The sequence below is a fragment of the Tasmannia lanceolata genome, unplaced genomic scaffold (genome assembly GCF_043159265.1).
Source record: "Tasmannia lanceolata isolate RefF3 unplaced genomic scaffold, GAP_Taslan_0.1 ptg000023l, whole genome shotgun sequence".
Classification (NCBI taxonomy): domain Eukaryota; kingdom Viridiplantae; phylum Streptophyta; class Magnoliopsida; order Canellales; family Winteraceae; genus Tasmannia; species Tasmannia lanceolata.
Genome location: NW_027518700.1, coordinates 4,162,094 through 4,279,030, shown reverse-complemented (window position 1 = coordinate 4,279,030; position 116,937 = coordinate 4,162,094). Strand labels below are relative to the sequence as shown.

Sequence of the window (116,937 nt, the reverse complement as noted above, 5' to 3'; positions counted from 1 at the left end):
AAATCGTGGAGAATGAAACCGAAATCGTGGTAACTCGAAAGTCGAAACGTTACAAAATTTCATTGGAAATTTCGTTTTTCCCAAAATTTCGGTTTCAAGAAAATCCAAAAAAAATAAATTAGAATTTTGATGTCATTTAATATTCTCCCGAAATTTTAGTAGAAGATAAAATACGACTTTTGTGGTTTCGTCAGATTTCGTCCGAAATTTTTGTTTCAGTGAGGACCGAAACGCATTCCGAGACTGAAATTTTAAAACCTTGCTTGGGGCACACTAACATCAATTTCCTAAGCCAAGTATAGGATTTAAATTGAAAAGTATCCTGGATTTGTTATGCATGGAAGGGCCACCTTAATCATAATTCAAAAGGAACCTTAAGCAGTTCTGATAACATGTGAAAAAACCAACCAATTACTCCGAAAGCTTAATTTGTTAGAGTTGGTGTTATTTAATCATTTATACTTCAATAGAGCCAGCACGTAATTAAAGTTGATGTTCAGTGGAACTTGAGCAGGACTATATAATTAAGGAGTAAAACAACCCCTATATTAATTTGGGAAATGATAAAAGCACAACCCTGTTTTTATAATTGCACAAACTGATTTTGTCTTTAGTTATTTAAAGAGCTGTCAAAGGATAATACAGGTCCCAAAAAGCCAATAAAACATGGTCATGCTGATATCATTTCCCATTATTTTTCGTACTTAATTCACATGATATCTGATACGATTTCATTTGTTTGGGGTGGAGAAAAGAAACCAGTGGGTAATGGCTAAGACTCCAAAAGAAACAATAGCAGGTTGGAAGATTCGAAGCACATCACAATTCACAAACCAAAACAAACTTTGTCATTCTGATTACTCTTCCTTTCTAAATATTTCTATACATGGGAAGATTCAATCACACCTTCCCAAACTTATCAAGTACTGTTACTTGTTCACAACTGTCCTAATCTAATGACATAAGCTCTCTCCCTCTCCCTCTCTCTCTCTCTCTCTCTCTCTCTCTCTCTCTCAGAGTAATAATATCAAAAGGACGATGACATTTACAGGCCATTTTCAGTATTTCCACCCTTATTGTTTGTCTTTTTTTGTAAAAATGACTTTATTTTGCCCTTTTCTTTCGACGTAGAATAGGGGTAAAACAAATTTTACGCACAAATTTAAGTGGAAAAATTTGTTTTACACCCATTTGAAGTGGGAATAAATGGAGAAAAGACAAACAGAAGGGTCGAAAGTCGAAACAGTGGGAGAGAGGGGAGTGGAAATACCATTTTCAAAGTTTCAAAAAACCCATAAGCAATTAATAAAGGCCAAAACCAAGTTGCATGTAAATAGATTGGTGTCAATTCGATGTTTATTTTTTCATCGATCTTTTCAGGATCTTAAGGCCATAATAATTTCTACACACGACGATAGTCATGACGTAAAGAGAATAAAGGCGAGGTGACGGGCTTTTTGCACGGAGAATCCTCTATGAAAATCCCCATATATTTTTAGATAATTAAAGAGCTAAGCAAAAAACAAAGGAATTGATATTCGCACTCCTTTGTTTCAATTATAGGACTTCACATTATTCTTTGCACGGTCCTAATTACCATTTAATCCGAAGATGCTCTGGACATCTAATCCGGAAAGCTACAAAAATAAGTAGTGCCGTTATAAAAATGAAAGAATGCCTGTCATTTCCAAATGAAAAATTAAGGGAATGATATAGCAACCTATCAAATTTTTTTTGATATTTACACTAACTTGGGCGTGGGGATACCCTATGTCATAAAAAAAAAGTTTAGTACATGCAGTTCACAAAAAGCTCTCAAAAGCCATTTAAGAAAGAAAGGACAAACTGGGTTTTTGCACTTATTAAAACATGGTTGTGCTGATATCATTTCCAAAAATAGAGAAAACCCTGAACCTGACAATTTTCACACCATTTTCCTTCTCTCTCTAACGCAAGTAAACCCTGTGGCTAGAGCAGTAGAGCTCGTCAGTCACGTGCAGGTCACACGAGTTTTAGTAGCTCGATAAATGTAAACAGATCACCATGTTTGATAATTGCTCTAGCTCACCTTGTACTTTTTTTAAAAATTGGCTTCTGAGAGCTTCATGGGAATTGTAATAACCTCAGACAGCTAGCTAAATAATTAAAAGCCAAGGAGAGGCAGTGCGAGTCTCAAAAAAATGATAGTTCCAATTAGGGGTGCAAGTTTGGCCCTGTCAGCCTTGACCCGCCCTTAGCTCGAACAGGGTTAGGGCTGGATTTTCCAACCCTGAGGGCGGGTCAGGGTTCATTTTTTTAGACCCTGACTCGGGTACCCTAATCCGGCCAGACCCTAAGTTTTCTATTATAGAATTGAACCATATGTGCATGTTTCTTTTGCTAATGTTTTCTATTATCTTGGATTGATGTTTATTTAGATTATTATTATTAATTGTCTATGTTGCCCGTCATGTTGTTGAATTCATATTGTTTTATTTTGTTCCATTTCTTTGTTTATTGATCATTTTGTTCTATATGATAAGTGGTTGCTTTATTTTTGGCACTCTTAACAAGTATTTGCACTAGGGTCAATTAGGGCCGGCCCGGCCCGACCCTGCCCAATCAGGGTGGGCCAGGGCCAGCACTGAGCCCTGTAGGGCGAGCAATGGGTTGAGGTTTTTCGGCCCTAACTCAGGGTCAGGGCCGAGATAATATGATCCAGGATTGGGCTAGGGTTTTGAAAAACCCGACCCTGTTTCAACCCTAGTTCCAATATCAATAGCCACTATTTATCTTCATTTTTTTTTTTGTTCATTTTAATCTTTCACGGAGAGTTTATGTAGTTGTTTTTTTTTATAATAACGAGTATTTGTATTAAAAAAAGGGAAAATTACATTTACACCCCCTCTAGTTTCTGACACATCCACCCCTATAGTTTAAAACGTGACAAATACACCCCTGTAGTTTCAATTTGTTGAAGGTAGGCCCCCTCAGCTGAAGGTTCGTCCATAGATTGAAGGGTTAGGATGATCCGATGGAGATGATTTTTTGGGCACACCCTATCTATGTCAGGACCCATTAAATGAACGCTTTGGATCATCCAAATAATGTGGGCCCATACCCGAATCCAAACACTACCAAAAAATCATCCAAATAATGTGGGCCCACATTGTTTGGATGATTTCAAAGCGTTCATTTCATGGGCCCTGACATAGATAGGGTGTGCCCAAAAAATCAGCTCCATCGGATCATCCTAACCCTTCAATCTATGGACGAACCTTCAGCTGAGGGGGCCTACCTTAAACAAATTGAAACTACAGGGGTGTATTTGTCACGTTTTAAACTATAGGGGTGGAAGTGGATGTGTCAGAAACTAGAGGGGATGTAAATGTAATTTTCCCTAAAAAAAAAGTTGCTTGAGTGACGCCTATCAAGAAGTGCAGAATCCAGAGGCATAGATTACCAAGTGGATAGGAAACTTACAGCGTCACGTGATTAAAATGTTCAAGATTTTGATGAGATGTGTGCTACATGAACTTCGCGCCTGACATGGGGCTCTAATTATTTGTATTTTTGCAGCTTTTTAAGCTGAGGATTGCTGAGGATTTGCTAAATTGAAGGGCGCCTGTGCAAAACCAGTTAGCAAGGTCGCCTCACCAAAGTGTATTATATTAAATTTTTTGAAACTGCACCAAAAGTGGATTTTGAATGGGAATTATGATATGTGCACGTCCAAGTTACCGTTAGAGTCAGTGATGCTAAGCTGAACCAGTCTTAAGTAGCTATGGAGTTGAGTTCAGCTAGAATAGAAGTAGTGTAAAGAGTCTTTTAACTTCTAAGGTTATTATCATGGGGTACCGTGGGAATTATGATATAATATATGTAGCTAGTTGAGTTTAACATGGGAATTACGATATGTGCATGTGGGCACATTACCGTTAGACTCCACCAAATAAAGCTGGCATGGGTATCATGTTATGGTAAGTTATCATGGAATTCATGATATCACTAAATAGTACTGTAAAAATACTATCGTAACTCCTAACATGCAAATAATTGGGATCTGCCTAGACAATTCCATGGAAAGCCATTTCGCGGGCCACTTTTTTAGGAGAAAGCAACCACACAGACTCACTTTTTAGTAGATTTTGTCTTATTCATTTAACCCATCAATCTGAGGTGGCTGTTCTCTTTTGCCAAGGCAAGCCGTGAAATAGCTTTCCGCAAAATTTCCTAACATATCTCAACTCGCTTTTTTTTTCTGGGTATCTTTGAAAGCTTACAGTTGTGTTTAAATTAGAGAATATCAGACGTTAGATCTAGATGAGAGTGAGAATGATAGTAAAGATAGATTAGGCAAATGGTTAGGATTAGGATTCTCTTAATCTTATCTTTATCTTCTTGTGTTTATCTGTAAGTGCTTATTTAAGCACATGTCACAGATTAATAAAATCATCCAAGATTAGTGGATTTCTCTAAATCTAATATGGTATCAGAGCCACCTATCCTTTTGCCTTGATCACAAAACCAGGTTGTTTTTCTTTCCGGCGGGCAACCACATCGGTCGCCTGATTAATAAAATCATCCAAGATTAGTGGATTTCTCTAAATCTAATATGGTATCAGAGCCACCGATCCTTTTGCCTTGATCACAAAACCAGATTGTTTTTCTTTCCGGCGGGCAACCGCATCGGTCGCCTGCCCTGCATCCCAACATCCGGCCTCTTCTTTTCTCCAAGTTTTTAGTTTCATCAGTTGCTTGTTTCCTGAAATCACCTATATCATCATTTAATAAAACATAGTGCAAGAACCCCCTCCTTCTCTATGAAAATATCTTCTAATGTCGTAACCATGGACAATGAAGAAAGAAGAAAATCAAACAATGGAAATCTCAAGAACAATCGTGAGGCTTGGTAGCCAACTCACGTTTTAGGGAGAAACTCCAATGGGTAGAAGTGAGAGCAAATTCTCTTCACGGAGCACAGTTCATTCAATCATCAAAATTCAGCCGTTCATCCTCTTACAATATATAATAATAATGGCACCCTATTTTAGCCAACATCCAAAAAAAAAAAAAAATTTCTATGAGAAAAAAAGACAAGAAAAATCAATAAATAAACTAGCTAGCCTATAAAAGTAAAATTGCCTTTACTATCTTTCACATAATAGCAACATTGCCTCTGCCATCTTTCACATAACAACATGCAAACATGCCTCCTCACGCGTAGGGGTGTAAACGAGCCAAGCCGAGCTTGGCCAGGCTCGGCTCGGCTCGTTAAGCTCAAAAGCTCGGCTCGGGCTCGAACCAGGCTCGGCTCGGCTCGGTCAGGCTCGGCCAGGCTCGCGAGCCGGTCGCGAGCCTTATCGAGCTCGAATTATATTAATTTTACACCCCTCATCTTCCCTGGACAGCCCTATCTAGTGTTTTTTTACTACTCTTTTTACACTAGGGGGGTGGTCCAAGTAACAAATGGGGTTCCAAAATAGAAGTGACATATTTTGCCTCCCCCTTTCACTCCCTAGACAACCCTTTTAGTGTATATATTAATATATAATATATATATATATATATATATATATATATATTTATATATATATTTAAATATATTAAATCCTTAACGAGCGTTAACGAGCCGAGCCTGGCCTAACTCGGGCTCGGCTCGGCTCGTTTAGGATTCGAGCTGAGCTCGAGCCGAGCTTTTTTCGAGCCGAGCTCGAGCGAGCTTCCGAGCCCGAGCCAAAATTGACACCCTTACTCACGCGCACTTCACGACGGCAAATTCCCAATATAAAAGATTTAAGCTACTTGTTTCCAAAACTTGGTTCTAGCATTTGAAAGCACCGCCAATTGGAAATGGAATGTCAGCTATTGTTTCCAAATGGTGATGCTAGTATTAGCAAGCTCACTGATCTCCATGCTAAATTCTAATAATGAAAAGACTAGTGAAGATGACGACCATGTAAGCATATGGGACTGTTAAATTGAAATTACTTGTGGGCCCTCTTGGGGTGATTTGCCAATTCCAAATAATGGTCGATCAAGTGACCATATGCTCCTGCATCACCTTCTGTTTTTTTTCTTCTACAACTCCAGTGGCACCAAAAATTGTGAGCATCAAATCCGTCCGGCCAGCACCAATCCATCCCTATCAATGTTGTTGTGTTGCTCTATTTATAAACCCAATCTTCCAAGGTCACCACTTTTCACAAACCCTTACACCAAGCCGAGGAGGCCACCAGTGTTGCAACTGATCCAGAAGAAGGAGATGAGCACTAAAAGACCAAGAGAAGAAGGTTTCGTCCATTCCTCTTTTTTATACTACTAAAAAAACAAATGCCTTTCTCCTTTTCTGTTTTCGATATCAGCACCAAATCTTTCTCTTGTGCTAGTGAAAATTTACTGTGCTTTTGGTCATCCACTCCTTTTTTAAGCAAGTGATTGCCTCCAAAATTAATACTCGCACCGCCTTATATTTCCATTGCTTAACTTTACCTCCCTTGCATTTTCTTAAAACACCATCTCACCTTGTCTTACGAGAAGTACCAACCCCCAAATTTGATATCCATACCCTCCAAATAATAAAATATTTGCACCACCAAAATCTAGAGTTGTTGCACTTTTTCAAGATAGGGGTGTCAATGGATCCAGACAGTCCGATGCATCGTCCGAATCCGAACGTTAATGAACAGTATCTAAACATATGAACAGGATCCATGGGCATATTTTGGATCATCAAATCTGGGATTCGAAAATTTTTGGATTGTGTATGGGCACGCCACAGATGCCTATTGGATACTCACGATCCGAAATGGTTTACAAAAATACCATCCAAATTTTGTTAATGCTAACCGTGCTATGAAGGGTATGTTGGTCAAAACCTCTCTTATCACTTAATGAATCGGATGGGAATATGATTTCACTCATTTCAGTCGTTTCATTTCATACTTTCACGAAGGAAAAGAGAGAGGGGTTTTGTTCTTTATGCATCATATTCTTTGATAATAGTTATACATTATATTTGTGTATGTAATTTTGATTAGTTTTATTGTTTACAAGCATTATTATACGCATAGATTAAACACAGATAAATTTTCAATTTAATTGAAGAAAATGCATAGAGACACACTAATTAGGGCTGCAACTTGGGTCGGGCGGGTCGGGTTTTGAAGAACCCAACCCTACTCGAGAAATATCTCGGGTCGGGTTTTTTTCCGGCAAACCCACGATTCCCAAACCCGGCCCTACCCATGATAAATCTCAGGTTGGGACGGTCGGGTAGGGTTTTTTTACGTTGACGCAATTTTTTAAGGAAAACTCTTGTTTGACAAGGCAACTCAACTCATTGAAGTAGAAAAAGTCAAGCATGGCAGACTCTTTAGTGCATTAACTAATAACTAGTCCAAAGAGAATAAATTGATGCATTAATTACCAAATGAAAATGATTATACTCGTATGAGATAAACAACAAACTATTTAGTGCATTAACTATTTAGTTGAAACTTGAAACCTTAGAGCTAAAGGGGGGAAACAGACATAAGATGGAAAGAGTCCCTATGATTGCGTGCGTGCGTGAGTTGTACTTTTAAGTTTTCACTTTTAAAGTAAAAAAGTTTTTGAAAAAAAAACATACTATACCCAAAGTGGATCCGTTGACACCCCTATTTCAAGATTGCCAATATTTGTCATGATTATCATAGTCATTGTCGCACATCTTATCTTTCATTTCTCTCAATTTTTCTCTTTAGTCTATTTCAGTTGAGGTATATCTTTGAAGTGCATGCCTGAAACAGGACATCCCTACTTAGTTGAGGAGCCTCAGTTTCTCGAGGTTCGTGCCTGAGAGAGCAATTCAAATTCCATGAGGATCGACATTAATAGCTGTCCCATGATGATCCATTGTGATCCATTTCCTTGAAGATCGGTATCTAAAACCGGTCCACGTAAACTCGCCCATGGAGGCTAGAGTCCCATGAAGCCTATTAAGGCTCATCTTCCGAGCGACATTATCTTCGGCAATCAGCATTCGTCATCTGCCAATAGATAAAAATGATCGTCTTCAACAACATCGGCAACATAGATCAAGCGACATCTTCAATAGACAGATCATCAGTGTGCTAATTATTTTTGGAATATTCTATTGTAATTATTTGGTGATATCTTTATTGTAATCAAACATATGTTGATTTCCGATCCACATACGTTTGAGGGGGCATGTTAGAGATGTTGGAGATATTGGAGATACTACTGGGGATGCACATGGACCGTCATTCTGGGATGAGAATAACAATGGGGATATCTATCGAAAGAAAACTATGGAACAATATGAGGGCATTTTTAGCCATGACAGTGGGGGTTGTATATTTTATTCTGCGGACTTGCAGGTTCTTCTCACAGATGGCAGTACAATTCAGGATGGATTTTATGAGGTGTACCCCATGGCCTTGTACCATAGACCTTTTACCACAGTCTCCTTTCCCCATGGCATGGGTTTGCAATTGAGATCTTTCATGGATCACACTATCCATAAAGCGGTTATCGAAGTCATAGCCAGATGATGATAGGTGTCTACCAAGGGAATAGTAGCAAAAAACGGAACAGGGTTATCTTTGTGTTTGATCCCGGTGGAGTCTCATTCCTGTCCGATGGGAACTCGAGACGAGTTCTTTCAAGAAGGGGAGTTTGATGTAGGAGCATCCCCTTGGCATTTGACATCGGTCCACATGGCTCTAAAATATAAGCTGTTAGATCTAGATGAGATTGGGAGAGATGTAGCTAAGATAGATTAGGCAAATGGTTAGGATTAGGATTATCTTGAAGTTATCTTTATCTTCTTGTGTTTATCTGTAAGTGCTTTTCCTGGCTATCTTTGATTAGTTTAAAGTTGCGAGTACATTTCACTTGAAGTTTCAAGTTTTTCTTCCTTAGTTTGAAGGGAGAATATGGTGTTGCTAATATACTTAGTGAAGGTCTCCTTATATAGGTTGAAGGTTCTTGGAGAAAGATTAATTTTTTCCGAAGTGAGACTAGTTATTGGAGTTTGAATTTGTATTACAACTTAGCTGAAGGTGAAAATTATGGTCATAATTGTTTTTTTTTTTTTTCTTTTTACTAAAAGTCATCTGTGTTCTTGTTCTTAAACTAAGATGTGGGATTAAAAGTTTACACTATTTTTGGATCATTCCTATCTCGTTCCTGCATGAGAGAGTCGTCCAATGGAAACATGAGTTTGAAGGGAGAGAATAAATTCAGTCTGGCAACAAAATCTAGATCCAAATTTTGAGTCTAATAATCATTTATTAACTCACAATCGGTTCTCAAAATCCAAAACAAACATGGCCTAAGTGTAGCGCGGGCTACCAACTCTGGTAGTATGAAAATAGGAAGATTGCTCGACCATACCTCCCAAGCGACTACTCGGAAGGGATGATTACTCTAGTAGAAAACAATCTCAAAATACAAAATTAATTCGAAGCATCCATTTGACAAACCTTGCTTTGGATCCTAATAGCAAATAATGTAGGCTACTGATATTGGCACTACCGTAATTTGATAATGTCGTTTCATTTTAAATTGGCTGCCGCTGTTTAAATAATAAAAGACAATGGTACTGCAGATATCAATATATTTTTTGTCGGTGAACGTGAATCATTTGATAAGTTCATCGTATTATCAAAACATGGTCATGCTAATATCAATATATTTTTTTGTCCGTGAATGTGAATCATGTGAATAATTGCTTGTATTTAGTTTTCAACCTGTTTAATGTTTATGTTCACAACCATGGTTTAAAATACCGGTTTCGGTCCCTGAGAAATTTGGTAAGAAATTAAAAAGAGTATTTAATTAATTTTGAAATTTCGGACCGAAATTTTGTAACAAATTTTTATTTTTTTTTAAAAATGTCCCAATAACGAAATTTCGGTATTTAGCGAAAAATGGGATTTCGGGAAATTTCGGTTTCGGTCTCCACCGAAATCGGTCGAAATTTAAAACCATGTTCACAACAAGAAAAATTACAAATTAGAAGTAGGGATTAGTAATTGTCATGGATTTTTTAGCCATAGCAGATCCAAAGCAAGGCCCATTAAAGTGGACGGTTTAGATCAATCAAGTGTGAGACCCATTACCCTTGGTGAGAACGACCTCATTGTATTGGTTCAACTATTTGGTTGCCACATTCTTGACATCCTCAAAGTACCAAGTAAAAAAATGCACTTCTTTGGTAACTATTGTGTTTGGTTGCCAATTTTGCATCCAAATCACTGGAGACTACCAGACAAGTTTCAGAGGTAATACTTGCATGTCTAATAACATGGCATCAATGCCCCCTCCTTAGACTTTCCAAGCCATATTTCTTTTAAAAAAAAGGAGGAATTTGGCATGGGAAATTTTGCTTTTTCTTTTTCTTTTTGTTTCTTATCTCTCTTCCCTTTCTATATGGAAAATGACACACCCTCCCGCTGTTGCTCAAGGTTTGCAACCAACAACTACTTATAATTATTCTACAAAGTAAATTCTAGGTAAATCAAATGTCTGTCTCCTCCCTCCTCCCTATTGACTGCTTATACAACTAATCTACAAGACAGGCTACCGTAGCCTGTATGAATCCCAAATAGAGCCCAGAAAATGAGTTGGATTCCCTCAGTTTCATGTCAGATGATGTGGTAGCCCATTTTCTTTGACCGATATTGCAATAATGGAAAATCCTCAAAATTATCTTTCCTCCTTTCTTGGACTGTTTTTCCCTCCTTGTATCTCTCTCTCCCGCTCGCAATAGAACTAGGGGTGCAACTCGGGTCGGGTTGGGTCAGGTTGAAGCCAACCCGAACCCGACCCGAGCAACCATTTGATCAACCCGAACTTGACCCGACTCAAGTTCCAACCCGACGAGGTTCAACCAGACCCGACCTGAGCAACCCTTTTTGCCAACCCGAGTTCAACCCGACCTAACCTGAGATTTTAAGCTTAAAAAATAAAAATAAAATTATTAAAAATGTCGGGTTCACTCGGTCGGGTTGAGCCCGCCCAAGTTGCACCCGTTATAGAACGTTGTTTTTCTTCAATTTATTCTTTTTCCTTTTCTTTTGCCACGTAATTTACGAAGCCTTTCCAACCCGTGCAACACAAAACGAAACCCAAAAGCTCCAGGCAGCCAATCGTAAAAACAAGGAGAGTTCGCTCCATCATCAAAACATGGTTGTGCAGATATCCGTATCCTTACACGAATTTCATGGTTTTTAGGTCACCGAACCTCCATAGCAAAGGATCTCAAATTAACGGTTAGGATAACCCAATGCTCGACCCTATGTCAACAGCTAGCCCCACACATTTTATTACAAGCAACAAAGCTAACCACTAAAGATTTTAATAGTTACGATGATAAATTCGCACCCCTTGTAGAATATTTCACACCCCTCTAACGTGAATCGACATTAAAAAAGTGTTAAAGTCTACCCATACCCTCCTTTACAGGGGTGCTTATTATCCTACAGGGGGTGCGAATTTATCATCGCTCTTTTAATATTATCTTTTCTACTACAAGACAGCATCCTATAACTGATATTTCAAAGAAGGTTAGTTTGACTTTATCCACACTACTAACACCTTCTCTATTTCTCTCTGTTCTTTTCTGGTGTGTATGAGAGCTAAAGAAAGAGGCTAAAGAAGAAGGCATGGGTTCGGGCAATAGTCGATTGGGCTTGCGTCCTTCTCGGACCCGGGTTAACCGCCCCAAACTCCGCCTCTCTTCCTTCATATGTGGTGGCTCTCGATCTCACGCTCCCCATGAGGTAAAAAAAACCCACAAATTAAAAAAAAAAAAAAAAATTCACCCAAGGAAAAACCCTAATCCCCCTTTCCTTTTACTTTATTGAATTTCTTCAGCTATTTCAAAATCTCCTCGACCCCCAATTCTTGGGTTCTGATCCAAAAGGGTTGCGTGGTACAAATAGTATAATTTTTTTTCTTTCTTCCATTTAATTCTTAATAGTCATGTTCTTAAGGATTAGCAAAGAATCACTCTTTATGATTTCCTTGCATTTTCTTATCTGATTTTGATGAAATTGAAATGATGGGAATTGTTATTTGGAATTGAAATTTAATGGGATGGTTACTTTGCAGCAAAACATTGTTTTGCATGATTTTTTTATTATTATATAGAATTGCATGTATACGACTTTATGTTAGAGTGTGAGAATTTTTTGATGTAACTGTGAAGAATCAAGATTGTGGAAGTATTGGAAGAATGGTAGTTGGTGCGTTTTGATTACCTTTTCGTTTATAAGATTGTTTCTAATTCATTGGGATAAACCCAGTTGGGTTTTTTTTACAAGTCAGCACCATACGTTTGGTCAGTTGATACAAACAATCCTATGGTGATCTTTACTAAGGAGTAAGGGCAATTAGACTAACACCAATTACAATCTTACCCATCCGATCATTCGATAGATTTCCGATAGACGGTCTAAAAAAATTGACAATGGCCTACCTTTGAAAAGCAAGATTCCATTTTTCAGACTGTGAGTATTCTTCAATTGTTGCTTTGTTGTATCATGGTTCCATGGCCCATCCAAGTTAAGGGCAATTAAACTAACACCAATTACAATCTTATCCATCTGATAATTTTTAAACACTAGTCCACACCATCAATCCTCGCTCTCTTTGTCTCTCTTCTGGAATGGTATCAATCCCCTGTCTCTACATAGGATAAACAGCCATATTGTTATTTTAGATGAAAAATATTTTCCAGGAGAGACGGAAGCTCATCAAGCATCATAACAATGTGGATAGAAGTAATGGGGGAGGGGGGTTTACTGCTAAGTAATAAAAAAAAAACATTTGCTTGTATTGATCTCTCGTCAGTTTGAGCATTTTTTAAGTCCTGGGAGTTTACTGCTAAGAGGGATGTTATTACACCATAGATCTCTATGAAATCTGATTGAAGTAGAACGTTGATGTACCATTGGCCTAAATATGAAATACCCTTTTGGATTCAGAGTTTGGATACATGAAGAAGAGATTAAACCAGTGGAAAAGAAAAAAAAATTGCCTGGTACGATGTAGGCCACTGGAAAAATATGGTATTCATCTACCTGGAAGTGCGATGGAGGAAGCAATGACCGGGATTGGGTAAAACTTAATGTGGATGGAGATATTTGAAGGATTCCTGAAATGGCAGGATGTGAAAGGCTAATTAAGGATGGATACAAGGAGACATTTAGCAAACTTTGCTAACAGCTTAAGGAAAAGTCCAGCATGGAAGTGAAGACCTTAGCGCTATTAAAAGGTGTGAGCTTATGCTTTTGAAAACTTTTGAGGAAAGTAGAAAGCTGGAGACTCCGTTTGGTTGCCAGTTAAATTTTTGTCCTAGGAAGTTTTAGTAAAATTTTGGTCCCATCCCATGTTTGGTTGCCTTTTAGTACTAGGATTTTTTTAATCCCACTCTTGTAATGATTGCTTGTGTGGTGAATTTTTTAATCCCACTTTTGTAATGATTGCTTGTGTGGGGAATTTTTATAATCCCACGAACAAAAATAAACCTAGGAACCAAAAATAAGCTTGAGAAGAATTTTTTTCTTCCCAACAGTTCAAGCAACCAAACAAAGTTTTTTTTTTTTCTCACCATAGTCCGGTCAACCAAACATGGGATTTATATTTTACCGGTATACTTCTAGGGCTTTTTTTTCCCACCAATCTCTTGGGATTTTTTTTCTCCCACATAAATCCCAGGAACCAAAAAAAACCCGGCAACCAAACAGAGCGGATCATCAAGAATTTACTGGGCAGCACAAAGAGGGGAAGGGAGTGGTCAATCAATGTTGCTCACTTTCTATTGCACAACTATGGTGGAAGGGAGGGGTTAGGCCTTCAGCAAAATTGGTTGAGGATTTGCACCTCAACCTTGAGGTCATAAGTTCAATCCCAGCTTACCTACCAAAAAAAAACTATGGTGGAAGGGAATGGAAGCACATATATTTTGTCCAATGATTCTTAACTTTTGGAGGCTTATTTATATGTATATATGTATGTATATGTATGGATCTATGCATGTGGGCCCGCGCATATACGTGCACGTTTGTATGGGTCTATTTGACTTTCAACATTGATTGATCACCACTGATGAGGCTCATAAATTTTTATATTAAAACAGATTTGGCTTGCAGTACTCTTGATACTGATCTTGCATCTCATGGAATCAGGATTTACTTGGCAACTCTATTAGCTGATATTTTATTTGGTTTGGAGTCAACTAATTTTCGTCAAATCATTATGTTAGCTTAATTTCGTTTTTTATGTCAGTGTTATATTTGCATCCGCCACTTCTAAAAACTCCTTGATGCAATCACTCTCTCACTAGAGTGGACTCGTGTTTGCCCCTACCTCCTCAATTAGAAACTCCCTTGACTTGTCTGAGTTAACAAAAAACTTGCCTTGTAAATCATCGACTCACCTGAGCCAAATCAACTCAATTTCCCGCAGGCGAGTACCTGTCTGAGTACAAATATTTGTGCACTGGCACCAACTTCTTAAGAATGTTATAGTGTTTGTAGGGTAGATTATGATGTTTAACCTTTTTAACTGTATACTGGAATCACATTGGGTTCTAATGCATACTTGGTGTGTAACAGGACTACCTTTTTGTGTTACTAAATAACAGTCTTGTATTACTGTCACCATTCTTACATTTGGCAATTCCATGTCAGATTATCCTATTTGATATACACCCACTTTTTTCATATAGGACAAACTGATGGGTAGATGTACCAAATTTTATGGGAAGAAATATCAGCCCCTGGTCTATGCCTTTGTGATATTAAATAACGGGGGCTGGAATTGTGAGCCATTCATTTAGACACTCACACTTCCACCTATGCCAGATTGTCCTATTTGATTTATACTTTTTCCACAGGCAGGACAAAACTGACCGGGTGGAAATACCTAATTTTGAGGGTGACAATACCAAGCCCCTTAAATATAACATAACTTATGTGCAAGCTAAACTTTTGAAACTCTGACTGATACATAATGGCATTCTTTATCTGCAGATGGAAGATGATCTGGCTGAAGTATTGACTAGTTCTGTGGCACAACTGGATTCTATTGCTGATGATAGCGTCAAGAGCTCAACGATAGAGTCCTCTTTAATATTTACCTCAGAAAATGATCACATTTCCATGGATGAAAATGGAACATCACACGAAAGCAGAAATGGCACCAAAGAAGATATATGTATGGAATATGGTTCAAAAAGTCTTCACACCAGTGATGTTGGGAAATGCTTGTGTGAAAGCAAGGAATTGGTTCCTTGTAAGATAGATGTTGGTTATAGTATGGCCGATTCTTATTGTCAGAGACCTAGCGATATAGCTAGTACTTCTAGAGATTCGACACCTATAAACGTGGATACTTCTCTGCGACGGTTAAAGTCGAATGATACCACAAATGAGGAAAGTTCCCTGGTTTGCACAGAGTCATTATTTTCAACCAGTACGTCACAATCGGAACCTGGAGATTCACATGTAGATGGGGCTTCATCTGTTGAAAATCACGCAGACGAAGTTTTTGGCATCCCTAGTTCTGACCCAAATTCTATTTCGGCTGTTTCCAATTTGTCAGCGGATTTGCAGTCACTCAGAGATGAATCCATAAGAGAAAGTGTACTTAATGTTGATGTGGTGAGTATCTCTTCCAATATTTTAGGTAGTAGCACCAGGGAAATAAGTAGTCGTGAGGCAAGAAGGAATAGTAGAAGGTTGTTTTGGGATGCTTTTTCAAGACGCAGTTCTTTTAGGCATAGTGACTCCCCGGTAATAGTTTTCTCAACTGAGGATACTGATGATCTGGGATCTCACGACAGTTGGCTCCTTGATTTTACTGGAGATCTTTCCGACAATGGGTTTGGAGATGATTTAGGATACCTTAGTACTAGAAGTCATGGCCGATATGGACGACGATGGCATTCAAGATCCGAGGTGATCTTTATCTCCCTCTTTCTTTCCTTAAGACGTGTTATTAGTGGTTATTTAGTTTTATCTTGGCATGTCTGCATGAATATTGATACATTTTAGACTGCACTTAGGGCTACACTACATGCTTCCATAAATTAGAAACATTTTTCCAATCCGGTCTTGCCAGTTCAGCACCCAGCTGCATTTATTACGGTACTGGGAAATACACGTATCCAGGTGCATTTATTATGGCACTGAAAAATACAAAATTAAAGTCATAATAAATGCGGCCGACTAGTGTGGGATCGAATGGGGCGCCCTTGCGGTTCGGTTTTTGCAAGGGTGCCCTATGTATGTTATACACATTCTGACTACGCAGAAAGCCACTTTGTCTCAAAGAAAAAATACAAATGAAATGTTGCCATGCCACATAATTGTGTTGACTTCTGTATTCTTGCAACCGGATGACTAGTTGTACTTTTTTTTTACCTTTTTTAAATATTAAAATATATTTAAAAAGACGAGTTACAGTTCATCCATTCCTTCCATTGTGGCATCGCCGAATCGGGGTTCTCGCTGGCGCCAACGCCAACACCAACACTTGGGAAGAGAGGCAAGTTGGGTGGCGGATCCGAGCGTGATGACGAGTACAGAGGAAGTTGTGCGGTGCAATTGGTCACCAAGTCCAAGTACTTGGACATGACTTCAGAAGTCAGGAATCCAGGTGCGTGGGTGTGTGTTGGGTGGGTGGGGAGGTGAGGGATGCTGATAAAGTAGAGGCCGGATCGCGTTCAAGGCGTGACGATGATCTAGCAGCCATGTGAGCAGGGGCTCCACTTGGCTTTGTCTTCTGACTGCGGATTTGAATCCATCGGCTATAGGAGTAGGTCAGTCATGGTGCGACCGGAAGCTGTGCTTCAAGTGACCTAGCAAGTGGCAATGTGTGAAGGTGGACAACATTATAAGGCGTAAAAATCAATTACTGAAGTATTAAATCGGCTTCAATCCAGCTTTCAACAGTTTTATCATTTGAGAAAACATTCCTTGTTAATAGCTACAAGAAAAGAAGATACACAACAGGATAAAAATAGGCTCCAAATCTATGAAAAATATCCAATTCAGCACCCAATGCTGATTTAATCATTTCAATCTTTCGAAAACCCAGATGGAAAATTAGAAGAAGGATTTCGCAATTGGTTAATTCACCTAGTCCGTGTATGGAACTCTGACCCAAAAACTTCTAGGAAGCATTTTGATGCATGTCCAAAATTGCAATCTGATCCTTTTGAGATTGGGGTTTGCACACATAAAATGCACTATAAACAATAGAAATATCCCAATCAAATTGCAAACTGGGGTGCTGCATTCAAACTCCACCCTTCCAGCTTATAAGAAGATGAAGCTCGAAGCAGAAGGGATAAGGGCGAGAGTGGGTGTACCAACGAGGAAATGATACTGGTTTCAATGAAGATCTTTTATCCAAAATTGCAATCTGGTTTCAATGAAGATCTTTTATCCTAAATGACAGTTGGCTTGATGAATTTATCATCACCCTTATCATCACTGTTTATGCTGATGGTCAACCTAAATGCTGGTACACTTGCACGATTTTTATTTGTCTTTCTTCCTCTTTGCAGAAAGTGTCTTCCGGCATATATATATATATATATATATATATATATATATATATATATATATATATATATATATATATTGTTATAACAGATATATAATTTTGATAGTTTAACGTGTAAATATAAATTAAACTATTTTATTGTATTTGTGGAACTTATAAAAATCACTTGTTGATAGCACTTTTTGTAACCGTTGTAGCTCTGTTAAATTAAGTGTTATATGGCCATGACTTTGTACGTATATTCTCAACCTTTTACCTTATTAATATCATATACTAAAGGCAATATTATCTATTTGTAGCGCGCACACACACACGCATATAATATAACATATGCTATTTTAAGAAAATTTTGGTTCAAAACTCATCCCACCCCAGGAAATCGGGTTCCATGTTACTTGATCCCGTAGGATTTCTTGCAACTTACACTAGTGCAGGCCACAAAATCTATTTCTTTTTCATTAATTTTAAAGCAGAAGCCCATGTTAGTCACCATATAGTCTTATTCTTCTAATCTGATCTGGAACCATACAATCAATTTTCTGTGCATCATGGGTTATTTAATTTTTTATAGTGGCATTTCTATATGTACATTTATACATTTTGGACTGCATTTAGGGTATTCAAGGCCACATAATCCATTTCTTGTTTTATAATGGACTCAACCTGTTTCTCACAATATGATCATTGTCTTTTTTTGGTAGGAATCAACTTTCAGCTAGGAATTATGACATTGTTGGATACTTCCTTTAAACAAGTTGGTCTTTATTTTTGGTAGGAATCAACTTTCTGCTAGGAATTATGACATTGTTGGATACTTCCTTTAAACGCGTTTGTACTGTTGGGCGATATTTGATTCTTTGTATAATACATTGGTATGTCAATTGACATGTAGAAATGTGATATTCCTGTTTTTCCCTCCTAAGTGCATACTTAATGTTTTCTTAGTTATTATACGTTGGAAAATACGCATGTAAACGTGTATCTACGGGCCATTTCTGCGTAAGTGGAGACCATGAAGCTTAATTTCCTTTTTCTTTTCTCTTTTTTGGAGTGGCCATGATTTCTCAGCCTGGAATAGATCCTTTCACCCATTTGATTGCCTTATCCTTCGATTCAACTAAATGGGTCAACATTACTGAGTAATATTCGATTTTCTTTCATGGTCTTTTTAATTATTTGCCTAAAAAGAAATACATGGATCTCTGCAGTTTTGGGAAAGGATTCGTGGTGGCCTTGGTGAGAGTAATGGACGAACTACTTTTTGTGCATCTGGGCTCCATGCAGATGGTACATGCTCATGCGAGACATTCTTAATGGCTGAAGCGTCGGGTGCTCGTGCAAGCATTTCACGAATTGTCATGTTAGCCGAGGCCTTGTTTGAGGTATATTTTCTAACATCGTAGATTGTGAACATCAAGATCATGCATGCCCTATGTAAATTCCGGTGGCATATTTATCTAAATTTTCAATTGGAAACTGTCATCTTGTCCTCGTTCAATCTTATGAAACTGGTGGTGGATTTATCATGACAAAGTTGGATGCCTCGGTGGCAGTTGCGCTTGACACATGGTTGCAGGCAGGAATTGGTTGAAGAACTGTATGGACTAGAGTTTGATTATTTATCTCTCTTTACGTTGATTTAGGATATAGTTTTCTGGGTGTGCATGTTGGATGGACTTTTGCCGTCCACTTATGTCCACTTATGTCGTATAATAGGTCTTGTGTTATTTATGCAGTGAAATGAACATCTTCATGCAAATGTAAGTTCTCTCAAGTCAAATGCAGAAATCGGACCCAAAATATCACTTTTCATGTTCGTGGCGGTCGTTCCTTGTATCCAGATGAGTCCGAGAGAACAATGAGAGAGAGAGGGGGGCATGGGGTAGCAGGCTTAATAATAACTTAAACTATGAAAGGTGTAGATTCTTATATGCGTTATGTTTTATCTTCAGATGTTGGATCTAGATCCGAGGGATAAGATGTCCAGTCATAATATCCCATAGAACATTATACTCGTGCATCATATAACTTCTCAGTTCTCATGTAGTTTATACAAACTGGGTGACTGTATTAATGATGATATTTAATGCCCATTTGTAGTAGATATGCATATGATTCAGGATTATGTTTGCTCCTCTTTAAAGACTGTTGAAGAGGAGAAGGGAAGAGATGAGAGTGAGAGGATGAGTGAGTTGAGAGAGAGCTCTCCCTCACTTAGTATTTATATAAAGAGAGAAAGTAGTACAAAGACAATAGTGCCCTTAGGCACATATACACCTTTTAACACTCCCCCTCAAGCTGGAATGTATATATCATACATTCCTAGCTTGTTACAAATGTCACTCAACTTTACTTTACTTAATGGCTTGGTGAACATATCAGCCAGCTGATCTGATCTAGTAAAAACGGTGTATATCTCGCCCTTCTTGATTCTGTAATGGATGAAATGGCAATCCACCTCAATGTGTTTAGTCCGCTCATGAACGTCCGAATTTGTAGCAATGTGAATTGCAGCCTTATTATCACGATACAACTGAGAAGGAGATGAAGGGGTGAGACCAATTTTTGACAAAAGGGAGCGTAACCAGATGAGTTTTCCGCTTGTGTGTGTCATGGCCATGTATTCGGCGTCTGCACCGGATTTAGCTGTGACATCTTGTTTCTTACTTCGCCATGACACCAAGTTACCTCATACGAAGGTACAATATCCAGTGGTTGATCTCTTATCTGCTGGAGATCCTGCCCAATCTACATCAGTGAACCCTTCTATCTTCTCACGACCCCATTGAACATAGGAAGGATCCGTAGAAGAGGGAGGATCGTGCTTAATGAAGGTAACCTTACCTCAAGCGAGGAGGTAGGTCTCAACTACCATTTTCCAATTCAAATAATTGGACCCGTCTAATTTAACTATAGTCATCTTTGGGAATGAAGCCTCCACAGAAGGTGAGTAAGTAGAAGATTAAGGATCAGAGGGTAGATGAGTAGCATGGACCGCAGGAGGCGTATCACATACTGTGAGGAGGATCCATGGTGATTGGGGGATCCATGGAGACAGATAGATAAAGGAGACTCTTTACCATGACGATCGGCAGAGGGAGAATAAAATAAAAGGAGAACCACTAGACGGGGCCAAATATCATATCGCGGCTCCGAGGGATACCGAGATGAAAACGAGACATAGGGCTACTAGCCAACGAGGTTGGAATAACGGACAAGAAGAAGGAATGTGAGAGAGACGATTTAGGTCATTAAGGAAAAGGAAAAAAAAGAAGAGTGAGGCCAAGGGTTGTAAGAGCTTAGAAGAGTATGGGAGCAAAGAAAAATGAAAAAGGACTAGAGAAAAGGGGTTACGGGTGGTCGGGTGAGGGTTGTGGTGGGGATTTGGGGGTTAGGGGTATCGTGTTAGGGTTTGGGTAGGGATTAGGGGGGCGTATGAGGGTATGGAGGTAGGGTTGATCGGCTTAGGGTTTAGGTTAGGGTTAGGACTGTTGGGAGTTGTGTGTGGAGGAGGAAGAAGAGAATGGAGGTGGTGGAGGTGTGGGATGATGGAGCTGTGGAGGAGGCATGGGATGAAGGAGGCGTGGAGGAGACGCGGATGAATGAGAGTTAGTGTTTCTTCCAATGGTCCTTTGGGCACCACAACCCTAGGGCTCTGATACCATGTTGAAGAGGAGAAGGGAAGAGATGAGAGTGAGAGAATGAGTGAGTTGGAAGATAGCTCTCCCTCACTTGGTATTTATATAAAGAGAGCAAGTAGTACAAAGACAATAGTAACCTTAGGCACATATACACCTTCTAACAAAGACTATGCCATCAATTTTCATTACCATTTATCAAGTAGTCGTTCATTATATGATGGAAGGTGTTGCTTGAGGTGTCCAAATTCAATTTATTAGATTACATAAAGTTCTGACTTTTCTGGTTTCTCTTTAAATCTGGTAATATTTTATTCTGTCATAAATATCGACTATGCAGGTCTTGGATGAACTTCATCGCCAACCTGTATCGCTTTCACTTTCAATGATGTCAGTACCAGCCCCGGAGTCTGTGGTTAATTCTTTTCCTCTCAAGAGTCACAAGAAGACTACCTTAGCTGAAAGTGGAGACAACGTGGAACAGTAAGTTCGCTTTTATCTCTAAAGAAATATAGTATACATATATCACATGATGCTGGGATTTGTATTTGGTTTGACTTGTTTTTTTGTATGCATATTGCTGGAGCATGTAATGCATATGTAACTTACTTTGACTCTTAAGTATGTGATTTGTGGTTGAAGTGACATATAACAATTATTGTAGGCGAAGGTGAGGGCTTTCGCAGCGTCTTTCTTGTTCTTTAGTGTTGGAAAATTCGTGGACTTCACTTCGGGCTTTGCACTTTATCGGTTGCGAAGATATGTGATTTTCTTCCGGTGAAGGGCCTTGTGTGTTGGCTTGATCTTCCTCGAAGAAGCCTTCAAGTACTAGATTCCGTTGTAGAAGTGAGAGCATGTTCGTCTCTTGAAGTGTCTTCTCTCTGGATCTCTACGTTTTTGTTTTGAATTCTCTATGAAAGAGGGGAAACACTTTTTTATTCTCCTTTCTCATGCGATAACTACTTTAATCCAAGGGGTTGTGGGACCCACCATCCTATTAGGATTTGCTGGTAGTGGGTTGTACGTGAAGCGGTGGCCTTTGAGTTGCCCCTTAATGGGCCTCCCTTTTGGCCCAAGTGAGACTGTTGACATTCTATCCCCCTTTCTATGGGTGTAGGGCCCACTTAATGAGTTAAGGGGTAATTTGGTGATATAATGAGGACAATTTTTTTTTATGTCCATTGTTATACGATTTGATGAGAGATTTTATATTTGAGTTTGACTCTTTGCTGTTCAAGCATATTGGTGAAACATGAAACACATATCTTCAATAGTTTGATTGAGAAATACATACACTCATTTCACATGCATTTTATATAAATATAATTATGTAACACATACCGATATACCATGAAAAAAAAAAACAAAAAAACATACATACCGATATTGTATAACACTAATACATTTACAGTTTTGGTATCGCTATGGATTTTGATTTCGGTATGTGTTTCGGTGGGGATGGAAATAGAAACATTTTGGTCGTTTCGTGTTGGTTTCAGTGGAAACTTAAACTATTCCCAAAATTACAAAGTCAGAAAGTAAGCCAGAAGACTAACGTTAGTGGTCTGTATCAGATATTACATTTTATATGGCTGCATCCCTTGCTTTATTCACAAAATATATATATGTAGATCTATGCCTAATGAAACAAGTCTTTTGTTGATTGTTGAAACACCAAAATGAGATGTGTGCACACTGTAGATAGGGGTCCAACTCGGGCCGGGTTGGATCAGTTTGAAGCTAACCTGAAGCCAACCCAACCCAATAAAACATTGCTTCAACCCTAACCCGACCCGTGGGTCAACCTAAACCCAACCTGCCTCTAAATCATTCAGACCAAATCCAACCCAACTAACCTAATTTTTCAAATCGGGTCGGGTTGGGTTTTGGTTGCTCGGGTTTAGGAATGCTTTGGTAGGATGCGACAGATATACACAAATTTTTGAAGAAAAGGCAACAAATAAAAAAAAAAAAGAAGAAAACCCCTCTGCCCATCATGCTTAGAGAAGAAGAAAATTGTTTTTGGAGGGTAATAGAAAATTCATTTCTTCTCTTAATTCAATGAGTGAACAGAACTTCAACTCTTCAAGAAGTTTTTGGAGAGAAAAGTACAGAGATGGGAACCAAAAAGGAGGTACAGAGAAAGAAAGATGACCTGAAGGAATGGCTGGAGGCATTGTTGTCCGGAATGATGAAGTCTCTGTCGAGATTCAGTGATCCATTACTTTCATTTCCCCACGCCCATTCTCTTCATCAGTGGTGTGGCTTCACTTTCTGAAAGAACTGGTTCTATGCAAAAACCAAAAAAAAAACATAGAATAAAACCACAAAAATCAAACTCGAACTGAAATTATAAATTGCAGAAAAATAGTTACATGGATAGTCTTCTATTTCTTCATTCGTTGTCAGCAGGTTGTCGACTTGTTGTGGGTGGGTTTCTCATTGTGGGAGTTCAAGAGGGTTCTAGATGGTAAATGCCTTAAAGGAGGGAGAAAGAGTTCGAGAAGGTATAAAGTGTGGAAATGAAATGCGTTAAGGACTTGAGGTTTTTTTACTTTTAGCGTCAACTCAACTCAACTCAACTCAACAAAGCCTTTGTCCCAAACTAGTCGGTGTCAGCTAAATGAATCCTTTAGAAAAAATTCAAAAAGAAGGTAAAAGGAATCTACCCGGCTCTAATCCTGTTTCGAGTTGGGTTCTTGTACGTGGATCATTCTCTTCCATTCTATCCTATCCAAGGTCATGTTCTCTATTATGTTCCTAGCTATCAAGTCTTTCCTCACTGTTTCTACCCAAGTTGTTTTCGGTCTGCCCCTACCTCTTTTTACTCCATCAATTTGGCACGAGTCGCCTCTTCTCACCGGAGCATCCAAAGGTCTACATTGGATATGTCCAAAAGTCGTCTCTTCTACCCAAAGGTCTACTTTTAGCTTCATATAGGATTTTTTTAGTTAAAGAATAATATATATATATATATATATATATATATATATATATATATATATATAAACTGAATGTTCCAGTTTCTGTTCGGGGCAGGTTGCCGAATGCCTCAACCCTGACCTTACCCGAAGTAATTTTGGGCTACCTTTTTCCAACCCAACCCAAATTTCACAAGCGCCAACACAACCTGAACCAAAAGCTGGTTGAACCTGACAGGTTCTGGTTGAGTCCGGGCCAAGTTTTTTTATTTTGTCGAATGGCTGAGGCCGACCCAAGTTGCACCCATAACAGTAAAAGCAGCATAGGACCACAAACAATGGATTTTCCCCGTTTCAAACAGAAAAAGAGAAGTTTTGTTTGATTCCCATCATTTAGTTTAATCATTCTTTTTATCAAAAAATAAAAAATAAATAAATATATATATAGTTTAATCATTCTTGGCTCAACTTTCTGGTTTGTTCCTTTACGTTATTTATACACACTGCACATGTGCTTGAACTCACTAATAAACTTTGACTCTTTCCCTTTTGACAAAAAGTGCAAAACTTTCTATTTGGTTCTCATCAATTTAGTTTAACCATTCTCGGTTCAACCTTTCAGTTTATTTTTTACTGTTATTCACAGGTGTTACATTTGCCTTGTTGAGTATGAGGAAGGGGATAAAATAAGAGTTCTACCATGCCACCATGAATACCATATGTCATGTGTTGACAAATGGCTGAAAGAAATACATGGGTATCATCATCATTTTCTGCCATTTCCTTTTTTTCTTCTTGTCTGTAGTTATATATATGACACTAGACACTTTATCTTATCTGCTGTTTTTTTTACAGGGTATGCCCACTTTGCCGTGGAGATGTTTGTGCTGGCGGTGTTGAGAGCTCCAGGTCATAAAACTTTCCCTTGATACTATTGTATATAAATGTAAGTAGTCTAGACTTGCTCTTCAGATGTTAACAATCACTTTTTCTTTTTCTGAAATATATATGTACTATTGGGCATTGTACATCTATTCTCCCAATTCTCTTATATGTCATGTTTACATAAAATAATTACATCTTCATGTTGTAATGTGTAAATTCCATTCTCTGAGTATTGGCAAAATTTTATCTACTTATAAAGCAAACTCACTTTCGGGTTTCTGATTGTTGTGAAGCAAACTCACTTTCGGGTTTCTGATTGTTGTGAAAAAATTGGCATGGTAGTTGGAGATGGCCACTGATGCGCCTTATCAATTACTGAGTATATTTAATTGTAAGATTAGCTCGTTGCAATCTCTACAGCTCGGTCATGTGAATTCAATCTACATGGACAACATTGTATGCAGGTGAAGCAAATGTGTGTATATGTGCTTGTTAGCAGGATCATTCTCAAGGCTCTAGTTTTAAATGTGCTACATGAGCACATTATCTTGGTTAGACTTTCGCCTGTTGTATACAAGTGTGAAATATAGTTTCATTGTTATGGTGTGTATATGCTACATAGTCAGTCCAGGTGGGAGTGTGGTTCGGCCAACGACAGGAAGACATGGAGCCAGGGGCTTTTGGCTTATTGGTTAGGTACCTAATATTTGGTATCTCAGCCAACACCATGTCTTGTGTTTGAACCACAAAAGGGGCAACATACGAAAAAGGCTACTTGAGGAACAACCAGAGTGAAAGCCATCACACACTGGGCTTCTGTGAATACGGAGTGTGGTGGAATGTTACAATCCTAAGTATAAAGTGTATATTTGTTCTTGCAGAAATACGAGGAAAAGGACTTGTGAGCACTACCTTTTATCTAAGCTATTTGTAAGCTGTAATGTACAAAAATATCTTCCATTAGACGATCATTATCTCTGGTTTTCTGGTCATTTTCCCTCTGAATTTGGATCATTTGCATTTTTATTGTTTACCATCATTTAGAGGCCACTAATCAAGGATGTTCTTGCTCGCTTCGGATTGGTTTTTTACAATTTTATTACCAAATTTGAGCACTACAATTAGTTTAGAACTGCGGTCGAACAATCTATCCTCCTCTGCGTTACTAGCAATGTTATTTGTTAGGATTTTGCTACTAGTCTGATGGTATGCCACGTAGACAGACAAAGAGGAGACGAAGCCTAGTAATCATCTTCTACTTTGAAATTCTACATTCAACCAAACAGAGTTTTTTCCTGAGGTGACAGTTAAAAACCACATAAAACCCATACAAAACCTCAGGTAATATGCAACTAAACAGACCTTAAAACAATTTCATGCATCAAATTTTTTACAGAGTGTTGTAGCTACCTTCTCCACCCAAACCATGCATAAGCTAAGGCTCACCATTTTACACGTCATTCTTTATGGGATATGGCCTACCATTGGACACCTCATCTTTGATGGGTGGGTCCTACAATCTCCACCCAGACGACACATTCACACCTCATGTTTTGATGCTTAGGTCCCACCATCTCTAGCCAAACCCATGTTAAGATGGGGCCCACCCTTAAAAAAAAAAAAAAAAAAAGGCTGCAAATATTAATGTAGAATCCCACTAGTTTTTTTTTTTTTTTTTTGTCATTACTCTCCTTAAAAAACTTAGTTAAAAGATCAAGCTGGGTCCCACTATCTTAGATATATAAAGGGAAATGTTATCAGCACTACTGTATTTTGATAAAGGCACTCCTCACTTTATTAAAAGTACAGTATGGCCCACACCATAGTATGATCCAAACCGTACATTAGATGAGACATAGCCTAAATAGGTTGTGCCCCAAAAATTATTTCTATAGGTTGATTCTAACCCTCCGATCTATAGAGGGTTAGGATCAACCCTCAAACATTCAGATCAGAGGGTTAGGATCAGCCTATGGAAATGATTTTTGGGGCACAACCTATTTAGGCTGTGGCCCATCTAATGGACGGTTTCGATCATCCTATGGTGCGGGGCCATACCGTACTTTTAATAAAGTGAGGAGTGCCCTCATCAAAATACAGTAGTGCTGATAACATTTCCCTGTATAAATTGTAGTTTCGCGACTTTGCTAGAAAACAAATAGCAAGAAATTTGGGGTCGGTTGGCCATGGGATCTTCAACCCTTCCACCTCTACGCCACAACCTCGTCTTCCCAAAATGCCCTTCTCCTTCTAGGAATTTCCGATTTCAGTCCCGTCTCTCCTTCTTCAGAGTCCGTTCGACTTATGTTGTGGGTGAAGAGACGGTATCATTACATTCTCTCTCACTTATTTTGTTTCTTATTGTTGAATTATTCTTCTTGTTCATATTATGTTGGGCAAATGAAAGATGATTAAGGGGTCTTCTCAAGGCTTAGATTAGGTGGGTAATTTGATTTTGTTACTTTGTGCAATTTATATGTAGGCTTTTATCTGAATAACTTGTTATTAAGGAAAAGATTATGGGTTGGCTGTAAATGGAGTGGCTATCAATGGTGTGAGAGTGAATTTGGTCAAAACCCATAGAATGATTCTTAATGCTAATAATCATGCTCAATAGTTGCAGTTTGTTAGGTTGCAAGTTTTCACACAAATTGCATCAAAAATCCAATTAAACTAGGCCAAAATGTTTTTTCTGGTCTGTATTTTTAAATGTACTTTAATTTCAATTTTTTTTTAGGGCACTTAGATGTAGACCCAGATTGCAATTTGGGCATTTGAGAGTTGTTGCAATTTATGTGAAAAATGCAATCTTGAAAGGCTCAAATTACACATAGATTGTAATTTGAATGAATATATGTTTAATTATAATCCAAAAGAAGATGCAAGTTGCATAGGGATTTGAGGTTACGCTGAAAACATCACGAATGAATGGATTTATGTTTTCAGTATTATGATTTTTGAGTTGTTTTTTTTATGTATACCGAAATTGTACTTCTTTTGGGATTTGGGATTTGGGATTTGGGATTTGGGATTTTCCCAAGGTTGCCAGAGCGGGAATCGAAAGCGGGAATCGAAGGCTCTCAGGGAAGAATCCTGCTCAAGGTTGCCAGAGCGGGAATTGAAGGCTCCCAGGGAAGAATCCTGCTTCCTTGGATTTTCCCAAATTGCGTATCTAATATATTTGTGTGTACATCCAAACTCACCTGTAACCAGCATTTGAAACTCACTAGGCCAATAATTGGCTCCTTCAAGTGGACCCATATCTAGCCTTACTGAGTCAATGAATAACCCTATTCACTTGCTTGATTCAGTCAAAAACTTGCCGGTAAATCATTAACTCACCCGAGTTGATGCAGTTTTGCCTTAAATGAGTTCTTGACCAAATTCAAACAGTCATATATGATATATTGACATTGTTTTTTAAATTGTGTATGCACTTGTATGTGTTATTCCCATTACTATAAGAATGTTTTAACAATATTACATTGTTTGCAATGATATTTCACCATATCAAACAACTACATAATCCATCATTCCCTTCAACGATTTTGATTATGAATTTTAATAGACAGAATATCGACTATATGCGTGTATGTGTATATATAATATACGTATTTTAGATTTTCTCATTCTAGTTCTATAGCCTCTTGGAATGAATAAATATTTGCTTTCCCAGGTCGTAGGTGTTCAGCAAACTAATGCTTTGGAACCGGACTTGCTAGCATGCCCGATTTGTTATAAACCATTAATAAGGAAGGGTCCTTCCGGTTTAAACTTGTAAGTTGGAATTCGTGGTATATAATATATCTAGATCTTCAATTTTCATTTTTTTTTCTTCAATTTTCATTTTGCAGGCATGTTTTACCTTTTGTTTGGGCTTCTTCAGTAATCTTGGATTAGTTGAGTTGCAGGGCAGCAATCTATAGGTCTGGTTTCAAATGTAATAAATGTGAGAAGTCATTCTCCAGCAAAGATGTCTATTTGGATCTTACTGTTACTGCTGGAACAAAGGAGTACAGAGAGTTCAAACCTAGCAGGACTGAGCTATTCAGGTCAGACAAAAATGTCTTTTTTTTTTAAAGGTCAGAGAAAAATGTTAATTGTACATTATATTTGAACATTGAAAAACTTAGATGCTACAACATTAATTCTTATCCTCATTTTTAGACATCTTCATCAGTTATGCCTATTCTAATGATAAAATTTATATAACGCGACATTTAAGTTGTGTCTGACATGGGCACTTAGTCTTTGTAAATATTGCTTGAATTTTTGGCTGCATATCCAAGTTGAATGTTTGCTGGTTTGCATTCATAATTGTACTTGCTTCATCGTTGTAATGATAGAATTTATGCTGATGGTGCACAATTTGAAACAACACAACTTTTTTTATGGAGATTGTCGAGGTCCTGATATTTTCACCCTCCAAGGTTGTCCCTTTCTGTCTAGCATTATATGGAGTGATAACGGTCAGTAAAATAACTTGAAAACTCGACTGAGTCAATATAAATCATCCCAGTTGCTAAAAGCCTCGTTCAACTCAGCCACTTGACACCCAGGACACTGGGTGAATCATTGTTCGGATCCAAGTTTTTAAAGACTCATTAAATTTTTTTAAGGGAAATAAAATATATTGCAGAGAGAGAGAGAGAGAGAGGAAAAAGCAAAAGAAATACTTGGATGTTTCTGTCACCTGTCATTAATCAGAGATTTAGGGGAACAATCCATTTGGTCTTGTGACATCTAGAGATCAGAAAATCAGTGTTCCAACCCCATTTTGGTCTGACAATTAAGGCTTCATTGGTTAGAGTTGTGCTTTATTTGTGGAGATAGAATTGGAAATAGTTTGACAGAGGCAGTCGAGGTGGGTATTAATGTTCAATTTCTGTAGAAGAGGTGGAAGGGCTGGCAAGAGCCAAGAAGAGTATAATGAATGTTTTCGTTTGGTTTCATCTATTTGAAAACATCGTCTGTCTCACTAAAAATTTTGGCTGAGTTGTTCATCAAGCCAGCTGATTGTTTAAGGAAGAATCAAAATTGTGAAAATTTCTACTTTGCAATTTCTTCGCCATCAAACTGAATGACTTCTCAAAGTATCCAATCTGAGCAGTTGAAAAAGTTTGATTTTCTTTGTCAATTTGTTGGAGCCATATTTGACTGTGAGGCTGAGAATACTCCAGGAAAAAGCTCAAAAATCTCTCTTCCGCCTCTCCTCCTTATCTCCATTCTGATTGATGGCTGCTTCCTTCGTGCTATTCCTCTCTCCAGTAAGGCTCATTTTAGGAGGCAGGCTGAGGTTGCCCTAGAGCCAGGCTTGAAATTTCGGTTTCGGCCTCAGCCGAAAATGGAATTTTGTTGGCAATTTCGGTTTCGGTGTAAATCTTATAATTTCAGCCAAAATTTTTAAATTTCAGTTTCGGTTTTAAATTTCGGTCCAGGCCGAAATCCAAAATTTTGGTATTTCAGCCGAAATTTAAAACCATGCCCTAGAGAGGGTGACGAGTTTGGGTAATTATGTGGGCTGATAGGCTATAGCAGTTCTGGGGCATAAGGAATTCACTAGGAGTTTATGTTGAGATGAGAGCACAAACATTCAAACTGCATAAAGTCTGCCAATCATCAAACATCATGAAGAAATTTGATTTATTGTTTTCCATCATTTGAATTTTTGAAGAATTGAAATCATGAACTTAAGCCACACTAAAGTATTTTCCGATGCCAAGAACGATCATATTAGCAAATTAGATGGATGAAAAGTTTGTAACTGATCCACAAAATGGCTTATAGAATTAAAAAAACAGTTTTCATAGCATACATTAACACTGGAGTACTGCTTGTTTCATGTCAGGATACTAACATCCTTCTGCTCAGTAGTATGTAGGATATGTTGAAAAAAGTGACTCATTCATGTATTTATAAAATAAAAATGACTACACGAATGAGTCACTTTTTTCAGTGGGTAACAAATGATGGCCTGTTCTTTCGGAGTGAAATTTGTATCGCATTTCGATTATATGAATAATTCTCATTTCTTGGTTGTTATTCTCTTCACAAATGGTAGGAGTCCAGTTGTTTCATTCCTGTATGAAAGAGGGTGGCGCCAAAATTTTAACCGGAGTGGGTTTCCCGGTCCCGACGAAGAGGTAGCCTTTTCTGTTTTGTATTTTCGTTCAGCCTTACATAGAGTGTAGCAGTTTGGAATTTCATATTGTTGTAACATGTCTCCATTTCATACACCTGATTTCTTCTTCGCTTTATACCTATATGGTTTAAACAATTGATGGAAATGAGTTAACTTAGACTGATTTAAAGATAATCTCCCTCTGTTTCCACTTGGGTGGATTTGGTATGTGAAATGGCATCACACCTGGTAAAATGAAAATAGTCCATATTGTATCATCGTTTTCATTGATTACAGACATTTCATTTTACTGCCTTTGGTACATTTTTTTTCCAGGTTTTAGTCTCACTATACCAACTAATCATAAACCTTGCTGTGGTATGTGCAGTTTAAAATGGCTCAGGAATATTTTAAGCCTGCCGCAGGTGGTCTTCTTGTAGATGTCAGCTGTGGGAGTGGGCTTTTTTCAAGAAAATTTGCCAGTTCTGGAACCTATTCTGGGGTTATTGCATTGGATTTTTCTGAGAATATGCTTCGCCAGACTTACGATTTCATTAAAAAAGAGGATTCTCTTTTAAATGCGTAAGTTTTCTCGCAAAGGTGCATTGCAATGGTCATTTTTTTTGGTTGGTAAGCTGGGATTGAACCTGTGACCTCAAGGTTGAGAAATAAAGCCTAAACCATTGAGCTACAAGCCCAACCCCAAGATGATGGGGTTGGACCTGGTGAAGTGAACGCATAATAATCTACTTTTTAACTTTTCGATTAGTTTAGACTGGGCAGATATATAGAGGGAGCTTCTACTGACTTATGTTTCCTCTTGGATTTACAGAAATCTCGCTCTTGTGAGGGCAGATGTTTCGAGGCTCCCCTTTTCATCAGGTTCAGTTGATGCTGTTCATGCTGGCGCTGCCTTGCATTGTTGGCCATCTCCTTCCAATGCAGTGAGTAAATTTCACCTCTTCTTATCATGAATGATAAAACTCCTAAATTGAAGGTTTCTTAACAACATTTTATACTCATCTCTTACATAATGACTACCTGAAAGTTAGGAAAACTGTAGTGGTATCATCCCCATTATAGTTATTTTGCTAATGTTGCACATTGGCCAGATTGCCGAAATCAGTCGCATCTTGCGAAGTGGAGGCGTCTTCGTAGGAACCACCTTTCTGGCGCCAGAATTTGGCGACTCTTTCCCTTCTGAGATATTTCGACCCATCAGACGTGTGGGTATTCTTTCAAAATCTTTGTGATTTTTCACATTCTACTGCCTTTTACATGACCTCTTATGTGATTCTCCACTTTGCAGGCTGTGGTGCAACTAGCAAACACATATAGCAATCTGACTGAAAAGGAGATTGAAGACTTGTGCACATCCTGTGGTCTTATTAATTATACAAGCAAAGTTCAAAGATCCTTCATCATGTTCTCTGCACAGAAACCATGAGAATATGGGGTTGGTTTGTTCATTCTTTTCTGTCACTGTATTCTATTGATATAAAGTTGTATGAAAATATTTCTTCCTCAGTTAATATAATGTATTAAATGATCAAAGAATTCAGGGGCAATGACAATTCTTTCCTTTTAAAATTCTCATTAGATTGGACAAGGAATCTGTTGGAGCTAATCAGAGTTTTCTCCTTTCACCACCAAAAAGTGCAGACCAAAAGGCCCTTCCTTGTTAGTATGCATACATTTTCTTATAACCTAAACATGTGGGGCACACATTGGATGCTTCGAGCCAATCGTCTACAAGGGTCCACAGTGGATGAACAATGCTCCAAAAATGCCTTCTTTTGATCTAATTCTAGCCCTCTGATTTGTTGAGACTTTCCCAATGAGCGTTGATTTCATTCTTGACGCTGGAAGGGAGTGGCCTGGGGAAGAAAAGGGGTTGAATATATCATTTCCTGAAAAAAAAAAATCCATAAAGTCCTCAGATATTCTTTTGGAGACCCATGGGCTTGCCTCTGCGTGCTCCATCTCTGAACAAGCCAAGCCTAGGGGAAGGTGGAGAGCTCTTGAAACCCACCAAGATTAGTTGTACACTTGGTACTTAATTTTGTTTAGTTGAACTCGCAAAAATTGTGAAACAAGCAATTACTCCAAAAGCTGAAGTTGTTGTTGGAGATGGCTCACTCCCCCTTGCGTGTGGCCCCTCTTTTTAGGGTTGGCGTACACGTGGCCTCTCTTTTTTGGGTTGGGCATTACATGTGGGTTTTTAATATCAAGGAGTTTTGAACCTGGTACCACCTTTGCTCTGATACCATGTGAAACTAGGGGTGCAACTCGGGTCGGGTTGGGTCGGGTTGAGGCCAACCCGACCCAACCCGAGGAACCCATTTTTCCAACCCAACCTGACCCAACCTAGTTTCAGAGGGGAGAAGAAACTCAAGTGGTTTTTGAAAATTACAAAAATACCCTCGCTCAAACCTCTATCAAGTGGTTTTTGAAAATTACAAAACGGGTGTCCCTAAGATCTAAATGAGTAAATGTCTTCTGCAAAAGAGGTTATAAATATAAAATTCATTAAAAAAAGTAAATTTTCTTACATTTGAAAATTACAAAACGGGTGTCCCTAGGATCTAAATGAGTAAATGTCTTCTGCAAAAGAGGTTATAAATATAAAATTCATTAAAAAAAGTAAATTTTCTTACATTGTTCTACACGTGTAGCAAGAGAGGAAATCCTACTTTCGGGAGAAGTTAAAATTTGGAAGAGAAGTAATGGCTGTCTAGAAAAGTGTATAACAGTTGTCTAGTTTTGGGGAAAAGAGATTGCGACATTATTTTCAATGCATATTCAAAATATTTTGGTATTCAACAAAGACAATTCGGGTTTCGGGTCGGGTTGCCCGATACCCTAACCCGATTTCCAATTCGGGTTGATTTTTCCCTTCCCAACCCTATTTGCGAAAAAGCTTAACCCAACCCGAGTTGCACCCCTATGTAAAACAACAAATTACTCCAAAAGCTTAAGCTGTTGGACATGATGTTATATAATCTTTAAAAAAAATGGCCCACTGTTACTCACTCTCAGTCTGAATCAAGAACTTTCAATTGGAACTGGTTCTCTCAATTGGTATTTTTTCTGGTCATGGCGGAGATTACATTATTACTACACGCACTGATTTGGCATGCATTTCTTACCACTGCGGATGAAATTGCTTATACACTTACCATACCTTTTCCTAATCTGTTTCTTCTTCTACAAAGATGAAATGTTATGTTTTTCTGTTCTTAATCACCTCCAAAGCTTCATTAAGGTGTTAAGTATCTTTGTACTTATATTCTCAATACAATACTGAAATAAAGTATCTTTGTACTTATATTCACAATACAATACTGAAATACAACTCTCTCTCTCTCTCTCTCTCTCTCTCTCTCTGCGTGCACCACAAGTGCTTCAGCAAAGTATCTTTGTACTTATATTCTCAATACAATACTGAAATACAACTCTCTCTCTCTCTCTCTGCGTGCATCACAAGTGCCAACCACTACTATACATGTATGTCATAATGTAATCTTTATGTATTGGGATAAATACATTTACCTCCCCTCTAGTTTCTGACACATCCACTTCAACCCCTATGGTTTAAAAATTGACAAAGACATCTCCTCTAGTTTCGTTTTGTTATAAGTATATCCCTTCCGTCAACTGGTCGTTACGTTAACCCGACGGAACCGTAGAAAGTAACCAGGGTTAATATTTTATGGACCAAAATACCCTTGTATCTGTGTTCTCTGAAACACCACCCCCTCCAAATCCTCCACCACCACCAACACCACCCCCGGCACCACCTCCTACACCACCGCCAGGATTCACCACCACCTCCTCCACCCCCTCCAAATTCTCCACCACCCCCGGCGCCACCTCCTACACCACCACCCGCACCGAATCCACCACCAACTCCACCACCACCTCCCAAACCATCGCCAGCACCACCACCGACTCCACTACCCGCACCAAATCCAGTTCCGTCGAGTAAAACCCCAAAGATAAAAAAACCCAACTGTTGATTTCTTCATTTCCGGTCAACTTCAAAAACAGAGGGCAAATGGGTCATTTCATGCGCGCTGTTTGCACCGTCCAGTGAAAAAAATCCAACGAAACTAGAGGGGATGTCTTTGTCAATTTTTAACCTCAGGGGTTGAAGTGGATGTGTCAGAAACTAGAAGGGGGGGGGGGGGTAAATGTATTTATCCCTTATGTATTTTGTCACTGCTATAATGTAAGCTCATTCACCGAATCCAGACCCTTATAAAAATAGGGAGATGATATCCACACTGCCTTGGTTTTGATAATGGCACTCTATACTCTCTTTTTTTGCATAGGTAAGCTACTTTAATAACGTCTTTTTTTAATTGGCTGTTGAGATCATCTTGGGAATTTTAAGTCTTTAAATGCTAATTAGAAAAGTTGTAAAGAGTGGGGTCACATATTGTCGTCATTAAAATAAGGGAGTGCCGATATTAATTCCCTAATGATTTCATCCTAATCTATAAGCGGCTGTTAAAGAGAAAATTGGGTGACCTCTTAGGTTATTTAAAACCAGGATTTGCTAGCGTCCATTGCAGAAGGCATTTCGCGGAGCATCTATTGCATCAGAGAGCAACCACATAGGCTCAGATTTTGTCTTATTCATTTAATTCATCTGAGGTGGCTGCTCTCTTATGCAACAGACGCACCGCAAAATGCCTTCTGCGATGGAAGCTAGCAAATCCCTTTAAAACCTTATAAATGTAAGCCTCCTTTCTAGCTATCAAATATCTTATAAATATAAATTGGGATTTGCTAGGGTCCATTGCAAAATGCATTTCACAGCTGGTCTGTTGCATTTCAGACCAGCCACCCTCCTAAATGAAGACAACAACTTTTGTCTCCATTCACGAGGTGGGTGGTCTGACATACGACAGACCAGCCGCGAAATGCCTTTTGCGATGGATGCTAGCAATTCCCATATAAATTTCTCTCATTAAATATCTTAAATAACAAATGATTATATTGAAAGAATTTATATATTAGATACTATATTTTAAAGTTACTAATATTTGCATGATTATTACTAAATCAAAAGGTGGTCAATACAAAGAGTAAGAGCAACAAACAGGCAAAAACAACAAAGCATAAAGGACAACAAGTCAGGAAGGAAGGAACTCAAAGAACCAAATATTGGCTCGGCCCACTCCTAGAAGGGCTAAATGATCCTCATCGTTGTTGCCCAATCTCCTTTCATGGTGGAAGGAAACATGGAATCCTTTCAAATGATCCTAGATCTCCTCAAAATAATTGGTAAACCTCCAAGGAAAAAGACTTCTCTCATTCAACTACCTAATGACATTGATGGTGTCCCCTTTCACTACTAACAGCCTCTGATTCCCTCTCTCTATTAACCATATGCCTTGTAAAACTTCCCAGACCTCTGGCCTTTGGCAGCTGGTTAGAACATGTAAAACAAAGTGACTTTGTCCCATTATCAAAATGTGCATCCATATCTGTCCCCTATTTTAATATGGTTATATAGATTCAAATTTCTACTCATGGGAAGAAAAACTCCTAGGAGAACCTAGGAGGCTAGCAACATAAAAAGAAAATTAAGACCATGCATATCATGTGTACAAAATTGGATCATCAGCTAATAATGATCCTTTGAGTAGTGAACTCATAAATTGAAGCTCTCATATTCTGTTCTTTTACCAATCATGTCTTTCATGCAAGGAGACATGGAACCAAGGCTCGACGAAGATCGGTGGGTCATACGAATTCAACAAACCCTTTCACAAGATCAAGAAGGCGATGACACCAAGGAGAAAGGAATACCCATTTCCATTTTTGGTGTCTCTAAATCCTTGATGTCTGAAAAACCAGAAGCTTATATCCCCCAACAAGTAGCAATAGGTCCTTATCATCAATGGAGATCTGAACTCTACGAAATGGAAAGATATAAGTTCTTAGCTGCAAGAAGAATGCAACAACAGCTTTCAAACCACAAATTTGAAGACATTGTTTTGGAATTCACAAAGTTTGATTACGAAATTCGTGCTCGCTACCATCGATACTTGGATTTAAGTACTAAAACCTTGGCTTGGATGATGGCGGTGGACGCTTCATTTCTATTAGAATATCTCCAAATTTATGCTCTTGAAGGTAACAATAATCTCACTACAGACCCTTCGAGGGTGTCAGGGGATATCAATTACGCGGGGAAAAATCTGACCCGTGATGCAATTCTCAGAGACATTATCATGTTAGAAAATCAAATCCCTCTTTTTCTACTCAGAGAGATATTGAGTTTTTGCCATTATGAAAATCTTAACAAAAGTTTGGCCACCATGTTAATGGGTCTTTGTAGATCTCTTTCTCCTTTCAAAAGTGCAGTTGAATTTCCTCTTACTGAAGATGAAGTACTAAAAAGTAATCATTTGCTCGAGCTTCTTTACCAGGTAATTGTGCCCAAAGCAGAAGAAATAACCACTCAAGGAGAAAAAAGTGCCGATGAAAAAGGTGGTTTTGGCAATCAAGTCTTGAATTTTCTCAAATTTCCTCCTTTTCGCCAGCTCCGAATGGTTTTAATGTCAAGAAGGTTCAAGTCCATAGTAAAATTTCCAGTACTAATCCTTATTAGAATACTCCTTGTTTTTTCTTCTGCGCGAAATGTTGGAGCTAATAAAGAGAGTGAGGACTCTCAGAATCCAAACGAACATTTGTTGGTAGAGGAGCTTGTCATTCCTAATGTGTCTCAACTCTCTGATGCTGGTGTGAGATTTTGTGCTACTAAGGGTGATCTAAGAACTATAAAATTTGATGAAAAATCAGGTACCTTTTACCTCCCAAGAATTAAAATTGATGAAAATTTAGAGGTGATCTTGAGGAACTTGGTGGCTTTCGAGGCAGCAGCGGCATCTGGGCCACTGGTTTTTACGCGTTATACTGAATTCATGAATGGGATTATCGATACTGAAGATGATGTGAAATTGCTAAAGGAAAATGGGATTATTTTGAACCATTTGAAGAGCGATCGAGATGTGGCTAATCTATGGAATGGAATCAGTAAATCTGTTACGTTAACAAAGGTGGCCCATTTGGATAAGGTGATTGAAGATGTGAACAGGTATTATTCTTTAAGGTGGAGGGTTAGAGCTGGGAAGTTTATAAAGTATGCGCTTTCATGGCGGTCTCTTCTTGCTATCATTGCGGTTAACATTCTTATGGTGCTGAGTGCTTTGCAGGCTTTTTGTTCCCTCCACAATTGTAATGGGATAGGGCATATGAATTTTGTAATTCCTAATTCTAACTCAACACTCACTTGAGATATGTTCGTGTTCAGTTCTTTATTTGTTCAGTGTCTTCATGTTTGAATTTAGTAAATCAAAATCAATAGGCCTTGATAAGTGAAGTATGTTCATGTATTTGTTCAGTTTGTTCATGTTTGACTTTAGTAAATCAAAATCAATAGGCCTTGATAAGTGAAGAGCCATTCTGGGGATCAAGGGTATTTATGATGTATTGAAAATTAAAGAGTCGTTGTATGTTTTCTAAAGTTCTTTATATTAGGTTAGATTATCCAAGAGTCTCTTGGGGATTTCAATGAAGTTGTTTGGGTTACCTAAAAGACTCATGGAAACTACAACTAGTTTCCTAATGTGATTAACTATTTTAGGAGAGGTTAATTTGTGTCTATAAATATGTAGTCATTTGTGTTGTTAATATAAGGTGGAAAAAAAAGCAGTGGGAGAAGTGCATAAATTTAGAGAAGGGAAAAGAACATAGAGTTTCTTTTACTAGTTTTAATATGCAGAAGTTTATATTTTGGTGTTTATTTGTGTTTTTAGTAGAGCTCTACACGGGTCCTTTGGCTGCTTATCTCTCTTTCATATGTTTTTATTGCACTTCTTTCATAATCAATGCATTCAATCTGGGCATCATGTGGCTTAGGTTGTGAGAATTTTCATTGATATATGTAAATGGAAGGCCTAAATGTATGTGAATTTAATGGTTTTATGTAGTGGATCCAACAGTTTAAAAAGATTGAAAGGGCTTTCATTTGGCACTTCTTGGTACTTAGATTGTGTTTATTGAGTTCATTAGCAAAAACTAGCAAGAAATCATGTTAAATTAAGAACTATAAACACTGGAACAAAAAAAAAGAGTTCCATTCTGATATGGATACCTAGCACAGTTTATTAGTGGATATGGTTTCTTACAAGGAACCTTGCCTAAAAGAAAGAAACTGATATTGGCAACCCCTTGTGTTTTATATTGGTAACTTGTTTTTGGGTAGATAAGCTGGGATTAAACCTCCGACCTCAATATATTAGCAACTTTCTCTTTGTTTATTAAACTTTATTTTACTGTCTATTACATAATTATAATTCTAAACAAGTTACCAACAGCCATGAGAGAATTTTTTTTTAAAAAGAAAGAAGAGAGAAGTCTGTCAATATCAAAACAAAGGATGTGTATATTTATTAATAAAATCACCTACTATTAACCATGGTTTTAAATTTCGACCTTTCGGTGGAGACCGACACCGAAACCACTAAAAACCAAAACGGTCATTTATTTCGGCCGAAATTTTGGAATTTCGGTGTTTTAAGAACTATTTTCAAAACATCCTGAAAAGATTGTTGACTCAAACTGCCAAGCAAAGTACGGCTTCAAAGCAGAGGGTCCTTACTCCTTGTGGGGCTGTTCAGATATCTTTGGATAAGCTGTTCTTAGGATTGACTATTCTACTTGGATAAGCTTGTCTAAGGATTGACTGTTCAGATATCTTAGGATTGACTACTCTACTTGGATAAGTTTGTCTTCAAAATGATCTTGTCCACATGTAACCAATTTTGTTTTGGTAATATTTTATCCTAGAACAAAGGTGAAACCTAAAAAGGGGGATGGTCTTTCCAAGGATAAAAGAAAAATCTCAGTTTGCCCTCCTCATAGTGAACAGCCACGTTGGGTGTATATGATCAGTCCCATTTCAAGCATGTTTGGAGGTTCCTTGTTTTCCAATTTACTAAAAAAACCCGGCTCTATCATGTGCTGTTTCTTCGTGCATTTTTTTTTACTTGAAAAGAATTTTACTAAAGTGGGTACTAAACCTTGGAAATTTTATTTTTCACGCACAAAAAAAAATCGTTGTAGCCCAGCATGCCCTTCATAGGATGTGCTTGTGTAACAAGCATGACATGCGGTTTAGGGCACGTTTGGTGTTACGAACATGAATGGTTTACAATGGATTTGATCTTCTTAGAGGGAAGATCAATCTCTTGATCCACTTCGAGGGAAGGATAATCCTCCTTTTGTGCACAAAAACACACTTTCTTGAATAAGTTTCTTCATTAATTTCCATGTGCTTATATAATAAAGCACTCAAAGATTGAAAAAAAAAAAGAAGATATAGAAACATCTTATGATAAGAATGAAAATAACTAAATAAGGATTAACCTAACAATTACGAGTATCCCGATCAATCATAATTGCTTAATCTACCATCCAATGATTAGATTTTAGAAGAGGGAAATGTGAGCGTACTCGATCGAGTAGATAAGCTTATCTACTCGGTCGGCTAAAAACAGTGGGGGCCCACATTTTTTAGGTGATCCAAACCATTCATTTGAAAGGTCCTTACCTAGATAGGATGTCCACAAAAAAATCAGCTCCATAGGATCATCCTAACCCATCCAATAGTGGAGGGAAAAATGGGCATATTTGTGGACAAACAGTGTCTGTCCATTTTTCACCATTTTCCCTCCACATTTGGATGGGTTAGGATGATCCTATGGATCTAATTATTTGTGGACACCCTATGTGGGTAAGGGCCTTTCAAATGAATGGTTTGGATCACCCAAACAATGTGGGCCCCCACTGTTTTTAACCCGACCGAGTAGATAAGCTTATCTAGATCAGATATATTCTAAATGTACTAATTTATTCAACTCTAGTGGGACCCTTCCAGGCACGTAACATTCCACCTACCTTGAAATCAACCTTATTCTCAAGGTTGGAGATTAGGTGTGGGCCCATTGGTGAAAAATAAGATCTTGTGCATGACTTTCCAAAATTCTTCTCTTTTTTTTCTCGCTTCCTTTCGTCTCCTCTTCGTCACCATTTTGTATATCGTCATCTAGGGCCACGACAGCTCTATTTTCATACAGATCTCATCTTATTGTTTATAAAAACTCTTTTGCCGTGCTTTCTTGAAATGAATGAGATTTTGATGCATGGATGATCATAGATGGGGATCTTCTTGATGGTATTGGATAATTTGAGATCAACGATGGATTTTGCGGCGACGAGATCGTCGAACTCGACAATACTGAAAATCATCGATGCCTTTCTTTTTTGTATTTTTCTTTTCCTTTATTTGCTTTCTCATCTTCACGCATTTCCTTGATCACTATGTTGATTTTATTCAAGCCTTTTACAAATCCCCGGTGCTCCTCTATCAATTTTTAAAGTAGTACTTTGATCTCCAGAAAATCATCACGCATAAAATTCAAAATCTCCCAAGATACAGCCATGGCGTAGGTTCAATCGCTCTGATACCATTTGTTACAAACTCGAATCGATTCGTAATGTGATTGATCTTCTTTGAGGGAATATCAACCTCTTGATCCACTTTGAGGGAATGATCAATCCTCTGTGCACAATGACACACTTTCTTGAACAAGTTTCTTCATGTGCTTATATAAAGCACTCAATGATAAACATAAAAAGATCTAGAAAGATCTTATGATAAGAATGGAAATAACTGAATAAAGATTAACCTAATAATGACTAGCATTCAAATCAATTTTAATTGCTTAATCTACCCTAATGCCTAATCTACCAACTAAGATCTGTTATATTCTAAATGTACTAATTTATTCAACTCTAGTGGGACGACCCGTCTAGGCACGTAACATCTGGCTACCATGAATTTGTTCTTCTTGGACTATTAAATTACCCAATGGTAAGAGAGGTTGGGAGAGGGAGAGATATGACAGGGACTTACAAATGAGAGGGTGAGAAAAACCTGAAAACTGAAAAACAAAAAAGTCTGACCAAAATATGATTGACTTTTTCCTAATATTTAGCCGCTTCTCACTCTCTACTCATTTGTGCCCTCTCTAGTCTCTGCTTCTCCCTCCGGGGGTGGAGGCACATATAGCGTGGCGTGGCCATGGCCCCCTAATGACTTGCAAAATCCCTTTTATTTCTCCCTTATGTAGCGTGCCCCCCCCCCCCCCCCCCCCCCCCCCCCCCCCAGCTTTTCATCGTTGTAAGACATGGCCTTAGTAATTACTCTATGTGGGGCAACATGCCAAATAATCATAAAAAAAGGGATTTCCTAGCGTTCACGGATGGTCTATTGCATCTAACACGAGCCATTTTCGGCCCATTTCCGGCAGATTTTGTCTTAATTCACGAGGTGGCTGCTGTCAGATGCAACAGACCATCCGTGAAATGTCCTTTTGCGATGGACGCTAGGAAATCCCTGTAAAAATAGGATAAATTTACGGATCAATGGTAGTTTCAACTCTATTGACATTGGAAGGGTGTTGAACAGTCCAAAAGACTATTTTGCCCTCATCACGGATAAAATTTCCTTGTTTTCTACTTCCACCTTATTCACGCACCACACGCGCTTCAAACTATCACGGGAACAAGAGAAGAGGAAGAAGAAGAAGAAGAAGGGAAAGGGCCGGATTTGTTAGGGACTTCATGAGAAACCAGAAACATCATTTGAATTAAATGAATAAGACAAAATCTATTGAAAAGTGAGCGTGCATGCAACAACTCTTTTCTGCGAAAGTCCCTAGAAAAACTATGATTCCGTCACAACGTACTCGAGGTTCCCCACTGGCCACTTCCACGAAAAACAAGAGATAACGCGTTTTGCAATTCGATGCGACATTTTGATAACGACACCCTTGAAAGAAATGCATATATATATAGGATGGAGTATCACGGCAATAGGAAGGGGACAAAAGATATTTCAAACTGAAAAGATACATACAGAAAGTTCTTTGTTATTCTTCCAGGCAATTCGCCTCATGTGGTGGGTCCCTTCCTTGTATTAGTCCCAGTGGGCCCCACTTCTATATCTGCATTGCAGATGTGTACGCTTCATCTGTTAGGGCCCACACAGCATATGTAGATAAAGTTGGGATAAAAGAAAAAAAAAAATGAACAACCATTCACATGTAAATAAGCAAATACCATCAGGATGAGAGTTTTGGACTACCAATCTATGGTGGGGCCAGGTGGGCCCATACCAGATATATAGTTACAAAATTCTTCGAATAATTGAAACTGTCTAGCAATAATTCTGAATTCACATCATATTATCTAAAGAGGGCATTTCGCGGCTCATTGTTGCATGTGAGAGTAGCCACCTTAGATGAATTAAATGAATAAGACAAAATCTGCTGACATGAACTTAATCATCACAGAAGTTTTTTTTTAGGGCGCTGCATATCTATGGCAAGGACTATTGAATGAATGGTTTAGATCATCGGAATAGGTGGGTGCCACTAGTATGCTTTTCTCTTCCCAGGGGTGCCATACAAAATTTCATAAAGCTATGGGTGGAAACTCTTGCCATGTTGGGTCGAGTTGAAGTGAACGCTCGCCTAATCCAAGGACCCGAAACATCAATCTTAACCCGGCCCAATTCGAGCCGTGGATCAAGGAGGGTCAACCCTAACCCAACCCATCTAACCTGATTTTCTCCCGGTGCAAAAAATAATAATAATAATAATAAAAGACATAATCCTAAGATTTTGAAATTGCAATAAAATTAGTCAAGATGGGTCGGATTTGGGTCAGGGCAGGTTACCCATGACCGCAACCCTAAACCAACCTGAAATTAAATCGGGTTAGCTTTTCCCAACCCAACCCAACCCAAGCTGAAGTCGGGTTGAATGGGTCCGGTTCGGGTTGAGCCCAACCCAAGTTGCACCCAGGCTAAAGTTAATAATGGAGTTTGTGGAATACACGTCAAATTGAGTCACGGTGTGGTGTGGCTAACGTGTATCCATTGCCACTTTTACTAAGATATCAAAACCAATCTCTGAAATGTTTCATTATATTGTGCCTATCTTTCCATCAGTCCAAACAAACGATTAAAGTGTCTAGATGCACATGTGTCGCTCTGTTTTTGTCACAAAGATAAAAGTGAAATTGATTTTCCACCTAACAAAGAATAAATCAAGATAAAGTGATAAGACTCCAGCTCTCTAGCGGCAGATGGGTTTAGATGAGACGGCAAATGAAGGAAGAAAGTCTTCACATGTTAAATTAGAAGAAAAAAAATGCTGAATTATAAAAACTGACAGAAAATCCAAACCCGATATCAGCCGACATAAAGAAAACCCTCTGGGTCATGGAGGTCATTAGGTTATAGCATCACAGTACTTTGGCATTTTGCAACAATTCCATTAGTTCTTGATATGGGTTTTGTTTATTCATTTCATAAAAACTCTAAAAAGAGATGGGTTGTGCTTTAAGTTTAATTTTCAAAGGTAATTAAACATTTAACCTCTGGTTAGTATGAATGTGAGTACTAACTTGGCCAGATTAAGGCCCTCTCATTAATTAGAGATTTTACATCGTGTAAGCCCTTATAGTCCCGTATTTTTCTAAAAGTACTGTATGGATCACATTGTTGGATGATCCAAACTGTCCATGTGATGGAACACAACATAAATAGGTTGTGCCCCAAAAATCATTTCTATAGGAAGATCCTAGCTGTGTGATATATAGAGGTTTCCATAATATGCAGTACTCTATAGTAGGGTTGCAACTCGGGTCGGATGGGGTTGGGTTTTGAAGAAGAACCCAACCCTACCCGAGAAATATCTCGGGTTGGGTTTTTTTTCCAGAAAACCCATGATACCCAAACCCGGCCCTACCCATGATAAATCTCGGGTCGGATCAGGTCGGGTTTTTTCACGTTGACGCAATATTTTAAGGGAAACTCTTGTTTGGCAAGTCAACTCAACTCATAGAAGTAGAAAACTCAAGAATGGCAAACTCTGTAGTGTATTAACTAATAACTAGTCCAAAGAGAATAAATTGATGCGTTACCAAATGAAAATGATTATACTCATGTGAGATAAACAACAAACTCTTTAGTGCATTAACTAATAACTTGTCCCTAATATATACTAACTTAAGTAACTCGGGTCAGGTTGGGTCCCTTCAAACCGGCTCGACCCGAGATTCATCCGGTTTTTTGGACGGTTTGGATCATCCGATAGTGGGGACCGTACAATACTTTTTGAAAAATACGGGACTATTAGGGCTTACACCATATAAAATCTCTTCTCAAGATTTTTCATTAAATGAGTAATATTTTCTCTCCACGTACTTAAATTATCAATTAAGAAAACACTCTTACTGGCATCCCACTAATTAAGACATCTGTTTGCGCCTTCTCAGCTATGTGAATATTCAATGAACTTTCCCCACATTAGTGTTTTTCATACGAATCATCCCAATAAAGAGGAACTATAAAGAGACCCACGTCCACAAAACTCCAAACAATTGCCTAAAATACCATCTGGGTATCCTCGTAATCTTGGCAAAATACAGAGGACAACAGTGTAATCGACCCACCAAAGTGATATCTATAAATACCCCTTTTCATCTCTTAAACTTATTCCCCTAATTTCAATCCCCCATCAAATTCCAATCAAAAAAGAAAAACCCATGGCCTCTAACCTTTCATCATCATCTTCTACAAAACCCCACAAGAAATCTCGCATCTGTTTGTGTTCACCAACCACTCATCCGGGTTCCTTTCGATGTAGTTTGCATAGAAACACCCATAGGATTTTAAGTCGATTTTCTTCTCATGGAAGCACAAGCTCTTCTGCAAATCATCAGAAGAGTAGTATTACAGATGAGAAGTTTTTGAGGGGTTTCCTTATGCAAATCATCAGACCCTCGAGCCATGATCTTCGGAGGAGGAGGAATTTTCAAGCCAAGCCCACCAGGTTCTGTTTGATGAATAGGAATAATCAGAGGGTGACAGTTCTTTGATCATGTTATTGGGTTTTTTTCTACCTTGAGAGATATGTAAATTTACCTTTGTTGTGTGTATATATGAAATATATTGTACAGGAGTTTTCAGTTTTCACATATACCTATATATAAAAGTGAAGATATAGTAGAAAAAGAATTATACTTCTGTTCATAGGAGAATTTTGAGCATAATCTATCTCTGTTGCTTGCTAATGCTTACTTCATAGCTTCTTTTTTGTTTTTGGTGGTGGTATGGAGATGGTGACGATGTCTAATTAGATGAAGGGAAGTTATATATTCACCCCCTTTTCTTCCCAGGCCACCCCCCTCTAGTATATTTATGACTACTCTTTTTACACTAAAATGGGGTGGCCATGGAAGAAAAGGCAGGGGAATATATCATCTCCCTTGGGTCCTGTTGGGGGATTGCAGGAATTTTCTGGAAAAGTTTAGAAAGGGAAAATATTTCTAATTTTTTTTTTTCTTTTTTCACACGCAACTTCTCTAAAAGTAGGGCGTTATTTATCTTTTATACTTTAACACTCCACCGCACGTGTGACCTACTTGGCAAACACGCGGCACATGAGGTCTCACTTTGGGCTGATTATCACATGTGGATTTTTGCTATCCAGGAGGTTTGAACTCGAGACCTTTGGCTCGATACCATATTAACTTACCAACTTAGAAAGGCGTTATTTATCTTTTATACTCTCACATACTATGAAGTATAGGGGGCCTTCATATTTATTATAATATCCTTACAAATTAACTATAATCATTATCAATTGCCTCTAAATTGTGGAAATAAAAAAATTTCTAGAGAAAAATTGTTCATAAATGTCTTTGTGGGAATCCAAACTGGGCCTTAGATAAAATACTAGGATGACCATAGCAGATAGGGTCTTTCCTAGGATAACTATTTCGGCCCCACATGCCTCCCATGTGGACATGATCAAGTCTGTTGGTCCAAGCCCAGCCCATTTCATTGGCCTAAACAGATGATCCTTGCCCCATGATCTACTTAGGGATGCAACTTGGGTTGGGTCGGGTTGAGCTTTTGCTGAAAAATGAATTGGAATCAACCCGAACCTGACCCGATTCTAATGCAAAAGCTCAACCCAAATTCCGAAAAATCGACCCGAGTTGCACCCCTAGATCTATGAGACCTCATTTAGGGTTTTGCCAAGAGAAGTTAAACCTTTATAAGACGGATGGACCTTTCTACTCAATGAGGTATTCTTCGGTACCGGAATGTAGGACAAGGACATCTATGTTATTATTTAATTGATTCAAATACAATTGAAGTAATAAAAGCCGCTTAATGGGTCCTCAGATTTAGGGAAATATGCTTACTACTTAACCCAACACCCATCAAATCAAGGACTCGTACAGTGCATATGCCATTGCCCAAATATCTCAACCATCGGATCATCCAAATTGTTCAATTCTTGGCAGGCAAAAATCAACTAATGAAAGTAAATGGTCCACATCCAATGTGTAAATGTTGATTAATTAGAGAATTAAGAATTAAAGATCACCCAAGTGGTAAGATTTTATATACTAGCAGAGGAGCCAATCTCTCAAATGCTTTGGCTTATCTACAGGAGAAAAACACCGTTAGGGACAAGTTTAGGATTTATGAAAAATTGGCACATTTTCTATTCAACCTGATGACTTTGCCTACGCGTTACAACTTACAACCTTATTCATGTGTACTTAGTGTAGGATTGCCCCAAGGTACGAGGTGGCAATAGCTTAGAGGCTTTGACCATGCTGCTTCAATGAGAGGTGCCACCTTGAATAAGAGGCCAAGCAGAAAGCCGTGTTTATTTTTCCTCCTTCTCTGTTTGTTTTTTTTTTCTAGCTATCACTACTGAGGCTAAGAAAAGCATTCTTTATATACACCCAATAGAACTCTACCAGGTCAATCTCAAATTCAACATAGGCAGTGGTTTTGGCCAAAAACCCAATTGAAGTGTCGTTTTGGCAAAACCCCAGATTGGCTTGGGCCCATTTCATCTTGTAGGCATGGGCTTAGATCCTGACCCAGTTATGGGCTCAAGCCCAAGGCCAATCCAATGCCAGGGTATGCCCAGTTTTTTGTCTTAATTTTTTTTTGAAGTAAAAAAGAAAGCACATTAGGGCTTCTTTTGAAACAATAAGGATCGTACCAAGTTACTTGAAGGCTGCTGTTTCAGCACTTTTACCAGTATTGTGCTGCTTTGTTTTTTGCTCTTTGGAACTTGATTTTATCCTATTGAATGGACCAAATATACTTGGACAACACCATGGTCATTCACTTATTCATTTAAGTCTATTTAAGTTAATTTTAATCTCCCTGTTTATACTTTTGTTCTTGGAATTCAACTGAAAGATTATACATTCTAAGCACGTCCTTTGATCTTCGTTTGTTGGCACTTCGATGTGGTCTTATCTTGGCTCTAATCATCTTCCTTGAATTGTATAAGCATGGCTTTGGTCTTTTGTAGGAAATTCTACTTTGTTCTTGCCTTTGGATCGTCTTATGGTACACCCTTGTCTTTCCTTGGATTTGAACATGAAACACTTGTGCATTCAAAATCATTATTTCAAAACAATGTTTATTTAACAAATTGAGTCTGTTAATAATCAAAACGTAGGTTTAAGAGAACTCGTCGAACCCTTGGGCTAACAAGCTTTTGATGGCATTCTTCCCCTAATGTGATGGAAATATGAGAAAGCGAAATAATAATAAAGACGACAACAACAACAAAATGCTAAACCTAAGGGCACCCTTGCAAAAATCACTTATAAGGGCTCTCCAATTGACCATCTCACCAAAGTGCATTTATCATTACTCTGACAAAGCCATCTCGATCCATTGACAGCCATAGGCCTACTATATCTTCTAAAATGTTATTAGGTTTCCACAAGTATAGCATGAATAAAAAGGGCGGCCTGTGCACGAGGCTTCTGCTATTGCGGGGTCTAGGGAGGGCTAGATGTAGGCTCCCTTACCCTTGCTTTGCAGAGATGCTATTTCTATGACTCGAACCGGTGACCACAAGGTCACATTGGTATAGCATGAATAAGCCCACAAAATTGGCAACAACACACTTTCAATTCCCAACTACTTTGTTTTCACTTAAATATGATAAAAAAGACAAAAAAGAATGCATAGGTGGTTGATTATATAAGATATAGTAGAAGAATAGTTGGATAGAATCATTTGTTTGGTGCGAGATTTTTTTTGTTGCTGGGTCCAAATCTAGGGTTGAGTCGACGAGATGAACGGTCGAACGGTCGAGATCATGTTAAATATAGTTGAGATGTAGATACGGCCAAGATATTATCCTAAGAAGTGATAACCTTGGAGAGAGTGAAAGTCATTGACAAGTGGTTTCTAAGATTTTGTCAATGTGACTCTTGAGTCTTGACGCCACTTAGCGTGAGATGCTATTCCACTTTCCTTTGTTTGGGGTGATGATAAATTCGCACCCCACTGTAGGATGATACGCACCCCTTTTAACATGAATTGCGGCAGACTTTAATGCTTTTTGAAGTGTAAAAGGGTGCGAATCTATCTTCCCTTTTTTTGGGATTTGATATAGGAGAATAAAGTTCCTAAAAGTGACTTCGAGTTCTTGATAACCCTCGAAGGTCCCTTTTGGTCGCTTTCAAATCTTTCATGACAAATTAATATTTATCCGAGATGATGTCGGTAATCCTGCCGGATTGAGTCGGGTTGAGGCCAACCCGAATTCGACCCGAGTTCCAACCCGATGAAGTTCAACCTAGCCTGACCCTGAGGAACCTTTTTTTACGATCCGAATCTGACCCGACCTGAGTTCCAACCCCATGAGTTTCAACCCGACCCAACCCCAAAGAACCTTGTTTTTTTCCAATAGGAACCCTATCCGAACTCAACACCCAACCCGACCCGACATATTTTTTTTTAACTCGACCCGAGTTGCACCCTAAATAAATCAAATGGAGCTAAATAACAACACAATATGTGTAGATGGCAAAGGACAACAACTTTGGCAAAGTGTGATAACTTTTGAAGCAGCTTCTTGGCTGTTTCCTTCCTCCCAATAGAAATTTTCTAGACAATTTAGCTAAAGGCCATTTCACGGATCACTTTTGCAACAAACATAAAAAGACAAAACCTGCTAAAAAGTGAGCCAGTGTGGCTGTTCTCTCCCACAAAAGTGAGCCGCAAAATAGCTTCCCGCGAAATTGCCTAGCAAATCCCTCCTTCCAATACCGCTCTCTGATAAGAAGATAAGATAAGAAGAACAGAGAGAAAAGATCTAACAAAAATTAGATATTTTCCACTGGTAGAAAAGATGATTTTTTTCGCCCCTTGTAGAATAATGCACCCCACTTGTAAAGTGAATTGTGGGCAGACTTCAACGTTTTTTTACTCCAAATCACGTTAAAAGCGGGGCGCATTATCCTACAAGAGGCGAAAAAATCATTGATCAAAGAAAATAAGTTGCCCACCCACAGATCAAAACAACCCATCACCATCTCAAAAATCTCCATATATTTTTCCGAATCAGAGCTCTCGTTCTCTCTCTACGCAGACATGTCTCCATGGTCATCGGTCAAGAGATCTTCATCTTCAATCCAACGGCTGAAGCTTCATCCTTTTTCCAACATAGCAATAGCCTCTTCTTCGACCTTGTTTGTAGACTCTAACTACGAAGAAAAGAGTAAAGGCTCTGCCCTCAGAGCATTTCTCAAATCAATCTCTGGAATAGTCTTGAGTTCGAGTCTAGGGTTTTGGTTTTTCTCTTCTTCTCCCGAATCTTCCTTCTCTTACTCCGATTGGACCACAAAAACCATATCAAATGACGATCTTCAGCACCATTCCTCCATTCAGAATGCAAATCAAGACAGAAAGCCTAAGTTCCTTTTTGGAGGTTTTTTTTCTCTCTCTCTCTATCTTTATTAAAGTATTTCATTCATGGGTTTGTTTTGATTTATGTGAATTATATGTTTGTTTAGGAAAATTAGTTGGATTGCATATTGATTATTGGAATCATTGATTTAATTCAACTGTTTAAAATTAGTTTAGGGTTTTGATTCAGTTAATGAGAAAGGATCTGAGTAATGTGGTATTTTTGTCTGTTGGATCTAGTATAAGATATGATGAATGATGTATGTTTTGATTAATATTCAAAATTTTGTTCTGTTATCAATGAACATTAGTTAATTTCATTTCAAAAAATAAAAAATAAAAAAATCAATGAACATTAGTAATCTAGCCTGTAAATTGGAAAGTCCTACTAATTCGTGCCTGTGTGGGGAATTATTTTCTAAATCCAAGATTGTTGGTGCACATTTTCACTCTCAATGTGAGGCAATGTTACATGTTCATCCTTAACCTTAAGTCTGCACGAATGAGTGATCACATCAGATTTTTTCAATCGGAGAACTACACTTCTTGTTTATAGTCCTTTTGCCCAAGAGCCTTTGATTGGTTAGCTAACGATATTTATTAGGTTATCCCATCAATTGTTAATGTTGTGTTTTTCATCACCAGCCTTTATTTGCCTTTTTCCCATCTCCCACCTCTTGATATTACCATTACGAATGCCACAGTTGCATGTTCTTGTCTCGAGTTCTCAGGCACCATCCTTCTTTTTCTCTCTACATCTTATCACCTTTTGCTCTGTATTTGTGTTACTTTTTTTTAATGTCATCTCTCCATCAATTTGTTGTTAACATTCTCATGCCCAAAGAAGACTAACGAATTAGACATAGATGAAAGTAACCGAGATCGATTTTGATGTCAACAGAAGCCTTTATTTGCCTCTCTCTGTGGCGGTATCTGTAGGTATCGTGAGATGGTTCACCTTATCTCATCCCTCTCATTTGGTCATATGTCTCATTGCCTTTTAGAGATTTTTGTATGCATATCAATGGACAAGTTTTCTAGCTGATAAGGGTGCCAATTCTGAGAATGAGTTAAGTTCTATGTTGACTTGGCTTCCAACACCAGAGGTGCTTGATTTAAGCAGTCTTTCTATGGACAATTTTATATTCTTTTCTTTAAGATACTTTCTCTGTACTTGATACGAAAATAAAGTGTAATTGTATGCTTTGGTTTAATTATTTATAGTGATATGACTTATTTATGATAAATAATCACTACTGTGAAACAACCAGTAAAGCCAAAACCTTAAGCTGTTGGAGAAGGCGTTATTTGTTCTTTTATACTTCCCCCCCTCACGTGTGGCCCCTCTTTCTAGGGTTGGCCTACACTTAGCACATGTGGCCCCTCTTTTGGGTATGGCCATTGCATGTGGATTTTTGCTATCAAGGAGGTTTGAACTCTGGACCTTTGGCTCTGATACCATGTGAAACAACTAGTAACTCCAAAAGCTGTTGGAGAAGGCGTTATTTATTCTTTTATACTTTAACAACTACATAAGGAGAACCAGATAATCACATCTACCAGTAAACCTGGAAGAAGTGACTGGACCAACTCATCCATATTCCCAACCTGATTGTGAAGGCAGTTTAGAAGATCTTTGAGTGACCATTTAGGGGAGAAAAGATAACTTTAGTGTTTCCCTTTGTTTGAACCTTAATTGTTCGACTAGGTATAACTTTAGTGTTTCGCTTTGTTGAACCTTAATTGTTCGACTAGGTCATCATGGTGTAGTTCAGTAGTTGACACTCGATACCAGGTGTTTTAACCCAAGGAAGCAGGATTCTTCCCTGGGAGCCTTCGATTCCCGCTTTCGATTCCCGCTATGGCAACCTTGTTTTAACCAGCATTCCAAAAACCGCTGATACGTATCAATTGGTCAATATCCATTGCGTTTTCTAGTTGAATGATATGATTGGGCAAACTAAAATATCTGAAAGAATATTTTATTTTTTATTTCCGTAAAACTTGACCATTATGTAAATATGTAATCATCGTGGCACACTCACATAACTATGTTAATCACATGGTGATGATGTTCACAAATATCAAATTCATGCTATTGGTGCCCAACCTGGACCATTCATCATATATAAATACATTATACTTTTAGGGATTTTTTTTCTTGTAAACCCTAACTTGCAAAGCAGTTCTCTAATAATCATTGAGAACTATGATATAGCCAAAAAATTTCATCTTTTTTTTTATAAATATTCTAAAAGCCTCCTAGGTATGAAACCAAACATTTGTTGATAAAATATTCCAAAATTTTACAATCCTTTTTTAAACAATTATAATTTTAATTAGAATAAAAAAATTGACCAAAAATATTGAGCTTTTAGTTACTTAAAGGACATTTTTTTCAAAAAAGTTTAGTGTGTATTTTATATTAAAATAAGTAGGATTTAGGGAGACCATTCAAAAAAAAAAAGCGTAGGATTTAGGGAATATATTGGAAATACTCATTTTTAAAAATGTTAAACTATTTGGGTAAATCATGACTCTCAATGACTAGTTGGAATATATTTTATAAATTATGGGTTTATAGGTAAACATCCTTATTTTTAAGTGGCCTAATCACAGTACCGTAGAACTATTTTTCAATAATTGGTTTTAATTATGAGAAAAGTGTTTCTGCGCTCGAGTGCAGATAAGCTTATCTGCGCTCGAGTGCAGAAGCAAGGGTGGGGCCACATTGGGTGGGGGGAATCCAAAGCATTCATTTGATGGGCCCTTTCATTGATAGGCTGTCCACAAAAAATCAGCTCCATTGGATCAGCTTAGGGTGTCCATTTGTGGGGTGGAAAAATGGGCAGATTAGTGGACAAACAGTATCTGTCCATGTTCACCCGCACAAATGGACACCCTGTGGTTATCCAATGGCGCTGATTTTTGGTACACACCCCATCCATGATGGGGCCTTCCAAATGAATGCTTAGGATCACCCCCCAATGTGGCCCCACCCCTATTTGCAGCACTCGAGCGCAGGAACCCTTTTCTCTTTAATTATATATATTAATTAATGGTATTTTTTTCATTGCAGATGCATATAGGAGGAGGGTTTTCTTTAACTATGAGAAAAGGATAAGGTTGCGAAGTCCTCCTGAAAAGGTATTGAACTTCACAAGAATTTACTTCAATGAAGTGATAATGCAACATATGCATTATACTACATATAAATTAATCCCTCACGGCAGGGATGTGACCTATGTTTGCAAAATGTTGCATTTTATTTTCAAAATATACATTTTAAAGTCTTTTTCCAGAAATGTATATTGGCTTCTTGTTCATTAATCCTTTCTAAAGATTCAAAACTTTGAAAAATAAAAAACTTTTTATTCATTTCTTCAATAAAAAAGTTGAAAAAAAAACTACGAGTTGGACGAGTATCTCTCTACCAGGGATTTTTGTTCTCCTTCCCCTTTTGCTCTTTTTCTTTATGCTTCTCATTTTCCTTTCCATTGAACTCTTCTTGTTGAGGAAATTCATTAAGATCAAGGCAAATACGGGGTTTTCATGCTCACCCTGGGGCCTACGAGATGTCGATATGTGTTGAATTGGGGTTTATTGTTGGCTGTATAAAAAGAACTGGTGGATATTTTGAGTTAGTCTTTTCTTATAAATTATTGAATTCAATTATATGATGTAAGCACCAAGTGCATCATAGGAAATACAACAAAATAGAGATCTTGCGTAGTCTCAGATGGTGAAGAGTCTGAGTTACTTAAGAATTTTTTGGCTATGTGAACACTCCATAGCGCTTTCATAAGTCTTATAACATTTTAATTTTTAATGCGTAACTCAATTAAATATGATGGGGAATTGATAAATCATGGGTTGTTATTCTACTTTTTAGAATTTGATGACATGTATTTTACAATTTTATGTATACAACAGTTTTTTTTTTCACCCATCATTTTTTATCTTCTCTTATTTGGATTTTTCTATTTGTTTTGTTTTTTGAATTGGAGACATTTTAAACCTGTCTTTTTGGCTTGCCGTATTTTGTTTTCATACGTTTTGCTGATTATGGGCGTGAGTCGTGTGACACATCGACATTAGTGAAAGTGAAAAAAGAAGAATTCGTGGAGGTGAAAAATAGAATTACTTCTCTAGCCTCTGTGTGTGTCTCGCATGTGCTTGCCAAACCTTCATCTTCTCCTTTCCTTTATCTCTACAATTCCCAAACATGACCACCAAAATAAGCATCAAAATCCCGTCCCTGGAAAGGCACTTTTTTTCCTGGCTTCAAGCATCTAGTTTCTCAAGCTTGGGGGGGGGGGGGCAAAGGTACTGGGTAAAAGCAAAGACATCTCCATAGACTCTTGAATGGGTGAGGGGAGTCAATTTCCTAGTCCAGAAGGAGTGTTCTATCACTTTCCCCAACATTCACTAATATCTTTATGAGGAAGCAGGTTTTTCCCTTAATAGCTAATGTAGTTTGACCAATGAGATTTTAAAGAGCAAAACAGAATCACCGATCTTTATCACCTTGCAACATCAACTTATAAAACATAAATCCTTTAAAAAAACATCCCTCTTCTCTCCTTTCTTTTAACCACTTTTCTGTGAAATTCCATTTTTTGTTGAAATCGACTAAATCATGGAATGATATCCATTTTAGTACTTCGAAATTTGCACAAATCCATGAAATATCAATGAAGATTGTGTCGACATGATGATCATTTGATTGTAGTATAGTAGTAAAAAATCCAACTTCTGAAAGGGGATAATCCGGTTCACTGGTCATAGATTTTCCTAATAAAAAAGCCCTGTTCTAGCAAACTAACAACTCTATTTTATACTGAAAGGAAATGGGCTGGCCAAACCTGACAATAACAGGCGATATTGATTACGCGATTGTTGTTCAAAGAATCGTGTGGCTTGTCCTTGAATCCGCAGAAATGTCAGTTCTTAATGAACTAGGGCTGGCTACCAGGACACAAAGCCGTCAAGGATTACGGGGGAATTCGCGAAGGTGATCTTGATGCCTGTGATTCTGTGAATGTGAAAGGAATTAGGTTGTTCCTGGGACACCCTATTACCGGCCCTTTTTTAGCTCTCTATGGCCCTTAGACTTGTTATTGAATATAAAGTAGTCCGTTTGTTCTTTGCGGTGCCCTGAAAGAAAAATGAACATCGGCGCCTTTCAACTGACAAATGGAATACTTTATAGAATAGGTTTGGAGCATAGTTGCCGGAAACTCCTGAGGCTGGTGGGAAACCCGTTTCCCCTAAAATGCATTTCTCGCGGGTGGGAAACTCGTTTCCCCTAAAACATCGGAAATGCGTTTCGCAAACGTTTCCGAAACACGATAAAAAAAAATTGGAGAAATGTTTCCGAAACACATGGGAAACATATGAGAAACTTATGTAAATCATGTGTGAAACGCGTGATAAATGTATGCAACACTCGTAGAAAACACATGTGAAACGTGTAGGAAACATGTGTTGAACTTACGAAAATCATTTTGGAAAAAATACATCAAATATTGTGGAATAGAAATTTAAAAAAAGAAAACAATAACATATATTGTAATATAAATGAAAATAAGAAAAAACCAAATAGAATTTAAAATTAACAAAATTTAAATCTACAAAACTACATATTTCGTATTTTCCTTGTATTTCATGTGTTTTTTCTATCATTTCTGAAACGCTTCTAATTTGTTTCTTAAGACGTTTCTCATATGATTTTCTCGTTTTCTCGTTTCCCCTATATTTTTTTCCACGCGTTTCACGTTTCTGTTTCCGTTTCACATTTCGTTTCCCGAATTCGTTTCCCATCCTGGTAACTATGGTTTGAAGTACTCCGTGTGTGTATTTTGATAAGCCTCTGATGTGATGTGAGAGGCACACCAGGAGTTCTCATGAATTTGGTGAATTTTTTGGAAGTGGTAGGCATTGGGGGCTTGGTAAGGAAGGGGATGTTGCTAATGACGATGATGATAGTGCCCATGTGAAGGCAAATGCGACTTCGAGATCGCTTCCATGCCTGGCATCTAGTGGCGGCTACAACGGATAGAGGAGGAGGAGGGGGGGGATGTCTTTTCTTCTCTCATTGGACTATTTTCCTTGGAAAAACCATCTTTTTGGCTTGCATACAAGGATTAAAGCCCCGAAAATACATATTTATGACACAAAAGCAATGTATGCCAGTGATACATATAGATATCGAAGGCCATAATATGAATTTTGTGGGCTAAAGAAAACTTCAAAAATAAGAAAGAAAATAGAAAAATAATTGAATGATGCAACACAATCGAAATAGGGATTTGCTAGCGTCCATCGCAGAAGGCATTTCGCGGATGGGCTGTTGCATGTCAGAGCAGCCACCTCATGAATGAAGACAAAATCTGCTGAAAAGTGAGCCTGTGTGGCTGCTCTGACATGCAACATCCCATCTGCGAAATGCCTTCTGTGATGGACGAAAGCAAATCCCATCATAATATGTGTATGCCTTACTTTTGGGTATATATATTCTGTCTTAGGGACCCTAATGATCACAATTGAATTCAATTAGGTCCTGCATGGCACATTTGTGCGTTTGGGGCCATTGATCTGGTGGCCCACATTAGGGTGCAACTCGGGCGGGCTCAACCCCAACCTGACGGGTTCAACCCGGAAAAAAAATCGGGTTGGGTTGAGTTCGGGTCGAGGGCTTGGGCAACCCGACCCGAGTTAGGAGTGCAACTCAGGTTGGGTGGAGGCCAACCCAAACCCGACCCTCGCAACCATTTGCTCAACCCGAACTCGACCGGACCTGAGTTCCAACCAGACGAGGTTCAGCCCGACCCGACCTGAGGAACCCTTTTTGCCAACCCGAACCCGACCCAACCCGAGTTCAACCCGAGATTTTAAGCTTAAAAAATGAAAAAAATTATTAAAAATGTCGGGTTCACTTGGGTCGGGTTGCCCAAGCCCTCAACCCGAACCCGAACCCGACCCGAACTCAACCCGGGTTGAGAAAACCCAACCCGAACCCGACCTTAACTCAACCCAATTTGACTTTTTTTCCAGTTGAACCCGTCGGGTTCAGGTTGAGCCCGCCCGAGTTGCACCCAGAACCCGAGTGAACCCGACATTTTTAATAATTTTTTAAATATTTTAAGCTTAAAATCTCAGGTTGGGTTGGGTTGAACCTCGTCGGGTTGGAACTCGGGTTGAGTCAGGTTCGGGTTGAGCAAATGGATGCTTGGGTCGGGTTCTGGTTGTCCTCAACCCGACCCAACCCGAGCTGAGTTGCACCCCTAGCCCACATGGTATGACCAAGGTTTCAAATTTCGGTTTCAGTCGTCATAGAAATGGAAACATTTTGGTTTCTGTTGGAAATTTCGGTGAAAATCCTGTAAAATCATGGAAATGTATGACTATGGAAACAGCTGTAAATAATAGGATTTTATGATGAAACTTCAAGAAATGATAGAATAGACGCAAATACACAATTAAAAACCATCGCATAAGCAAGACAACCATCCATAATGGTATGCATTGTCGTGCATGTCTGATAATTCAGTATATACTACATTTCACATGTTATATATATATATATATGAGAAAACGGTTCCTACACACATGTGTAGATAAGTTATCTACACACTAGCTTAAAATACAGTGGGGGCCACATTATTTGGGTGATCCAAACCATTCATTTTTAAGGCCCTCTCATAGATAGGGTGTCCACAAAAAATCAGATCCATAGGATCATCTAACCATTCGAACTTTGGAGGCAAAAAATGAAATAATTTGTGAAGCTTTAAAGACATCCATTTTACCTCCACAAATCGTAGGGTTGGGATGATCCTATGGATCTGATATTTTGTAGACACCCTATCTATGTGAGGGCCTTTAAAATGGATGGCTTGGATCACCCAAACAATGTGGGCCCCCACTGTATTTTAAGCTAGTGTGTAGAGAGCTCTCTACACATATGTGTAGGAACCGTTTTCTCTCTCTCTCTCTCTCTCTCTCTCTATATATATATATATATATATATAGGGGAAAGTGATTGTGAGCGGCCCCTCATATAAGCTTATATGAGGTGACCGCTAAAAACATGGTGGGCCCACATTTTTTGGGTGATCCGAACCGGTCATTTGATAGGCCCTAACATAGATAGGGGGTGCCCAAAAAATCAGCTCCATAGGATCATCCCAACCCTTCGTACTGTGGAGGTGAAAGAGGGGAAAATGGGCGGGTATAAATTTGCCCACTTATCCGTCCATTTTCCCCTCTTTCACCTCCACAGTACGAAGGGTTGGGATGATCCTATGGAGCTGATTTTTTGGGCACCCCCTATCAATGTCAGGGCCTATCAAATGACCGGTTCGGATCACCCAAAAAATGTGGGCCCACCATGTTTTTAGCGGTCACCTCATATAAGCTTATATGAGGGGCCGCTCACAATCACTTTCCCCATATATATATACACACGTTCACTACATTTTACATATTCATATAGATATAATCATGCAACACATACTAATATAGTATACCACTAATGCACTTACGATTTTGATTTTGGTTTCGGCTTCGGTATCGTTTCGGTGGGGATGGAAACGTAAACATTTCGGTATCTATTCCCATTATGAAGGGAAAAAGGGAAAAACACCCTTTTGTTACAGAAACTGATGAGAAAGGGTGTAAATAGGATATCATTATAAAAAGTGTGTAGATAGGATTTCTCTTCGTAATGGGAATCATCTGCCCCTTCTGTAAAATGTTTTTCCTTTTAGTTAATCTTTTTTCGTATTGCTTGACAGAAAAAATGAAGGAATTTAACAGGTTGAATTTGCCAAATATCTTGCTTACCTTATATTGTTATTCAGGATTCTAGCCTGTTTATTCTGACGATTTAATAGATCTAGTCATAAATTTGTGCATTTGGATATCTTCTGCTCTTGAGTACATGTTAACAGACATGGTTTGTGTTATCTTTTGGGCCTTGGTATTACTTTACTATTAAACAACATGGTAGTGGACTAAAAATTTCTATTGTGTTGGTTATATGAACTGCCTATTGACACATTTTGTTACTAAAGATAATAATTTTTCCATCTTTTTTCAGTTCCTTGTTTTGGCTTCCTTCTAGATTTTATGGTTTGATTTGGTTTAGTCATCAAAGATTGTTTTTGGTTACTCTCTTTTTCTCATGAAGCTTATTTCTTACCAATCAATTCTACCCTATGACTTTATGTCAGGCTCCTTGAGCTTCAATCTGTTCATAGCTCTGAGTCAATATGTGTTCTCTTATTTTGCATTCAGTGAACTTTATGGTTTGTATAACTAGCTAATGTCTATTATGCAGTGGTATATTATACTCATTATTTCTTCTCTTTTGCCATGTTCCTTTCCAGATTTTTGAATACTTTGCATCTTTCCGGAACCCAGAAGGAGAGCTATTTATGACGCCAGCAGACTTGATGCGAGCAATTGTTCCCGTCTTTCCTCCTTCTGAATCGAATATCATCAGAGAAGGTTACTTGAGTGGCGAGCCACGCAATGGAGAGTTACACTGTGCTAATTCAACTTTTTTTATGCTTTTTGATACCAACAATGATGGAATTATATCTTTTCCAGAGTAAGTTACCAATCTGTCATCTTTATCTTCACAAATAGATATGAAATGTAGAAGTTTTTTTCTCAGCCCGTAGCACTTTCAAAATATATATATTTATGTATTTATTATCAAGTTTTTGTTCGTGAAGTTACTTTCAATCTCTGGAAGCAATCTGTTTTCATTACTTTGTAACAGGTACATTTTTTTTGTCACCCTACTCAGCATCCCAGAGGCAAGCTTCTCGGTGGCATTTAAAATGTTTGACCTTGATAATAATGGGTATGTACTTCATTAAATCCTAGAAAATCTTATTAGTCGCACAAACTGGATGTTTTTGAATATCTTATTAAGTAGTATGCATATAGCTACTTATTTCCTTTTACTGTTTTTTATTTCCTGTACTTATGAAATTACTACAGCTTATAATACTTGAAAATGGATGTCTCTATTATATTTTAGACATGGCGCATTATAAATTATGAAATGTATTGTTCTGCTTGTATTATCGAAGCCGTATTGGACACAATAGAAATCTTTGACTTGATGAAATATGCATGCTGTTAAAAAGCTCTTTGACTTTGGATTCAGGGAAGTAAAAAAAAAGGTGCCAGTAGATAATTTTTCTTTTGAGCTGCCCCCATTTAAACGTTATGGAACTGTCATCCTGCAAGTCAGATTTAGCATTCATAATGTAGCACTTACCTAAAAAGGTACAAGTTTAAAAAAAGGAATGAATATCTACACTATTTAGTATATTCAGGTATAGTTATCTACTTTTTAAACAACTGGTTACAGAAAAAGTAGAAATTTACAGCTTAAAACAAAAGAAGAGGAAATAACATCCCTCGCCGCCCTCTCCCCCCCTCCCCCCCCGCCGCCATCTTGGATGCCCCTCATACAAAGGACATGGAGTAGGTTCGGGTGTGTTGTTGAATTTCTACATGGTAATAGTGTCTTGGATTTGCCACGCTCTGCTCCCAGCAAATAGATTTTCCAATGGAGAGTGGAATTGTTCTGTAAGCAAAAAACTTTGCTGTGTTGGCATGCCCCATGTTATTTTAATTGCTTAATCAATTATTCTTTCTAAAAACTTCTTGTTCAATATTTCTAAGAATTGACACAGTAGTAAGTACTTGGGTTTGGAATTGTCATGCGAAAAACCAGTTTTTTTTTATCTTAGCAAAAGGAAAAATTATTGTTAGTAATAGTTTTAAAACTCCCCCGTATCATTGCGGACTCCCCCGAGTCAACTTCCTCTTACCTTGGTTGCTTTCGGCGTTTTATCGTTGTGTTCCTCTGTTTGTCTTACAAAGTCAATAAAGTCTCCTTTGACTCTCCCGAGTTATGACCACGTCAACCGAGTACTCAGCCACGTCGACCAAGTACTCGACCGCGTCGTGCCGAGTCGACTAGGATTTTCTTCGGCCGCGTTTTGACCCGCATCCCCGTTTTGAAACACTGATTATTACAATTAAAGCTAGCTTGTTAGCAAGGCAAAACATGTTAAAAATGTTGTTATGACCCAAAAATGCCCCTTCATTTATATGTTATTCACCTTGGATTTTTGTATAAGCTTGCCTGCTATACAGCTCCTGGCCACTAACTGATGTACATGGCTCGATATCTCCATTTGGTGGTTGATATAAAATCAGCAAGACTTTCTATTTTACCCCTTGCGTCTCTCATTGGTCATTTCTAAAGATAGAAATACAGTTGACATAAACAATTTTTCTACAAAAATTTCCCTAAGAAACATCAACATTTGTTTTTGTCAAATTGATGTTTCTCTCTGTGTGGAGTTGATGGGCCTTTTGCTCTCTGGCAAAGGGAAGCTTCGTGAGAATCAGGTTAAGTATGGGGTGGTGTGTAGTCAATCAGGTTATGAGATATCTATTCATGTTCAATCAGTTGGGATTTAACATTGCTTTGATCGGCTTTCAATGTGTTCAAATTTGAAATGACTCTCTTAATGTGACACTAAACCGTCATCAACTGTGAAGGGAGTTCTGTTCGTTGCAAACATGGTTTCCAAAAAGGGTCGTGTTGATTGCTAACAAATGTAATATTCGGTATAAAAAAAAGTTCAGTGTAATCAGCTTCTTACTGTTCTGCCAATTGTATTTTAGAGCTTCATGGCTTGGGAGGAAATCTCATTACTTATCATTAAAAAAAGTGGAATCTCATTCCTTGTTTTAAACATTCCCTTAGAAGTTCTAACAATGTGGTCAACTATTTTTGCTAGGTAAGGCGAAGATAGGGATGTATTGACCTTTGGTTTTGGAGTTGCCTCTTCTCTCTCTGGGCGCCGCCGGGGTGGGGGGGGTGTTTACTTTCTCTTTTTTCTGGCCCATCTTTTCCCTCCTTGCACCTCCTTTTCCTGCTGTAATAAATCTGCGGTTTTTAATGAAGGTGATACTAATAATGACGATGATGATAAGGTTTTTGCTAGCGTCCATCCCAAAAGGCATTTCGTTGATGGTCTGTCGCATGTCAGAGCAGCCAACTCGTTGCAGATGGTCTGTCACACGTCAGAGCAGCCACACAGGCTCGCTTTTCAGCCACACTCTGACATGCGACGGACCATCTACGAAATGCCTTTTGCGATGGATGCCTAATTATAGTAATAATCCCAAGGAAGAGTCTGAGTTACCAATCATGCAGGAATCCAACCCGTAAACCATTAATTGTTTCATAACATGCAATGGGCGCCCCTTAATCAGATTTGTACTATTGAATTTTTTGGAGAGCATTGGACGCCCCTTAATCAGAAACGCAGAACACGGCCAGTTGTTTCTATAAAATGCTCTGATTAATTGCATTTTTGGAGAGCATTTTATAGTTAGACAATTCTTTTATGTAGTTGCATTTGAGTTTTTGTTCTTTGCTTTTTTCCATTCAGATTGGCATCTTTCATAATTCATATAGGCCTCTTCTTTCACGATGTCCGGAAGCATCTTTTATGGTCATTACGTACTACCTTTCCTGGTGACGGGGAGCTTCTCTAATATAGATTTCTGATTTTAATATGCTGTATGTATGTCTACAACAGGAGCATGCTGTTCTGTGAATGTTTTATATTTCTGTTGTCTTATGAGCATTTTTCTTGGAGACTGCAAGTAAAGATTCAAAGCTGGTCACCCAAAAATGTAGGCTTTAAGTTGTGAGAAGTCATTGAATACTACTCTTACAAGTAAACCGTTATCCATTTGGCTATGTCATTCATGTAATCCTGTCACGTTATCCACATTTTTCCTGTGCCTTGCACAAGTTTGTGAACAGTCATGGGAAGTTTTTGGTTTCTCATCATGAAGTGATGGTGTTTATGATTTCTGAACATGCCAATCACTGTTTGCCAAATTTCAGGGCTTCTTGAAGCTCCAAATATTTTTCTCTTTGTGCCACTCTATTTCATATGTTCTTCTTCCTTGGGAGTCATTGTAGACCGATAATTTTATCTACTCAATTTCAGCAGCCCAACTTGTATCTTGCCCTATATCTTCCAAAGTAATTAAAGTTTGGGACATCAAGCCCCGCCCATGGTACGTGCCTTTGGTTGGGCCACTGTCCTTGAAAAAATTCAGACGGTTGACTTCTTGAGAGTTCGGCAGAGGTTGATTATCGGTCATTTGGACTTTGCATAGAGGTCGGGGAATCGGTGAACCATATTTTCATACACTGTAAGGTGGCTAGAGAGGTATGGAGCAATATTTTACCTAGATTTGAAATTTTATGGGTCTTCCCAGCCAAGCTCATTGAATTATTGGAATGCTGGTTCCATGGAGAAAAAAGGGAAGATCCTATGGAATGTTTCCCTTCTAGCAACTATTTGAGTATTATGGAAAGAGCAAAATGCGTGTCTTCAAAGGATACAGAAAGTGATCGCCTTTCCTTTACAATAATGTGACTGTCTGCACTATTTCAAGCATGAGGACATTACCATGTCTTAGGTTTGTGTCTGCTCATGACCTATGGTATGGGTGGATAGAGATTTCCCATGATTCAGAATGGGAATCCAAGATTGTTCAAGATTGGGAGCCTCCTGCACTTGGGTTCCTGAAGCTGAACTTTGATGGATCTGGTATGGGGAACCCTGGACCTTCTCGAATTAGGGGAGTACAAAGAGATGAGCATGGTTTTAAATTTCGGCTGAAACGTTTCGTTTGACCGAAATATTTCGGTTTCAGCACAAACCAAAATGAAATTCACATGAAGTTGTTTCTTTACAAGATTTTGCCGAAATTTTACTGAAATTTTGGTGAAATTTCGCCGAAATGATGCAGGAATATCCTTTGAAATTTCATTTTTGGATTTTTTTTACAAAATTTCCACTGAAATTTTAAAAATTTACACCAAATATTATAATTTCCACCGAAATAGCTGAAATTTCAACCAAAATCGTCGAAATTGATACCGAAATTTAGACATTCCAGTCGAAAATTAAAAATAAAAATAAATCATAGTCATATTTTTACATGATTTCGGCCGAAACTTCTGCCCGAAATCAACACCGAAGCCGAAATTTAAAACCTTGGAGATGAGCATGGAGAAGTGAGATGGCCTTTTGCAGGTCCCATTGGAGTAGCAGACGCCAACGAAGCTGGAGTGCGTGCAATTCATCAAGGAATAAAGTTCCTTGAGAATGTAGACCTTAATGAAGTGGTGATAGAAGGGGACTCTCTTAGTTGGACATAGGGGTGTCAATTTTGGCTCGGGCTCGGAAGCTCGCTCGAGCTCGGCTCGAAAAAAGCTCGGCTCGAATCCTTAACGAGCCGAGCCGGCTGGCCAAGCTCGTTAAGCTTAACGAGCCGAGCCCGAGTTAGGCCAGGCTCGGCTCGGCTCGGCTCGTTAAGAAACCCACATTTTTTATAAAAAAATATTCAACTGTGTTGTCAAGATCATCGCAGAAAAACGCAGCTGTGTTGTCAACATCATCACACGAAAAAGCAAAAACGCACAGATGGCAGTGAAGAAATTAATTTTTTCCCCGTAATTGTCATAACTTTAAACTTTTTGTTAGTATTTTCTTCGTAATTGTCATAACTTATAACTTTTTGTTGGTAATTTTTGATTTAAAACATTATAACTTACCGATTTTACTTTTTTGGTTGTAATGATTACTGATTTTTCTGCTTTTGCTACCGCCATTTGCCTTGTGCGAAACTTTACACCGCAAGCTCGATAAGGCTCGCGAGCGGCTCGCGAGCCTGGCCGAGCCTGACCGAGCCGAGCCGAGCCCGAGCCTGGTTCGAGCCCGAGCCGAGCCCGAGCCGAGTCTTTGACTTAACGAGCCGAGCCGAGCCTGGCCAAGCTCGGCTCGGCTCGGCTCGTTTACACCCCTAGTTGGATAGATTGTAAGGTAGCCAGGGGAATCAATTGTGCGATCAATCATATTTTCATTCATTGTAAAGTAGCCACAACTATGGAGCGGTATTCTATCCAGGTTTGGAATGTCATGGGTCTTTCCATCCAAGCTCTCAGATCTTCTGGAAGGTTGGACATTGGTACCATGGAAGAAAAAAGGAAAAGTGCTTTGGAACGTCCGCCTCTTAGCAACCCTGTGGGTCCTATGGAAAGAAAGAAACTCTGGAGTCTTTGAAGGTGTTGCAAAGTCTCCGCATTTCTTATTTATTAAAGTGATAGAAAGAAACTCAAGTGTAGAAAGACGCCCATCGATTGTTCAAGAATGGGAAGCTCCAGCGAATGGGTTGCTTAAGCTTAACTTTGATGGCTCTGAGTAACCCTGGTCTTGCAAGCATAGGAGGTGTTCTAAGAAACTCTAGAGTGGTAATGTTATTTGAGCCTTTTCAGTCCCTATTGGGATTGCATTTGCTAGCAAGGCGGAGGTCAGAGCTGTCCATCAGGGTATAAAGTGTTTGAATAAAGATTGGATGGATAAGGTGATAGTATTGGGAGACTCCAAAAATGTCATTTTGTGGCTAAGTAGATTGATTGTTCCTCCTTGGAGATTTGCCCAGTTCTTCGTCGAGATTCAAGACCGAGTAGAAGGGGCACCAATCATTTTTAAACACACCAGAAGGTATAGAGTTGCTAGAGATGGCATGGGGAAACATGGGTTGGAGATGTTTGATTTCCTCCCCCTTCGTTTTTTCTTTTTTGCATCTTTATGTCATCCTTGTGGCTTCTATTTGTACTTTCTGGTTGACCTCCTCGGTCTCCCTTTTTCTTGTTGAATGAAATTGCAACCATTCAAAAGAAAAGGTGACTCTCTTAATGTGATAAAATGGCTTAGAGGGGTTCCTATTGATACCCATGGAGATTTGTTCCTTGTTTTTATGAGATTTAGGGTAGGGTGGGCGCAACAAATATATCTTTCCTTCATGTCAGGCGGTCGGTAAATGGGGTGGTCTCCCCCCTGACTATTTTATTCTTCTTGGCTCAGGAGGGGCTCGCTATTGTATGTCTTCTGTATTTTCAGTTGTTTCCTTGTTTCTTGTATAGACCTCTTCGGTCTTAGGCTTCTTTGAATGAAAATTTTTACCAGTAAAAAAAATCGTTTCATTTTACTGCTCAATGTGAACAGTCATGGGAAGTTTTTTGGTTTATTTATCATCATGAAGTGATGGTGTTTATGTTTCCTGAACATGCCAATCACTGTGCCAATTTTCAGGGCTTCATGAAGCTCCAAATATTTATCTCTTGGTACCACTATTTCAGATGTTTGCCATTTAGTTGAGCATTTTCATGCAGCTAATATACCTGTTTATGTTCATACTCAGTTACTGTATATATGAGTGCATATTCTTAGTAATCACTAATTTTTAATCATTGTTATCTTCTGATTCATTGAGATTAGCATAAGTTGCTTACTATACTGCTTATGCTTTTTATGTCAACATACTGATTGAATTTTTGATTCATTACATCTTCTTCTAGAGCGATAGAGCGAGAAGAGTTTAAGAAAGTGATGGCTTTAATGCGATCTTATAATCGACAAGGGGCTTCCCATAAGGACGGACTGCGTTTTGGGCTCAAAGTTGGACGTTCTGTTGAAAATGGTGGCCTAGTGGAGCAGTTCTTTGGAAAGGATGGAAATGAGCGCCTCAAACATGAAAAATTTGTCAAATTTTTGAAAGACTTGCATAATGAAGTATGTCTTTCTTATCTCTGATGAATTTTATTTTGGAATTAATCTGCATATTTATCATTCATTTTTTATTTGGCATTCTTAGATTTATTTCACTAGTTATTTTCCTTATTGGAATGGTATCTTGGGCAGTTTTTGTTCAAGAATAATTACATTTTGGTTTCCGTACCTTGTTGATAATAATATTTACTTCAAAATGGGATTGCAAAGAGTGTATTTCGAGAGGTTAAAACCTAGTTTTGGATAACTAGGAACATCATTGTCAAAACGCCTAGTAAACTCCTATCTAGTTATATAAACATGATGTTGTGTGTGTTTACTAATTTACGAAGGCATTTCAATATGAATTTATAATTCAATGATGGTGTATGTAAGTCTTCTATGTTTCACACTTCTCACTTATGAAGGATCCTTTGTAATAAATTCCTTTCCAGAATGATAAAAAAGAAAACCAGTTGAAATCCCACTACAACGTACACCATTCAATTAAAAAAAAGAAAATAAATCCCAATACCAACTGATGGAAGTCACTCTTAAGAAGAATCTCATGCATTGTACCTGAGAAAAAGCAATCACATTTGCATAATTATCCAATAAATGCCAAAATAGAAATTATCTAAATCCATCCGCCACCTTTCAAAAAAAAAAAAAAATCTATATCCATCCTCAACGTTACCAAAACCCCCTAAAGCTATTTGCGAACCTTGATCAAGCAACTCTAAAAGATCTGACAAGAAAGAGAAGTCTTGGGTTATCCAAAACTTTCCTAATACTAAAACCCAAGTTTCTGTCCTAATGTTTCTCTCTTGTGGTCTAAAATAAATCTACTTATACCTAATCTAAAATTCAAATAAAAATTACTAGAAATGCCTAAAAGATACCATTCAACCTATGATACTCAAATATTGATACAGGTATGCACACAAATATGGGAATGTAGACACGAATCAATATTTTCCAAATTCTAGGACACGAATATGGATACGAGGTCCCCATACCATGTGATAAGACATAAGGCATGCATACATAATAAAATATCATGAGATTAAACTAGATTTAACTCAGAAGTTCATGTAACTAATAATAAATTTAAAATAGCATTTATAAGACTCACTTGTTCAAAATTGTATTTGCAAATATGTATCACTAACAAGCTAAAAGCATTATAATTAATTCGAATAGAGTGACATTTTTTTTGAATGATAAGAGAGTGGCATCTTTCGAACATTATCATCATTTTGACTAGCAAAAATATCCACAAAGTATCCGAGTATTTGAGTACATGTATGCATAATTTCAAAACTCCCCAGTGTCATTGTGGACTCCTCCTCCGAGTCGTCTCTCTTTTACCTTGGCCGCATTCTTGCTCATGTCCGCAGTTTGCCCTACAAAATCAATCAAAACTCCTTTGACCCTCCCGAGTTATGACCGTGTCAGCTGAGTACTCAGCCGTGTCAACTGAGTACTCGACCGTGTTGTTCTGAGTCTACTAGGATTTGCTTTGGCCTCGTTCTGACCCGCATCCATGTTTTGAAACACTGCGTGTATCAGTATTGTAGCACGTCAGAAATAGTATATTGGGCCTACACAAGTATCCAAGTATCATATCACCCACCAAATCTGAGCCCAAACATAGATGTAATGGTTCCTAAAACTCACTTTAAAATAGGAAAATACTATTTACTTTTTCTAAGTAGACCTAACTTATCAACTCAAATGCATACTAAAGATCAGTTAAAATCATCAATATTTCCTAAAATAAAATTAATTAATCCCTAATTTTCAAACCAAATAAAGCCCTCTATAATCCTTTCATGTTAATAGATGCTCCTGCATCACCAATACTTGGATTGTTCATCATAATTTGTAATCGAAATGAAACAAGTTATTCTCAAGGTTTTAAATTTCCGTTTCGATACCGGTTTCGGGCCCCACCAAAAACGAAATTTCGGCCAAAATCCGGCGAAACAAGAAAAAGAGTATTTTATTTGATATAAAATTTGGTTTCAAAATTTCGGTAAAATATTAAAATAATTAAAAAAACAGTTTTTTTTGCGTGAAATTTCGGGGGAAACGAAATTTCGACCGAAATTCATAAATAAATTCCGAAATTTCAGCCGATTCGGTGTCAGTCTCCACCGAAATTTAAAACCTTGGTTATTCTCAGTCAACCAAAATTTGATTGAAATAGAAATTGCCATATCCTCTATTTCTCTTTTCAACACTCATGTATCTCAAATTACAAGAATCTCCATACTTGAGCACTAACCACTCACTTCTCCTCACCAAATATATTTGACTACCCTTTCGCTCCAACTTTTCTAGGGTACTTAGATACTTGTATAAACTTATGGTATGACGTTGAGCAATATGATACCAATATATATATATATATATATATATATATATATATATATATATATATATATAATAGTTTGGACTTATCCATTTTTATTAGACGTTGAAAATCGAGGTCTCTAATATCTCAAAATAGGATCAAACATAATTTGCAGCTCGACCTATGTGTGCATCACGCACATCAGTCTAGTGATGAATAACTGCCAGAATACAAGACATCTGCACAACATTAGATATGTTATTTTCTGAACCACTATCAATTTTCTTCTTGTAATGACCCAATTTCCGTATCAAGTCGCTACGAAAAAGACAACAAAAAACCACAAGGATTTTTTTTTAACAACACATGAGAGGAGTCCAATAAACTATAATAAACAATCTAAGTCCATAGTATTAAAGTTTCAGACATCTCAATTAATCCTGCCAATAATTGTTTCCAAATAAATTAAAATAAACTGTGATAGTCTCAACAAAACACTCAGACTAAAGGCAACTACCCAAACTAACTATGACTCAAAATAAAACTCAAATTCGTGAAATGACGACACAATCATTCCCAAAAACTAATCGCTCATCCCCATCCTACGGCGGTTTCAGGTTTGCTCGTTTACAAAGGCTCCATAATTTTTATCATCAACACATGTGGATGGTAATGAGTCAGTATAAACTAAGCCAGATCACACAGTAGACTCATGAAATAATAAGCAGTTTAATGAGATTGTATTATAATTAGATCCATACATAGACAAACAGGAAAATCAAATATGGACATGGAAATAAAATCGCTAGAGAAACATATGCGATCATAGTTGTCGACTCGTGACTCGTTTTCTTAATTTTCTGACTCGTGACTCGACTCGTGACTCGTTTTCTTAATTTTCTTACTCGTGACTCGTAAGAGTTTTTGACAAATGCAGGAATTTAGGGCTTACAATATGGAATTCTAGATTTTAAGTCCAAACAACAATAGGTTGTGCCTCGAATAAATTATTGGAATCAAACAGATTAACTTTGAGCCCCAATCAGATTTTTGGAGTCAAAATTAAATCTAATTTTGAGCTCAAATCAAATTATTGTACTCAAAAAGATTAATTTTGAGCCCCAAATAGATTATTTGACTCAAAATTAAACGTAATTTTGAGACCGGTATTCAGTTTAGGGCTCTCAATCGATTGCCACAACACAATCTCAAAAAAACAGGGCCTCACTGAGAACAACCACCTTTGATAAATTGGGCCTTCGTGGAAAGCCATTTCTCAGCTGGCTTTTGCATGTGAGAACAACCACCTTTGATGAATTAAATGGATAAGACAAAATCAACCGTGTGGATGTTCTCATCTGCAAAAGCCAAAAAGTCGTCTTCTTCTTCTTCTTCTTGCAGATTTTGGAGGATGAGAGAAGAAGACAAATAAGAAAAAATAAAAGAAAAAAACTGCAAAAAACTAACCTTAATCAAGCAAATTACTCGTCTTCTTCTTCCTCTTGTTTTTTTGTTGTTGGTAGACCCCTCTCTTTGTGCAAAAATCAACTCTCGAGCCGTCGAGGATGGAGGGTTTCTCCGTTTCACTTTCCCGAAGTAAAAAACCCTAACTTTTTAGGTTTTCTATTACGGGAATAGGTAAATACGTATATATTGATATATTCACACCCCCTATAGTTAATTGGTACATCCCTCTTATTTAAACATAAGTGTTACGACTTAAAATAAGACTCATATGAGTTATGTGTTTTCGAGTCGAGTTGGTGTGACTCGTCCGAGTCAAAACATGACTCGTACGAGTCTTGAGCACCTACGAGTCGACCATACGAGTTGACTCGAAAACCACCCGACTCGTACGACTCGACTCGTGACTCGGACGAGTTCGACAACTATGTATGCAATATTCGAACGACAAAACCAATTAGAGAAGAAAGATATCATCCATAACATGGCAAACGATAAGAACAATAAAGCGAAATTCACATAGACGAAAAACAATGTGACAAGAAACTGTGAATCCAAAGACCTCACCATATGTATATATATGGTGTTATATTTATTTTTCTTTTATCTCGTATACTACCGCATGTGGAAAGTTTACTATAGCCGTAGTATTACCAAAGTAATACTGTAAGACACTAATATATACATATGGCCATGAATCAACATACATTGGTTTCAAATTTTACTTGATAGATAAAAACATGCACAACAAAGAATATGCATGTTACAAAACTATAATATCAAACCATTAAAATGCTCTTATAACATGAGTTACCTATCACTTGCCTTGATGTTCTTGGTTAGTGTAAAGACGATCCGAAGTTTTTATGAATAAATCAGAAGGATGCCCTGCATTAATTTCATATTAATGGTGTTAATGTATTACTTCGTATACCCCTTTCTTATTTTTAATAGTTTATTTCTAATCTAACTTTCCCCCTCTATTTTACAGTTTTTAACAAAGAATGTTTGGGCGTGAAAGGGATCTGAAAACAAGAAAGTTGTACAAAATTAATAGGGGATTCGTGTTTCTGTGTGTGAAAGCAAGCTGGGGTCATTTATTTTTTTGCTTGAAGTAAAAAATAGATTGAAGTGCAATGGATTTTTGGTGGAATGAAAAATTGGTTGTAAACATAAATTTTGTATGTCGAATAAAATGACAAGGAAAGTTAGTGTACTTATCAAAATCTGGTAGTACAAATATAAATACCCTAAATTTCCGACTGTCTTTTTTTTATAGGCCTTAGTTGCAAGGTTCCCTTTTAAGTTGCAGTATGATTATTGCCATTGTGTTCTTGCTATGAGCTATCACTAATTAATCCGCGGGCCAGCTGATGCATGCGAGAGTAGCCACTTCAGTTGAGTTAAAAGAATAAGACAAGATCGGTTAAAGAGTGAGTCTATGTGGTTGCAATTACTTGCTACAATCGCCCTGTGAAACAACTTTTGTGATAGTCCTTAGCAAATTTTAAAAATATATATATTTTACATTAAAAAAGAGGTAGTCAGAAATTTAGGGTATTTATATTTGTACTACTAGATTTTGATAAGTACAGTAATTTTCATTGTCTTTTTATTCGACATACAAAATTTATGTTTACAAACCTTTTTTCATTCAACAAAAAATCCATTACACTTCAAGCAAAAAATAAATGACCAAAACTTACTTTCACACACGGAAACGCAAATCCTCTTTCTTTTAATCTCGTACAATTTTCTTATTTTCAGATCCCTTTCACGCCCAAATAGTCTTTGTTAGAAACTGCAAAATAAAGAAGGAAAGATGAGTTAGAAATAAAGTATTAAAAATATGAGAGGGATATGCAAAGTAATACATTGACACAATTAATATAAAATTAATGCAGGGCATCCTTCTGATTTATTCATAGAGACCTCGGATCGTCTTTACAGTTACCAAGAAAATCAAGGCCAGTGATAGTTGACTCTTATTATAAGAGCATTTTAATGGTTTGATATTATTGTTCTGTGACATGCATATTCTTCGTTGTACATGTTTCTATCTCTCAACTAAAATTTGAAACAAATGTATGTTAATTCATGGCCATATGTGTATGTTAGTGTCTTACAGTATTATTTTTGGTAGTACTACATCTTATATATATACATAGTACATATATAGTAAACTCGACAGTTTGCGAGGTAAAAGGAAAAAAATATAACACTATGTATATACATACGGTAAGGTCTTTGGATTCACAGTTTCTTGTCACGTTGTGTTTCGTCTATGTAAATTTCGTTTTATTGTTTTTATCGTTTGCCATGTTATGGATATCTTTCTTCTCTTATTGTTTTTGTCGTTCGAATATCGCATATGTTTCTTTAGCGATATCATTTCCATGTCCATGTTTGATTTTCCTGTTTGTCTATGTATGGACCTAATTATAATACAATCTCATTAAACTGCTTATTATTTCATGACTCTGTTTATACTGACCCATTACCATCCACATGTGTTGATGATGAAAATGATGGAGCCTTCGTAAACGAGCAAACCTGAAATCGACGTAGGATGGGGATGAGCGATTGGTTTTTGGGAATGACTGTATCCTCATTTCACGAATTTGAGTTTTTATTGAGTCATATTTAGTTTTAGTAGTTGCCTTTAGTCTGAGTGTTTTGTTGAAACTTTATCACAATTTATTTTAATTTATTTGCAAACAATTACTAGTATGATTAATTGAGATGTTTGAAACTTTAATACTATGGAATGAGATTGTTTATTATAGTTTATTGGACTCCTCTCATGTGTTAAAAACAAAAATTCCTTGTGGTTTTTGTTGTCTTTTATGTAGTGACTCGATATGGAAATTGGGCCGTTACACTTCTCATATTGTGTATAAGAGATTTGGAGTTATATTCTTGCTCATGCTTGTTTGAGTGTATCCATGTATAAGATATTTGAACTTTTGTAACACCAGAGTATTCACTTTGTATTTTTTTTTTCATTTGAATATTTAGTTTTCACTTTGTATTACTTGAAAAAGGTCTTCAAAATGTAAATCCACCAAGCCTCCAAGCCCATTGACATTCCATGAGAAATCTTCATTTTCATTCAAAAGTTTGTAAGCTTTTCTTTCCTCACTCTTCTTTCTAACCGTATGCTACCTGGATATGGATATAGGTATCCTGTATGTAAGGATCAGGTGTGGCAATTCCTTGAACCCCAAAATCTCAGGATACGAAATGGCAAGGCCCTCATATACTTTTGTCACATACAATTAGGGATCCTTGAGATATCTTGTGAGGATGTTGTTTGCCAGGTTGAATATTAAATCAATATGTGGTTTAAATTACACTAGTTTCTAGTTGAGTTTTAAAAAGATTCACTTAACCACAAGTGAGGCTGCAGCCCAACTAGTAAGATTGATGTTTGTTGTTTTACATCAGTAGTGGAACATAATTTGTTTAGGTAAGAATGGTGTGTAGTAAAAAACTTGAAACCATTATGAGGCTACATAAAAATATAATTTTTTGAAAGGCAGAAGGATCTTATGTATCACTTCCTATGCGAGAATAAAAGGATCTAGTATGGGTACTATGAACTGAGTCTTATTTGGAATGTTGGAAAGAAAAGGAAAGTTAAATAGGATTAGGATCAGGGATATTTGAGGCATATCCCTTACCCTCATCCTATTATCCTAATCATGGTATCATAGTTCTGACCTATTTCTCCTTACCATCAACGTACTTCCATGGTTAATAGGGGAAACAAGGCTTTCCTCGCGATGCACTTACACCTCATCTACATCTATCATATGCATATAGGAGTGATGAGCGAAACTTATTTGGACCTAGTTTCTTATTTATATTGGCTAAATGTCAAAGCAATTAAGGACCTATTTCTGTCTTTAGTATACAGGATGCTTCTTTGATGGTTAGTGACTGTGACACTAGTATCCTACATTTTTGGGCATTATGGCTAAACAAATGGAAATGCCCCTGTTACGTGCTTGTATGATCCCACATAGGCATGGTCACGTCAGCCCCTTCCACTTTTGTCGAGTTTTGTTTAATTATCCTGTTTGCATGGCAACTGCTTGTCTTATGATAACCCTACCAATTATCCTTTTGCCACTTTTTAATTGTATTTCCCCACTTCCTTTTTTGTTTGTTAAATGGTTTTATGGTAATTTGGAATGTGCAGCCTAGTTGATGGGTTCAGGAAAGTGATGATTGTGATAGGATATTGTTTCCCAGTCTAACAAGAAACATGGGCCCCATGACCAGAATTGACAAAGAGACTATTGGAGTTTGTCATCATATAAAAGTATTGTTTTTATTGAAGCATTTTGAGTCTTTTAAGCCACATATGGGTTACCTGTAATCATTTTGTCCTTTTGATTTGTGGAATTTTGTGCTCCCCAGTATATTTCCTAGAAGGTGGTTGATAGAATTTGTAATTAGATGCTTTTAGGCTGCTCTTCATGGACATTGCTGTTGACAGGAGCCACTGCTAGGTCTTTGTCGGGATTGTATGACGATCATGTGTTTATAAGGGATGGAATCCACATGGGGAGATGGTTAAGTACGTTTCTCAGCGAATGGTGTTGTACTGTTTATTTGTCATATTGATTTGCATGAAGTTGTATTTCAACAGCTATTAACCTAATCTTTCCATCCTCTTGAGACTTAAGTAGATTTCTATATTATAGCAATAGTTATACATTTATTACATGTGTACTTTGGCACTTAATGTTTCAACAATTGTTTGACCCAATAGCTATTTATTATAGCAAAGTTTCACTCAGAGGTTGTAAACATATATCTGTCAATATGTGGTCCTCCTTACTTCAGGTGAGATGGTCACCATGATGACTGAAGAAGTGGGGTAAGATCACAGGGTCAAATCTTCCTATTTTGCCTATTTCTTGAAAATGATGGATGAGTGTAATTACATTAGAAACTCAGTGAGATCCACTTCATTTTAGGGGCTGTTTCTAAATATTTGCTTTCTCGTGTATTCCTTTTGTCACATTGTAGTTGTGATTGGTAATTCCATGCTAATTTGATAATCAAATTTAAGATCAGATGATGCATTTTGACTATATGGAGCTTATATTTTATCTATTTGGATACGAAGTAACAAACTTATATTTGAACGTGTATTACTACTGAATTTGTTCTCTGTTATTCAACTTATATGGTTTGTTTACCATATAGATTGTGGTGATCTTGTCAAAATCTCGGTGCTTGGGTGTGGCTTGCTTCTAGGCCTTTGGGTCTGAGAAACTAACTGCCTTCTCTTTTGAGTGTAGAGGATCCAAGCCATGGCAGCCTAGTTCTAAGCGTAGGACGAATTAATGACATAACAGTTCTTACCTAATTGCAAGTCTTTTCCACTTTCAGCTTAGAATATGAACCTCTCAACTGAGACCCCCCCTTTGAAGAATTCTCACTTGTGGATGATAGGAATCCTAAATGAGAAGAACCACAAGAATATAAGGTTGGAGGAATCGATATGTATTGGCTGTAATTGGTATCTGGAACACAGTGTGCCTTTCCATAAGAGAAATAGAAAAAATGTCTTTGCAAAGCCTAATAATCTTAGATCTGGCACCTTCTTTAGGAATGGAAGCTGTATTTTGTTGAAGGGTACTGGTTTCAGAGGAACTGGTTTCTTTAGTTGTGAGACTGCAAGGCTCCTCTCTAGTTGACATTTGATTTTTTTTTTTTTGGGAAAGTGACAATTTTTCAAAAATTTTGAAATTCTTAATCGTGCTAAGAAGGCGTTCGAGGAGGACCAGAGGGTTAGGATTGCCATTCCGTGTACACCTTGTACTTAAAGTGACATTTGATGATACCAAGTTTTTTTTTTTTTTTTGAATATTAAAAACATGATACCAAGTTGTTGTTGTATCTTTTTTTTCTTTTAGAAAATGTCACAAGTTTTTATCAGTGTAGCAAAAAATTTGAAAACAAAATACTCATAGCAAAACTGATATTTTTCTTGAATCGTGACTATCCTCGCGGAGAAAGCAAGTTTGTCTTGACTCGGATCAGGGCAATGAAAATTTTGAGGAAAAAATTACAAAAGTGTCGGAGAGCAACATAGTTCATAGAAGTCTGGAATTGTAATGTGTTCTGAAATTTATTTTTTTGGAACAGTAAGTCACTTTTATTGTAGTAAAATGGGTTACAGCAAAAAGACAAAAACAAAAAGGGACAAGATGTCCCAATTACATCTAAAAGTAAGTCCCACTAAGCGCTGATCCCACAGTATTACACTCCATACATACCGCCTTTACAGTTACCAAATCAATTCCCTATTTGTTAAAACCTCCAGTTCACCCAGAAAACCCCAACAGTCCGCCAAGTGATTGTACGGACCAACTCTACAACAGGAACATATCGCCAATGACAAGATATCCCCAATCAACTCCCTCATTTGCTACCATCACTGAGTTAATATTTATACAAAGGTCAGGAATCTCTGCAATAATTCCAGCTAATTTCTATGGCCCCGTCAATTTTCCGCTCGCCCACGATAACACATTTATTGAAGCACTTCTATAAGTAGTTGTCCATTTAATGACAATTTGTTTTTTTTTAGTCAATAGAGTAACACCTGCTCTCCCCAACCCCGGCTCAACCTGATTTCCCTTTTGGAGCTTCCATCAAAATAGAGATTTACCTACCATCTTTTGCAAGTTACAGTAATAATCTGTGTTACCTCCTCCAGATGAAATATACAAATTAAAAGGTCACCTTCTAATTCCCTCAATCCATATGCTTCTCCTGGGATCTCCTCAAGGAGTTGATGGAGAGAAACAATGCCTCCAATAAGTATATCGGCAAATATGACTTGGAGCATAGATAGTGCTAAACATTTGCTTTAACATCACTGAGCGCTATTCTAAATAACCTATTGTCCCTATGTTGCTTTGCTAATTTAGTTGGACTTGAATGCTCATATTGAATATTACATCTCATACAGTACCGTGCATTCAACGCTTTCTTCCATGCTCAGTAGTTGCACGTATATGGGAAGGCATCCCAAATTTTCTTTATATTGAACTTCTGAGAAAATTTTGTTTAAATTACGCATGCCCATGTCCATTGCCTACTTGAAATAGACAATAAAAACTCTACACAGGCATTATCGGCATCTACATATAGACATGGCCATGCATCTTGAATTGTGGATTTTTTGCAACGGTATATGGAGTAAGCATACGTGTCCCTGGTTAAACAGCAATTTTGAAGTCCCCATACTCAAAACCACATTATGAACTTGAATGTAACGAAGTATGATTTGGTGACGCCTATCTCTGAAAGCACTTGAATGAACAGAATTTCAAGCATCTAACAATCTGTGGTAGAAGTTCCGAGACACCTACAAGAAATAAACCACCCCACTATTTTATTTTACTATCAATGATTTTGACCTAACAAGCAGTTAGTTACTTCTTTGTTTTCTATTGTCACTTAGTTGCACCGATGTTTTCCCATTGTACCACTTGAAAGACATGTTTTGTCAATGCACAAGGATGCTTCAATCAAGGCCTCTACTTTCCATGTCTCACTTCATCAGCTATGTTACAAATTTTGGTTTACTTTTTTTCCCCTTCATATTTTAGAGACAGCAAAAACTTTATGCAAGGCCTAAGTTTAGTTTTGGTTACTTATTTTTTAGTAAATAGAACTAAAACCTTTTCATGGTTATTTATTTTGCAAAAAAGTGCTTGTTACTACTGTTCGTGGTGTCCCCACATAGCCAGACGCTAATCTCTCTGTTTTTGATAGATTTTGCGTTTGGAGTTCGCCCATTATGACTACAAGTTACAAGGAACAATATCAGCCAAGGATTTTGCCTTGTCCATGGTTGCTTCTGCTGACTTGAATCATATTAACAAGTTCCTCGATCGGGTCGACGTAATAAACAATGACCCACATCTCAGAGATATTCGTGTCACCTTCGAGGTTAGAGATTCTTTCTACCGCTTGTTCACTTTTTCCAGTTTCATGTTTGTTTTCTTATTTGTGGCTCTCATTATGCAACTGCAGGAGTTCAAGACCTTTGCAGAGTTGCGTAAAAGACTGCGACCATTGGCTCTGGCAATATTTAGTTACGGGAAAGTAAATGGTTTCTTGACAAAGAAAGATTTTCAACGAGCTGCATCCCATGTACCTTCTATTTAATTCCCAAAGGATTTTTCTTTTTAATTCACTGTAAATTAGAAGTTTTATCCTAATTAAATGCTCACTCTGATGGCAGGTGTGTGGCATCTCTATCACTGACAATGTGGTTGATATCATATTCCACATTTTCGACAGAAACCGTGATGGGACTTTAAGCTCGGCGGAGTTTTTGGGTGTTCTACAGAGACGGGAAAGGGACATCATCCAACCAGTCGAGACCGGTCTACCTGGGCTTATTTCGTGCTGGTGGAATTGTGCAAAAGCTTCCTCTTTTGCACAGTTGGTTCAGTAATCGGAATTCCTTTTGTCTTCTACATGGCCTAGAATTCGAGAATCTGGAGGTTCAGCTTACGAGTCTCTACGGTTGAGATCGAGGTATTGAAATTTGAAACAGGCAAGCTTCATATTTTTTCCCAATAGCTCGTGTTTATGATCACGGCAAGTTGGCAATGAGACTTATGATGATTTTTTGATGTTTTATGTAGAGTTCCAAACGGGTCTCGATACTTGTAGAGGACTGTGATCTCGCCTTGTTGAATAATCTAAGCCGTCGATATCACTCCTTGGCCATTATCTCAATTGTACAGCAGCTGCAATTTTCATATGTACATATGCCAGTTCTTTGGTGTTTGTAAGTTTTCTGTACCATGTGTACTTCTAAACATTTGGATAATTTGTGTCAAAGAAACTGAACTTTTCTTTTGATTCCTTTGTTCTTAAACTTCAGATCCATTCTGTGTCTAGGTTTTCATAGGGTTGTAACTTGGGTTGGGTTCAACCCGATTTTGGCTCTGGTTGGGTTGGCATTTCCCCATGTTGGCTTTAGTTAGGGTTGAAAAAGCCAACCCCTTCGGGTTGGGTTAGGGTTCAGGCCTTCGGCAACACGACCCGATTCGTACCAACCCCCATTTAATTTTTTCGTTATTCTTAAATTCATATGTTTTTTGAGGAATGCTAGACTCACAGAAGCCCTTGCAAATAAAGGTACAAGGGCTCTCCCATTGGTCAATTTTCATTTATGACAGTTATGATTGTAATTTTCTCTGCCATCATAAATGAAAATTGACCAATTGGAGAGCCATTGTACTCTTATTTTGCTAGGGCTGCTGTGAGTCTAGCATTCCTCATGTTTTTTTTTTTTTTAAATATATTTTTTCTATTTTTGCCCCAGGCTAAACCGAACCCAACCCGACCTGACCCAATTTGGAAACAACGGGATAGATGGGTTGGGTTAGGGTTTACCATCCTGAACAGAGGGCTCGGGTTGGGTCAGGTTTGGGTTGATGGAATGTTATCTCGGGTTGGCCTCTACGGTACCCAACCTAGTCCGAGTTGCACCACTAGGTTTTCATAATGCACTATACACTCCCAAAAATATAAAAATAATGGGCACAACCAAGATCAAAATGGTTTTGATGACCAAGGGGTCGTTTGGATATGTAGATTTTAGAATATTGGATGGGAGACGAGAAGGAGATCGTCCATCGTTTTCTGATTTCTCGCCCTTCTTTCCATCGAGCAAGGGAAAGGAGATCGTCCCGTGCTTCAAGGTTTTAGAAATTTTAGGATGGGTGAGAGATTTCTAAAACCTGGATTTCTAACTTAAAATTCAGAATTCTAAAGAGAAGCGAAACTAGAGTGCGGATGAATGCCATGGCTTTGAAACTAAGACCTGGATTCTAATGTGGCACCCAAAAGTTGGTCTATATATCTGATCCCTCAAGTGTAAGTACTCCTGGAAAAATAGTTCATGAATTGTGCCGTCACTAGATGTAACCCTTGTGCATCAAGTATAAGGTACATTTAGTGCAAACCATGGAACGAAGGTACAAAAAGCAAACTAACTTTTCTCAATCCAATCGAAAATTGAAAGCACATTGCTATCAAATGTTACGAAATCAGTCTCTCCAACATTTGGAATTTGGAGATCTAAAGCATAGTTTCAAAGCTCCTCCGCGTCATTGTGGACTACCCGAGTTGAACCCCCCTTCACCCGAGTTTTGGTCGGTAAGCTGGGGTTAGGCAAAGACCCCCACCAGATATTTTGATATAAAAAACAGATTATATGCACATATAGCAGACTCTAGCCGAGTCGTGTTTTGTCCAAGATTCTCTCTAATTATGACCGCGTCAAATGAGTACTCAACCACATCAACCGAATACTCGACCGGTAAAAACACGAACGTGTACACACTGCCTACTAAACTAATAGTTCTCAAATTTGAAATCTTTTCAGCTCCATCAACTATGGAGATTAATGCAATGAAAGAGCCTCCCAAACTTTTGTAAAGGACAATGGTCCATGAGAAAAAAGCCTCAAATAACTCAACTATGTCATTCTTCACAATCTCTTATAGATCTTGAATGAAAGCCATGAAAAACCATCAGGGTCAAGAAACAGGCGGTCCCTTTTTTTCATGAAATGGAGCAACCTTGATTTCCTCCTTGGAGATAGAAGCATCCAACCCTTCTATATCCCTTGAGTCGCGCTGTTCAGAAGCTATACCTTGCGGTGTGGGAAGAACCTATCCCTCCAATCAGTACAAGGAAGAGGAAAAACTCGCAATCTTATTAATAATGGAAGCATTGTGATCACAGCTGACTCTATCAATAGTGAAGTGATTCTGTTGCTTCTTGATAAGTTTAAGAATTTCACTAATCTTGGTAAATTACATTGAACCTAAGAAGTGTTTATATAGAACACTCAAGGATTAAAGTTAGAAAGAGATTAACGAAAGAGATAAAGATAGAAATCCTACCTAATAAATTGAGTTTAGATGCTAATCTAACCAAACTACCCAATCTGTCACGCCCTAATTTAAGGATCAAGACTTCCTTACAATCAGAAGTCAAATTCATAGACTCTAACATGTCCCCTCAAACATGGAAATCGACATACATTTGAATAAAATTCCACAATATGAAAATAGAATTTTCTATTAGAATTCCCCATAAGGAAATAAAATCTTATGATTTGAAATGCGTTGTCCAAGTTTGATGATGAATATCTCCAGATATTGTTACTGAATGTCAGCTGATGATGGTTGACATTGATTGCCAAAGAAGACACCGCTTGTTGATGTGTGGCGAAGAGCTTCACTAGGTTTAATGGGACTATAGCATCGATAGGAACACATACAAGATTTGTGACTACAAAAAGGATAAGGGTAACCCCACCATTAACTACATTTATGAATTTCATAGTAATAGAAATACATGTCCTACCGAGACAGAATTTGTAACTTGCTATCCTCTTCCTCCCCATGTAGAAAATGAATAAATCAATCAATCAAATTACGGGAAGCTTCGTGAAGTGCTTCTTTAGGAGTTAAACTTCCATTCGTCCATATTTCTAATTGGAAGAGTCTTCACAGGTCAATTTTGGATACTATCCTTCTCTTCCTCATCATTTTAATTTCCCATATTTTTTCATGCAAGATTCATATATTCCCCATTAGACGTGGAAATTCCTTCCCCAAACAACTTTTTCGGATAAGTGCTCATGACTCTCAACCGTCTTGTCTTTCCAAGTCTTTTCTCAGCACACGACACCAACAGGTGCTTCTCAAAACTATTGTCCTTGCATGCCTGTTTATCTCCACTCACATACATGACATTCACTCATGACATATGTATGAAGATCTATGACATTTCTGTGAACAGCTTAAAGCATGTTTGGCTACCACTCCATGTAATATCCATTGGCCCAAATATGAGATAGAAGTCGAGGAGGAGGGGAGAGACTTGAGAGGGAAGGAGTGGCAAGAGTATGGAGAGAGCATGTAGTTAGAATATGTGAGATCTCATCATTAGATTGAGGAATACTTGGGTGATAGATTGAGGAAGTATGCTTATTAGTCAACCAAGCTGGACGTCGTAATTAGGTTAAATTAGAATGTTTCTACTGGTACAATAAGGGAAAAAACTATAAAATGAAAACTGCAAAATATGGAACTACTTAAAATCCAAACTCAATTGATCTGAGAGTTTGAAAAATAACCGGCCGAATGTATAATCCTCAAAGTCTGTAGAGCTGTTATTAGCCCTTGAACGCTTCATAGAGATGATTATTGATGATGATTCCATTTCACAAATCGATGCTAATCTTTCTATGTTTATCCTTTGAGTGTTCTGTATAAACACTCATTAGGCTCTTTGTAATCAAACAGAGTTTAAGTGGAAATTTATAATTTATCGAGAAATCCCTCGTTATTTCAAATTGAGTTTTTTCCCTTCTTATATGAGGGCCTTTTTATGCTCCCCTCACTCCCCACGCTAGGCTTTGTTCACTTGCGTTCCCGGGAAAGCAAATCCCTGGAAAACAGCCTCTTTTTTCCTTGACAACACAGAATTCTGGTGTTCACTTGCTTTCCAGAGAAAGTAACAAGCCTAGGTGGAAAATGTCAAATAATGACATGGAAAACTAGTGAAAAAAGGTGGGAAAACTAGTGAAAAAAGGTGGGAAAACTAGTGAAAAAAGGTGAGCAAGCAGTTTCTCGAGAAACCTATTCCTGCACAGTTCCTGCGCACGTGAACAGGTGCGGGAAACCTTTTCCTACACAATTTCCCTGGATTTCTTTTCCTAATACCACGTCAGATTCCCAAAAAACCTTTTCTTTTCCTTTCCCGGGAAAACAAGTGAACAGAGCCTAAGTCTCTTGCTCTCGCCCATCTCTCACAAGTGGCCCCACTAATATTCCATGGAATATTTTTTCGTGGTTGCCTAGATAGTGGGAAGCATCACATGATTACTTAGAACATGCCCATGGTATGCGGTTCATGGTGTTGCCAATGGGCCCGTGACACTTGTCTACATGAATAGATGATTTACAAATATAAAGAGGGTGGGGCCCAACAAATGTTTGAAATTAACATGACGTGAGACCTTGAGCTCATCATGGTGGTTGAGTTTGCGTGGAAGGCATGTCTATAATAGAATATGCCTACATTCATGTGGATCTTGTTTTCTCCTTTTTTTTCTTTTTTATTACAACTAATCACAGGAGTCTAAAACAAAAGAGATGAGTGCCTTTATCAAGGGAAGGGAGTGCTGGCATTAATTTTTTTTTATGTTGCTTTGGTCCGTCATGTTGTAATCGCGTATAGATTTCAAAAGAAAGGTTTTCTTGTGGCTTTTTTACCCTAATCTTTCTTTAAAAGGTCCAGGCAAGTCATAATTTTTTTTAAAAGGTCCAGGAATTTTACTATGACATGCATTTAGGGGTGGCAATGGTTCGGTTTCGGTTCGGTTTTACCAAACTGAAACCGAATTTTTGGTTCGATTTCGGTTCGGTTCCGCCAATTTTGCCATCCCTTACTCATAATCATTGGAAATATTCGGTTTCAGTTCGGTTTGATCCCCAAACCAAACCGAACCGAAATTTGAATCGGTTTGGTTAGGTTTAACAAACCGAAACCGAATTTTCAGTTCGGTTTCGGCTCTGTTCGGGTTCGGTTCGGCCAATTTTGCCACCCCTACATGCATTATGTTTTGGCTCGGTTTCTTTCTATGTAAAATAGGCATAAAATATATTTTACACCCATTTTTTCACTTTAACAATAGGGGTAAAATTGGTTTTACGCCCATTTTTACACTGAGGCTGTTTCTTTCTAAGTAAAATGGTCATAAAACAAATTTTATGTTTTTACGTCTATTTTTAAGTGAAAATTGGTGTTACATTGAAAGAAACAAAGCCTAACAAACTTGACTGCATTTCAAGCCATCTAATTGGACGGCTAGGATTGTTTAATGAGTGAAATTTTGTGAGTTATGGCATATCCTAGGTGAGAAGCTTACTTGACATTTATAATAATCATGTATACGGATGCCACTCACAAAGGATAACAAGTCTATCCTTGGATAAAGTAAACCATAGTTTGCTATGTCCATGGTGAGCCCCATTGAGGCAGTTCGACATGGGGATATCTATCCTCTATGTAGTTATCCTTGGAATAATTGATCACTGATTGCCTGTCACTGAGGGGTTTCTTGGCACCAAAGAGGGCAGATGGTTATCCCCTAGATATTAAAATGATATGTGCAGATTATTATGAGAATAGAGTTCCTAAGGTGTCACCTCATATAGCTTATATGAGGTGGCGCTCACAAAACATAAGGGGCTCACATTTTTGGGGTGATCCAAACCACTTATTTGAAAGGCCCTTAGATGGATATGGTGCTTACAAAAAATCAGGTCCATAGGATCATCTTAACCCTTCCATTTATGGAGGTTAAAAATGGGCAGATTTATGGAGGTTTATACCAATCCATTTCAACCTCCACAAATGGAAGGGTTAGGATGATCCTATGAAGTTGATTTTTTGGGCACACCCCCTATCTATGTGAGGGCCTATCAAATGAATGCTTTGGATCATCCAAACAAAGTGGGCCCCTTATGTTTTTAAGCGCCACCTCATATAAGCTATATGAGGTGACACCTTAGAAACTCTATTCTCTATTATTATTTAGTTTATGGGTACCTGTAACATAGTGTTATTATATAGTTGTGTGCATGTGTTTTAAAGGTTATGGGTGTTAGTGATTATTGCCTTGAGCGGTTTAATAGGTAGAGTGATGTAGCACTACCCTATGCTTGTATTTAAGAAGTGTATTTTAATGAAAATGAAGAAGTTTTGAAACAAAACAGGAACTTATGTTTCCGAAGAGTCATAGTTCCTCTCGAATTGAACTGTTAGGAGGCCTGGTTGCCTCAAAGCAAACTCTCCCTCTCTTTTTCTCCGTCTTTTCTTTGATTATTTGTGTTACAGCCAATTAGACATGTGACACAAAATCTAATCTAAGCCCTAAGATTTCAATCTCCCCCTTTCCCTTCTTTTTCCTTCTCTCCTCCGCCCATGTTTATGGGACACCCATCATCCTTGCCTTACCGAGGCACACCCTATCTACATTACTGCCCAACAAATGAACATTTGGGCCTGCATGCAAGTCCGGCCACCATATAAATTTTCTCTCAAACAAGCCAATACTCCACACACACCCCCCACCCCAGTCAGACAGGTCTCACCATATCATTACAAAAATTCGTAAAGCCTTGCCTATCTTACAACAAAATTACAAGGGGCAATTTAGTCATTTTGAATTGCCCTAACCTTCCCCAAATCCCTGACCAGTGAACGATCCAGACAAAGACATCAAACCTTTACATAACATTAAAATTCAACAGAAGGGAAAAAATAAAACAGAAAAGAAAAGAAAAGAAAAGAAAAGAAAAGAAAAACCCACATTCTTCATGTTCAATTCTCTGATAGAGTGACAACATTTTCTTACAGAGGTAAAAATTTCAAACTGTATCCAAAAAAAAAAAAAAAAAAAAACCCAATCATCTCTCCTCTTTATTATATTCTTTGTACCTTTCTCCCTAGAAACTTGAAGTTTAAGAAATGGGGGCCATGTTTTTTTATTAAATTGAAATAAGATTAGAAAGAAAGGTTGGATTTTTTCAACCTTTTTGTGTCGTTTACATCAAGCTGCACCGTCCCACAATATAGAAATTTTAAGAAACTGATAGGATTTTGGAGAAATCCTAGAAAAAGGGGTCTTTTGGACTGTTTTATTGGAGGATTTTGCTGGGAAATACTTGAATTTGCATTTTGAGGAATACCCATTTCCCAGGTAAGTCTCCTGATCCTGTTTTGTGATTTATTTGAGGTGTTTCTAGCTAAGGAAAGTTTAATTTCAAATGCAGAAAAATTAGGGTTTCTTATAATTTATCAGATGAAATAAAAATGATTGAGGCTTTGTGGTTAAATTATTTATCTGTCTTTCTTGAATATTTCTTATAATTTATCATATGATTGAATGGAAATCTGAGAGTTGTGGTTGTGAAGAGAACTAGGGTTTTGAATTTTGCTTCTGGGTTTTTGTAAAGGTTGTTGAATTTGTGATGGGGAAGCCTAGTGGGAAGAAAAAGAAGCACATAGGGAGCAAAACTAGTGATGTAAATTTGAAACAGAACAAATTTGGAGAGCTGAGTAGGAAGGCCTTTGATGAGGACACAGCCGTCTTTATCGACATGTCTCAGGAATTGAAAGAGGATGGCAACAAGCTGTTCCAAAAGAGGGATTATGAAGGGGCCATGTTGAAGTATGAGAAAGCTCTTAAGCTGTTACCTAAAAGCCATATAGATGTAGCTTACCTACATAGTAATATGGCTGCTTGTTTTATGCAAATGGCCCCGGGAGAGTACCACCGGGCTATAAACGAATGCAATTTGGCTTTGGAAGTTTCTCCCAAATATAGTAAAGCACTCTTGAAAAGGTCAAGGTGTTATGAAGCTGTGAACAGATTGGATTTAGCCTTGAAAGACATTGGGGTGGTTCTGAGCTTGGAGCCAAATAATCTCATGGCTTTGGAGATTGCAGAAAGGGTTAGAAAAGGGGTTGAGAAAAAGGGGATCAAGATAGATGATAAAGGAGTAGTTTTGGTTCCTCAATATGTGGAGCCCCCATGTAGTTCACCACAGTGCAAAGTAGTTAAAGAGAAGACAAAAAAGAAGAAGAGTAGCAAAGTGGAGGAAACAAAGTCTGAGGATACAATGGTTGTGGAAAAGAAACATAATTTGTTGGAAGAGACTATGAGGACTGTTAAATTGGTATTTGGGGAGGATATAAGATGGGCTCAGTTACCAGCTGATTGTACCATTTTGCAGCTGAGAGAGATAGTTAGAAATCGATTCCCGGGCTCAAAGGCTATTCTCATCAAATACAAAGACCATGAGGGTGACTTGGTAACAATCACGACCACCGAAGAGCTAAGATGGGCTGAAGCGTCAGTAGAGCCTCAGGGCTCAGTTAGGTTGTACATAATCCAAGTAAATCCCGAGCAAGAGCTATTGTTGTTTGAGGGAGAGAAAACTCAGGCAGAGGTGCAAAAACTTGAAATAAACCAAAATAATGTTTCTGAGAATGGGAGTATAAAGTTGGGTTTGGAAAAGGAATCTCCGTATATAGATGACTGGGTCATGCAATTTGCTCAGCTCTTCAAGAACCATGTGGGCTTTGATTCTGATTCGTACTTTGATCTTCATGAGATTGGGATTAAGCTCTATGCTGAGGCTATGGAGGATACTGTCACTAGTGACGAAGCACAAAGCCTTTTTGAGATTGCTGGAGATCAGTTTAAGGAGATGGCGGGTCTAGCATTATTTAATTGGGGTAATGTTCATATGTCTAGGGCTAGGAAGAGAGTGGTTTTGCCAGAGGATGCTACTAGAGAATTAGTACTTGCGGAGGTTAAAGCCGTGTATGAGTGGGCACAAAGAGAATATGAGAGAGCGGGTGAGAGATACGAAGAGGCTCTAAAAATCAAACCCGATTTCTATGAAGGCCTTCTTGCACTAGGGCAGCAGCAATTTGAGCAAGCAAAACTTTCTTGGTATTTTGCATTTGGAAGCAAGGTAGATTTGAAGACATGGCCTTCTAAAGGGGTCATTGAGCTTTTCGACAATGCCGAGGAAAACATGGAAAGGGGGACACAGATGTGGGAGGAGATGGAGGCACAGCGTTTGAGCAAACTCTCTACACTAGATAAGGAGGAAACACCATTGCACAAAATGGGGTTGGATGGGCTTTTCAAAGAGATGTCAACTGACGAAGCTGCAGAGCAGGCTGCAAACATGAGATCTCAGATCAACCTCTTATGGGGAACTATGCTATATGAACGCTCGGTTGTAGAATTCAAATTAGGGTTAGAGTCCTGGGAAGGTTGTTTGGAAGATGCAATTGAAAAGTTTGAACTTGCTGGAGCTACTCGAATAGACACCGCAGTTATGAGAAAGAACCACTGCTCCAATGAAACTGCCCAAGAAGGTAAATTATTCTGATCAACTTTTTTTTTTTTTGGCTATTATTCTGATCAACTTAAACAGAAGTGTAACTTTCCCCTTTCTTTAGGAAGGTTAGTGATCTTCATTTAGGCCATGTTTGGAAGCCAAGGAAATTTTTTCCATCGATTTTTCTTTTCCCTGTTTTTCAGCCACTTCTCACCCTCTCCTCACTCGCGCTCTCGAATTCTCACCCTTTCTCCCCTCTCCCACCACTGAATAAACTAATATTCCCAGAAAAAAATTGCATAGTTGCCAAACATGGCCTTAGTGGTATATGTTTACTTACATTTTTATGCTGGTTACAGGGTTGGGGTTCAAGATTGATGAGATAGTACAGGCATGGAATGAAATGTATGATGCTAAAAGGTGGAAAAGTGGTGTTCCATCCTTCAGGCTAGAACCATTATTTCGACGCCGGGGCCCAAAATTGCATCATATCTTGGAGCATTTGTGATATTTCTATCCAGTTCATCAGGAAAAAAGATCAGCGTTTGAACCAGCTGTTATATAGAACACTGAAAGACACTTTTACTGCTCCATTGTCCATAATCAGCACTATTGCTGATTGAGATAGGTAAATCCTACACCGAAATTTTATTACATTTAACATGATAATGTCTATGTAGCATTTATGCATGGTTCTTTGTAGTTATTCTATGTGGTGAATTTAAACTTAACCTTTGCTTATTGGCTTGATGCTGTAATACACATCCCAGGACCTCAAGGAAAGGCAAAATCTTTTAACATGTGTGTGTGTGTAATCTGTACTTGTGCATCCTCATGTCCTGAGATTTATAGGGAGCTCTAGAGTCTATTTCTTGGTGGGGTTTTCTTGATGTTTATTTTTGGAGCAAATTGTGGCATAACATAATAACATATAATATTTGCGTAGCTGACCCAATTCCATTTACTGTGCACATGAATAGTGGGTTATTTTTTCAAACAATTTTTTATTGATGATTCAATTCTTAAGGAGAGTCCTATTATTTTTAGGTTACGAATGGCAAAACCTCACAATCATCAGGCTGAACTGATTTTCCCCAGGCTATTTTGCATCGTAAGTAGACCCATAGAACGTAGTAAAACATCTTGTTTAATCCGATGGAACATTTCAAAGCTTTTTTTTTCAAAACTCATTTGCACTTAGTGTTTTTGCATTTCAAGTTGTTAGATTCTCGGACATTTCTTAATCTAAAACTTTTGTGGGCTTTGCAAAGCTGGTTGTAGCTGAAAATTAAACTACAGATTTTTGGATGGGAAAATTGCAGAAAAGAACGCTTGGGTATTTCTTTTTCTAAATTAATTAGAGGAAGCCAGATTCATATATGGTCTCATAATACAAAGCAGACCATTTGGGCCCTTTGGAAACCTCTATTGGATGGTAGCTGGAAATTGAACTTCGACAGCTGCTCAGTCTGCAATCCAGGCCTAACAGTGGTTGGGGGTTCTGTTTGAAATGCATATGGTGTTACCAAATATTCCTTCTCAGGGGTATAGGAAGAACTGAGTCAAATGAAGCTGAATTGTGGGCTCTTCGTACGTGATTTAGAATCTTAAGGAGAGGATCAGCAGTATATTGAAAGTTGAAGGGGTCTCAACTAATGTAACTGCCTGGGCAAATGATGATAATCAGGGTCCGGGGTGTCTAGCCCCTTTTATTGACAGTAGGGGAAAATGTAGCGATAAGCATGTTACTTTTACTCTCATTCCCTGTTGTTCAAATGTTCTAGTGGATAGTCTATTGAAATCCGGTGTAAATAGACATAATATTTTTTTTGAAAAGTCAAAAATACCCTTTTTTAAAACAGATTTGTAGTAGCATGCGATAAGGAATGTTATATGTGAATATAGAATGCAGCTAGAGTTGTGGTCTTCTATGTGTAAATAGAGATAATATTGTCATTGGGAAATCTCTTCCCTAAGATTTTAGGTCTTAATCCTTTTTTTTTCATTATTTAGCTACCCGTTTCTTAAAAAAGAGTGAAATTGAAATTCACAAGTAGGGTAATGATAGTCATCTCCTTGCATCTTTGTTACTTATTCTGAGGAGTATCTAGTTATTGAACCATCCACATATGTATTAAACCATAAAGATCTCCACAGAGAGAAGACTTTAGTGGGGAGTATTGTAGAGATTCAACGAAGAAAAGGAAAGAAAAGGAGGCTCTTTAGTGTAAGATTGATGAAGACAAATATGGCATGTATGGGGATGAGTGGGTTGTGCGGACCTGTCTTGGGTAGAGGTTCAGATGCATGGCAGTCCATGTGTTCATCTTGGGTCTGCTTTTACGCTAATTCCTCGTCAACTTTTATTCAGGGATTAGGTTTAATGTGGCATGGTATTAGGTTTTGGTAGGAGTTATGGTTAGGAGTAACCAATAGAAAGTATTCGTGGATGTTACAATAGAGTTGTGGTGGGGCAGTGTGCTTTGGGAATGGCATTTAGAAGGAATGCTAAAGATGACGAGCTTTACCTCCATCTCTCTCTCCTTAGGAACCTTGAGAGTGCCTTATCTTGCTTCTAGAACATGATAGGATAATTTGGTCCTTTGATTCCTAAGGTCTATCAGTGGTAAGTGGTTCTCTTCATTTACATCTATAGATGGCATGGCTTCCTGCTTGGGGTGCATAATTTCATCTCCATGGAGATATTTCGTAGACAACGGTGGTCGAAAAAACATTACGTGATTTGCTAAAAAAAAGTTAAATTTTGCTAGTAATTGTGTTGTGCTGGGAAGCGCAGGAAGATGCAACCTTCTTTCCATCCATTGAAAAGTGATCCATAAAATTTGGTTTAATACATTAAGGTGTTTCAATATATTTGGGTGTTTCATGCATGGGCGACCGAGCTATTATTTGGATGTCCAACGGGACCTTTCAGCAACAAAGTTTAAGGATCTTTGAAAGGACTCTGTATCTGGCTATTTGTAGCATATAGGAAAAAAGAAATAGTAGGATGACATAAAGCTAGGGGTACAACTCGGGTTGGGTCGGGTCGGGTTGAGGCCAACCCGAGGAATCATTTACTCAACCCAACCCGACCCGACCCAAGGAACCCATTTTCCAACCCGAACCCGACCCGACTTGAGTTCAACCCGACCCAACCCAACTTTTTAAGCTTAATAAAATAAAAAATGATAAAAAATGTCGGGTTTCACTCGGGTTGGGTTGCCCAAGCCCTCAACCCAAACCCGACCCGAACTCAACCCGACCTGACCCGACTTTTTTTTTCTGGTTGAACCCGATCCGAGTTGCACCCCTACATAAAGCTGCTCATCATCAAATGTATGACAATGGGAACATAATTTTGGGGGGCTAAGCTTTGCAAACTTTAGACATTAGAATTGGTATTGAGGAGCTATAATTGGTAGCTAGAAGCATAAATAGGTGGATCCTAGCTCCAAGTGGCACCATCAAACTTAAATTTTATGAAATTTTTTGCGGAAACCAGGGACTATAAAGTTGGAAGTTTGCTAGGAATGTTATTGGGGAGATTATTAAGGTAATCTAGCCCTAAGGTGTCAAGGACACAAATGAGACAGAGTTGAGATCACTTCTAACTAGCTAGGCTAGAAATTTTTAAGGCAAATCTATGGGGCAAGATCACTTCTAATTGAGCAAATTTTTTATACATAAGAAATTAATATCGAGGTGCTATAAAAGACCAGGTAGAAGTTAATACTAGGTGGACCTTGCCTAAAAGCGGCACCATCAATCTTAACTTTGAGGAAAGTTGTAGGGAAAGCTAGGACTAGCCGGCATGGATGCGTGTTTAGGAATGATATGGTGGGGTTTAAGAAGTATACATCCTTGATTTGTTTGATCTAATATGAAGTACAATTCAAAACAAAATTAGAAACTAGAGTTTGATTGTTTACCTGGAACTCGTATGTGATTATTAGTAATATTCTCCATGAATTTGATTAGGTTGTAAGTTGTAGTACACCTCTGATGGTTTGGACAATATCTAAACTTTGACTTGGTTGTGTGGATGAGCTACAGCATTCTGGCCTGAGCCTCAAGTGATCATTCACCTCTTATTCCTCCTCTCCTTGATTTCTTACTTTGGAATTCTTCTAGATGTTGGTTTTCTTGTGAAAAGTAGACTAGTTGTTGGATGTATTTGTATATAGGAGGCTTTTAAAGGTCAATGTTGTCCATTTATCATATTTCTTTTAATTAACTAAAGTATGCGACGGGATCTTGAGACATACCCACGAAACCCATTATTTTCCATCTTCTTTCTTTCTCTCCACTTCTTGTCTTCTCTTGGCATATAAAACCCTAGAAATCTTTCATATTGGTATTAGAGCATTCATCAAGTCATGTACCTTTGTCTCTTTCTTCTTCTGATCATAAAGATCAAGGAGAGTTTTAGCCATCGTGTCGTACAATTGATGTCATAAACTGTACGGCCAATTTTGCAGCAAACGTACAGGCTGTTTGTGGTCTACCAAAAGGGCTTCTTTCTACATCATGGTGATTTTTTCATGATTTTTCGGCGTTGGTATCACTGGGTACGTTTAGTTTCTTCAACAGCCACTGGGAAAAAATCGGAGTTCTCGAATCTGATCATAGTTCGAAGTTGGGTTTTTCTAGATGGTGTGATGGGTAGTGTTTTCTCTATATCAAGTTTTCAGATGCATTGATATTCCATATGCAAGGATTGAATCAGCTTTTAAGAGGCTGCACCAGGCTTTTTTATTAATCCAAACTTGCCTCAACACCAACAATGATGGTTTGGCTTCCCGAAAGTTGCAGGCGTGAGTGCTGATTTTTTTATGTATTTTTATAGCTCTTTAATCCGATAATATGTCTAAAGTAGCTAAACCAATATCGTCGAGTAGCGTGGGTGGTGTTGGGTCACACATGGGTATCCAGGGTGACAATCCGGCAATGTAAATTATATGTGTCAAGTTGGATGAAACCAATTTTTTCCAATGGTCTCAATCAGCAAGAATGTTAGAGCAAAGGGAAAACTTGGCTACATCGATGAGAAGATACATGAAAATGTGAATCTAGATCCATCTTATGACCGGTGGGAAGCTGAAAATTTGGTTGTAATGTCATTGTTAATTCACTCTATGTAGCTGGAGATTAGCAAAGTTTTTTTATTCCTATAGCCCGCAAAAGACATAGGATACTAAGGTTCCTACTCTCAAGTTAAAAATTTTGCAACGAGGGGATTTGGAAGGACCAAGTAATGAAAGACTAGACACTGCGTGCTCACCCGCATAATGTAGACTGATTTGATCCTGCTGAGAGTGATTCCACAATGTCTATTTCCCAATCGAAAAAAAATCCTTAGCATCTCTATGTTCCAATCTACTATGCCATGAATTCTATGCAGATAGTTTTCTATGGTGCTCTCTGTGGGAAACAACACTAAAGCAATGGGAAATCGTCCTTGAGTGTTCTATTGCCACACCAGGTGTCAAGCCAGAATCTAACTTTGCCCGGGCTCCCACGTGGAAGCGAATCCCTTTTTGGAAGGCTGGCATAAGTTTTAAGACACCTATCCAAATCATTACCCTTTTAGCCCTTTATCTGTCAGAGGGGAACCCACATACTGTGTTGCTCATCATGTTCCTTGCTTTGTTCTTTAATTTGCCCTCTCATACTTCAAAATAAAAGCAAGCTGTGAGATTGACAAAAATCAAGGCATCATTTTAATGAGACGGAAGCTGGAAGGATCTAACGAGTTGACTATAATTGTTTCCTTTTTCTATCCTAGGCCATAGAGATCTGTAGATAACATGCTAGTTAAATCATGGTTTACAAGTTTTCTACTGAGATCAGATTCTGCCTAAATAAATAAATAAAATCCTTTGGTTTTTCTTCTCGTGACAATAATTGAACACCTTTCTCTTCATCTTCACCTGCTATCTAACTGAACGTGCAACAAGTAATCCAATTTCACAATCATAGGTGGAATTATATTGTTTAATTTTGTTATTGGGAAGCCAGGAAACTGGTGAACAGTATGCAAGTATGCAACAAAGATTATAAGCGTACTATGTCACTATCCAATTAGTCACTATTGTGGCAAGCATCCTTTACTCTCTTTTTTCTTTATTATTTATTAAATTTTCTAAAGGATTCATTAGCGACCCCAACTAGTTTGGGACAAAGGCTTAGTTGAGTTGAGTTGTGTTATTTATTAAATTTATTGTGTTCATAATGCTTAGAGTTTCTCCAAATTTTGACCAGTGCTACACAACAGTAGTTTTCTGCTATTGTGGCAAGCATGATCTTAGTGTTGCTTCCTTCTACATCATAGTTTTTTTTTTCTTTTATTGTTGTCTATATTGTTTTTGTCATTTCTGATAATACCTAATAAGCCTCTCAATGCTCAAATTTCCCCAAGTTTATTATAATTAATAAAATACCCATGGACCAAAAGTAGTCTTCTCTTCAATCCAAGATGTAGAAAAAGATCCATTTCTTACTCGTGTCAAATTGACTGAAGATAGGTAGGCTGTTTGAGAAGACTAAAGTGGTATCATGTGCCACCTTAGGGTTGTGATAAAGGGTAAACTGAGATTTTCTATCTTAAAAAATCCCAAATATGAAAATTATGATTTTCAACAGTGACGTTCTCAAGACATCTCTTAATAATTTTTAAAAACATAATTGTTAAATTTGTTATTTTCAGGTTTTTAGGTTTCTGGAGGATGCAAGGCCTACGATTATAGGAATCAGGTCTCTACATTTCACAGCCTCACATGATTGTTTTAGTAGAGACTTGGTTCTCTGTATTTTGAAATGATTTTTTTTTTCAGATGACAAATAATTTTCTTTTTTTAATGGTACAGATTTTATTAAAACAAAGGGGCGAACCCGAAGAGTGGATTTTGAAATGATTAAGTGGACTATATACCTCTATGGAGTTTCAAACTATCCTCTAACTAAACACTTTGATAATTTTCTGTTCATTTTCCAGTAAGAAAGTGTCTGAAAGTTTCTGTCTTGCTTACTCACCTTATTCAGACTTTCATTCGGCAGTTTTTTTTTTTTCTAATGAGTTGCTTCTTTCTCGACTTAAATTTCGGTTTGTTATTGTTTTGCTCTATGGTATACTCTAACTGGAACTTCATCTCTATGCAGATTTTGTTGCTGCATGGGCTTTTATATTCAGATTTGTTATGTGATCTTAGGGAAAAAAAGAAAAAAAAATTGTTTTTCAAATGGTGGTGTGTTATCAACAGGCGGTAATTGGAACTTGGATGTTGGTATGTGTTTGTGGATTTCATTGTCACTTGGGCTGTCACATTCAGATTGCATTGTGTGCTCTTAGGAACGAAAGACAAAAAAAAAGAAAAAAAGAAGGTATTGGTTTACAGCAGGGGTGTTTGTTTTGAAGACAGAGAGCTGGTTATAGCATTTTTTTTCAACATGAGGGCATGAATATCTCTGATATACAGATAATATAATGGAGCAGAAATTTCTTTTTATTGATTTCTGCTTTGCCCCATTCTTATTGTTCTTTAATATCATACCTGTAAAGTTATTCATGTTGCCCCTGAGGTTTGTATGTAATTTATTGATACTTTTAAGTGTGTTCAAACTGGTGGTGAGTTTTATTTGAAATTATAGTCTGTTATTTCTATACATAATCTTCTTTTGCAAGTTCATTGACTCAGATAGAGAAGATCTCAAGGCAAAAAAAGATCAGCACCAGGAACTACTATACAATGAGGCCCTGCAATTGGCAGTGGTGAGCAACAAGTCACTGTAAATACAAGTGTGGGGGATTAGTTTTGGAATTGTGACCAGATTTTAATGAGACCACCATTAGAACAACTGGCATCTTATTCCGATTCCATCCGATTCCGGTGTCTGGTTCAAAAAATGAATGGAATCTGTTTCCCAACACAAGATGTGGTATTCTGATTCTGCCCCGGTCGAAATGAAATTTTTATTGGAATTTTTTTTGCATTATTTTTTTATTCCATTTACAGGGGAATCACAATAGTACACTGATTCCAATTCCTAATTTAGGCCAATCCAAAAGCAGCATATGAGGCTTGCCTGCCCTGCCCACTATTAATATAGTAAGTCTCACCTTTAACTGACCCAGAGTACCCACATGGTGGGCCCAAAAGGATAGGTATCTGGTGGGCCCATAAAGCACTCTGATTGGAGCATCTTTACTCTCCAACCAAAGAGCCTATGAAAGGGCAGTAAAAAAAGAAAAGAAACTGTAGATATTGATCCCACATTTAGGGGTGTAAACGAGCCGAGCTTGGCCAGGCTCAGCTCGGCTCGGCTCGGCTCAGTCAGGCTCGACCAGGCTCGCGAGCCTTATCGAGCTCGAATTATATTAATTTTACACCCCTCATTTTCCCTGGACAGCCCTATCTAGTGTTTTTTTACTACTCTTTTTACACTAGGGGGTGGTCCAAGCAACAAATGGGGTTCCAAAAAAGAAGTGACATATTTTGCCTCTCCCTTTCACTCCCTAGACAACCCTTTTAGTGTATATATTAATATATAATATATATATTTAAACATATTAAATTCTTAACGAGCCTGGCCTAACTCGGGCTCGGCTCGTGAAGGATTCGAGCTGAGCTCGAGCCTAGCTTTTTTCGAGCCGAGCTCGAGCGAGCTTCCAAGCCCAAGCCAAAATTGACACCCTTACCCACATTCAATAAAAAAATGTTATTTTATTGGATGGTTGGGACTTTTGTGATTTTGGGGAGATATGAGATCCAAAGTAGGGCCCATCAGGTGTATGGTCTGGATCAAAGGTTGGACCCACTATTGTTTACCAGTAAGCATGCTTTTATCACATTACTTAGATCATAGTTGCCTCTTAATAATATTGCCCAATTTGCATCATCTAAACCATTCATTTACTGGCCCCGCTGTAAATAGCACACAAACCCTAATCCTCTTCTAGAGAAGATGATCATAGCCCTCGAATATATTTACGATAAAAATGAACGGCTCAGGAAAATTTAAGTTTTACTTTCCTAACACTCTATTTATTTCCTGTCCCAAATTATAGCTTATTTTTACCTTGTGCAGCTGATCAGGATAAATGACTTCTATAGTAAAAGTTTATGTAAAAGGTTTAGTCAAAGACTATGTTTTACTCCCTCATTTGTTTTACCACTGCCACGTGTAAGTCGATCCGATTCAATCATCCTGCCTTTTCGAGTTTAATAGATATGGGCCCCATTTAATGCCTTTTCATATGGGAAATGTTATCAGCACTACTATATTTTGATGAGGGCACTCCTCACTTTATTAAAAGTACGGTATGGACCGCACCATAGGATGATCCAAACTGTTCATTAGATGGACCACACCCTAAATAGGTTGTGGCCCAAAAATCACTTCCATAGGTTGACCCTAACCCTCCGATCTGAATGTTAGAGGGTTGATCAGAACCCACTATAGATCGGAGGGTTCGGATCAAACTATGGAAGTGATTTTTGGGGCACAACCTATTTAGGCTGTGGTCCATCTAATGGACAGTTTGGAAGTGGGTTCTAATCAACCATCTAACATTCAGATCGGAGGGTTAGGATCAACCTATGGAAGTGATTTTTGGGGCACAACCTATTTAGGCTGTGGTCCATCTAATGGACGGTTTGGATCATCCTATGGTGCGGTTCATGCCGTGCTTTTAATGAAGTGAGGAGTGCCCTCATCAAAATACGGCAGTGCAGATAACATTTCCCTTTCATATTTGCCTATTTTTTGAACATATGAGAATCGATTAAATTAATTGATTTTCCAATTCTGTACGGTCTCATTAATTAAATAAAAATAGATGTCGGGATACGAACGAACCTCTCAATTTATCGTCAGCGAATCACGAGAATTTGAATTTATCGTCAAATCTCCGAGACTCATTGCGAGTCAGTTACGGCAATCAAATCGCAGATCACGTAGAGAAGGATATATCCGGTAATTCAATAGATGAATAGAACTAAAACAGTAAATTTCTTGGGATATTTTGTCGTTTCTTGGGGGTAATTCGGTAAATGAAACATACTAAAACTGTAAATTTTCTGAGATATTTTGTCGCATCTCGTGGAATCCGGAGTTCCCATAACTCAAATAGCAGTTTTTTAATATATCTGTCTCCCCTTTTTTTCCCAGTCCACCCCTTTGTTGTCTAAAAAAGACAGTCAGTCATAAATACACCAGAGTGGGGTGGCCTAGAGAAGAAAAAGGAGCGAATGTATTACTTAAATTACTTTCCAATAAAAAAGAAGGACAGCTGTCTTATCGATATTCAGCGTGGGTAAACCCCGGGACCACCAATGCACTTATCACTGACATCTTATATACTGATAAGCAGATCAACTTATCACCGAAATAGACAGTTTACTTATCTTCTGCTCCCTGTAGAATCTTCCTATAAATACCCTCTTTCTGCAACCGATGACGATATAATTTTTTTTTCTCACAGAAAGAGAGAAAAGTGTTCGTCTTTTTCTTCTCTTCTTCTTTCTCTCTCTTCTCGTTGATCGATCTACGATTTGGTTTTGATTTTTCTCTGGCCTTCTTCAAGGTAAAATCTCTCTCTCTCTCTCTGGTAGAATCTTGCCTTTAAAGCTTTGCTTTTTTCTTTTTCTAGACCTTCTTTTTCATTTTCCTTTTTCCGAATCTCTGATTTCTCTGCTTTAAAGTTGCTTTTACTTGTTCGATCGTTTAAAACCCTAACTCTGCAACTCCTTCATGCGATTTCACCTTCCGTGGCCTCGATTTTCCCATTTTCAACGGTTTAGGGAAAAAACAGGGGTTTTCGCGTGTTTCTACCGATGAAAGTTGAATCTTTTCGTTAGATGCGGTTTTTTTTTCCCTTTTTGAGGAGATTCTTCAGTCTGATTTTTTGAAATAGGCCTCTTTTATGTTTTCTGGAGAAGATCTGAGTTTTTTTTTCTACTGATTTTTTATTGTCTTAAAGGGTTTGGAGAGTAGGACAAGGAGGGCATGTCTTCTCTCAGTAGAGAGCTTGTGTTCTTGATTTTACAGTTTCTCGATGAGGAGAAGTTCAAGGAGACCGTTCACAAGTACGTTTAGTTTGTTTTCTCATTTGATATGTTTTTATTTTCAATTTTGCTTTTAATTTGTTTTTCTCATTTGATATTCATTTTTCTGGTTTGGTTAGGCTGGAGCAGGAATCTGGCTTCTTCTTCAATGTGAAGCATTTCGAGGACGAAGTGCACAATGGAAATTGGGATGAAGTTGAGAGATACCTTTCTGGGTTTACTAAAGTGGATGACAACCGATACTCTATGAAGATCTTCTTTGAAATACGCAAGCAGAAGTACCTTGAGGCATTGGATAAGTAAGCTTTGTTTCCTTAGTTTTCCTCTTTTCTTACCTTTCTGTTGAATATTGCTATGGTCATGAGTGGAGATCTGGCTAGGTATGGGACTAGGTGGGATCCAGGCTGGCATGGGATTGGTTTAAAGGACCTAGCCTAAAGCGTTTGATCGGCTCTATCAATTATGAAGCTTTTGGTATATTGGTTAGATGCCTAACATTTGTTATCAGAGCAGCTAACAGGTCTCGTGTTGCAGCCACCACATCTCGTGTTTAAGTCACGAAGGGGGATGATTTAGCCGACACTCTGAATTTATTGCTGACATACGTGTCAGTCACCTGTGTCGACATTCCTTTAGACACTTTTAAATGTACTGTTAGAAGTGGCGGTAACTTTATATATATGTAAGTGTATGAGTGTGCCACTATTTCTTGATTTTTAGGGGTTGCCATGTCAGATATCTCGTATCCGTGTCAAAACTCTGCACACAAATCTATGTCCACAAATCATGATTATATCTACTTTATTTTTTAGCCGTGTCCCCGTTTCTAAATTTTGGGAGTTTGCCGTGTCCGACACTCCGTGTCCATGTCGACACGCATCACTCATGTCCATGTCCACAGATCATAGTGGAGGGGGTGACTTGTGGACAGGGGCTACCTAAAAAAAAGGCCAGAGTGAAAGTTGTCACAGAGTGGGCCGCCGTGGGTGCCAAATGTGGAAGTGTGGTTGAATGTTACGGTCTTGAGTGGGGCCTGCCTAGGTATGGGACTAGGTGGGACCCAGCCTGGTATGGGACAAGTTTAAAGGGCCGAGCCTAACGTGGTATTCAATCAGCTCTGGAGCTTTTGGCGTATTGGTTAGGTACCTAACAAATATTTGCTCCCCTTTATTAGATCTGACTTTGGTCCAAATTTTTATAGGCATGACCGTGCAAAGGCTGTAGAGATCCTTGTAAAGGATTTGAAAGTTTTTGCATCATTTAATGAAGAACTATTCAAGGAGATAACACAACTTTTGACGTTAGAGAATTTCAGGTATGCCTTTGGTAGTATTCCTTGTTTTCTTGTTTTAGCACATAGGCGATGGCTGTGCCTTGCATGAAAATTAATGAAAATTAATGAAAAAAAAATGCATTGCTTAGGGAGAATGAACAACTTTCCAAGTATGGAGATACGAAGTCTGCGAGAACAATAATGTTGATTGAGCTCAAGAAGCTGATCGAAGCAAATCCTCTCTTCCGTGACAAACTGCAGTTTCCTAACCTCAAGAGTTCGAGACTACGGACTCTCATTAATCAAAGGTAATTGCAAGTTCGTGTTAATTTAAGATATTGGTCTTGGTGATAATTGACATTGTTTGCATGCTATTATGTTCTCTCATTGTCTGCGATGCTCGTTGCTAGTAGTCCTGCTAAATGCTATGCTTCATAGAATGGGGAAGAAGTGATTAAGGGCAGGGTGTCAATTTGTTGTTTACATCTGACCTAGTTTGAGCAAGCAATCTCCCCTTGCTTTCTTAACATTTGGTTTCTATTACTTTCCAAGCTGTTACAATGCAATGCTATAGAGCTATAAAGGGATAACTGATGTCATTACATAATTTGGCAGCTTAAATTGGCAGCATCAGCTTTGCAAAAACCCAAGGCCTAATCCAGACATAAAAACCCTTTTTGTTGACCATACTTGTGGACAATCAAATGTCCCTTCACCTGCGAACAATCCGCTGCTCGGATCCATACCCAAAGCTGGAGGTTTTCCTCAATTGGGTGCACATGGGGTAAGAAAGCTAATTTAATTTGACATGGAATCTGTGTTGTTTCAGCCTTTCTCTATATCCAACTGAATGGTTTAATTCTATCTTCAGCCCTTTCAACCTGCACCTGCACAAATTTCAACCCCCCTAGCTGGTTGGATGTCAAATCCATCCACTATAAACCATCCCGCACTTTCTGGAGGAGCTATTGGACTCGGTGCTCCTACAAATCCAGGTAGCTTAATTTATTTGATTATACTTGTTTTATAACTTTGAATTTCACTTGTTTAATGATGCAAACATACCATTTAAAAAAAAATGATGCAAATGGATATTCAGACAGATGAATAGAGTGTGGTTATTTTGTTAGCTCTTCAATGTTTCAAATTCTTTGTGGCAGCTACAATTTTGAAGCATCCTAGGACTCCACCAACCAATAATCCTGCTTTAGATTATCCATCAGCAGATTCTGATCATGCATCTAAAAGATCAAGGCCCATTGGGATTTCCGATGAGGTATAGTAGATTGCCTCTCACAATGCCCAGCTTCACTGTTCTACTTTTGGGTTCTGGATCTGTAACTTTTCTAGTAGTAGGGTTTTTTAAAAGAAAATATGTATGTCTTGTTACCTCTTTCCATTAACCTTTTTGGACTTTGCGTAGGTAAATCTCCATGTAAATATAATGCCAGTAACCTACCCCGGCCAGAACCATTATCCGAGCTTGTACGTACCAGATGACTTGCCCAAGACTGTTGCTCGGTCACTGAATCAAGGCTCATCTCCCACGAGCATGGATTTTCACCCTGTTCAGCAGACTGTACTTCTTGGTCAGTTTTTTCAAGCCAATGCTTTTTTTATGTCAACTTTCTGTTTCAACCATGATCTACCCAACACAGTACTGATATTCTTTCTTGCCTTTTTGAGATGAGATTCAACTTACAATTATCTTATGATTGTGATGCTTCAGTTGGTACAAACGTGGGGGACATAGGATTGTGGGATGTTGGTTCTAGGGAAAGACTAGTTCTAAAAAATTTCAAGGTTTGGGATCTTGGAGCATGCTCGATGCCCTTCCAGGTATGGTCATTTGCTATTACATGATAATTTGAAGAATGAACCCCATCTTTCTTTGTGCTGAAGTGTTGTAGAATATCTTATATTACCGTAAAATGTGATATTTGAACTTGTTTAAATGGAGACCAGGCCGCTCTAGCTAAGGATCCTGGTGTATCTGTTAACCGTATAATGTGGAGCCCTGATGGCTCTTTATTCGGTAAGCTTATGAAAATAGGAATGCTTCCACCTTGATCCCAGGTTTCCTATATTAGATGTTGTTGAAATAAAATGACCTTTCCTATTTGATGTTTTCTTCTCTAGGAGTTGCATATTCGAGGCACATTGTGCAAATATATTCTTACCAAGGTGGTGATAACATTCAGCAGCACTTGGAGGTATATTTAGTTCTGATCTGTATTTGGTTTGTCCCTCCTTGAACTACTGGTTTCTTCTTGTTAGTTTGATTCAGACATTGTTTGCACTTTTCTAGATCGATGCTCATGTTGGTGGTGTCAATGATCTTGCTTTCTCTCACCCTATTAAGCAACTATGTGTCATAACCTGCGGAGATGACAAGACCATTAAGGTTGGATTTTCATGAATGACAATTGATTAATAGATCGAACTATGGCAGAGAGAATCGGAATTTCATTACTAAAATATTTTAGTCATTTTAGGTGTGGGATGCATCTACTGGTGCTAAACAGTATACTTTTGAAGGCCATGAGGCTCCTGTTTATTCTGTCTGTCCACATTACAAGGAAAACATTCAGGTAGCTTTTTAATCTGATGCCCTTTCCATGAAGATTTTTAAATATAATATGAAGAATTTCAGATATTTGCTGAATTCTTGTAGCTGTAGTTCATGACAGCTTGTGACTGTAACTGCTCCTAATTAATTCATGCTTTTATTTTTTAGTTCATCTTTTCAACAGCATTAGATGGAAAGATAAAGGCATGGTTGTATGACAACTTGGGATCTAGAGTTGATTATGATGCTCCAGGTCACTCGTGCACTACAATGGCTTATAGTGCCGATGGTTTGAGGTTGGTTTTCTCGACCAGTTGTTTTTGTTCTTGATAAATCGAGCTCTTCCTGGAGTTCATATTTCTCAAAGCAACAAATTTTTCTTTAAACTCTTTACAGGCTCTTCTCATGTGGGACAAGTAAAGATGGAGAATCACACATTGTTGAATGGAATGAAAGTGAAGGGGCTGTGAAAAGGACCTACCAAGGATTCCGAAAACACTCTTCGGGGGTTGTGCAATTTGATACCACGAGGAACCGTTTTTTGGCTGTTGGTGACGAATTTTTAATTAAGTTTTGGGATATGGATCAAGTCAACCTTTTGACAACTAGTGATGCCGATGGTGGCCTACCAGTAAGTCTTTGAGAATCTCTTTACTTAAGTTGTGATCAAGCATTTGAAGTAAAATAAGTGTGACCTAAGTTGGACATCTTTCCCTTTTTCAATTTTTAGGCAAGTCCGCGTATCCGCTTTAACAAGGAAGGGACATTGTTAGCTGTTTCTGCGAATGATAATGGCATAAAAATATTGACAAATGCTGATGGGCTTCGGATGCTGCACACATTTGAAAATCGATCTTTTGATGCTTCTAGGGTTGTATCTGAGCATGCAGTGAAGGTAGGCCTATATGTTCTTTTTTATTATGGCTGACCTCAGATGAAAAATGATTTAACCTAATGCACATGTTATATCACGAGAATGCATTAAGCTCATGCCATGTGTCGGTGTTGCGACTAGTGCTGTACTTACGGACAAGGGTGCCTTTGTAGTGGCTGTAAGTGGAATGGTTTGTGAGGTTCTTGTATTCTTTTAGGATCTATTTGGAGGCAGGGGAATTTTTTTCTTTGATTTTTTTCCTGGAAAGTCCAGCACAGAGATGTCACAGAGGATAAAAAATTAATCTTGGTAATCCATTCAATGTTTTTTTTTGGAAAAATAAAAAAATTCATGAATTTCTCCCTATTTTCTAGGAAATTTTCAACCCTACTAGACCCTGGAATATTTTTCCATGGATTTTTTCCACAATTTAAGTTTCACTAGATCCAAACGGCCCCTTCGCTGTTTAACTTAGTTTCTATTTTTAGAATTGTAAATGCAAGCCAATTATGGTTCTTTTCCCATTATTCATTATCATTGAAGCCCTTTGCCATATTGGTGATGATGATAAATGTATAGCATTGAGGCCCAGGGCTAATCCTCATGCTTATCTGTAATGTGGAAAAAATATTAGTCATCGCAATTTTTAATTTTTCAGCTATAAAGATCTGTCATATTTTTTTTTTCTTCGTAATACAAACCATTTTTGCACTAACTTACATAATCAATTTTGCTAGAATGGTGAAGCCAGAAGTTTGGGGGATGTAAAACCTTCTAGATTAATGGATGAATCCATTGACAAATCAAAGATCTGGAAGCTCACTGAAATTAATGAATCAGCACAATGTCGATCCCTGAGGCTTCCTGAGAACTTGAGAACAAGCAAGGTAAGGTTTTTTTCTGAAATGATACCTTCTTTGTAAAGTGGCAGTATTTCCATAGAAAAGATACTGTTGAAGTATTTTAACAGACAAATTTCCTTGTGTTTTCTTGTCATTCCTACACTTAATCTGGTCTTTTTCTTGCATGGCATTTACAATGTAAATGTATCTTTTGTATTAATTTCTCCAGTTCTTCCTGTGGCTTGTAAACTGTAAACTACAATTTAGTCTGCACATCTCATATACTGTTTGTTGTTGTACCATCAACTGTTTTAGGATGCTCGTACAATTTACCTATATATATATATATATATATATATACTTGTGGTACTTTTCTTGGATATCTCTGTTGTTTGTTGTTGTGTGTGTGTGTGTGGGGGGGGGGGGGGGGGGTGGTAATGTTTTAGTGACTCATTCCAAGTTGATGAATGCTCTTGGGTAGGCAACCGTTAAATGATTTTTTCCTTCAGCTATAAGAAACCGTTTGACTCATAAATCTTACTAAGGCTTGCCTCATGAATCTTACTACAGTAGGCTTGCATTTTTAAATCTCAATTAAACCTGCTTCTCTGGGTGTCAAAAAGTTAGAAAATAAAAACGGATTTGGAGGGAGCATGCAGGAATTGAGTAAAAGAAAATATGAGAGTGGAAGTTTCTACCAAAGATAATGTACCAGCTTTTCTGATGACAAAATGTGGTGAATTGTGTCTAGTTTATCAAAAGGGGGCATGAGCATTATTTGATATTTCAGTGTAGAGATGGGGGCCAGTTTGTATATCAAGTCATTATATGGATTCTAAAGATGTGGGAATGAACCTTGCTTGAGAAGGGAGATGTGATATACAAACTGCTTTTTTCTTCCTTGAAGAATTTAAGGATTTCCCACTAATCTCAGATAATTTTCATTAACATAGAAATGTGCTTAAATAAGCACTTACAATAAGCATTACAAGATAAAGAATAGATGAAGATAATCCTATTATCCTAATCTAAATTGATTCCCTTATCTATTCGAACTACCTCTCGTCTCATCCAATACATGGTCAGATCTGACCAGATCTTATTAGATCTGATCTACTCTAACATGCCCCCTCAAACGTACGTGGATTGAAAAATGTGAAGCGCAAGACTGAATATTGATAAACTGCTGCTGAAGATGTCGACTGATTTCTGGTGCTGATGTTGTTGAAGATGATATTTTCTATTTGTTGCAAGATTATGTTGCTTGGAAGATGTGCCTTTAAAGGTTTGATGGGACTCTAGCTGTCATGGGCGAGTTCTCATGGATCGATTTTAGAGATCGATTTCCAAGGATGGATCAATTTTAGATATCAATCTTTAAAGAAATGGGCCACACTGGACCAAGCTTCAAAGGGCAAATCATCACGGTTGGCTTTGATGCCAATCCTAATGAAATTTGAGAGAGGGATGAATCGACCGAGTAGAGGTGCTATTTTAGGCACGCACCTCAATTGAAATGGATCGATGAAGAAAATAGAAATTGAAAGAAAGAGCGACACTTAGCTGCTAGGATGGTGAAGATAAATGTCAGCAACCTTAGGAAAATCACCACTAATAATACGGCTACCTCTTTTTTTCTTTTTGGTGTCACTAACAAATTTGAGAGTGGAAATATTGCTAATGACAAGAGAGAACGTGTGCATAGCAAATTTAAGGGCAAGCATTTCACATAAGAAAAAGGAAAAGGGTGCATGTAGTAAAATGAAGGGGCTCAAGCCAATAAGAAAGAGTGCAAATGGATAGTGGGTGCTGTTATCAACTGGAGAGGAGAGTTTATGAAAGACAAGGGAGAGAGTCTAGAGAAATTAGAATGGAAAGGAAGTGCCATCGTCAATCAGTGAATAGGCAAGACAAAGCCATTGGGGCCTTTTACTGTTTCCAAAGAAAAAAAATGAATAAAAAGGGGAACTTCTCCACCAAGCAACTTTTCTTTACCATGTCTTTTTGTACTTCTCACTAGGCACATCACTAGATCATTGAATTTCTAGCCTCCTCATCCTATTCAATGTAATCTCCTTCCCTCTCTTACCTCTTCTAGATGTAGCTTCTTTTGCTGTTTTGGTTCTTGATCAATGAACCACAAGAGAAAGACCGTGATGGGAAACGGCTTGCGGGAAGAAGAATCATGCCGGTCTAAATCACTGCCGTCAACGTTGTCTTCTGTTCCCATGAAAATGTTTTCGGGAAGGAGATTGAGGTCTTGGGTTCCCTCATCCGATGCTACCATTGCTTTCTCCGATGAGTTTGTATCGCATCTTTGAGATGGTCATAAGGGAAGACAGAGGTTCTATTTTCGTTCTTTTTTCTTTTCTTTTTTTCTTTTTGGAATGCAACAGAAATAAAACCTACCTTACGATGGTGTGAGGGGCTACGGCTAACGATGCAGATGCAATTTGGATGGTGGGTTATTGGGATCTATGATTGTCGGGCAGACGGCTAGATTGGCCGTCCGCCGGAGGACGAGCTCCGAAAGTTGTGATCAGCTCAAGGTCGGATCGACCTACTCTGATACCATGAAGAATTTAAGGATTTCCCACTAATCCCATATAATTTTCATCAACATAAATCTGCTTAAAAAAGCACTTACAGATAAGCATCACAAGATAAAGATAAGATGAAGATAATACTATTCTAATCCTAATCTAAACTGATTATCTTTTCTAACCACCTCTCTTCTCATCCAATACATGGTCAGATCTAATCAGATCTGATCTACTCTAACATCCCTTTTCAGAATCCAGTTTACCATCTTTCGTCATGGGTAGTTGGCCATCCATATTCTATTTGGGGGAGTGGAAAAAAAAGATACGAATCTTGCATCAATCGAAGTTCTGATGGATGTAATGAAGGAATCTGAGCTATAGTGGATTAGGATTTCCAACGTGGCAAGTGATTGAGCATCAAATTGTATGTAGTTCATTAGGAGCAACTCAACACAATGAGATTTGTCTGCTCCTGTCCTCGGTATCAAGTATCAACTATGGATAGATGGTTGCATCCTTGGCTATAATTTGGCTTAAAGTTAAAACACAGTGCCGGATCACCATGAGTATTCCACAACAATTTTCTCGAGATGACCATCTCCCCCTTGTTGTTTTGCTGCCTTTGGCCATCTCGGTCAAGAATTTTTGTTGCTTTCTTTTTTTAGTGAAGTGATCCATCATTAAAAAAAAAATGGAGATGGGGAATGTCACTATAAATTTGAATCATCCCCACCATATCTATGGTACATGTGTATGTTTTTACCGTGTGTATGGTGATCAAACTGATGATGTGGGGACCACCACATCAACAAGTCATAGCCTAAAAATGAAATGATTGGATGATTCTAAGTTCTAACCGTCTGATCAATATGATTTTTCCCTCTTCAAAATTAATTTTTTGGTGAACTTTCTTTCATCTTCCATTGTCAGGCCACTAATTGGAGGACTAACAACATAGTCAGACTATTATGATTTTTTTGGGGTGGACACTCGGATCAATAGTTCTGATCATTGTTCACATATTCGACAGTTGACTGGTGGGGATGGTCAAGTTGACGAGTCCTTGTATCACTCATTTTGCAAGATAAAGGGCATAATGAATGCTAAATGCTATTGTTCTCATTTTCACTTTGCTTTGGACTTTTGAGTTACCTCCTTTGAAACCTCCAATTCTCATATGGTTGCTAGTTCTTTCTTACCTTCCGCATCACTCCATTAACATAAAAATAAAAAGAACATTATAATTTTTCCAGTTTAAGAGCATCACATGTATTGTGAGATAGAAAACCGTGAGAAGGGCCATATTGGTATTACTTGTGACTATTCTAGAGACTTTGATTTAGTGTTTAAAAACGCGGATGCGACGTGGAACGTGGCCAAGAAAAATCCTTGTCGACTCGGCGCGGATGCGGCCAAGAACGCGGCTGAGTACTCCGGTTGATGTGGTCGTAACTCGGGAGAGTCAAAGGAGTTTCTATTGAATCTGTAGGGCAAAATGTGGAATGCGAATGCGGTGCAACGTGGACGCGGCCAAGGTGAAAGGGAGTCGACTCGGAGGAGTCAACGCAGATGCGGCGGTGTTTTAAAACACTGCTTTGACTTGTGAGTAATAAAGAAAATCCAAAGGAAGAAACTCAGGAAATATGGGATGCAGTAATGTTCAATGGATGTTTTGCAAGATATTATGAGAACTTTCAGGCATGAAATGTTTTCTTGAATAGGATATACTTATAGGTTGCTTGAAGGAGATTGCAGATTTTAGGACTTGCTGAGTAGATAAAGGACTGGATATGCTCATAGTTTTAAAACTCCCTCGTGTCATCATGGAGTCCCTGGAGTCGACTCCTTTTCCCTTGGCCATGTTCCGTGTTTTGCCACCCCATTCCGTGCTTTGTCAGTTTGTCCTACAGAGTCGGTAAAACCTCCTTTGACTCTCCTGAGTTATGACCTTGTCAACCAGGTATCAACCACTTTCTTGGCCACGTCCGCGGCAAGTCAACAAGGATTTTTCTTAGCCGCATTTTGACCCGAATCCACATTTTTAAACATTGGAAATGCTGCAAGAACATCCTTATGATAAACTCTTTAAAAAACAAACCTTTTAATGTCTTCGTACCTTTCCTTTGATAAATTTTGAGTCTACAAAGACTCTTCACACATAGAACTTTCCTTTGATAAATTTTTTATTTCAAGTTTTTCAACACTCCAAAACAAGGCTTTCGTTCTTAGCTGCTTATTTGGTTACTTACTGCAGATATCAAGGTTGATTTATACCAACTCAGGCGTTGCCATTTTGGCATTAGCATCAAATGCGATTCATCTGCTTTGGAAATGGCAACGAAATGACCGTAATCTAAGTGGCAAGGTAAAAGAATAGCAAAATGATCTGCCCATGGTTTTAAATTTCGGTTTCGGGTACCATTTCGGTCTTGACCGAAACTGAAATTTTGGCCGATATCCCAAAAATTGGGCCGGAACCCGGTAATTAAAAAATTTATTTAAATATTTATCAAATTTCAGCCTAAATTTTGGAATATATCCATATTTAAAAAAAAATCAATTTCATGAAATTTCGGCCGAAATGTCTGAAATTCCGAAATTTGGTAAAACCTGGAATTTCAGGTTTCACCAAATTTCAAATTTCGGTTTTGGTCAAAATTTAAAACCATGGCTCCACCCACTAACTGTTTTGTATTTCTTATGTTCGTACATGCATTTTGATAGTTTTATCATAGATGCTTCATTTTGTAGGCAACAGCCACTGTTCCCCCCATATTATGGCAGCCACCAAGTGGCATATTGATGACCAATGATATAACCGACACAAACTCCGAAGATGGTGTTCCTTGCTTTGCTTTGTCTAAAAATGATTCCTATGTCATGTCAGCATCGGGAGGAAAAATTTCCCTCTTCAACATGCAGACATTTAAGGTGATCTATGAAAAAGTCTTAGCTGTTATGGTGTACCATGTATTCACAATTTTGACTGGAGCTGGTTCCCATTTGATAATTACAGACAATGACGACATTCATGGCTCCACCACCTGCAGCAACATTTCTTGCCTTCCACCCCCAAGACAATAATATAATTGCTATAGGCATGGATGACTCTACAATCCATATATATAACGTCCGTGTTGATGAGGTATGTACTACTAATGGATAATACTACTAATGGATAACCTATATGTCCCATTGATGCCTAAAGCCGCAGCATCAAAAAGGTATTGAAATTGAAACTTTGCATTCATTCAGGTTAAAAGCAAGCTTAGAGGCCACTCAAAAAGAATCACCGGTCTTGCCTTCTCTCATGTATTAAATGTGCTGGTGTCATCCGGGGCAGATGCTCAGGTTAGTATTTAGCCTCTTCTAGGCATGATCTATGTCCCAAATATCTTTCTCATGAATTTCTCGACAAGGGAAATCTCGGGTTAATTTTTTTTTATATTTTTTGGGGTTTATATCGGGGAAAAACAATAAAATAGAAATATATAAATTTTAAGAAAAAATATAAAATAAAATTATCGTAAAAATATCGGGATAATATCGGGATAATATCGTGATGTTTTATGATAAAATGAAAATATCGCTGTATTTTAAAAATCTCGGGATTTTTCATTTTATCATAATGTCGCGATAAAAACACGATATTTTGAAAACATAAGAGATATTTGTGACATAGGGCATGATATATCGAACCATGCTTTCTTTTTTTTGAAATGGATCGAACCATGCTTTCTTTTTTCGCTTGCTGTCTCCTATTCTCTTTCCATTGGCTTTCTGTAATTAGAATTTCCACTTTCATCATTTATGATTTAGATAATTTGTCATGTTTCTTGCTGTAGCTTTGTGTGTGGGGAACTGATGGATGGGAGAAGCAGAAGAGCCGATTTTTGCAGGTTCCATCTGGGCGAACGGCAACAACACTTTCAGAGACACGGGTCCAATTTCACCAGGATCAGATACACTTCCTGGCTGTACATGAAACTCAAATTGCGATATATGAAACCACAAAACTAGAATGTGTGAAGCAGGTATATTGTCATATAAGACGGGCAAATACTTTGGAAAATGATACAATGTCCTTTCAGCCTTTTGATTGTTATTATTTCCTGTCTTTATAGTGGGTTCCACGTGAATCTTCTGCTCCAATCTCTCATGCTACATTCTCATGCGACAGCCAGTTAATATATGCTGGCTTTCTGGATGCAACTGTGTGCGTATTTAATGCTTTAAACCTCAGATTACGATGTCGGATTAATCCAACAGCTTATCTTCCAGCTAATGTCAGGTATTGCCATTGCTTCAGAAAGGAAAGCTATACACAAACTGTTTGGATAGGCTAAACTTTGATGATGGCACCCCTAGCCGTCCTTGTCCCTTTCTCCATCAATACAAACTTCTTTTTTTTTGAAAGTTTTTACTGTTTTCTAAACTTCAAAAGTAGCCGTTAAAAATAGATTTCACTCTATTTGCATCTGTGCTGATTTCTAATTTTCCAATGACTTCAGCTCAACTGTGTATCCACTTGTAATTGCTGCTCATCCATCTGAACCAAATCAGTTAGCTCTAGGGCTAACAGATGGTGGGGTACATGTCTTAGAACCACTAGAAGGTGAAGGAAAATGGGGTGTGCCCCCACCTGCCGAGAACGGGTCCACTACCAGCATTTCTGCAGCACCCGCGGTTGGAGCCTCCTGTTCAGATCAACCCCAGAGGTGATAAAAAATGCTGCGAGCACAAATCGTTAGCATTTTCCAACTTGGTCCTTCATCATTTGAACACAGGTATATTTCGTGACCTGAATTTTGTTTCATAATTTAGCACTTTTGCTTGCTGTTGTTTGATCACTTTTATGTTATAAATCGCTTGTTCAACATAGAGGTTTCTAGTCCTTAAATACAACATTGATTCCTTCTTTCTTCCATGCAGTGGGCAGATTTGGAATATGTGGTTCAATTCTATGGTTGCTGATGTAGAGATATAACGTAGGGCTTACTTACATGTAGGAAGGTATAGATATGCCCTTAAGGCCTCCATACTTTAACAATTATGTTTTTATGTGGTAATTATGCTGGTTAGCTCGTATGCTAATTTGTTATGAAGTTTCTCTTCTTTTGCATATAAATATGAAGGAAAAAAACTTTCAAAATGGACTTCATTCCAAAGATAATCAAGACTATGGTGGATAATGACAAAAATTTCTTTCTTTCTGGGTTAAATTTTCAAATAAATTACATATCGAGGTCAAAATGGAGCAAGGGCATTTTGGCTGTAAAAAGAAAAAGAACAGCCTTTTTGTCCTCTTCTCTACAACAGCAAGACCCAATAGATAAATAGTTTGATCACTGAACAAGTAGGCCCCACTTGCACTTCTACCCACCCAAGCATCCATGGTATAAGAGTCCACTAACAAATAGGGCAAGAAATCATTAAATCAACACGGAGGAGACAAGCATTCGATTTGCCTAGAACTTGCCTCGGAGGATAGTGGCAAGTAGTGTTTGGTTGTCAATCTTGTAGCGTAGTGGTAGGGGGTGTTACGGTGTCATTACCAATATAGAGAGGAGTAGGGGCGGAGACAGGAATTTACAGTTGGGGGGCTGGATTAATTTACACTTGTTTGCACTGGTCATTGGGGGGCCATGGCTACTAAACTAGCTAGGCATGGATGTATAAAACCATGCACCATAAAAGCAATTTTTCAAGTCGGGGGGTGGCGGCGGCGGCCCCCCTCAAGCTCTATGTGCCTTCGCCCTTGGAGAGGAGAGAGGTAAGATGGAGAAAGAGAGAAAGCATCATTCCCAAGAAATCTAAGCAAAATTCAATCTTTTTTGTGGATTTCGGCTTAGATATCACAGGTAGGGCTGCAACTCGGGTAGGGCGGGTTAGGTTTTGGAGAACCCAACCCTACCCGAGAAATATCTCGGGTCAGGTCGGGTTTTTTTTCAGAAAACCCACGATTCCCAAACCCAGCCCTACCCATGATAAATCTCGGCTCGGCTCGGGTTTTTTCACGTTGACGGAATTTTTTAAGGAAAATTCTTGTTTGGCAAGGCAACTCAACTCATAGAAGCAGAAATTATACTCACATTACACTTGAATCAAACAATGACGTAATTACACTCACATTACACTTGAATCAAACAATGTTGTAATCAAACAATGTTGTAATTACAATCAAACAATGCTGAATCAAACACTTGAATCAACTCAACTCATAGAAGCAGAAATTACACTCACATACAATAACAGTGGGTGCATGGGTTTTCACTTTTAACTTTTAACTTTTAACTAACAATAGAAAAAAATGTACATACTATAACTTATGTAACTCGGGTCGCGTCGGATCGGGCCCCTTCAAACCCGGCTCGACCCGAGATTCGTGCGGCCTTTTGAATGGTCAACCCGGCTCGACCCGAAACCCATGAAACCTGAACCCAACCCAGGCTATTTTCGGCTCGGGTAAAACCCAGCTTGAGTTGCAGCCCTAATCACAGGGACAGGACAAGGGTGACACATAACCAGAGACGCAATTATTAGCCAAGAGACATCCTGTGGGAGTCTTTTGGGACATTAATGCTATACTGGCCACCAAACAAGGGTTTTTGTTGATGTAACACACAATGCCAAGCAAAATCCCTAAGCCATCCCGGCTCTTGTGCAACTAAACACACTTCATTGCGTGGACATTCTTGCAAGAAAACATCATAAAGTTCAAGAGCGGGGAGGAGGACATGGTAAGGCAAGGCAGTTTATTAGGATTTGAAGATGGAGGTATGATATCAGCATTATCTTTGATTGGCTATTGATAGCTTTTGAGAATTATAACAGGGAGGTGATATATTCGCCCCCTTTTCTTCCCCTGCCCACCCCAAAGGTAACTTTACTAACTATTATTTCCTATTTTCTTTGAATTCTAAATGTTGAAAACTTAAAATCTAATATTTTTCATAGATTGAAGAATCAAAAAATAAAATTAATTAGTCTTTGAATGAAACACAGTTTATTCCTCAAAGAAGGAAATAATGTTTTTGATGCTCATTAACACAGTTTATTCGCTACAATAGTTTGTTTTTTGCCCTAGTTTCTATTTTGAGTACGTTGGCGTGTCGAACCATAGTCCATGAAAAATTTTTAGGGTTGCCATACAAGTCCCCAGTGCCCCTAGAGTTAGAGCGGCTTTCGAAAGTATGGAGCATCCCACTGCCCCCTAGAGTTAGAGTGTTTGGCCAGTCAGCTTTTCAGAGTAGGATTCAAACCATAGATGATCTTCACCAATGTCCCATTCTCATTATTGATCATTGTCCTCTCTATATGGAAGCGGGCGAGTTGGTGTCCCACTTGCTAATTCATTACAAGTATGCTTGAGAGATTTGGAGTAAGATTCTAGACCTTTTTAGGGTCTCTTGGATAGCTGGTCTTTTTCTCCTTGGCTTAGCAAGGAAAAGACCTTTTGGAACGTGGCGTTGATGGCTTGCATTTGGGTTTTGTGGAAAGAAAGAAATGGTCGAACGTTTAAGAATGTGGTAAAAAGCGCCTCAATCTCTTTCTCTAAGATCATCTCTTTAATAGTATCCTAGGCTAAAGTGCTCCCTGATTTCTCCTTCCACTCGGCAGTAGACATTGGAAGATGTTGGAAGGAGATCTGCAGAAGTAGGGAAGGTGAAGAGATAGTTGCTCCTCGATCCTTTGAGATTTTTCGAGTTCATTGATGAGATCTTTGATCGGGTCGAGGGTCATTTAGTTTGCTATCATCACGTCAAGAGATTGGCAAATTGTGAGGAGGATCGCCTTGCTCGAGCAAGAGTGGCTAGAGCTGATCTAGAGTCTTTTGTTTTTCTTTCCCACTAAGAGTCTTATATCAGCTCTTTTGTTTCGTGGTTCATGTATTCCTAGGCCCTAAGACATCTTGGTCAAGGGCACTTTTTTCTCTTTAATAAAGATCAACCACTTCAAAAAAAAAAAAAAAAATGCAAGTCCCCAGAAAATGTAAACGTTGTTTCCCATTTCCTAAAAAACCATATCCAAACCCATTTCTCATTTTTTTAAAAAAAGAGGAATGATAGACTCAAGGGCGCCAAGAAACAAATTTTTTTTTTAAAGTTTCTTCTTTATCCTTCGCTATCGTAATTTTCTAATTCTTTGAAATTTGTACCAATAAAAATGATGACAACAATATTAGAGAAGTGATAAATCCGACCATTTTTATTACTTGGGACATCCAGCAGCAGTTTATCAATGACTGCACAGGGGC

The 116,937-nt window shown here is 38.1% G+C and overlaps 5 protein-coding genes and 1 pseudogene across 10 annotated transcripts; all 6 read left to right on the top strand.

Annotated features, from left to right (window-relative positions):
- The first annotated feature begins 11,554 nt into the window (after nucleotides 1-11,554).
- LOC143856171 (uncharacterized) lies at nucleotides 11,555-25,933 on the top strand. Of its 2 annotated transcripts, XM_077366275.1 has the most exons (7): nucleotides 11,555-11,768; nucleotides 15,024-15,950; nucleotides 18,771-18,944; nucleotides 21,541-21,683; nucleotides 24,768-24,878; nucleotides 24,977-25,067; nucleotides 25,471-25,933. In XM_077366275.1, the coding sequence occupies exons 1-6, from the start codon at nucleotides 11,652-11,654 to the stop codon at nucleotides 25,035-25,037; spliced, it is 1,533 nt and encodes a 510-aa protein (XP_077222390.1). In that variant the 5' UTR covers nucleotides 11,555-11,651; the 3' UTR covers nucleotides 25,038-25,067; nucleotides 25,471-25,933. The 2 variants fall into 2 exon arrangements, with proteins under 2 accessions (XP_077222390.1, XP_077222388.1); XM_077366273.1 differs by lacking the exon at nucleotides 25,471-25,933 and having other exon boundaries at nucleotides 24,977-25,285.
- Nucleotides 25,934-27,144: 1,211 nt separating this feature from the next.
- On the top strand, nucleotides 27,145-32,684 carry LOC143856591 (S-adenosyl-L-methionine-dependent methyltransferases superfamily protein). The gene is made up of 8 exons (XM_077366858.1): nucleotides 27,145-27,330; nucleotides 28,683-28,783; nucleotides 28,918-29,058; nucleotides 31,068-31,149; nucleotides 31,516-31,709; nucleotides 31,960-32,071; nucleotides 32,240-32,353; nucleotides 32,437-32,684. Exons 1-8 carry the CDS (start codon nucleotides 27,193-27,195, stop codon nucleotides 32,572-32,574), a joined length of 1,020 nt encoding a protein of 339 aa, XP_077222973.1. The 5' UTR covers nucleotides 27,145-27,192; the 3' UTR covers nucleotides 32,575-32,684.
- Nucleotides 32,685-36,699: 4,015 nt separating this feature from the next.
- Nucleotides 36,700-38,605, top strand: LOC143856590 (putative UPF0481 protein At3g02645 pseudogene; annotated as a pseudogene).
- Nucleotides 38,606-50,492: 11,887 nt separating this feature from the next.
- LOC143856105 (calcium uptake protein, mitochondrial-like) lies at nucleotides 50,493-80,427 on the top strand. Of its 2 annotated transcripts, none has more exons than XM_077366165.1 (9): nucleotides 50,493-51,043; nucleotides 54,101-54,168; nucleotides 60,414-60,637; nucleotides 60,812-60,895; nucleotides 67,511-67,724; nucleotides 79,327-79,503; nucleotides 79,588-79,707; nucleotides 79,799-80,116; nucleotides 80,208-80,427. In XM_077366165.1, the coding sequence occupies exons 1-8, from the start codon at nucleotides 50,707-50,709 to the stop codon at nucleotides 80,012-80,014; spliced, it is 1,440 nt and encodes a 479-aa protein (XP_077222280.1). In that variant the 5' UTR covers nucleotides 50,493-50,706; the 3' UTR covers nucleotides 80,015-80,116; nucleotides 80,208-80,427. The 2 variants fall into 2 exon arrangements, with proteins under 2 accessions (XP_077222280.1, XP_077222279.1); XM_077366164.1 differs by having other exon boundaries at nucleotides 50,495-51,043; nucleotides 79,799-80,097.
- Nucleotides 80,428-86,862: 6,435 nt separating this feature from the next.
- On the top strand, nucleotides 86,863-97,183 carry LOC143856145 (protein PHOX1-like). 4 transcript variants are annotated; one of them, XM_077366234.1, is made up of 4 exons: nucleotides 86,863-87,014; nucleotides 87,612-89,550; nucleotides 89,873-90,141; nucleotides 96,675-97,183. In XM_077366234.1, the coding sequence occupies exons 2-3, from the start codon at nucleotides 87,627-87,629 to the stop codon at nucleotides 90,019-90,021; spliced, it is 2,073 nt and encodes a 690-aa protein (XP_077222349.1). In that variant the 5' UTR covers nucleotides 86,863-87,014; nucleotides 87,612-87,626; the 3' UTR covers nucleotides 90,022-90,141; nucleotides 96,675-97,183. The 4 variants fall into 4 exon arrangements, with proteins under 4 accessions (XP_077222349.1, XP_077222348.1, XP_077222350.1 ...); XM_077366233.1 differs by having other exon boundaries at nucleotides 86,877-87,355; XM_077366235.1 differs by adding an exon at nucleotides 90,561-90,624 and having other exon boundaries at nucleotides 86,877-89,550.
- A 2,778-nt stretch (nucleotides 97,184-99,961) lies between these two features.
- Nucleotides 99,962-113,832, top strand: LOC143856078 (protein TPR3-like). Its single transcript, XM_077366127.1, has 26 exons — nucleotides 99,962-100,098; nucleotides 100,495-100,600; nucleotides 100,699-100,878; nucleotides 101,781-101,894; nucleotides 102,002-102,160; nucleotides 102,468-102,636; nucleotides 102,724-102,847; nucleotides 103,013-103,128; nucleotides 103,276-103,441; nucleotides 103,582-103,691; nucleotides 103,818-103,887; nucleotides 103,992-104,065; nucleotides 104,161-104,256; nucleotides 104,348-104,443; nucleotides 104,590-104,717; nucleotides 104,818-105,052; nucleotides 105,152-105,316; nucleotides 106,033-106,182; nucleotides 110,935-111,045; nucleotides 111,432-111,611; nucleotides 111,697-111,825; nucleotides 111,936-112,031; nucleotides 112,526-112,714; nucleotides 112,805-112,971; nucleotides 113,192-113,467; nucleotides 113,613-113,832. The coding sequence occupies exons 2-25, from the start codon at nucleotides 100,521-100,523 to the stop codon at nucleotides 113,400-113,402; spliced, it is 3,315 nt and encodes a 1,104-aa protein (XP_077222242.1). The 5' UTR covers nucleotides 99,962-100,098; nucleotides 100,495-100,520; the 3' UTR covers nucleotides 113,403-113,467; nucleotides 113,613-113,832.
- Nucleotides 113,833-116,937: the final 3,105 nt, after the last annotated feature.

Coding starts and splice junctions, on each gene's coding strand:
- LOC143856171 (XM_077366275.1), top strand. CDS start 11,652: ATGGGTTCGGGCAATAGTCGATTGGGCTTGCGTCCTTCTCGGACCCGG. Junction 15,951..18,770: donor GATGGCATTCAAGATCCGAG/GTGATCTTTATC, acceptor GGATCTCTGCAG/TTTTGGGAAAGGATTCGTGG. Junction 18,945..21,540: donor TAGCCGAGGCCTTGTTTGAG/GTATATTTTCTA, acceptor TCGACTATGCAG/GTCTTGGATGAACTTCATCG.
- LOC143856591 (XM_077366858.1), top strand. CDS start 27,193: ATGGGATCTTCAACCCTTCCACCTCTACGCCACAACCTCGTCTTCCCA. Junction 28,784..28,917: donor GGTCCTTCCGGTTTAAACTT/GTAAGTTGGAAT, acceptor GTTGAGTTGCAG/GGCAGCAATCTATAGGTCTG. Junction 32,354..32,436: donor TATTTCGACCCATCAGACGT/GTGGGTATTCTT, acceptor TCCACTTTGCAG/GCTGTGGTGCAACTAGCAAA.
- LOC143856105 (XM_077366165.1), top strand. CDS start 50,707: ATGTCTCCATGGTCATCGGTCAAGAGATCTTCATCTTCAATCCAACGG. Junction 60,638..60,811: donor GGAATTATATCTTTTCCAGA/GTAAGTTACCAA, acceptor ACTTTGTAACAG/GTACATTTTTTTTGTCACCC. Junction 79,504..79,587: donor ATATTCGTGTCACCTTCGAG/GTTAGAGATTCT, acceptor ATGCAACTGCAG/GAGTTCAAGACCTTTGCAGA.
- LOC143856145 (XM_077366234.1), top strand. CDS start 87,627: ATGGGGAAGCCTAGTGGGAAGAAAAAGAAGCACATAGGGAGCAAAACT. Junction 89,551..89,872: donor CAATGAAACTGCCCAAGAAG/GTAAATTATTCT, acceptor TGCTGGTTACAG/GGTTGGGGTTCAAGATTGAT.
- LOC143856078 (XM_077366127.1), top strand. CDS start 100,521: ATGTCTTCTCTCAGTAGAGAGCTTGTGTTCTTGATTTTACAGTTTCTC. Junction 100,601..100,698: donor TTCAAGGAGACCGTTCACAA/GTACGTTTAGTT, acceptor TGGTTTGGTTAG/GCTGGAGCAGGAATCTGGCT. Junction 111,046..111,431: donor ACCGTAATCTAAGTGGCAAG/GTAAAAGAATAG, acceptor TTCATTTTGTAG/GCAACAGCCACTGTTCCCCC.